This window comes from Nuphar pumila, chromosome 7 (assembly GCF_984573655.1).
Source record: "Nuphar pumila chromosome 7, dmNupPumi1.hap1.1, whole genome shotgun sequence".
In the NCBI taxonomy this organism is placed as follows: domain Eukaryota; kingdom Viridiplantae; phylum Streptophyta; class Magnoliopsida; order Nymphaeales; family Nymphaeaceae; genus Nuphar; species Nuphar pumila.
This window is the reverse complement of record NC_143255.1, coordinates 36,437,748-36,574,890: the sequence shown is the minus strand read 5'-3', so window position 1 is coordinate 36,574,890 and position 137,143 is coordinate 36,437,748. Positions and strand designations below refer to the sequence as shown.

The window sequence follows — 137,143 nt, the reverse complement described above, 5'->3', positions numbered from 1 at the left end:
TATTTTTTATTTAAAATTGGTGTCAAGCTGTCAGTTACCCCACCTGAGGTTTAACAAGGGACGAGCCTATTAAGGGACCAGGTTCTCCGCGAGGGTTCCTCATTATATATATATATATATAATTATTTAAAATTATGCACATATTTTTTTTCTATAAAAAAACCCTCAGGGCCTCACCCAGAACAGAATCACTAAGGATATGTCACATGGCTTGTCCAAGATTGGACGAAATGAACAAAGAGAAAGGAACACAACATTGGTTTTGTTCATTTCGTTCTTTTTGTTTCAAATCCAACAAATGTCCGTTGTTTGATTGAAAAAAAAAATAAGAAGAAAAAACCCCAATAAAAAAGAGAACCATAATCAATAAAATCAAACAAAAATCCCTAATATAAGAAAATGCTCACATATGAAAACCTAAAAATACCCTAAAAAGAAATTTGATTCAAACCGAAAAAAGAAAGAAGAAAGAAGAAATAAAAAAATAATAAAAAAGAAAAGCAGAAACCTTGTCGGCGACCTCATCCCAATGGCCTCGCAGCACCTTGACGACGGCCTCGCGTCACATTGACGTCGGTAACCTCAGCACCAGTGACCCCTTGGCTGCCAAGGAGAGAGAGAGAGAGTCGAGGAACCCCTACCCCCCCCCCCCCCCCCCCCCCCCATTTTTTTTACGTGTTCCTTGTGTCCAAGAAAGGTGTTACAAAAAGAACACCTTTTTAAGAATGCTGCATAGCATCCATTGCATCCAACGTTTGTTAAAATCACCGTCTCCCGCATCCATTTCGGGCAGAAGACAGTAATTCAAGCATACCTTAAGGGGCCGGCCTCCCTACAAGGTAAAACTCGAGGTTTGGGACATGACCACCTAGCCTTAAGGTTCCCAACCGTGTAAAAGCAACATTAGAGTTGGGTTCGATCCTAGGCCTTCAGCTTGATACAGGACCTCACTTACGATATACGTACTCATCTTAGCTCACTTTCCTTTTTCATAGGGTTTTTGCTCAATACTCAGATATTCTTTTAATTGGCAAGTAGCTGACTTGAGGTAAGGCACAATAAATGAGCAAAACAAGTCAAGCTTAGGCTGTTCAAACTCGGCTCATTTACATTCAAATTTTTGCTCAAGTTTGACTCATTTAGCTCATTAGTGGTCCGATAAGTTAGACTCACCAAGCTTGTAAGGTCAGTCAAGCTCGAGCTGTCCCATATTGAGGATGGAACCCATGGCGGCGTATGGATCGTAAGCACACTGCCTAACCAATTGATCCAGGGATCACAATATTATTTTTGACATAAATGCGAGGAAAATGATATGTATACTCATCTTGACAAGATTGTACAAGCTGAGCCAAGACCAACACCCATGTTCATGCTCACCTTAATTAACCTACTCAAGCTCCTTGTGGTGGCTCGGGTTGCCATGCTCATTTGATGAGCTTAAACATACATAATCGGAGCTGAACTCAGCTAAACCATGAGCAGTTCAATTCTTTTACCAACCTATGTCACAGGGACACGTCATTTTGGTGGTGTGTCTTTGGTAACATGCTCTGACATGTGGACATTGACACTGATATGTACAGTAAATATTTTAATATAAATTTATTTTTAATATAAAAATACCAAAAATAGTTTTTATTTATTAAATTTTAAAAAAATTAGTGTCATCGTATCCTATGTTTAAAAAAAAATCAAACTTTTGAGTCCAATCCGTGTCATGTGTCTTCGTGTCTATTACTTTTTTTTATATATATACTTACATGAGTAAACTACTCTCAAGATCAGAGACCTAGCCATGCTGGCTTTGTTTGCCTGTACTTACGATCGTTGTTGTCCTGATAACTTGAAAGGCTCTGCCTACCATTGCTACCGTTGTTGTCTTGATAGCCTAAAACTCTGTGAGTTTACCTCTTGCTTTTATAGAGTCGCCATGCTTCTGCTTGAGTAAGTTGTGATGCTCATGATATTTTAACCAGTGTTGTGAGAGGCGTAGCGTACGCCTCAGAGGCGAGGCGCTACTGAGGCTTTGCTGTGATGCGCTTAAAGTAAATATAAAAAGTTTCTAACCCAAATCTTGGATTTCTGGGTTAGAAGCAGCCATGTTCACCATAATAATGATGAAATGTTTCACTAGTGCGAGGCGTTGAGTGTGATGCCACATATTTTTACGATATTTTTGATAATACCACATATACTTGAGAGTCTCATGTTGTGAGAGGTGTACGCCTCAGTACCTGAGGCGTATGCCTCAGAGGTGAAGCACAGACTCAACGCCTCGCTTCGCCTCATCGCATTTAACAACCTTGATTTTAACCTAGACCACCTGCCTAGCGGCCTCGGTTACATCTCACTATACCAAAACCCCTTTGGAGCTGCCACCCTACTTAAAGTTCATTCATGATATACAAATTTGGCCCTTTAATTTGAGAGAGAAAGGTTTTTCTAGAGAAAGAGAGAGAGAAATAAAAGGAAAAAGAACTCTTTTTAGTATCCTACCGATCCAGTACCATTTGGTCGAATTTGGTAAACGGTTTCATATATATGGCCATGTTGAGTTATTACAATGTGCAGTTATGATTTTTAGTTCAATAGTTTTGTACTTTTATAGTACCAAACATAAGTGCACACGAGTACACACACATATATATATATATATATATATATATATTTGTAGACTAGTTATATTTTTTTTGAAAGGCAAAACTAGTTATATTGATGTTACTACTGTTTAAGTTATTGAAATGAGCAAAGCATGCATCCTCAAAAGCATTGACATATTTTTGAAATACCTAGTCATTATTAGGCTGTCACAACATTATACCATGTTTTTCAATAACTTTAAAAGTTTCTATCTTCTATTTGTAATAACTATATGTTTATATATTATAATGTTAAATTATTTTTCATATATAAAAACTTTAAAAAATGTGTCATCATGTCCAACTTTTTATGAAAATTATGTGTTCGTGTCTCCAATCCCCATCATACGACATGGCTCCACCAATGACACGAAGCAGGCATGAATAGGCTATTTTGCAAGAGTCCCAAAACAATTATAATAAAACATTGTCCATGGCAAATCAAATATATAATATGTTCATGTTTGTAATTGAGATTGCATGTTTCATTCTCAGACCACAACCTTGCATTATGATTTCATTAACTCCATTATTGGAGATGAGTTCCAAATAAAATATAGGCTTTTAGATGCCATGTTTGAAAGCCACAAGAAAAGTGAAAATCAAAATGTTGTCCAAAACCTTCAATGTGAATGATTGAAACATTCTAGTACCTTAAGGACGGCCTATAGTTGAATACTTAATTTTTTTATTTGGTATGTGCAATCTTATACAAAGTTGTGGTCATGGGTATATTCTTTCTGCAAGGAGCTATGCTTTATATTGGCTTATTATAATATATGCCGTTTGTATTATGTTTAAAGACTTCAAAAATGAAGGTTTAGTGTTTTACTATTTGAGGATGTTGTATGACTTCTATCTACCAAGTAAGAACATCTGCATTAGAAGACATTAGCTAAGGTCTTTTTTTACCTTGCTTTATAATCAAATAAAATGATTTGTATTTTTCTTTTGCTTTTCAATGTGTTCTTAAGAAAGCCAATTTTGCAAAAGCACCCTCTCAATACATAGGGCTGGATGAATTCTTATACTGCATAAATATAAAAGTTTTCATAGAAAAATTGAACCTTCATATCATGTGGAGTATGAGACATAAGGTGAGGAAATTTTTACTACCATCGCTCAACCTTTGTAGGTGGAGGAATTTTTTTTTATGTACGGAGGTGATTTTTTTTTTTCAAAAATATCAAAATTTTTAATGTGAAAACTTTTCACTAACGGGAAGATTAATTTTTCATATTTAGTACAAAATTTCCTATATATATATATATATATGGGTAAATATTGGCTACTAATTAATGAAGGTACAAAATTAATGAGTAAAAACCACTTTTTTCTTCAAAAAAATCCATTTTTTGTAGATCAAATGTGACAGAATCTACATGGTTTGTTTAGTAAGAAACTTGTTTTGAATCATGTGATTATGACAAGTAATTAGGTTTTTAAAAGGGTTAAAAAATCAATGGCCCACAATGTGCAAAAATTTCATAACTCAAAAGATTACATTTTTACATCAGAAAAGCACGATCCAAGGCTTGATCCTTAGCAAACAAACCATGTTGAACACATCTATGTGGTTAGATTGAGTCCATACAACTTGTGCCTATGATTTTTAGCTCATTAGTTTTGATCCTTCATTAGTAGCCAATATTAATCATATATATATATATATATATATATATATATATATATATATATATATATATATATATATATATATATATATATTCAAAATGAGGTTAGGCAGATCCCACCAGTTGTACTTGGTACCATTGGGTTTTGAACTTTCAACCTCACAACACATGGTGACATGCACTAACAGCTCATACCAAACAAGGGGAAACCCTATAAAGGCGAACTCTATCTTTTCCTTGTCCACCACAATTTGTAAGGTTTTCTTTTATGTTAATACTTCAACATGCACAAATATGAAATATCCAGGATATGGAGTCCTTTTTTAGCTAAAGTCAAGGTTAGGTTTGATTATCATGGTTCACTTTCAAGATCACAAGTTGACCATACAATAACAAAGACAAGATTGATGCCAAACAGCTTTGCATTTTGAGAAATGTATATAATACCTTTCTTTTTCATCTATTTTACCAAAAAAGGATTATAGTATTTATAGTTTCAAGTGGCCAAGTTTAACATGGTGTGTTTTTAATCTTTCCTTCTTCATAAAAAAAAAGGTGCGTTTTTAACCTATTTATTGTCAATTTGATGCAGCCATGAATTAGAAATCACATCTAAATTAAACAAACAAGAAGAAGATGACCAAAGGATGAGGATTAAGATCCAAGATCCGATCATCCAATTGAGTTTGTAGTTAGTATTTATCATTTGGGTTTTATCTTTGAGATTGCTTCATAACATGGTGTGTTTGCTTTCGTATTTATGTACTAATTAAGTGGAGAACCGAACAAACTGGTTTGTCCATGAAACGAGGTCCCAAGTCAGTACATAAGTCCAACTCCCAGTTTCTTTGGGTCTGGGTCTGGTTCTAGCCCAAGGACCACTGGTTCCTGACTTAGTGGACCCTGTTCTCTATCTAAGTCTATTAATTAGGTTGGGTTCAAACTCCTTTGTTTTGGTCTCACTATATCAATCCAACTCTAAATCGGACCCTAATGGAGCTCCAGTTTCAATTCGAATAAGGTTAAGACCAGACCCAATATAATCTTGGATTTGGATCAGGTCTAAACTAGACCTTTTACCTTCAAAGTTCAATCCAGTATCTGACCTATCCTAATCTGGGTTCGATGACTCAATATCCTTTCGATCTAGTTACGATCCAACTGGATCCTTACCAAGCTCGTTATCCTTGCCACCCAAACCTAAATCCATTATATGAACTAAACCTCACCAAACCCAAAACCAGCCTATCCAACCTCTATCATACCCACAACCACCCATGTATCCTATACACGCCACCTAAGCCTACCCCAATACAACCCAAACCCTATTATTGGACTTTATCAGAACCCTAGTCCACTTCGTGCCCAAATCCACAACTCGCACTATAGGGCAGCTAATTTGGGCAACATGCACATGTATCAAGTAGGGATGGCAGTGGGGCAGGGGACAAGGTCTCCACCCCCGCCCCGCCTCAAGATTTTATCCTCCACCCCCGCCTCCATCCCCGGCGGAGAATGGATTTTATTCTCCATCCCCGCCTTCATCCCCGTTTCATGTCCTCCATCCCCGGTTCAAACGGGGATGAGACGGGGCGGGGCGGAGATATTGCGGGGAAAAGTGGTCGGGGCGGGGATGAGGCAGGGATCGTGGCGGGGACGGGGCGGGGCGGGGAAAAGTGCACGTCCATCCCCGCCTCCACCCCCAGACGGGGATTAACTTTAACCTTCGTCCCCGCCTCCATCCATGTTTCATACCCTTCATCCCCGGTCCAAACGGGGCGAGGCAGGGCCCCGCTTTCCCCCGGTCCACTGCCATCCCTAGTATCAAGGGCAACACAATGGGATTAAAGGCCACTTGATGTGCCACTTGGCCGCCCACCATCGAGGCCCCGCTTTCCCCCGGTCCACTGCCATCCCTAGTATCAAGGGCAACACAATGGGATTAAAGGCCACTTGATGTGCCACTTGGCCGCCCACCATCGAGGCCCCCCAGCTTGACATGTGGTTCGGGATGATCAAGCAGATCTATTTTTGGATCCAAATGAGGATGCAGATTTCTGGCATGAGTATCTAGCAGGACTAGTTGTGCCTCGTCCAAGGTGACAAACAGAACATGTAGAGACCTATGGCATCAAGATGGACCTCCCATAATTTAAGGAACAACTTGATGTTGATATCTTCTTGAATTAGAGGTTGGCAATGGACACGTACTTCACTTCTCAATAGGTTCCATAGCAGTGTCGGGTTGCACTTGCCACGATCCGCCTATAAAGATTGATACTGTTTAGGTGAATTGATTTGTGCCAGATTCATGAGGGTCGTGGACTAAGGCTTGTAAATTTTTTTTTTTTACTCTTGTAGGTTTCAAAGTCCGTGGCCAAGTATAATGTGGAGTTCCATCGCCTAAACCTTCAAAGTCAGGTTCAAGAGACTAGGACCAACAAGTCACCAAGTACATTATATGAAACTTCATTCTACTATTTATGATGAGATGATTTGTCTCATGGTTTCGAATGTAGATCGAGCAACTCAACATGTGATGTCCATTGAGAAAAAACTCAAATACGTCAAAGAGTGATTTGCAGGCATCATTGTTGTCTTGGTCCAAGGATGCTTTCTCAACCAGAGAAGTAAATTTGGACCAGAAGACCAAAGGGCACCGAGACTAAGATCTAGGATCCAATTGGGTTCGTAGTTAGTATTTAGTTGGGTTTTATCTTTGGGTTTGCTTTTGTATTCGAATCTTATGTAACATCTACCATAAAGTTAGGTTTTTCTTTTCATGTTGTAAATGCTTGTTATAGGATATTTTAGGGTTGATGGTTAAAACTTGATATTTTCTTATATTTTTTTGTATTAGTTAATTTGATTATTTTTCATTGATCTTGTTTGATAGCGTAATACATAGGAGTAGCGTAATTTAGTTGTTTCTTCACAAATTCAACATCATATTTCAATGCCACAAATCCTAGAATCATAAACAACATTTAAAAATATAAGTAGTATATAGAAATATATAGAATTATAAAAATGTATTAGTTCTCAAAAATAAAAAGTTGCTAATATTGTGATAATATTTTGATAAAGTTATAATACTTTTAAATAAGTGATACTTGAGAATATCTTTTGATTTTTTTATGAATTTTATGGTTTTAAAATTATTGCTAGAAAACCACAATACTTTTAGTTGAATTTGCATCATGTGGCCTTCTTTAGGGACAATCTCCTAATTAATATATATTACATAAGTTGGGAGTTTAAAGTTGTTTTGTTTTTTAAAAAAAAAACTTGAGCATTTAGCGTTGATAAACATGACAAATGAGCCAAACTTGAAGTGTGTTCAAGCTTGGCTCATTCTTGCAGCAGGACATGAGAGTTCAAGCTCATAATGAATATGAGATAAACAAATCGAGTTCAAGCTGGCTTGCTTACAAAAAAATATATTGTTTTAGAAATAGAAGAAATAGGTTTACAAAAAAAAGAAGAATTATTTCAAAGCGAGAAGTAACAAGATTTTTACCATTAATCTTATTTTTTTTCAAACTAAACAATTCAATCATATGTTCTGCATATACTATATAATGTAAAATATATCTAAAATATATCTTTTACTACATAATGAGCTCATATCAGTTGATCCAAGCCAAGCACCTATGCTCAATAATTTTACAAGTTAAAATGAGCTCTTTACTAGCCAAACATGAGCCGAGAAACAAGCAGCTTGGTGTTGCACCCTTCGGATTGTTCGATGTAGAAGGTTCAAAATTTAGACTGGTAGGGAGCGTCGGGCTAACAACATACAAATATAGCAGTTGGAGCTTGACAAAAGTGAGCGGATCATACATGCGATTCTTGGGCCTTAGGGCCTACGACTGACATGCTTGGGGTTCTGAACCCTGATTGAAACAATGAGTAAGTGGCCTAAGGTTGCTTGTGATTACGGGTTAAGAGATACAGGGAGAGACTGGGTCAAATAGCTAGCTGGGTAGGTGCAGTTTGAGTCTCTGATAAGCGGTTCAGGTAAGAATTTTGGTTCAGATCTAAAATGACTTGCACTACGATTTCTTGGGTTACCTAGGAACATGTGTTAAGGTCTAATATAGGTGTAAGAGGCCAGGGAGATCAGGCTGGGTCATTGGAGAGACTTGTGACGGTGAATGGGTCAAACTGCACCTCTACCGGAATCAGTTGGGTGTAATTTTGATTTTTTTTAGGGTTTCGAAAATATGTAGGAACTTGTCGAAGGATGGGGTTAGGGATTAATTAAGGAGTGTTAAAAGGTTTGTAGTAGTTAAGAAAAGTACCTCACACAGACACATGATTCACAATGTAGAAGTTTTGATCGAGTAGCTAGAAGAGCTAAACCACACATACAAGGTAGGGAGAGCTTGAGTTCTTACTGATGGATGGACGACTAGCCTAAGGAGGCCTTGGTCTCCATGTAGATCAAAGAAGAGAGAGAGAGAGAGAAAGAGAGAGGAAGTGAGAGAAAGATGTCAAGGAAAAGGGATGTTTGAGAGAGAGAGAAGGAGACGACTAGAGAGAAAACAAAAAATTAATCAATCTTATTCATTCATTAATTAAATGGGGTTCTCCAGGCTTCTATCTATAGCTAAGGACTGGAGTCCAATCTTAATTAATCCAACCATGATTTCTACAATCCACAAAAAAGACCTACTGTAAAACAAAACTAGACTAGAGAAAAGATTCCAGAATTCTATCCTGACATGACTTTTTATTAAGCCTAATTTTTTAAAATCACAAAAAGACAATTAAGTAGACTTAATTGAACTCTTGACATGCAGGAAAAGTAGGAGACGTTTTAGGGAGAGGGGGTGGCCCCACTTTGTGGCTCCCACTGGCTTGCTCTTCTTTGTTCTAGTGTTGACACATGTCATATGCTAGAGATGTCATCTCAACTCCAGAAACTTCGTAGGACATTGACACTCGTCTTGAGTAGGGTCCACTCTTGATCCACCATCTAAAATGCCATATCAACATGTGTGGCTCTCACACTGACTGGGTTGTCCACCTCAACACTATATTTGGGGCACCATCTAGATCGAGATCGTTGGTTGGATTTGGATCTCATCTTGGGTCTAAAGTTCTAGCTAGATTTGAGTGAGGAACAACTACTTGACCTTGATCCATACATACCTGACCTACTTTAAAATGAAATGGATCAAATACTAACATCAAAACGTAAGAACCCTCTACATTTATTCCATTGAAGCAAGAAATCAAAACATTAAATCTCACTAAAATCAAAAGAACACAAAAGTAAATTAGGGCCAATTCTGAACCGTAATACTTTCTTGTTTCCCACTTCCTGCCCTAGTTGGGATATATATGAGAGGAGTGATCTGGTAAACAATCCTAACAAATTGAACAAGAAGTGTTCAAGCTTGGATCATTTATGTGGCAAATTGATTCGAGCTCAAGCTTATAACGATTGAAGTTCGAGTTGGCACATTGTTTAAAAAAAAAAAATAGGTTTCAAGCTGAAGGTAGCAAGATTTGACTTCTCAAGCTCAAGCTGACTTTATTTTATTTATTATTCTTTTGGCTAAACCAAATAAAGTGCCCCTATCACCAACTGCACATTGGCAGACCTCCAGTTAAGAATGCAAATGAGTCAAATCTAAAACAGACAAATATATAAGATGTCAGATTCAGGACAGCCAAAAATTGCAAAACCTCTAGCCTGGATCCGATCGATTTGCTTCCCTGCCTCCAATTGATGAAACCCTTGATGTCCTCCTCGTTCACAAGAGAGTATACCTACCTTCGACATTGCAATGAGGGATGTCTCCCATGACATCCCGTCAACTTGGTACGTGCATGAGTTGCCCTATTAGATGAGCAGAACCCTTATCAGCAAGCTCAAGCAGACTTGCATAAAGAGAAAATACATTGTTTTAAAGTAAGAAGCACTATAGTTTTAACCCTAAACCTATTACTTGCAAGCCAAACACTTTACTGTTATCTACACTGCATTATATGATTTAAAACATATCTAATTTATAATTATTATCACTTCATCAGCCTCAATGAGTTAAGCAGAGCTGAACACCTGTTGTTCGTGTTTGGCCTGTGGAGCCTATTTTATGAGTTAAGCACGAGCTAAACCATGAGAGACTTGTCTCATTCCTCAACTTGACTGAAAAGATAGGCATCGTCTCATCATGCCACACAAGATGTTTGCATGCAAAAGTGGCAATTTTTATGTTTTGTTTGAGAAATTAAAAGCCCAATTCCACGCAATAGTCTTTTTTGTGAAATATAACCCTAGTCTAGAGCTAGTAAATGAACCAAGCTGCTCCTAACTTGACTCGTTTAAGATGAGTAATGAACTTGCTGGACTTTGCACTAAGCAAGCTATGTTTGGTTATATCTCATGTGATTTGAAATCACATGATGGAATATGTAATTGGAAATTATGACTTCAAATCACATTTGATTCAACCACATGTGACTCCAGGATGCAAGAGTTCAATTCTTCTCCTACTCCTGCAACAAAATATTTATTCAAATGAGCCGACTCCAGAGTTCATGTGAAACTATACAACCGGAGCTAGGCTTGCATTCATTATGAGGCGAGCTCAGTCTTGGGCTCCAGCTTCCATTGTACCAAATCAAGCCGTAGGTAGCTGGTTTGGTTAAATAACGTGTCCGTTAAACACCCACCCACAAAAAGGCATTCTCTCCCCTCACAGGTGAAACGCTTTCCCATGGGGATTGGGGAGATGTGTCTGCATTTTCATAAGAAAACATGATTTTTGCATTAATGATGAATGAGTGCATCCCAGCTCTACTTTCTCATGGGGATGTTTGTTTCACCCCGCGAGAGAAAGTGGCATTCTTTCTTATAAAAGCAGGCCTCTTTCACAAGAAAAAGCTGCAACTAACACCCCTACGTGGATCAATTTGATTCTACTCCAGCATGATTCGGTTACATTTGCATACTGGATTCCTAATAGATCCGAAGGGTATTACTTTTGGATCCAACCCAGATTTGAAATCATAACCTGATAAGACAATATGGGCCCGATCAGGGTCACACACTCGAGTTGGAGCTCCAACAAGCTTGCATGCATGTCTGTAATTAGGGGTGGTCATCAGTCCGACCCATCCCATTCTAGACCCATTTAAAGCTCGACCCATCGGGTTTTAAGTGCAGCTCAGCCTGGAGATGGTTTGGCCCATTTATTAACTCGGGTTTGAAGAGCAGCCCATGACCCAGCCCGGTCCAAACCCATTTGTATGTTATTTTGGAATGAAGTTGGTAATTAAATTAATTCTTATAATACTAAAAGTAATTAATTAAATAAAAGATTAATGCATTCATCTAATTATCTTTCTATTTCTCATATAATCAATGCAACTAATTAGGTAAATAGTTACATGCAACAGCTACTAAAAATGTAATTAACTCAGGTTTATTGAGTCGCCTGGTAGCCCGTGGATCGACCCGAGCACGACCTATGTATATAACGGACTGGGTTTTGGCCCGATAGCTAAGAAGTCATGCCCTAAAACCTTGACCCAAACTCGACCCATGGTGGGCCGGGTCGGCTTGGCCCATTGGACCGCCCGACCCATTGCCTACCCTACCTGTAATGGGCCTAACCAACTCTACCCATTCTTGGATCTGGATAGGGATTTAGCACTTGGATCCCTCTCTGGTCTGACCGAGTGCCCTTGTTTGAAGAAACCTGGAACTTGAGAGAGAGAGAGAGAGAGAGAGAGAGAGAGAGAGAGAGAGAGAGAGAGAGAGAGAGAGAGAGAATGCCTTCTCTTCAAACGGCACTTCCGCCCGAGCTCACGAACAATGTCATCAGAGTAAAAATTATTTCCTCCATTAATTTGACAAATAATTAGAATTCTTCGCTGTTTTCTAACATAAAAAACAATATCAAATGTAAAATCCGAATTCATTTGGTTCAAAAATAGAACCAAATGGTGTTGTTCTATGACCGCTTGATGTGCTTTGGAATTTTTGGGTTGAAAGCGTTTAGAAAATTGTGAACTTTAAGTTTTGAAAAAGCAGTAAGATATATGTAATAGTTGAAATAGTTTACTTGCTTAAAATCATCGACAAATTCTTTGATTTGTTAATGTTTTTAGAAAAAGAATCATGAACTTGGAGTTCATGAGTATACTATGGGAGTAATTAGGCGATTTTCAAAAGTTGGAAAAAGAAAATCTTTTGAAACTCCTCTAGATGGAAGATTTTCTTTTAAAAAGTACTTAGAATCTCTAAGTGTATGTAGTTTAGGAAAATAAAAGAAATCTTAAAGGGGTGAATTTATTATCGGATCTAGATCCATTATCTAGCATATGCACCAAATGCAGCAACAACCTGGTTGATCTCCCAAGAATAAAGATAAACACGTTAACCACATTTGCCATATGCACCAAATGCAGCAATCGATCTCTCAGGGATAAAGATAAATACCTTAACAACATTTGCCAAGGAGATACACCAGATAAGAAAGCAGTTAAAGATAATGGTAAAAAGAAGTTAGAAAAGATAAGAAGCATACCTTATCATATAAAGAATATTATCAGGATCAAAATGTAACAATTATAAAACAATGTAAAAATGTTGAGGAAAAGCAGTGAAAATATATCGTTAGCCTCGTGGACATAGACACAATTGTTGAACCACATACATCTCGTGTATTCATTTCTCTTTCTTCTCATTCTATCATATCATGTTTCATTTTATCATTAGCCTTAAAATTTGTTTATGATATCAAAGCTAGAACTATGAGTTCGTACGGTTCATATTCATGGTTGTTGTTTCTTCCTCAACGAAGTTTTTATACCCAACAACATTGAATGTTGCCAATTTCGTGTCACTAAAATTGACACACACTAACTATCTACTCTGGAGGATGCAACTATTGGGATTGATAGAAAGTCAAGATCTTCAGGGATTCATTAGCCATGAAACCCTCTTCCCAGAGCAGTTTATAGTTGATTCCAATGAAGTTTGCACTGAAAATCCATATTTTATTGCATGGAGGAAATCAGATCGGCTTCTACGAGGTTGGATAATTGACACCTTATCTGAGGAAGTTCTTGGATTTATTGTTGGGCTTGACACTGCTGCACAAGTGTGGTCAACCCTTGAAGAGGCATTTGTTCTTGACTCTCAAGAGTGTGAATGCTATCTACTGCAGATATTTTAGAAAGGTAGTCTTTCTCTCTCCAAATATATAGCTTTCTTCAAGAATACCTGCGATGAGCTTGTCGCTATTGGTAAACCTGTCGATGACAGGAACAAGGTGTTCTCGCCTTTAAACGGTCTTGGACATGAATATGAAGCATTTGTCATATCAATGATGAAGCCGCCAATTCCTACATACAAAAAACTAGTTTCCTTGCTTCAGTCCCACAAGACTTTTAAAACTCTTTAGACACTTCATCAGGACCATCGTCTTAATCAAAATATGGCATTTATAAGCCAGCGTCAAGATAAAAATTAAAACAACAAGAGAGGAGGTTTTCAAAACCGATTTTTGTCTTGAGGTTGAGGTTTCTCTCAAATGGAAAATCAATCATCACACCAAATGAATAAAAAATTCTAGAATAATCAAAATCGACAAAATAAGCAAGGCAATCAATAGAAGGATAAGCATGTAGTCTGCCAAATTTGTTCAAAATCGAATCACACTACCTTGAAGTGTTACCACAGGTTCAACAAAATGTACCAAGTTGGCGACATTCCTCAGGCATTGGCAGCCATGTCTATTTTGGATAATCAAGATCATGCTTGGTTCCCTAACACGGGTGCAAGCTCTCATGTCACAGCCGACCCAAGTATGCTTCATAAACTTAATCCCTATTTCGGTCAAGAAAGAATAATGGTGGAAAATGAAGAAAACACCTTATAACTCATGTTGTCTCGGTTGATCTTTAAGTAGGTCAGGAAAAACTTAGACTTGATAATGTTCTAGTTGTTCCTGATATGAAGAAAATTTGCTTTCTGTTAGCCAATTAATATATGATTAGCCCTTTTTTTGAGTTTTACAATGATCAATTTCTTATAAAGGACAAGGTGACTAAGAGACAAATAGCTTTGGGGCGTAGAAGCGATGACCTCTACATCCTGAAACCTATAAAGAAAAAGGCTTTCTTTTTAAATAAACATTACAATATGAGCAAGAAAGATTGGCATCACCGGTTGGGACATCCGAGTATGGAGATAGTCAATTTTTTGTAAAATAAAAGCTTGATTTTTTTTTGAAAATAAAAATAGAACCTTTTGTGAAAGTTGCATCATAGCAAAGTCAAGTCGACTCCCCTTTAATAGTTCTGAAGTATCTTATAGTGAACTATTCGAAAAGATTCATTGCGACATTTGGGGACTAGCTCCCAAAGTTTCTCATCAAGGTTCCAAATATTATGTCATTATGGTTGATGACTTCTCCAGATATGTTTGGATATATCAGTTAAAATTGAAATCTGGTTTTCCTAATCAATTTTTTGAATTTCATAAGTTGATTTCAAATAGATTCAATGCATTCATTTAAATCTTTTAATTTGATGGTGGCAGGGAGTTCATGGGGCATGAATTTCAACAATACTTGAGAGACAATGGAATTCATCATAATGTTTCATGTCCCCATACACCCGAACAAAATGGACATGCGAAAAGGAAACATCATAGTATTGTTGAACTTGGCCTTGCCATGATCTTTTATGCAACTTTACCTACAAAATTTTGGGTGGAGGCATTTTTCACAGTAGTTTGGTTAATCAACCGTTTACCTAGCTCAACATTGAAGATGGTGTCTCCATATGAGAGACTATTTCACAAGAAGCCTGAATATGAATACCTTCACATTTTTGGGTCAAGATGCTTTCCGCATTTGCGAGATTATGCTAAGAATAAATTCTCTCTGAGATCTCTACCATGTGTGTTTTTAGGATATAGTAATCATTATAAAGGGTATCGATGTCTTTATGTTGATACTGGTCGAGTTTATATCAGTAGTCATATGATTTTTGATGAAAGTTGTTTCCCTTTCAAAGATAGTTTGTATAATGGCCATGATCTTTCTTGTTGGCAACAAATTAAACAAAGTACAATAGTACATATCGACAACCAAAATCAAAGCAGCATTCCTGATTCATTGTCAGCTAACACCCATCAACCAATAGTTACAACGCAATACATTGCCAATGCGGATCACCCGAAAAACATTGCTACTGGTCACAACCCGGATGAGCCTCAACAACAGCTGCCCATGGCGTCCATTCACACCGATTTCCCTAATAACTCAGCCCTACCTGTCACTCCTCATACCTCATCAATCCCATCTTTTGTTTCTTCTCATCTTGTCATCCCCTCTAGTAATGTTCATCCTATATTGACTCGCGCCAAGGTTGACATCGTTAAACCCAACCCAAAATATTTTTTAACTGAGTCAGACATCCCTCTTGAGCCCAAAATTGTTAAAGCGACTCTCTCTCACCCTGGCTGGCTTTGCTCCATGCATGAAGAAATGAATGCGCTTTCCCACACCAAAACTTGGGAACTTGTTCCTAAGAGCCTCGACATGAACATAGTAGGTTGCAAATGGGTCTTTAAGACTAAGCTTTATGTTGACGACTCCTTAGATTGACTCAAAGCTCGCTTAGTCGCCAAGGGATTTACACAGCTTTCCAGAGTCAATTTTATTGAGACATTCTCATCTGTTATCAAACCCACTACCATTCGCATTGTCTTGTCTGTTGCCTTAGCTTCTTCTTGGCCCATTCACCAACTTGACATAAAAAAGTCTTTCTTCACGACTCACTTGATGAACTAGCCTTCATGGACCAACCACATGGTTTTTGTGACCCTTACAAACCCACTCATGTGTGTAAACTTCACCGTGCATTATATAGGTTGTGCCAATCTTCTCGCACGTGATTTGATCTATTCAACATTTTTTTTGTTAGGCATGGGTTTCTTTTGTAGTGTTGCTGACTTGTCTCTTTTTATATGTTGACACTTTCACTGGTGTATTTTTTTATTATTATATGTTGATGACATCATTATCACTGGGAGTAATACAACTTTCTTGGCTGATGTTATTCAACAATTGAGTAAAGAGTTTGCCATGTTAGATCTTGTTGATCTTCACAATCTTTTGGGAGTTCAAGTCCAACAGTTTGATGCATGCATTTTCCTTGACCAAACTTGCTATGCCTATAAGATTCTTGACAAAGCTCAATTGAAGGACTGCTGCCCGATTTCCACACCAATGGTCAGCCAAGCATCCCCACCACTTGTTTCCCCTCCCTATGTAGATGTTCGCTATTACCAGAGCTTAGTTGGGAGCCTCCAGCATCTTACTTTCACTCGGCCGGACCTCTCTTACAATGTTAATTATGTTTGTCAATATATGCATGCTCCTATTGAGTTCCATTTTTAGCTCATCAAACAAATTCTTTGGTTCATCAAAGGCATCATCCACTTTAGTATCCGCCTCCTTGCTCATAATCCTCTCGTTCTCTATGGTTTTTCGAATGCTGATTGGGCTGGGTGTCTCACCACTTGTCGATCCACTTCTGGCTATTATATATATCTTGGAGGCAACTATATCTTATAGAGCGCAAAGAAGCAACCCACGGTCGCTCGCTCTAGCACTGAAGCTGAATGTCGCTCTTTAGCCTCTGCCACTACTGAACTCACTTGGATCACGTTCATACTTCATGATCTTGGCATTTACATCTCTCAAACCCCTACCATATTCTGTGATAATCTCTCTGCCTTGCATATGACCGTGAACCCGATGTTCCACGATTGCTCTAAGCATATCGAGATTGACTACCACTTCGTTTGCAAAAAGGGGTCTCAACATTAGCTTATTACAACCTTTATTCCTTCAAATCTTCAAGTTGCCAATATATTTACCATGCCACTAACGAAGCCAACCTTTCATTCTCTCTGACCCAAAATTGGCTTGTGGAAATCACCATCGCCCGATTTGAGAGGGGGTATTATCGGATCCAGATTCGTTAAACAACATATGTACCAAATGCAACAACAGCCTGATCAATCTCTCAAGGATAAAGATAAACACGTTAATCACATTTGCCATATGCACCAAATGCAACAACAGCCTGATCGATCTCTCAAGGATAAAGATAAACACGTTAACAACATTTTCCAAGGAGATACAATAGGTAAGAGAGCAGTTAAAAAAGAAGTTAGAAAAGATAAGAAGCATACCTTATCATATAAAGAATCTTATCAGGATCAAAATATAACAGTTATAAAACAATGTAAAAACGTTGAGGAAAAGCAGTAAAGAATTATCGTCAGCCCTGTGGACGTAGGCACAATTGCCGAACCACGTATATCCCGTGTATTCATTTATCTTTCTTCTCACTCTATCATATCTTGTTTCATGTTATCGTTAGCTTTAAAATTCGTTTAGAATTCAGGGTTATGCTTCGGTTGTTTTTGGGCTGAACAAGCCACTTGCCTGGGGAGGCAAGGAAAGAAAAACAATGGGAGAAGAGGAGAAAAATGAGGAAAAAGAAAGGAAGGGAGCGAAGATGAAAATTGAAAACAAAAGGGAGGAAGGAAGTCTTTTCTTGTTTTCTATTTTTTTTTCAAATTTATGCTTCTTTTTCTTAACTTCCATTTTTTTTTCTATTTTCTCATAAACAATGAATTATTTCACTATTGATAATATCAGTATATTGAGAATATTGTGATATTACCATGATTTTTCCTTATAATTTTTGGAATTCTGTATTTTTTTATTTTTTTTCATAAATTTATTATCTATTTTTAAAAATCCCTGATATTTCTCAATGTCTCTCTAGAAGATCTACATATTTTTAAATCCTTCTGAGAAAAACCCTTGTGAGAGCGGCTGAAGCTGTTATTATTGACTATGTGGTGACCCATTCGCATACATTCAAAACTACTAGAAAATGCATAAACAGGCAGGATTCTACTGTTGATACCAAATTTATGGTACGCATATGCACCAAAGACCACACACATATATAGATCTCTTGCATGGACTGTACAGACCATCCAAACCAAGGAAGGTCCAAAATCTACAACCTACGATGTTCCGACTGCTCTCCTTTTCCATGATCAGACCTTACATGTTTGATCTATAGTTTATTTAGAAAAGAACATGTTTTAGATTATTATGTTATGATACTTAGACATGTTTTTTAATAACATTAAAAATCAACAACCTTCAATGCACCAAAATTTTACAACATAAAAAATTTGGTTTTTATGTTGAAACAACTCTCCTAACCACTTTTCTTTGTGAAAAAACAAAAAATAACAATAAATGCATCCAAAAGGTCCGATGAAGGATGAAGTATACAGTGACTATGACAATGATCATTGGTTGTAAATTTTGAACTTTCCTTGATTGCATATTCTCTCTCTCTTTCTCATTATATTTGATAACTGATGAACATGTATCTTTCCTTTCAAGTCATGAGTCACTGTGTTTCAGATCCATGGTTTAACTTGTCAAGTAGAAATATGAGTCAATAGAAAAAAAAATTGTATTGAACATACAATATATAATAGTAGGAGGCTGGTCTATGGAAGCACATGATGCAAGGTAAATCAAGATAACTATTGATGAAGTTGTTAAACAAAACCATTATTGAAATGTTGGTGTAGAGATGGCAGAAGCCATAGCGAAACCGGCACTAACATCCAACTCCAATAGGGGCACTTGCAGAAGTAACAACTAGCTAAAAGTTAAAGGCTGGATCCCTTTTTTTTAGTTTAAAAGATTAAAGAGAATTCCTGCCTAGTTGTAAAGTCGAGAATCCCATCCTAAGTTCTCATGGTATTAAGCTATGGTATCGTAAAAAATTGTAGGTATAACTTAGGAAACAGACATAATTGATCTCACTTTAGGGCATAGTGGTTACTTAAGAAAGACCAGTCCATTGGCGTCCTGCAGATTTGACATGACATCATATAGAACAAGAAACTGAATGTAGCATAAACTGATGAAGCCTTTGTTTTTTGCTTTTGGAGTCATAGCCAAGTGGATTGTGGATTCACCATGCACGGGTTCGATTTCCATTATTCATCCATCCACTCTTTCATTTCCTTCTTTTTCATTCCTTTATTTATGTTTATAATTAAAGAGAAACAAGTCTTTGGCTATCATGTTTTTCAAAGTTTAAGCTTCAGGTCTTTGTCTATTTTTGTATAGAGAGCCATGGGAAACTAACTCTAGACTAATCTATAACCTCTAAGGTCTTGTTCAAAAGCAAGATTCACAAGATCAAGAGCATTTAATCAATTTATAGAAGTTTCATACAGATTGATATCAGTGTAAAGATCCAATCTAGAGTTCCTGAACCGATTGACATTTTTTCTCTTTTATTAGACTAATAGATATGTTTTAATATTGATCTTGTGTACTCTCTCTCTCTCTCTTTCATCTGGATTCCTAGTCCCTTCCACTCCTATGTCATCAGAAAAGATGTATCCCAGTCACCCAGTGAAGGTCCTAAGTTTCTTCACAGCCAGCTTGGTTGTTGACTTGGGGGCATTAGATTGCAGAACTGCTAGTCTTTTATCATGGAGATTAAGGACGAGAGAGAGAGAGAGAGAGAGAGAGAGAGAGAGAGAGAGAGAGAGAGAGAGAGAGAGAGATGAACTTTTTTTTACAGGTCAGATCATGGTTGATCTGCATCAGCACCTGATTTTTGGTGAAGTTGGTCCTATATAGGTTGGGTTTTGACATATAGATCAGAATAGTGGTTAATCTTGATTGAGTGATTCATATATATCAAAGCAGATCAGATGAGCAGGTTTTTGGCATAGTGAAATTTCAATACTGGTTGATCTGATCAAGATCTGCTCAAATATGGTCTGCCAGTTATGCACATGGTGATCTTGATCAAATCTAAGTATATCAAAAACTTATCTGAAAAATCGGATGGAACTTAGATAGATCCTGACCTTTTTAAGTTAGATGAGAAAAAAGATTGGAGCTTCCCTTGCATCTGAAATAGAAGAAACTCTAGGTCTATCTTCAGTATTTCTGTAATCTTGATATTCATCTCGTTTAGCTTCACCTACTGTTTGCAATTAGCATTTGAGAAGGATCCGGCAGTCAAGCTCCAAGTCTCCTCACTGTTACTTGTACCAAAACTTCCATAAAACAAGTGGAAATCCATTCATATTTTACCTGGACCAATAGAAAATTTAGTACATCACAGAGAAAATTGCTGGGTTGGATACCAAGTTGCAGGGTTTTGCCCCTGGGCTCTGAATTAGGAGACTTCATGTCTAATTCTATGATTTTGACTCCCACTTGTTTCCTGATCTACTTCTTGACTTAGGCCATCTGATCTCTGTGCACTTCATTCTGACATGTTTCGTGACAATTTTTTTTTCTGGTAAATGTGAAGTATCTCACATGGATACGGCTGCACATACAAGGATATAATCATTTTTACGAAGTTTTCAATATGACCAGTATGTAATGGGAGCCAAAATGGAGTATCCATGTGACACTGTGTATGAAGTATCCATCTCAAGTAGGCTGACTTAATAATTGTGCATATAAGCACATGAAGTGATTCGACTTGGCAATCTTTTGCTTTTGCTGAATATGCATAATTTGAAAATGAGGGATACATTCAACTATTTGGGTGTGCATGGCACATGGCTAGTCACCTGTCATTTTCACCTGCATTCCTATAGGTATTTGGACACAACCTCTGTAACCAGTTGTGTTTCTTTTACATGTTTCCATGTACTCACTTGGTTTAAGCAGTAAAAAAAGATAGCATGTCTTTCATCTGCTGTTGCTTGGTGGCCGAATTTGTCATTTGAATTGTCGATCTCACTGCCAATTCTGATCATACAGTTTGGGAAACTTATCCCCGCTCTCGACCAAATGTGAGCATAGTCCCTTCATGGTCAATATTGCCTTCATTATCATCATCATCCTCATGAAGTCTTATCTCAACTGCATGGTGTCACTCCACAAGTCATATTTATCCATTCCTTCCTTTTAGGACTAGCAGTGTTAAATGAAAGAACCCCACTAATGGAGTTTCTTATTGGTCAAGATCATGCATAAATGATGTAGTTTTCTGCGTCAGCTGACAAATAAGTGAATTGAGCTACTCCAGCACTTGTGTATAGTGATGCAAGTGGAAACCTATATTAAGTTTTTGCCTGCATACTGTATGTTAAAATGTACGAGTTTTCACAAGAAAGCAATGCAAGTATTGTGTATGCACATATATTCACAACAATGAGCTATAAGTAGTTGTTCACAAGGTCTCCTCTTACCTGGCTAGATGGGTTGGGGAGTTCGAGTTGGACATCAAGAGTTCGACACCGGGGTGTGCTTCCCTTGCAGTAAGGCTGAAGACAACAGGAAACCATCACCAGTGAACAGGGTGGGAGTACTTGTGGAGTTTTACACTGTAGGACACTGAAACAAGGGTACAGTCATCATGGCACCTCTCAGCCCATTACAGGATGTTCAAACCAAAGTGGTGGCTTCCTCCCATTATAAAAAAAAAGAGGACGAATGAGCTGCAGGTTGAGCATGCTGGAAAATAACTTATTTGATACTTGAAGCAGGCAAAATAATCAGTTTTCTGTAGTTGATATTTTCAGAATGGTGATAAATGCAGTTTATCTAAACAAAACAATGTGTCTTTATAATTGATATCTTTAAAAGTTCTGTCACATATATTGTTAAACTTGTTTGGAGTTTTTCTTCTTGTACCCAAGATAAAGTATCTTATCTGAGTCTCAGGCTGAAGCCAACTTGACACTAAACTCTCAGCTTCCCTAGCAAAAGGGGGGAAATGACATAAAAAAAAGAAAAAAAAGGGAAAAAAGAGAACAAAAACGAAGAGAAAAGAGACTGAAAAATGTTAGGAGAGTGATTGAGAGAAAGAGAGTGTGTGTACGTGTGTGTGTGTGCACACGCTATAACCTAGTGTCCATTTTTGCAGCAACACAATACAAAACTCTTGGTAGATATGGTGAGGCAGCAATTAAAAAAAAATACGGACGAGACAGATCCTGAGAAGATCCAAAAGATGAAGGACGAGTAAGTCAAGACTGTATCTGAAATTGGTGTTTCTCATCATTTTCTTTTAAATTTTAATTAGTAGAAATTAAGTTAATGATTTACCCCACTTAATCGGCATTTTTCTGTCATGCAGTGCTTCGAGGGGGCTTATCAATCACATGCTTTTTGAATAAGAAAGGCTGTCAGGTCGGAAATTTTCAAAATCTTGACTTGCTTTTATTTTTGTTTTTTCCTTAGTTACGATTCCAGACAATTTCACCAGAGTCCCATCGAGGGAAAGGGATTCCAAGAGTCCTGATGAAAAGCAAGATAAAACAAATGTCCTCCCTGAAGATCATCACGATAATTTTGTTGAGAGAAGAGTGCACAAACCGTCTAGTGATGCTAAACCGTTGGCTAAGTTTAGGACTCTTTATCCTCATATTACGTTAGCTATATTGGACTCTCAATGTAACATATATAAAAAGATTAAGAGAGAACCTCTATTCGTGAGTTAGAATAGAGAGATATCGTAGACGTAGCCGAACCACGTTAAATTGCTAGTGCATCTGTGCAAGTTCTTTGCAGTGTTTGATTTTCATTGTGTGAGTGCTGATTCGTTTTATGGTATCAGAGCCATAGTCGTTTGCATCAATGACAATCTCAACCTTGTTCTCCAACAATACTCAACAACCCGAAAATCAATCAGAGGCTTCAGGTAATCTCAATATGATTTTACCTCAATCGAATTTCTAGTTTGGCCTTCATCATTTTTTAACTACTAAATTAAAGGTCAACAATTATTTGTTTTGGGAATCACAATTTATGCCTATTTTGAAATCGTATGACCTTATTGGTCTTGTTGATGGGTCTAAGTCATGCCTTATGAAATTCAAAATAAATTCGAAGAAATCAATCCAGATTTTATATTGTGGCATGGTTAAGATCAACTTTTACTCAGCTGGATCTTATCTTCGCTATCTGAATCCATCTACACTCATGTTGTGGGTCTCTTCACGTCTTACGAGGTCTGGAGTTCTTTAAAACTTGCTTATGCTGCTCAGTCTCGAGCCTGAATTATGCAATTGAAAAATAGATTATTTGGGTTAAAGAAAGGCACTCAAAGCATTGAAGAATATATTCAGGATGCGAATAGAATCTCGCATCAATTGGCAGTTGATGCCAAACCAGTTTCTGAAGATGATTTAATGGCTCATATTCTTCGTGACCTGCCGTCTGAATTCGATTTGTTTCGTATGACCATTACTACTCGCTTTGAACTTATAACATTTAATGAACTACATAGACTTTTGTTGATTTATGAAGCTCAATTAAGTGAAAATGAGTCGCTTCCTGATGTGACCATGCACACGGTCAATCTCACTACCCGCCAAAATCAAAATTCGAATTGACAGGATGACTATTGTAGGAAGAATAATAGAAATTGTGGTAGTTATCGAGGGTGAAATAAAGGCTATTCCAATCAACCTCATAGTGAACAAAACTATGAAGGCCCTGCGAATTTATCAAATAGAGTTATTTGTCAAGCATACAACAAACCAGGTCACACGGCAATGAAGTGTTTTTAATATGCCCTTCTCTATCAATCAAACTCTCTGCAAACCTATCATGCTACTCCTGTGATGTACGATGATGATTCTTGGTATCCTGATTCTGATGCAACTCATTACATCACCAATGATCTTAGCAATATGTTCCTGCACTCTGAATATCAAGGCAATGACACTCTCAAAGTCGGCAATAGTTCAGGTTTGCAAATTCTTAATGTGGGTATGATTTGTTTTCTTAAAGCTCCCTTTCTTCTCAATGATGTTTTACATGTTCCTTGTATTACGAAAAATTTGATATCAGTTAATAAGTTGGGCAGAGATAATAACTTATTTGTTGAGTTTCATCCTGATTATTGTTACATTAAGAACAAGGTTTTGGAAAAACTTCTAGCCAGCGGAAAGAGTGATAGAGGCCCCTATCAGTTTTCTTTTCTATTAGAAAGGCATATAGAAGCAATGGTGCGCGAACGTGCTCGGTTTGACCAATGGCATCAACGCCTTGGTCATCCATCATTTAAGATTGTTCAACATGTGCTTCGTCGGTTTCATTTACTTTTTCATAAATGATTTGAAAATAAAGTTTGTGAGTCAAATCGGCAAGAGTCATAACTTTCCTTTTGTTTCTTCATCTCATCGAGTAGCTAAACCTTTAGATTTTATTTTTTCTGTTGTTTGGGGACTAGACCCTATTGCTTCACTTAATAATGAATGATATTATGTCAGTTTTATTAATGCACATTCTCGTTATTGTTGGATTTATATGCTTTATAAAAAATCGTAAGTATTTGATGTTTTTAAGCAGTTCAAGGCGCATGTTGAGAATATTTATAGTGGTAAGATTAAATTCTTCTACACGGATTGGGGCGGTGAATATCGTAATGTTTCTACCTATTTACATGCTTGCGAGATTGGTCACCGGGTCTCTTGTCCACATACTCATGAGCAAAATAGGAGCGCCGAATGCAAACATTGACACATTGTCGATGTTGGTCTCACACTTAGGGCCCACTCTGCTGTCCCCTTAAAATTTTGGCCTTATTCTTTTCACACTGCAATTTACCTTATCATTCAACTCCCGTCGCACACCATTGCCCATAAAACTCCTCTCAAAATTTTTTAAAGTCCCTGTCGATTATACTTTGTTGCATGTTTTTTCTGTCTTCGTCCTTATCGCAATCGTAAACTTGATTCTTGCTCTACGTTGTGCATATTCTTAGGGGTATAGCCCCCATCACAAGGGATATGTGTGTCTCAACATGACCACCTTCAAACTTCTTATTTCCGGGCATCTTGTTTTTGATGAATCTCAGTTTTTTTTCTCTCAGCTTAGTCGTCGTGCTTCGGCTCCATCTCCGTCCTCTCTCTCTCTCTCTCTCTCTCTCTCTCCTGCGTCGGTTCCTCTTGCTATACCTCATCCACCTTACCCTACTATGGCAGCCCCTATATCGATCCCTTCAACTTCTTCTCTCTCCCATCTCCCCTACCGATTTTTGTGGACCCCCATCCCCTCCTTCCCCACCTATCGATCCAGTCTTCTCGGGTTCGTGCCTACTTCTCCGGCATCGGTCCAAACTCACCCCATGGTTACTCACACCATGAATGGCACTCGCAAACCAAAACTTTTTCTCTCCATCAAACACCATCTACTGGTTGTTCTTCTCTCTAAACTAAATCAGGATATTAAGCTGACTTCCTTTACCATTGCCAACCAAGATCCCTGGTAGCGGCAAGCTATATACTTAGAGTTTAATGCCTAATTCAGAATGACACTTGGGTGTTAGTTCCTCCAACCACTCATCACATTATTGCACTACAAGAAAAATGCTAATTAGCGACAGACATTTGCGATGGATTTTTTCTGTCATAAATTTGCGACGAATTAGCGAGAGAAAACTATTTGTCATTAACATTCAAAATATTTGCGAAATTAGCGGCAGAAAGTTTTCTCTTGCTAATTCTGTCGCTAATGAGCGTCAGATTAGAGATAAAAAAATTCCGTTGCCAAACACTACAAGAAAAATGCTAATTAGCGACGGAATTGGCGAGAGAATATTTCTGTCATGAATCTGTCGCTAATTAGCTACGGAATTAGTGAGGGAATTTTTCCATCTCTAATCCATCCCTAATTAGCGACGAAAAAATTTTGTCGCTAATCCGTCGCTACTTTTTTATTTAAACTGACCCATCTAAGGTGCAAAATTTTCCCTCTCTCCCGTGCGAAATTTAAACTGACTACTTCGTGGAGGGCCTCCTTGACTTCTCGAACGAGGATGACCTCATGGCGGAGGAACGCGAGGAAGAAGAGGAGTCAGAGTCGCCCGTTGGCACTAGAGAACCAGGCCGTCCCGACCTCTTTGGTCCGATAAGTGGTTTTCTTTTCTGAGTGTGGCTTTCCGTTCTCGGCCTAACAATTCTGTTGGGGATTCTGGTTCCAGGTCGACAGACAAGTGAGGGAACCAGGTCAGGAGGGCATCAGAGAGCGCGCCGGTTTGGAAGTGCAGCCACTGCGTTGTGCAGAACACCCCGCAGTGGCGGGCTGGGCCAGACAAGAGGGGAACCAGGTCGAGAGGGTGCCAGAGAGTGCCCATGAGAGTGCACTGGTTCAGAGGTGCACTCTTCTGGGTTATGCAGAAGACCCCACAATGGCGGGCTAGGCCGGAAAAGCAGGGAACCAGGTTAGGAGGGCACTGGAGAGCGCACCAGTTCTGTGCAAAAGACCCTGCAGTGGCGGGCCGGGCCGCTCAGGTGCAACGCATGTGTGGTGCAGTACAAGTCTGGCCTATTGCTGCCGGAATACCGCCCGATAGGGAGCAATTTTTTTTTAAATTTTTTTTTTGAAATTTAGTGACGGATTAGCGATGGATATTATATGTCGCTAAGTTAAAATAGCAACGGTCTCACAATGAGTATTATCCATCGCTAATTTAAAATAACGACGGACTCACGACGGATCATGGCTGTCGCTAATCTGTCGTAAATTAGCGATGGAAGTAGAGACAACTCATTTCTGACGCTAATTAGCGATGAGAAATATGCGACAGACGTTATCCATCGTTAATCCGTCGCTAAGCTGTTTAGTGATGGATTAACAATGGATTAACGACGGATAGCGTCTGTCGCTAATCCACGTTTTTCTTGTAGTGTTGGCTACAAATGGATTTATAAAATTAAACGGTGGTCAGATGGTAGTCTTGAACACTTTAAAGTCCTAGATCCACCTGTGTGAAGATGGGCATCGGGCATCTTCGCTTGGTTCTGTGTAGACTTCGCTGAGCGGTTTCAAAATTCATGCCCCGCCCACTTGTCACACATTACATCCCAAACATCTGACCTGATAGTAGGAGGGCCATGGCCCTTCCACTATAGTGGATCATCTATCCTGCCAGTTTTTCTTTTTGCTGCAGTCTTCATATTGTGCAGCATGTCTGCAAATCGATTGACAACCACCTTATGTCATACCTTCCTCGCGTTCTGCTCCTTCATCATAGTAGCAAAGCGATTCGAAGTCTACAAATAATTTTAGAAAGTTAGTAGACATAACTATAACAAGAAATTAAATATGAAACACATTAACTATGAGAAATGATTATATACCATGAATGAGGACCACAATCTGTCCAACACCTCCTTCGGATACTCTTTTCATTGTGCGACCGGTCCTGGTAGATATTGAACTAGTGAATGCCTAATCTCTCGTATTACTTCTTATGGCCCGAACCTCGCACTGCACATGAAATGGTACACATTAATTATCAATATATAATATTGATAAGATAAGTATAGGATAAGTTAAAATGAAATACTTACGATCGATTATCGATACACACTATTTGAATGAGTCATCGTGTGTCAGGATGAGAAGACCTTGCATCCAGCGTTGTCTCGTGACTTGTATGAACAACTGTTGTAGGTGGTTAAACCCACTACTATTCACATTATCATTGCTCTTGCCACTAGTCACAACTGGTCGGTTCATCAACTTGATGTGCAAAATGCCTTTCTTCGTGGCATTCTCAACGAAGATGTTTACATAGCACAATTCCCTGGCTTTCAAGATACCCGATTTCCCCATTATGTGTGCAAGTTGCGTCGTACCTTATATGGCCTGAAACAAGCTCTGCGCGCATGGTACCATCGACTTAGTTCTTTTCTCTTGAACATGGGTTTTATTGGTTCCCAGATGGATACTTCTCTCCTTATTTTTTGGACTTTGTCTGTTATTATTTTTGTGCTAATTTATGTGGATGATATTATTGTGACTGACAACTCTACTTCTCACATTTGGTTTCTCATATCTGATATGGGGTGTGAGTTTGCACTCAAGGATTTGGGTCCATTGCATTTTTTTCTCGGAATTGAGGTTCTTTCTCTCTCCACTGGGTTGCTTTTGAAGACCCCCACTCTATATCGCAGCATTATGGGCACCTTGTAATTTTGACGTCTCTGTGTTCACAGATGCGGATTAGGCCGGTTGTCCCGATGACCAAAAATCTACCAGTGGGTATGCAGTGTTTATTGGTCCTAATTTGATCTCCTGGAGCTCTAAAAAACAACATATTGTCTTCTGCTCAAGCACCGAAGCTGAGTATCGCGCTCTCTCTAACTCTGTTGCTGAAGTTACTTGGGTTGGATATCTTCTACGTGAACTAGGTTTCATTGGTCCTCCTTCTATCATCTGGTGTGACAATATTGGTGCCACGTACCTTGCTTCTCATCCGGTGTTTTATTCGCGCACGAAACATATCGAAATAGATGTTTATTTTGTTCGTGACAAAGTCACCAAGAAGGAGTTACAAGTTCGGTATTTACATACTCATGATCAACTGGTTGATCTGTTCACTAAGTTATCGTCTTAGTGATTCTCGTTTCTGCAGTTCAAACTCAATGTGCGTGAAGGCCCATTGGGTTTGTGGGAGGCTGTTAAGAGTTACTATTTCAGATAGTTCTACCAGAGTCTCATTGAGAGAAACAGATTCTAAGAGTCCTTATGAAGAGCAAGATAAGGCAAATGTCCTCCTTGAAGATCACGATAATTCTGTTGAGAGAAGAGTGCACAAATCGTCTAGTGTATAGTCGGTGTTATCAAAACTGTATGATAAAGATGCTAAACCATTGGCTAAGTCTAGGACTTCTTATCCTCATATTATGTTAGCTTTATTGGACTCTCAATGTAACACATATAAAGAGATTAAGAGAGAGCCTCTGTTTGTGAGTTAGAATAAAGAAACATCGTGGATGTAGGTTTATACCGAACCACGTTAAATTGCCAGTGTGAGTGCTGATTCGTTTTACCTCTCTTAAAAGAACACTTGATTGGGTATATATGTTTCCTGAAGTTTCATGCCTTCAGGCTTGTTTGCTTGGTAAACATAATTCCATGGTCGCATTTTAGAGATCACCCTCTGGCACTTCAGCAAGTTATTAAAGTCGATTTGTCATGCATAATCCAGTGTCCGCAAATCAAAGTGAATCTTACTCTTTGGTTCTCTTGGTCCATAGGGACTCTGAAGATGTGTTGAGCAATTGGTTCTAAAGTCTTGAGTTCCTTGAGTGTTAGGTCAGATCAGGTAATATGCCAAAACACTATTAATTTTTGTGATCTGGAATCACCACCATGTTGGCCTTCATCACCATTATTGATTGTGCAAACACTCGGGTCCACTATGTATTGATGTCATTATTATACAGTGAATGTTAGAGATGAAAGCGGATCACGGTGGGGATCTCAATACACAAAAATTATGTTTTGGCATATCACTTGATCCAACCTTTAAAGCCTAACTGTGTTGTAAATCAACTTTTTTGCTTCAGGGAAAAAGAAAATTTTAAAGGCGTTTTTCAAATGTATAATTAGTAGGTTTGAATTAAAAAAAAAAAGTAACTTTTTTTTGACACCGAAAAGCAATAACATATTTTAAAAACTGTCATTGTTTTTAAAGATGTTTTGGTCATTTCAATCAGTTGAATAAAGTGACTTGGTCAATGAGGCAAGGTTTCCTGTCACTACGAAGGAATTTGAATGCCTCGGATATTTGAAGCTATATATATATATATATATATATATATATATATATATATATATATATATATATATATATATATATATATATATATATATATAGAGAGAGAGAGAGAGAGAGAGAGAGAGAGAGAGTAATAGGTCAGTAATAAACCCATTTGGTGCTAAACCGTGTGCTAAATGGGTTTTTCAGACTTTTTTTAATTTTATTTTTAAATTCTGACCGTACAGATGTGATCTATGTACTTGATTTTAGAGGGATTAACTCTTAAAGTGTTTGATTCCAACACATGGGTGGGTTTCTATAAATTTCAAAAAAATCAATGATCCAAAATCTTTATAAATTTTTTAGGCTTTAAACATCATTTTTTCCATCCAAAACACACGATCCATGTGTAAATTCTTAGTAAATCGACCATGCCCAACACATTTATTGGGCCAAAACCGCATAAAAAGCACTGGAGAAGCCCGAAAAACCCATTTAACACGTGGTTTAGCACCAAATTGGTTACTACAAACCCATTACTATATATATATATAGTAATGGGTCCTTACTAAACCACTTTGGTGCTAGGTTTTCCGAATTTTTTCATTTTATTTTTAAATTCTATAGATGTGACCTATGTACTTGATTTTAGAAGGATCAGCTCTTGAAGAGTTTGATTTCAACATTGGGGTTTTTATAAAGTTTGAAAAATCAATGGTTCAAAATCTTTGTAGATTTTTGAGTCTCCCAACATCATTTTTTCGTGAAAAACACATGATCGAGGTGTGGACAGAAAAATCCATTTAGCACACGTTTAACACCAAATTGGCTTAGCACAAACCCATTTTTCTATTTGAGTAATGTGTCCGTACTAAACCAATTTGGTGCTAAACCATGTGCTAAATAAGTTTTTCACTTTTTTCATTTTATTTTTAAATTATGACCATACAGATGTGATCTATGCACTTGATTTTAGAAGGATCGGCTCTTGAAGTGTTTGATTTAACACATTGGTGGGTTTTTATAAAGTTTGAAAAATCAGTGGTCCAACATCTTTGTAAATTTTTGAGGCTTCAAACATTATTTTTTCATGGAAAATACATGATCCACATCGACCATGCCCAACACATGTATGGGGCCAGAACCACATAAAAAGCACCAAAGAAGCCAAAAAAAACCCATTTAGCACAGACCCATTTTCCTATATGAGTAATGGGTCCGTACTAAACCAATTTGGTGTTAAACCGTGTGCTAAATGGGTTTTTTCAGACTTTTTTAGATTTTGACCGTACAGATGTGATCTATGTACTTGATTTTAAAAGGATCTCTTGAAGCATTTGATTCTAACACATTGGTGGTTTTTTATAAAGTTCTAAAAATCAACGGTCCAAAATCTTTGTAAATTTTTTAAGCTCCAAACATCCTTTTTCTCATCGACAACACATGATCAAAGTGTGGATTCTTAAAAAATCAATCATGCCCAACACATTTATGGGGCCAGAACCGCATAAAAAGCATCGGGGAAGCCCAAAAAACCAAAGCAAATAAATACTCTATTTATAGGACTTACTGTATACTTAATTTAAAACATGCAACTAATAAAAATTAAAGCAAATAAAGCATTGTTGAAAAGACTGTGTTGACTTGTTTACTGTCCTGCTAATAAGAAAAAGAAAAGAAAGTTTATTTTACCAAATTAAAACAGAGAAAAAAGTAAGAAAATCCAAATACAATTCCTAAAGGGAGTCCAATCAAGTTTGGAAAGAGTAAGTTGTATGCTTGCAATTAGAGAGGCATATCCATCCAACTAAAAAGAGAGAGAAATTACAAAAGAAAAAGTAATTTAAATGCAGTTACCATGTTAAAAAGAAGCAACTTACCATGGTAAGGTGAAACAAAAGAAATAATTTTACAACAGAACTGAGCAAATGTATGCAAATATATAAGAGGTGAAGGGTGTGTTATTTATTAATTTTGGAAAAATTAATTATTGATAATTAAGATAAATAAAATGGAGAGAGTTGTGGAGTAGAGACACCCATTTTTTTTTGGAGGGTACGTGTCACGAGCGAGAGTTGTTTTTTTTTATCAGAAATGATAATTAAGAGATTTTGTTTGAGCGAGAAGTGGGCTTCTTACATCCCTTATAAGTAACACAAGTAATGACGTCCCCAAGATACATGGTAAGAATGTGAATTTGAATAAAAGTCATAAAATCATCTAATTTTTGAAACTTTTTACCTTTGCTTCAGCAGTACCTCTAGTAGTTTTTTTTTTTTTTTTTATAAACCGAACAAACAGAACTGGACATGAAGACTTGATCGCACTGACTCAGCCTGACATACCTACAGTCATTGTACCAGCAGCATAAAACTCTGATACTAGGACCTCTGTGCCCTCGAAGCCTATGATACACATTGGCTTGTGCAGAAGGGCGACACCCATGATAATCAAACCTTTGACTGCCAGCTTAGCAGCCAAGCCCCCGCCCCACTAAGACAACCCCCCTTGCTTGCGTACATCTAGTAGGTGCATTAGTTTTTTGCCTGAATGTTTTGCTGATTTGACTATATAAGTAAATTTTTTCAAAGTTTTTTTACGAAGTGCATGTATTAAATGAAGGGGCTTGATATTTGTGCAAACTCTTATTCATGCAAAAAATTCTTGAGAGAGATTATATATATATATATATATATATATATATATATATATATATATATATATATATATATATATATATATATATATATATATATATATATATAGTAAACGGGTATGTCCTAAAATGAGTTTTTGAGAATTTTTTTGTTTTATTTTTAAATTCTGACAATATACGTGATCTACTAGAAAGAAATTGCAGAGGCTTTGAAGAAAATGAAATCAAGAAGGGCAGTTGGCCCAGATGGTATACCTATCGAGGCTTGGAAATGCTTGGGAGAGAAAGGTTTAGAATGGTTGACAAATCTTTTTAACAAGATTTGGGGGACAAATAAGATGCCTAATGAGTGGAGGAAGAGTATTTTGGTGCCTCTATATAAGAATAAGGGTGATATACAAGATTGCACAAACTATCGTGGTATAAAACTCATGAGTCATACTATGAAACTTTGGGAGAGGGTGATTGAGTCTAGGTTGAGAAAGATTGTCATGATATCGAACAATCAATTTGGTTTTATGCCTCGAAGATCAACTATGGAAGCTATACATCTTCTTAGACAACTTATTGAGAGAAATAAAGAGAGGAACAAAGATTTGTATATGGTTTTTATTGATTTGGAGAAGGCTTACGATAGAGTAACTAGGGACGTTCTCTGGTGGACAATGATGAAGAAAGGTGTTTCTCTCAAGTACATTAGTATAATTAAAGATATGTATGAAGGAGTAGTAATCAATGTCCGCACTTGTGGAGGGGTGACAACCAATTTTCCTATAACGGTTGGGTTACATCAAGGATTTGCTTTAAGCCCTTTCCTATTTGCTATAGTGATGGATGAGCTTACGAGATCAATTCAAGAAAATGTATCGTGGTGTATGTTGTTTGCTGATGATATTGTTTTGATTGATGAGTCTAGAGCTGGGGTTAATGCTAAGTTAGAATTATGGAGACAGACATTGGAAGCAAGAGGTTTTAAGTTGAGTAAGAGTAAGACAGAATACATGGAATGTCGATTTAGTAAGCAACGAAGTAGTGATGGGAGTGTAGTGAAGCTTGGTGAGCACGAAATACCGGTGGATGATTCTTTCAAATATTTGGGATCTATCATTCAAAAGTATGGAAAAATTGATGGAGATGTAAATCATAGGATAAAGGTTGGGTGGATGAAATGGAAGAGTGCAACTGAAGTGTTGTGCGATCGTAGAATGCCATTGCGGTTGAAGAAAAAGTTTTATAGGACGACTATTAGGCCCGCTTTACTATATAGTACGGAATGTTGAGCTGCCAAGAGACATCATATTCAAAAAATGAGTGTAGCTGAGATGCGTATGCTGAGATGGATGTGTGGGAATACAATAAAAGATAAGATTCGGAACGAGGAGATACGTAAGAAGGTAGGCGTTGCACCCATTGAAAATAAGATGAGAGAGAATCGTTTACGGTGGTTTGGACATATTCGACGAAGGCCTAATGATGCTCCAGTTAGAATGATGGAGAAATGGGAAAATATATTAGTTAAAAGAGGTCGGAGTAGGCCTAGGAAGACATGGATGGAGGTGATAAGAAAGGATATGAATGATTTGAACCTCACCGAGGACATGGCATTGGATAGAAATGAATGGAGGAGAAGGATTCATGTGGAAGACCCATAATGATTTTCTTTGTTGGTTCATATCGCCGACCCCAATTGTTTTGGGATGAAGGCGTACACTACAAGAAAATTGTTAATTAGCGACGGAAATTAGCAACAGAAAAAATCCGTCGCTAATTAGCGACAAATTAGCTAGAGATAGAATCTGTCGCTAATTCGCGACGGATTAGCGAGGAAACAACTTTTATCGCTAATCTGTCGCTACTTAGCGACGGATTAGCGACTGCATTTTTTTGTCGCTACTTTTTATTACAAGAACACCATTTTAGCGATGGATTTAGAGAGGGAACTCTGTCGTCGCTAATCCGTCGCTAATTAGCGACGGCGTAGCGACAGAATATATTCCGTCGCTTTTTTGGTATTTTGGTTTAGCGACGGAATGTTTCCGTCGCTAAATGTCGCGTAAATCCCTAATCCCATCCCTCTTTCCCTTTTCCCTGTTTCGCTGTATTGCTCCCTCCCGCCGCCCGTCGGCTCTCGCCGCCGCTCGCCAGCCGCCGCTCCCCGTCCACCGCTCGCCAGCCGGCGCTCGCCAGCTGCCGCTCCCCGTCAACCTCCCGCCACCGCCCGGCGACGCGCAGGTAATCACTTGCATCTTCTTCTTCTTCTTCTTCTTCTTCTTCTTCTTCTTCTTCTTCTTCACGTTGTACGCCCCTTCCCTGCCGGAAACGCAGGGGGTTTAACCCCCTGCCGTGCTTTCCGGCATGGGGGGTACCCTTCCTGCCGGAAACGGAGGGGGTTAAACCCCTGCCTTTCCGGCAGGGAAGGGGGTTAAACCCCCTGTCGTAAAGGCACGGGGGGTTGACCCCCTGCCGTGCCTTCCGGCAGGGGGTTAAACCCCCTGCCTTTTCGGCAAGGGGTCGACCCCCTGCCGTGCTGTTGCCGTAAAGGGATGACGGCACGGCAGGGGGTTTAAACCCCCATGCCTTTCCGGCAGGGGGTCGACCCCCCATGCCTTTACGGCAGGGGGTTTAACCCCTGCCTTTACGGCACGGCAGGGGGTTTAACCCCCTGCGTTTCCGGCAGGGGGGGTCGACCCCCTGCCTGAAACGCAGGTGGTTTAACCCCTGCGTTTCCAGCAAGGGTTAAACTATGGCAGGGGGTTTAACCCTCTTCCGTGCCGGAAACGCAGGGGTTTAACCCTTGCGTTTCTGGCATGGGGGGTCGACCCCCTGCCTTTCCGGCAGGGGGTTAAACCCATGCTGGAACAGGCAGGAGGTTAACCCCATGACAGAACAGGCAGGGGAGTCGACCCCTTGCCGGAACAACTGCCTTTTTTTTTGTGGCGAGTTTTTTTTAAAACTGCATTTTTTTGTGCAGATTTTTCAACGGAACCAACTCGTGCTCGGCCACCTGTGGTAAGTAAATGACAAAAACAATGCAAATCGGGTAAATACCCGTGGTGAGTAAGTGAGCAAACGTATCACATGTTATTTAATTTATTGAATGCAACACTTTATTGTTCACACACTCACTTAGTTGTTGATATCTAGGACTGCTTTGTTGGAGTTCGGAGATCATGCTGAGCATGATTTTAATGTAGGAATATGGAAGTGTTTTTATTTTTGGAGTACGGAGTCCATGCTAAGCATGGTAGTAGTTAGTGAGATATTGAAGTGTGTTTGCTGCAGGTACATGTTTGCCATTTGTTTGATATGAATGATTATGATGTATTGCAATGTTTGATGTAATTGTATCCATGCTTGCATGTAGTTACTTTCAATTTGATTTTGACTTCCATGTGAAATTTTATAATAAAAGCATGCTTCAAATGATTGTATCGTGTCATTAATAGTTTGCACATGAAAATATTAAGTTATCAATGCATGCATCAAAATTCTTGTTATTGTTTGACATAGTATATTGCATGATAAATTTGATATTTTCTTCATCGTAGCATTCTGATTGTTTTTTTCTTAATTCGTTAGGATACTATTCGTAACATCATACGACAGAATGACTGCAAACCGTGAATGGATGTACCCTAGGATAGTGGACAATGAGTTATCGCATGAATATATGGATGGTGTTGACAGTTTTATTGAATTTGGAACGGCGAGTGTCAGTACAGTAGATCCCATAGGTCGGATTAGGTGTCCCTGCAAGATTTGTAAGAATAATTGATTTGTAGAACCTCATGGCGTTAGACATCACCTATACAGGAAGGGTTTTGTGAGTGATTATCAGAACTGGACGTTTCATGGAGAAGAATTTAGAAACGATTTTGATGCACGGGTGAATGTGGTGCACGATAATCTATATACGAATTTGATATTTGATGCTGCAGGAACAGAACTGGGTTCTGCTATGAGTTCTAGTGATGTAAGAACTGCCGTAGATGAAGAATCACCAAACGATGCAGCTAGTAGATTTTATGATTTACTTAAAGATGCTGATGAGCCACTTTGGAACGGTTGTGAGAGTCACACTATCTTGTCTGCAGTTCTTCAACTAATGAATTTGAAGTCCGAGTATAATTTGAGTCAATCATGTTTTGACCGTTTGTGCATGATTGTGAAGAGTATGTTGCCTAAAGATGAGAAATTGCCACAAAATTTCTATCGTGCGAAAGTTATGGTCAACGCTCTAGGTATGGGTTACAAAAAGATTGATATTTGTCCAAATCACTGCATGTTGTATTTCAAGGAGCAGGAAAACGACATATCATGCCCGTCATGTGGGCATCCTTGGTTCAAGCCAAAGACAAGAGGCAATGGTAGCACGAGATCAAAAGAAGTTTCATACAAGTCGCTCCGCTACTTTCCTATCACTCCTAGATTGCAGCGATTGTATATGTCTTCAAAGACAGCTAAACACATGAGATGGCATGCAAATAAAGTTCGACACGATGAAAACAAGATCACGCATCATGTTGACGCTGAAGCTTGGAAGCACTTTGATCGTACTCATCAGAACTTCGCAATGGAAGTGCGAAATGTTAGACTTGGTCTATGTACAAATGGATTTAATCCATTTGGGGGTAGATCAACTCCATACTCATGCTGGCCAGTATTTGTAACTCCATACAACCTTCCACCAAGCTTGTGTATGAAACATCCAAATCTTTTCTTGTCTTTGTTGATCCCTGGTCCGACCTCACCTGGCCAAAATCTTGATGTATATCTAAGGCCATTGATTGATGAATTAAAAGTACTGTGGGATGACGGTCTTACCACGTATGATGCCCACAAAAAACAAAATTTCAACATGAAGGCTGTTGTTTTATGGACAATCAGTGACTTCCCTGCATATGGTATGTTATCTGGTTGGAGCACACATGGGAGGTTGGCTTGTCCGTACTGCATGGAGGATTCCAAAGCTTTTAGATTGAGGCATGGAAGGAAGCCTTGCTGGTTTGATTGTCATCGTCGATTTCTACCCAGCGATCATCCGTTCCGACGTCAAAAGAATGCATTTAAAGCAGGCACAACTGAAACAGAAGGTCCATCCTCAAGATTGTCTGGCATAGAGATTCTAAGAAGATTGCGATACTTTCCAGATGTATTAACAGATGCTCACAGTCCTACACCCTTCCGTGGATTTGGGAAGGATCACAATTGGACGAAAAAATCTATTTTTTGGGAACTACCGTATTGGCCGACCCTATTGATACGACATAATTTGGATGTGATGCATGTAGAGAAAAATGTGTTTGATAATATATTCAATACAGTAATGAATATTAAAGGAAAAACGAAGGATAATCTGAAGGCCCGTATGGATTTAAAATTAATATGTAAAAGATCAGAATTGGAACTCAAAGAGTATAATGGCAAAGTACTGAAACCAAAGGCGAAGTACGTTCTCGGACCTGATCAAATAAAACATGTATGTCAATGGTTGAGACAACTGAGATTTCCAGATGGATATGTCTCTAACATTGCTCGGGCTGTGAAGATTGACGATGGACAGTTATATGGGTTGAAGAGCCATGATTGTCATATCTTTATGCAACGATCGATACCCCTAGCATTCCATGATATGTTAGACAAACCTATATGGGGGGGTATTGTCTGAGTTGAGCGGATTTTTCAGAACATTGTGCGCACGGGAGGTCGTTGTATCAGATGTAAAGAATCTCGAGGACTCTGTCATCATCACTGTTTGTCTGTTAGAAAAGATATTTCCGCCAGCATTTTTCGATGTTATGGAACATTTGATCATACATCTGCCATATGAACTAAGGGTTGGTGGCCCTGTGCAATATCGATGGATGTACCCATTTGAAAGGTATATGTTTTTTTATATTTGTCTCTTTAGTGACAGATATTTAAAATTTGAAATGTATATTCTTGTCAGATGCATGTCCGACCTAAAAAAAAAGGTTCGTAATAAAGCAAGAGTAGAAGGCTCTATTTGTGAGGCGTACACTTTAGAAGAGATTTCAAATTTCTCATCTATGTACTTCGAACCTCATATTCCAACACGTTACACATGCCCGCCCCGTAACGATGATGGAGAACAAGTAACTGTAGCTGACAAGCTGTCGATATTTCAACCACTTGGGCATGCATTTGGTAGTTGCCGATCAAGGCTATTGACAGATCGAGAGCAAGATGCAGCACACATCTATATTCTTTTTAATTGCTCAGCGATCGACCCATACATCGAGTAAGTATATGTATATGCAACTCAATTATAAATCCTTTTATGTTCTATATGTGGATACATGGCTCGGTAATATAAGTATTTGTGGTTTGCAGACGATTTGATCTGAAGTTGCAAAACGAAGTTTCACATCTCACTGATGCAGAAGTACAAAAAGAACGTGAAACTAAGTTTGTGGAGTGGTTGAAACAGTTGGTAAAGAAGCTAACATAAATTTTGTACTTATAAACAACACTAAGTTACTTAATTGATCGTGATCACAATCATTGTTTATGTTTGTGCGTAGGTTCGCAATGGTGATGTTAAAGATCAAGGAATATGTGATTTAGAAAATGGTCCGATCAAAGTTGTGCAATGCTACAACGGGTATATCGTAAATGGTTATTGATTCCATACAAAAGACTACGGTATAAACAAATCAACGATAAATAGTGGCGTGTGTGTCAAGGGTAGCAGCTACGGTGAAAATGAACATGATTACTACGGTGTTATAGAGGAAATAATGGAGTTGACTTACTTAGGCATGAATAACAGGGTTACGATATTCAAGTGTCATTGGTTTGATCCAACTGCAACAAGACTCGACAAAGCTTCAGGCATTGTGGAGGTGAATCATAAATCCAGGTTTGGAACATATGAACCATTCATATTAGCCTCGCAAGCTCAACAAGTTTATTATACTTCATATCCGAGTATAAAAAAGTCAGATAGAAATGAATGGTGGGCAGTTTGCAAGGTGAAATCCAAACTATACCCCGAGTATGATCAGTTACAGGAAGATGAGTTAGCTGAAGACAGTGATTACTATCAATCAGATGATGTCTATGACTTTGTTTATGGTCACGATGTTGCGCATGATATGCATGTCATATCTCCATTGGCCGATGAAACATTCATAGAGGAATGTGATCCAAATGATGTACCAAGTGGATGGGCAAACAATGAAGAAGAAGAAGAAGAAAATCAAACTAGTGACGAGGAAGAATTCTCAAGCTAGTGAGCAAAATCTTATACTACAAACCTCTATTTAAATGCATTGTAATACTTGATGTGAGTTGTATTGCAATACTTGGTGTGAATGATCATAAATTTTATTTGAATGTATTGTAATACTTGATACGAATGATTCGAATGCATTATAATACTTGATGTGAATGATTTCAATTATCTGAATGTATTATAATTTATGCAATTAACGAATGATTTGAATTAGTGCAATACTTGATGCCAATGATTTGAATTATTTGAATGCATTGCAATGCTTGATATGAATGACTTGATTGCATTGTAATACTTGATGTAAATTATTTGAATTATCTGAATGTATTATAATTTATGCAATTAACGAATGATTTGAATTAGTGCAATACTTGATGCCAATGATTTGAATTATTTGAATGCATTGCAATGCTTAATGTGAATGACTTGATTGCATTGTAATACTTGATGTGAATTATTTGAATTATCTGAATGTATTATAATTTATGCAATTAACGAATGATTTGAATTAGTGCAATACTTGATGCCAATGATTTGAATTATTTGAATGCATTGCAATGCTTGATGTGAATGACTTAATTGCATTGTAATACTTGATGTGAATTATTTGAATGTATTATATGACATATGTTATTTGTTAGAATATGGTTCGTGGAGGTTATAGTGGTCGCTCATCCAGTAGTAGCCAGGCTCAGCCTTCATCTTCACGGGCTCCTGTGATAGGTATATCATATAACTAATTAGATGCTTGATTAATTCAAATGCACATTCTGAGAATTTCTAATATATTTTTTTACAGATGATGTTGCGTCTGTACACGACCCACCTACACCAGTTGATCACACAAGTCAACAGCCAACACAGGAAACAGGGTCTTCTCAGGCTGGCACAAGAAGACTCATTCGAATAGTGTATATCGATAATCGACCGTAAGTATTTTGTTTTAAATTATTGCATATCTTTTAAATATTTTATATTGATATTTACTGTGTAACAATTCATGTGCAGCACGAGGTTTGAGCCACAAGAAGTAGTACGGGAGATTAGGAATTCACTTCTTCAACATCTACCAGGACCAGTTGCTCAATGGAAAGAGTACCCAAAGGAGGTGTTAGACAGATTGTGGTCCTCATTCATGGTATACAGTTGTTCCTCATAGTTAATGTGTTTCATATTTAATTTATTTAAGCAATGTCTACTAACTTTTTGAAAATATTTGTAGGCTTCGAATTGCTTCGCAACTACGGTGGAAGAAAATGATGCAAGGAAGGTGTGGCAGAAGGTGGCTGCCAATCGATTTGCAGACATGCTGCACACTATGAAGACTGCAGCAAAAAAAGCATCTGGTGTAGTAGATGATCCATTACTGTGGAAGGGCCATGGTCCTATTACTATCAGGAGAGATTACTGGGATGAAATGTGCGATAAGTGGGCAGGAGATGCATTTAAAAATCGCTCTGCGAAGGCTTCATAAAATCGATCGAAGATGCCCGAAGCCCATCTACACACAGGTGGATCTAAGACATTTGGGAGCCACCTAAAGAAAATGGTAACTCATCAATATATAATATTAATTTTATAAGTATTGTTGCAAACTTGTGTACTAAATCTTTTGTCATTTAACTTCGCAGGAAGCAGAAAAAGGAGGCAGTGTACCATATAAGGATGTGTTTGTAGAAACACATAAACGGAAGACCACGGGAGTCTTCGTATCAGAGAAGGCGAGAACGACAACGGTATGTATTAATTCTATTAATAATCATTGCAATATATATGCAAGTTATCATAATGTTATCATTAATTATTAATGAATACTTTAAACATTATTTTGTAGGAGGCATATGAGCAACAGATGGTAGAGCGATATGGCGAAGACGCTACTCAGCATCCATCATTTGATCCTACAGCATGGGTGACTGCAGCAAGTGAACCAAAAAAAGGTCGTGTGTTCGGGTTTGGGAGTAATATGAACACTTCACCAGTTATTGGTTCTTCCAGTTACGGCTCACCGACTTCTTGCGCCGACATAAGCTCCAAGCAACCGACTATTCTTTCTGGTGATGATGTATGCGAGATCATTAATGAATCACTGAATAACTACTTTCAATACACCGTCGCCCCCTTTCTCCGAAATGAGATCAAGGCCGCTGTTCAGGATAGGGGATCTTCGATTCCAGGTCCCTCTCAGGTATAATCACATATTCAGTTTTTTGACTGCCTTAGAGCACATATGAGCATGCTATATTCACATATTCAATTTTTTGACTGCCTTAGCACACATACGAGCATGATCGAATCACATATATAGTTTTTTGCCTGTCTTAAAGCACATCTGAGCATGGTAGAATCACATATAGAGTTTTTTTAGATGCCTTAGAACACATATGAACATGCTATAATCACATATTCAATTTTTTGACTGCCTTAGAACACATATGAACATGTTATATATCATTTATGATAGAATCACATATAAATTTTTTGGCTTTGCCTGCCTTAGAGCACATATGAGCATGCTATATTCACATATTCAATTTTTTTACTGCCTTAGCACACATATGAGCATGATAGAATCATATATATATATATATATATATAAAACTTTTTGTCTGCCTTAGAGCACATATGAGCATGATAGAATCACATATAAAGTTTTTTTGACTGCATTATAACACATATGAGCATGCTATAATCACATATTCAGTTTTTTGACTGCCTAAGAACACATATGAGCATGTTATAATCACATATTCAGTTTTTTGACTGCCCTAGCACACATATGAGCATGCTATAATAACATATAGAGTTTTTTGACTGCCTTAGAACATATATGAACATGTTATATATCATTTATGATAGAATCACATATAAAATTTTTGGCTTTGCCTGCCTTAGAGCACATATGAGCATGCTATATTCACATATTCAATTTTTTGACTGCCTTAGCACACATACGAGCATGATCGAATCACATATATAGTTTTTTGTCTGCCTTAAAGCACATATGAGCATGGTAGAATCACATATAGAGTTTTTTTAGATGCCTTAGAACACATATGAACATGCTATAATCACATATTCAATTTTTTGACTGCCTTAGAGCACATATGAGCATGATAGAATCACATATAGAGTTTTTTTATTGCCTTAGATCACACATGAGCACATGATAGAATCACATATAGTGTGTAATTTATTTCATTATATTTTGTTTATCAATACTGACTGTTCTTTCCTTGTGTAGGCTGTTAGCGATAATCAGGGTAGTGGAGCTGAAGGGATAGATAAAGACAATGAACAAGAAGACGCACAAAATCTTGGCGATGATTAGAGGACTGTGTTGAAGAAGTTCTATTTTTTTTTATTTTTCTTAATTTTAATTGTTGAATTGTAAATAATTAAACTTCTTAATTTTAAGGTGGAACGATTAATTGTTGTAGTTTCTTGTTATATGATTTTTTTTGTGTGGTTTGTTTTTTATTTACAGGAAATATAAATTGTACAGGAAATAGAAATTGTACAGTTCTCGGTAATTAATTTTCAAATAAAATTTTTTTAATTTTTTTTCGTGTTTGCGACGGATTAGCGACGGAACCATCCGTCGCTATTCATATTAATATAGCGACGGAAGTAAAGCCGTCGCCAAGCGGTGGTCGACGTTGAGTACCGGCGGATTGGCGACGGAATATAGCGCTCATTATTCCGTCGCAATTAGCGACGGACCTGGCGACGAAATAATTCCGTCGCCAGTTAGCGTCGAAATATTCGCGACGTAAGCATACTGTCGCCTCGTTGTCGCTAATCCGTCGCTAACCATGTTAGCGACGGAATGTGGTCGTCGCTAATCTACTGCTTTGTTGTAGTGGTAGTTGTTGTTGTTGTTGTAGTATATGTGATCTATGTACTTGATTTTATAGGGATCATCGCTTGAAGTGTTTCGATTCGGACACATGGTTGGGTTGTTATAAGGTTCACACAATCAATGGTACAATAATTGAAGGATTAAAATATCCTTTCAAATTTCATTACATATCTCATTACCCAATTCCAAATTCTTCAATATCTACAACTATTTTTAATTTCAGGACTTGCTGAGAGCATTTCTGTCATTTAATTAGGCATACAAAGCGGTTTTGCTTTGGTGGTTTCAACTTTAATGCATCAGACCTAATTTAAGTTAAGCCTTCCTCCAAAACCAGCATTTGACCTTTGGAAAACCACCTTTGCACCCTGACATCCAAAACCACCATTCCAAAGTCAGACTTTTGGTTATTTTTTACTCTCATAAATGTGCATTCAAACCATGGAGCAAAGCTCAACAATCCCCACTTGCCAAATTTCACCAAATACCACTCATATGACACACAATATGACAAAAGGTAAAATAAATAGAAAATAAACATCACAACTGGGACAATAGCAGCTAGGGGTGCCCTCTATGCTGTCATAGAAAAGGATGGATGAATTGGCATAATATGGGCATATATGACTTCCTGAGGTTATGTTTGGCCCATTCGCCCATGAATAAGCACGGTGGCAAAGGTTTAAAATGAAAAATAACGGCTGAAAATTGCAATTATTCCTATTTCTTGTATTTTTTTCAGAAAATTATCTGCAAAAATAAATCAACTAAGAACAAAAAATGTATATAAAAACGTTTCAACCATTTCACAAAAATAGCTGTAAATATGTAACTATTGCGATAAAATCATGATATTTATGTTTTAGCATTTGAAAATATTGTGACATTTTGGAGCTTAAAATATCAAGATTAAAATATCACTTTTTTGGCAATATTTAAAAAAAAGCGCCAATATGTCCACACCACAGCATGAGTCACAGCCTGCAGTTTGGCCAGCCTGACTGGTTTCAGGCTTGCAGCCTCAAAGTCTAAATGTTTAAAATTACTTAATTTTGCTTCATCCTACCCATCGCTCAATATGATTTCCGTCATGCAGTTTGAACAATTGAAGATTGATCCCCGCCCCCCCCCCCCAAAAAAAAAAAAAAATCAGTTGACCATTTCATCATTTTACCCAGAACGCAAGTATCAAACATTATATCATTTAACCCAAAATGTATCTACTCAAATTTCAAGGTGCCTTCCTTCCAAACTGTGAAATCAAACACCCATAAATTATTAAATGCAAAAGGATGCAAAACTTGGATGAATGCACCATGAGTTATGACATAAGATGATATTTCTTGTAAGTGAAGAAGCATCAAGAATTCTTTACGCCCTTTTCCTTTTCACACAGTGATGAGAGAGAAAAAGTCAGAGGAAACATACACCAGACAACTCCTCTATAAACTCTGGAAATGATGCATTCAATTTCAGAAACCTTTGATCCCTGACAGGCATCACAAAACAGAAAACAAGGGAACAGCCAGAAAATCTTTGAGTATCTGATCAAATCGATTGCAATGTATAAGTTGCTGCCTCATCAGAAAAATGAGAAAGCCAATCATGGTCATCAGGGAATCACCAGCACTTCTTCACAGGTCCCATCTGAGTTCATGGAAGAAGCACTGTTTGCAGGAGGTAAGTGTTTGAATGACTTAAAATTATGCCTTTTCTTCAGAATGTTTATTGGTCTTGACCGTCATTTTTATTGGTGAATTATGATAGGAAGTTTTTGGACAGTTGAGGCAGCATTTGGGTGTGTGGATGGAGTTCTCACGACATCAACTGGTTATTATGGAGGCACCCTAAGGAAGCCCACCTACAGAGGAGTGCAAAATGTAAATTTTTTCTGCTCAGTAACAAGAAATTGAGAATTCTAGACAGAATCACTACAAAAGATGTTTTTTTTTCAATAAAAGTGTGCAATCCCCAGGTTCATCTTTTGCAGGTCTCTAACGCAAATACAGGCCACACGGAAGCAGTCAAGGTGGTTTATGACAAGAGAATTGTCTCATTTGGATCTCTCTGTGAGGTCTTCTGGGATGCACACGACCCTACAAGCAAAGAGTTCTTGGTATTCCTTCCCTCTATTTTTATCTTGTTTACTACATTTTTCACCATTCATTCATCATCATTGACTTGAAATGAATTTGGTTATCAGCAATTTGGACTCAGAACACATCTCAGATCTGCAATCTTTTACGCGAATCAAGAGCAAAGAAAAGAAGCTATGAAATCAAAGGTCAGACGGCAGATGCAGCTAAACAGAAGAATAGTTACAGTCATCCTTCCAGGTTACTCTTCGGATTTCTTTCTTGCAGAGAATTGCCATCAGAAATACTATTTGCAGAAACACCACATCAGGCTTTGTGAATGTCTCAATCTAAGAAGCACAGAGCAGTTTACAGATTCACATGCTGCCTGCAAACTCAACGGGTAACCATTTTATTGAAATTTCGTTTCTTTCTCAATGTTGGTGTAATTGCAATCATTGGAATAATGGAATCTATACCAGATAATTGATAGATGTTTTTTCCATACAGATTGTTGGGTGGAAAAGCTATTGATGTCAACAAACAAAAAGATAAGTTGAGAAGGTTTATAGATAGTACTGATATTTCTAAGGATGCGAAGGATATTTTGGAGGGCATTCTTCAAAGCTGGAGAAGAAGCTGATTGATATGCCTCCTTTACTTTTCAGAAGTTGTTCTTTTTGGGTGGAAACAATTTTTCTTCCTCCTTCAAGTAGTAATAGAGTAGTGGAGAATAAAAATGAATATAGTTCATGAACTTGGTCAGGTTTAACATGATCTCCAAATGTACACTAAAGACTTTTCAATTAATAAGTAGCCATTAACTCTTCTTTCAAAGGCATGGCACAGTTTTTTTTGGATCAAAATGCATAGGATTATGTCCCAATAATTAAGAGAAATAGCTGATTTGCAGGATATCTCATAAATATGATGTTTCAAGTTATTGCAGTTTTATTTCAACAAGTTTCTAAGACTATAAAATCTCAACAATATCAAGATAATTAAAATATCATTTATAAATGTCATGAATTTTATCTAGATCTTATATTAATTTTATATTTTAGTGTGTGTATGCATCAATATATATATATATATATATATATATATATAGAGAGAGAGAGAGAGAGAGCCGAAAGTAATTCAACATTACCACTCATGAAGATCAACAAAATGTTGAACCCATGAACTGAACAAGAACAAAAGCCAAAACAAATAAAGAAAGCACAAGAGAAAAGAACATTAGACAGATAAAATGGGCTCACGCCGGAGCCGCTTGCCCAGATTGCGACAAAGGATAGGTAGCATCAGCAGGAGGGAGTAAAAGATCACTAAGATGCATACGCAAGATCGCATAAACATCTATCAAGATTTTATGTACCAGGTTTTGAATGTTAACTCGAATATGACGAAAATGAGCATCGTTTCGCGCCATCCAAACAAACCACCAAGAAGTAAGCAACCACGTCCGCCAGATGAACCTCCACCTCTTGCTGCGCCTAATACAAACCGGCCCCAAGATCAGATCTAGCGCAAATGACTCCTTAACAAATACTTCCGGATGCCTCCAGGTCCTGCTAAAGATTTCCATAAATATTGGGCAAGACCAGAACAAGTGAAACGTAGATTCTTCTGCAGCTTGACAAAGCACGCACCAACTCGGGAGTTGAATGCCCCACTTCTTTAAATTACTGTGGGTCTGGATCCTATCGTGCAAAATTAACCAAGCCAGGACTCGAGAACGGGGGGAAGGACCATTCGCCCAAAGCACATCCTCGGGCAACCAATCAGCCCCTCGCGGTAGCAACGATCTATAGACTTTTTTGGTGAGAAACTCTCCGCTTGGTGCCAACGCCCACTGCAACCACTGACCAAAATTTTTGAAGACCTCAAAATGGTCTCTAAAGCAGGCTAAAGCCCTCAACCACGATTTACGCAAGTGCGAGAGCGCCAAACCTCGGGTTCCCAGACGAACCGGAATAAGATTTAGCAAGAAGAAAACTAGCACAAGGGTTACCCGGTTGGTGGGCCAACTAACATTGTTTGGTGACAAGAACAATGCTTCGCAGTCTGGGCACCAGAATACCTAAACCACCCATACGCCGAGGTAGTACCACCGAATGCCAACCAATCAAGTGACGCTTACCTTTGAGTTTACACCCAGACCATAGAAAGTCTGCCAGCAAGCGCGTCGGCTGCTTCTCTACTCCCACAGGCATCACAAACAGAGACATGAAAAATTCTGGAATAGTTGAAAGAACATGTCTGACTAAGGTTAGACGTCCAGCGCTAGAAAGATAAGACGACTGCCACGAAAGCAATTTGCGCTTCACTTTTTGAAGAGTCGGAGCCCAAGCCGCTGAAGAGAGGGGCTTCACTTGTAACGGCAAGCCAAGGTACATAATAGGCAAGTCAGAAGTAGTGCAATTAAAAATTCTCTTTCCAGCTGCAAGCATATTGGCATTAACATTGAATATGGTAATAGAGCATTTGGTCTCATTTAGAGAAAGCCCGGACATGGAGAGAAAGAACTGAATGATAAGCTTGAACCTAAGCATCTGTTGAACATTTGCACGATAAAAAATGATCATATCATCAGCATAAGTAAGAATATGACCCGGGAAGTCGGAAACCTGCAAAGGATCAATGAAACCCGATACAACAGCCCGCTTAAGCAAGACCACAAGACCCTCAGCAACTGCATTGAACAACAAAGGTGATAGGGGGCACCCTTGCCGCAAACCCCACCCTAGCTTCAACCGGTCTCCTCTAATACCATTGATATTTAACATGGCCTGGGCATTTGAGACTAGCTCTCTCACCCAACTAGAAAAACAACGACCAATACTGAAATTTGCTAACATTAGAAATAAGAATGGCCAATGCACAGAGTCAAAAGCTTTATGAAAGTCTAATTTAAGGACAAAGTAAGGTTGACCGCTATGCTGCAAGGAATGGACCACCTCGGATGTCATGATGAATGAGTGTTGGACCCTCTTATTACATATAAAGGCGAACTGAGAGTCTGAAAAAATTTGGTTAGCCACCAATTTCAGCCTATTCGCCAAAACTTTGGCAAACATCCGATAGAGAGCACTCATAACTGAGATTGGTCGAAATCGAGAAATATCATTGGCCTCGTCATTTTTCAGAATGAGCGAAATAATAGCAACATGCAAATGATAAGGCAGTCTGGAGTTACGATGAAACTCATCAAACATACTCACCACGTCTGATTTAACACAGTCCCAAAAGATTCTAAAAAAGTCGACATGAAACCCGTCAATGCCAGGCGCTTTCCAACCCGACAGATCCTTAATTGCCGAAAAAATCTCATCTTCAGAGAACCTTCTTTGCATAGATCTGGCTTGCTCTGGTTGAATTGAGCCAACTCGAATATTACCAAAGACACCCTCTGCAGTTAACGAAGCAGAATATAAGTCCTTAAAGTATAGCGAGACTGCCGGATTAACGTGCTGATTGAGATAAGAAACACCCTCAATGGAGATAGAAGGAACAACCTTCCTCCTATGACGATGAGAGAGAGAGAGAGTAATGCGCTGGTGCTGCCCCTTTTCTCATTCTGCCTCGTTAAGCCCTATCAAAAATCATAGTTTTTGCATTTTTTTCTCACATCTAACATCATAGATGTGATCTATAGGCTCATAAAAATACTTTTTCTATTGAAAAAACATGATCCAAGAGTCGATTTCGACTAAATCAAGCATGATAAACACATCTAATGGTTCAGATCTATCATAAAACACTTCAACCTATGGGGCAGATCTATCAAAATCGTTATCCACTTAGATTGCCCCCCTTTTTTTTTGAAAGGCAAGCTGGGGTTAGGCAGACCCCCACCAGTTATTATTCAATATACCACTGGGGTTTGAACCTGCAACGTCTCACCATAAGGAGATGTGCATTGACAGCTCCTACCAACCATGCGGAACCCCCATTGGTGACTTAGATTGGCCCTTTTACAGAAAGACAATCCTACAATTTTTGACAAGTTGCACCACACTGATAGAATTAAGAGAAACAGACTAGGTTAACATATCTAAGTCATATGAGGTCCCGTGTCAAGCTGAAGGCCCAGGATCGAATTCTGCTGGCGCATGAGTGCTATTGTTGCTTTACCACGGTTTTTAGGCACAAGGCTGGGTGGTCGTGTCATCAGCCTGGAGTTTTACCTCACAAAGAGGCAGGCCCATCATTAAGTGATCCGGTTCTCAGTGAGGGTTTCCCTTCGTCGTCAAAAAACAAATCTAGGCATTTCCTGGCATCAATGCGCGAACACTATTCTTAAGAAGGTGCAACCCCCTTTGAAATAGACTAGCATGCCCATCAGAATAAATGCCTCACAAGTGATTGGTTTGTCATTTTGAAACAGAACCATCTAGCTACTTCTTTTGTCCTAGAATGATTCATAGTATCTTGCCTTGAATGCTTACTCAAAAAAAAGAAAAAAGAAATCGTGCCTTGATTGCAAATAACTTTAATAATCCTGTTTTTTTTAAGGAAAAAAAAATTGTGCCTTGATTAACAAAAAACTTTCTTAATCCTATTAACTACTTGATGCTATTTTGTTCAAACTACGCCCACCGTCATCATTTGAATCAACAGTAGGATTCTCCCCAGCTTGCCGATCTAAGAAACGTAAGGACCTTAATGTTTTCCTAACTCTGTCAAACATGATCTTTGTTGCCATCCGAAAAGGTGTTGCTCTCTCTCTCTCTCTCTCTCTCTCTCTCTCTCTCTCTCTCTCTCTCTCTCTCTCTCTCTCTCTCTCTCCAGCACTGGCCGTCTAACCTTAATCAGACATGTTCTTTCAACTATTCCAGAATTTTTCATGTCTATGTTTGTGATGTCTGTGGGAGTAGAGAAGCAGCTGACACGCTTGCTGGCAGGCTTTATATGGTCTGGGTGTCAACTCAAGGGTAAACGTCACTTGATTGGTTGGCGTTCGGTGGTCTTACCTCGGCGTATGGCTGGTTTAGGCATTTCTGTGCCCAGACTGCGAAGCATTGTTCTTGTCGCCAAGCAATGTTGGTTGGCCTACCAACCGGATAACCCTTGTGCTAGTTTGCTTCTTGCTAAATATGGGGATCCATCTCTTATCCTGGTTCGTCTAGGAACCCGAGGTTTGGCGCTCTCGCACTTGCGTAAATCGTGGTTGAGGGCTTTAGCCTGCTTTAGAGACCATTTTGAGGACTCCAAAAATTTTGGTCAGTGGTTGCAGTGGGCGTTGGCGCCAAGCAGAGAGTTTCTCACCAAAAAAGTCTATAGATCGTTGCTCCCGCCGGGGGCTGATTGGTTGCCTGAGGATGTGCTTTGGGCGAAGGGTCCTTCCCCCCGTTCTCGAGTCCTGGCTTGGTTAATTTTGCACGATAGGATCCAGACCCATAGTAATTTAAAGAAGTGGGGCATTCAGCTCCCGAGTTGGTGCGTGCTTTGTCAAGCTACAGAAGAATCTACGTTTCACTTGTTCTGGTCTTGCCCAATATTTATGGAAATCTTTAGCAGGACCTGGAGGCATCCGAAAGTATTTGTTAAGGAGGAGTCATTTGCGCTAGATCTGATCTTGGGGCCGGTTTGTATTAGGCGCAGCAAGAGGTGGAGGTTCATCTGGCAGACGTGGTTGCTTACTTCTTGGTGGTTTGTTTGGATGGCGCGAAACGATGCTCATTTTCGTCATATTCGAGTTAACATTCAAAACCTGGTACATAAAATCTTGATATATGTTTATGTGATCTTGCGTATGCATCTTAGTGATCTTTCACTCCCTCCTGCTGATGCTACCTATCCTTTGTCGCAATCTGGGCAAGCGGCTCCGGTGTGAGCCCATTTTATCTTTTCTCTTGTGCTTTCTTTATTTGTTTTGGCTTTTGCTCTTGTTCAGTTCATGGGTTCAACATTTTGTTGATCTCTCTCTCTATATATAATATAACTATTTGGAAGCCATGGTAAATCAACTCATATGCTTACTAGAAAATAACACTCATTGATATCAATTTTGTCTTTCCCACATTCCAACAAAAAAATTTAATTATCTGTGTGTGCTTATTGCGGTAGTATACCACCACAATTTGATGTTTTTTATCTTTTGATGAACTTTACTACCGCACTCTTTATTTATATAGATCTGATAAACATTTTTTTAGAACGAGAAAAAAAGTATTAATAAAAGATCAGGAAAGACGAAGAGAATTCGTCTTGAGAACAAAGAATTTACATGAAGACAGGAGCCCATAAGGCAAAATTAACAAAAGGCCTCAAAAGACAAGGCTCCAACCATGAAATATCCTCACTCCACCAAACAGCTCACGCAGAGTGAAAAGCGTCGGATTGAATAGCATAAAACACACTATGAACATCTGTTTTTTTTCATTGAAGAGTCTGCTGTTTCTTTCCTTCCAGATTTGTCACCAATCTGACTTCAAGCCCATCGCCATTTCTTGGAGAAATTCACAGATGGAGGGCCTATAATCTGCATCCTGAAGCATGATGACTGGTTCAATTACTGGTTAAGGTTCTGCTAGGCCGCTTTAAACAGTGATTGAAAAATGTGCAAAACTAGAATAAATTCTCGGCAACTTCCATATCTTTTTCGAACAAACAACATCGGTTGACAAGATGAATAACCCCATTTCTGTATGCTATCCATGGTGTTAACATGACCAGCCAGCAGAAGCCACGCCGAAAACTGAGACCCAGGCGAAGGCACCTTTAGGAAACTGATCCATTCCAGCGTCCATGCTAGCTGAGTAGCATGATGCAATTATAAATTTGCCATTAGGTGTTAGTGAACTTTAATTTGAAGGCTCTGCTGACATCAGAAGGAATAAGGAATGATAAAAAAAAGCTGTAATGATTTAAGGCGCTTCAGAAAGCCCTTCTTCAAGGAAGCTCCCAACATTAAACAACGACAACCTCTTAATTCATAAACCACCGTGCTGTATAGGGCACGAGACCCCTTTCCAATTTACAAGAACCTTAGCAGGACCCTTTCCACCCCGTAGAAAGTTTGAGAAAATCTTGTTCAATCTCGATTCAAATGTTTTTGGCAGATGAAAAAGGCAATATGATGCAGCATTACTGTTGAGAACGTTGCGAATAAGAATGACCCTCACTGACTTCGAGAGAGATTTTCCCTGACAAGAATCAATTCTTCAAAGAATTTTTTTCTTTCAGTGGACCATGGCGGGGGGGGGGGGAGAGGCTGGAGGGCTGTGGGGGATAAGGTCTCTACCTCTACCCCCATCTCAAAATCCGGACCTCCATCTCTGCCTCCATCCTCGCACCGGTTTGGATTGTAACTTTTATCCCCATTTCATATCCTCCATCCCCGTTTGATGTCCTCCATCAATGGTTCAAACGGAGCGAGGCGGGGCAGGGCCCCATTTGTCCTCGGTCCATTGCCATCCCCAAAGAAGGATTGGGGATGGGGCGGGGTGGGGCAAGGCAGGGATCGGAACGGGGCGAAGCAGGGTGGGGCGAGCGTAAGTCCATCCCCGCATGGGTTTTGATTTTAACCTTCATCCCCTCCTCATGTCCTCAATTCTTGATTCAAACGGGGTGAGGCAGGGTGGAGCCCCGTTACCCAGAAATCCTTCCTAAGAGGCTGGGGCAGAATTTAAGACCCAAGAAGTCTGAAGGAAGTGCCGACGGACTATACCCAAATAAAATTTCTGCGAGACGCACATGGCGCTACTGTAGGTTGATGACGACTAGCTTGCATTTGTTTTCGCTGATATTGAGCCTAGAAACAGTCTCAAAAGCCCTCAGGAGCAACCATATTCTAGCCATTTGTGAGGTGTTGGCATAACCAAATAAAACGTTCATCTGCATATTGAAGTAGCGAAATGTTGTCAAGATCAATCATAGGGAGCTGATCGATGAAACTGGAAACCAATGCCTTATTGAACTACATTGAACAATAGAGGCTAAAGGGAGCAGCATTGTTGGAGGCTGCACTTCATTTGAAAGAAGAAACCTCATTCGCCATTAACGGAGACAACAATTTGAACTGTAAAAACTAACTCCATAATCCAATTTACGAAGGTATTCAGAAGGTCCATCTCGTGCAGACATTGTTGAAGAAAGCCTCAAGTAACCATACCAAAGGCTTTAAAAATATCGCATTTTAAGATGAAAAAAGACTTACCTGACTGTACCAAGGAATGAACCAGTTCATTGGCAATGAACACATAATCGTGAAGGATTCAACCCTTTAAAAAAGCAGATTGACATGGAGAAATGAGAGATGACAACAAACACTTTAACCTACGTTTACTAGATATGTCCTCTGCTTGCGCGATCAAAATAAATTCCGAATGATTAAACTCTTTAAGCATGATACCCCATGGGAAGGAATTCAGAGGCGAACTGCAGAAGATCGAGCTTGCAATCCTCCCAAAATAGCTTGAAAAAGTCCGCATCAGGTGAATTATCTATTTGAATATGCATCTCCGAGATCTCCTGCTCTCATTTGTGAATATTGGCAAAACAGGACCCTACATTATCACGTATCCAGGATTTCATAAATCGTTGCAACACCTGCAGCTTTTGAGAGAGACGGTAGGCAGCCCACTGACCATCAACGTTGCAGGCCCACCTATTCGAGACTGCCTCCAAGAAACCCAAGACCGATAGCCACCAGTCTTCGAATCGAAATTGTTAAGGGTTTTTAGGTCCCTGTTGAACTCCATTAAGATCACCCCATGATCAGAAGCGATTCCAGGGCAGATGGTGATCGTCATATCATGATAAGACTCCATCAAAGACGACGAAGCGATGGCCCAGTTGAGTTTCCAGAGACAAGGCTCCCTACGTTTATTAGACCATGAAAATGCTTGGCCGCTGGAATATCATGAAGGATGCAGCTGTTCATAAATTTGTTAAAATTCCTCATGGTTGATAAGATGGGAAGGTTGCATTCCTCGCAGGACTTTAAGCAACTAAAGTCCCCAATAACGCACCAATGATCTGTAGCTTGGGCAGCCACAGACTCAGTTCTGACCAAAAACGACGTTTCCTAGCCCAAAGCCCAAGTAGTAGGGTCGCAACGGAGCCTTGAGAGAAGGGCCCAAAAAGTTTACAGAAACAGAGTAGCAGTAGTCACCCACATGCTGCAAAGCATCGGTCCAGTCGGAACGCCATATAACTATACCACTGGAAGCCCCAGCCGGTGGTTTAAATGAAAAATTACACCCTCTCTCTAAATGGAACTAGCCCAAGAAGAGTCGATTTGTTGTAGCTTTGATTCAACAACTACCAACACATCGGCACCTAAACATTTCCTCCAGTTTGCGAGAAAATGCTGCCTCTCTCTTGAGTTCAGGCCCCTTGCATTCTAAACAACCACCTTCATTGGTATTGTTAAAGAGAGGCATTCTCCATAGCCCTGCCAGTGACACGGCTGCCATTTGGGCTATCGACAGCAGTTGCAGCAATGACTCTCAAGCTCCTGATCTTTCGCTTCAGTTGGGATAGGCGAGGGTTCTTGCGGCACTCGATAACCTCTCTGAATCCCAAGATCAGATTTTAGATTGTATGAGCTGTTGAATGTCGTTAGCTTTTTCATGGGAAACCAGCACCCCTAACGAGTCCAAGGCCTGTTGAAACGAGGAACCCAAAAGCGATATTTCTGAATCATCATGGCAAGGGCGGTGGAGTTGAGATCAAAGGAGCGGTGAGGGTTGAGGCCGGTATCACTGCAAAGGGAGATTGAAGATGACGATGAGGAGGTAGGTGATAAGGTCCGGTGGGTTTGAAAATGCCATCATTAACGTCTTCGTGGGATATGCTACAAGCTTTGGGAAGGCCACACACCACCTCAGCCAACGTGAGTCTCCCCTGCGAGGGATATGACGGTTCAACTTTCACTTGAGACAACGAACCAGGGGTCATTCCACCTGCAGCTGAAGGTCGAAACGCTCGAAGGTGCTTGGGAAGGATAGGGACTTGAAAAGCACCAATCCTGATCGACGGCGACGATTGGGTAACCTGATCATCTGACCTCGAGGTGTTGCACTCTTGACAGTCCAACATAGAATCTGATGGCCAAACCACACGGGGACGATGACTTCTAGCAGACGGCTTGACCACCAAAAGGTTTTTGGGTTGTATTTCTCTGTACACACCCCATATTTAAAACGTAATTTGCTATGTCTGAAATTGTGTGAGCTGCATTTCTCACACCACCAGTCTCCAGGCCAAGCTGAGATCCGCCTCTCTTTCCAGAGGCAACCCGCATCCAAGGGCCATCGGAAGCCAAGGTACATTCTAAATAAAGGAAGGGAAAGGTCATCGAGGCCCTTTGATGCAAATAGAAAAAACTCGATTAGTGAAGAAAGCTATGTTATGATACTACCGAGATTTAACCACGAAAACAAGAGGAATGAAAACTCAACGATAAACTATTGCATTAATGAAAAATAAATAAATGAATTCAATATTTTCAAATCAAACTCTCCAGCTATGTCATGCATGTCTTCGTTTATTTTATGCAAAGAAGCTATGACGAAATTCATGTTTTCTTTCTAAACTCCCTTCAAGCCTCTTTGTGAACTTCACAGCATTGTGAGCCCAAATCTTTCTTATATTTAAAGAAAAAGAATCCTAATCCTAATAGACTTAAACTACTATTTTGATAAACATCAATAAAGAAAGTAAATGATAATTCTACTAAACTACTAAAATGAGATATAAATCAATTACTAAGATCTGCGGGAGAACCCCACATATAAAAGAATGAACATTTGACCATTCCAAGGAGCCAGCATCAAGACAATCCCTGAGTGTGTGGGACAATTTCAGGAAGAAATCCTGATAAAAAAACCTGAAGTCCTTGAGCCTTAGAACTGCTAGACAGAAGCTCCAACCTTCGACGAAGGTTGAGGAGGAAGCCCTGGTTGATATCCCGTGTTTGTCACAGTATGCGATTTGTTGGGGGACGACCAGTTGTTGCGGGTCTTCTTGAACCACCCTTATCCCAGAACCGTGGAACCCCTCCTACTTCGACCTCTCGATTGCCTTCTCCCAGTCATCGTTCTACGTAACATTTTGATCATATTTGAAATGATGCATTTGTACTAGCTTTCAAAAAAGAAATGTTGTAGATTCCAACTAATGTTTTAGGCCATATTTAAATCATTCGTCATCATGAATTGTGAGCAGTTGGTTTTCACCTTCTCAAAATTTCTCAAAATTTGAATATTGTGCCAAACTTTTTAGTGAATAACATGACATATTAGTGATGATTAAACTTTCTAACATATAGCAAATAAACCATGCTAAACAAATCTATACGATTAGACCTCACACTCCCTGACTCAATCCATGCATGCAAGGAAGAATCTGTACCAGCACATGGTATCATGGACAGAACCAAAATAGACTTTCTCGGAAGATATATTTCTTTTTTTTTGAAAAAGATCGCTGCATATATATTTCATTATACACAAAGATTGCCTGGCAGTTTTGTGATAGGCCTTCATGGAAAAAACAAGTCACTTTTTTTTTTGTATAATCCAAAAGAAAACCCCGCCATCACTGACCGCACATTGGCTGACCTCCCGTGTAGTAAAATCTTTGAGGTCCTCCTGCCCACTGGAAAGTACACTCAGCTTGACATTGCGGCAAGGGATGCACCAGCGGTTTCAAACTGGTGGCGTCCATAAACTTGATAACATTCATAAGTCGCCCCTACCAGATGAGTGGAGCCCTTGTGAGCTACAAGTCAGGTTTTTGGTAATGTGATTTTTGAACACCATCAGTGAAGCACTATCATTTTTATTACTATAATTATTCAAATTGTTCCCTTCTGACTTACTTTGTACAATTATGTCTAGAGTCTGTTTTGTTTTGGTTGAGTCACTACTAACTTTCTTCGAGTCACCCTTACACTTTGGTTCAGGTTGATCAATGTCCTAAAGGGTTAACCCAAAGATCTGAACTGTAATAAGTTTGCGGGCAAAATAGTGAATGAATGCAAATGCGTTGAGCTTTCTTTGTTCACCTTCGTTGTGATTACCTTCAAGTAATTGCAATTTCTCTCTCTCTCTTTCTTCTCTTTCGCTCTCTTGCACTCTCTATACTCAAAGCTTTCACGACAGCAAATGAGCGACCGGATAGACTTGCGACAGTAAGGAAGGACCATCGCGCCGCACTGACCTACTGAAGAATTAAGCCCATGATAAATTGACATCAGAGCAGAAAGATTCACGAAGACCTTGCTATCACTACAAGAAAAATATGAATTAGCGACGGACACTATCCGTCGCTAATCTGTCGCTAAATAGTTTAGCGATGAATTGGCGACGGATTAGTGATAGATAGCATCCGTCGCATAATCCTAGTCGCTAATTAGCGATAGAACTTATCTGTCGCTACATCCATCGCTAATTTGCGACAAATTAGCAACAGACATGATCCGTCACGAGTACATCATAATTTTAAATTAGCGACGAATATTATCCGTCATGAGTCTGTCACTATTTTAAATTAGCGATGGATAATATTCGTCGCTAATCCATCGCTAAATTTTTAAAAAAAAAAATTTAAAAAAAATTGCTCCCTGTCGGGCGGTATTCCGGAAAAAATATGTCGGACTTGTACCGCACCACACATGCATTGTACCCAAGCGGCCCGGCCCGCCACTGTGGGGACTTTTGCACAAAACCGGCATGCTCTCCGGCGTGCTCTCTGGTGCGCTCTCCGACGGAGGCGGCGATCAGCGAGGTGATCGTCCAGACGATGCGCAACTTCAGTCCGTCATTCATGTAAAATGACTCCGGGATGCCTCCTTGGTCCTCAGAGCCGCAATTGGGGTCCCTCTCAGCTTCAATGGCGGGATCGATGGAGAGATCATAGCCAGCAGGGGGCACCGGCGGAAGGAGGGGATGATGAGGATGGTGCAACTCTTGAGTGAGCTCCCAAACTCGGCCTTCCACTTGAGGAGGGCGCCGTCGTCGATGCCGAGCTTGCCGTCAGGGAGCTCGATGCAGAGCCGGCGGAGCTCCTTGAAGGAGCGGAGGACCTCGCAGGAGGAGTGGTGGGAGACGGTTTAAATAAAAAAAATTGAACGAGGAGAGAGGGAAAATTTCGCACCTCAAATGGGATGGTTTAAATAAAAAATTAGTGAGGGATTAGCGAGAGAATTTTTCTGTCACTAATTTGTTGCTAATTAGCGACGGATTAGCGAGGGAAAAATTCCCTCACTAATCCCTCGCTAATTAGTGACAGATTATCTACAGAATAATTCCCTCGCTAATTAACATTTTTTCTTGTAGTGTTTGGCGATGGAAAAATTTCGTCGCTCATTAGCGATGAAATTATGAGGGAGATATTTTCGTCGCTAATTTTGCAAATATTTTGAATGTTAGCGATTGATAGTTTTCTCTCGCTAATCTGTCGCACATTTGCGATAGAAAAAATCCATCGCAAATGTTTGTCGCTAATCCACGTTTCTCTTGTAGTGTATTCATTGTGTGCGTCACTGAAAAGGACAATGATAGTTTATCTTAATTACGCAAATTTAATCAACTGAAGTATTGTTGACCGAGCACAAAAGCAATATGGTGGCAGGATGGTATGAGACATCTTTATCATGGTAAGTAGAAGTATAAGATTATTATTCGATTGGCTAAAGGAACATAGACAAGCCAAAAAGATTTGCACCTTTGGGTATGAGACTCAACTAAACTTCTAAATTTTCTTTCGAAATTATGGGTTTGCGGAGTGCCCACATTGAGCAGAATGCTCGTTGTTTTGGTCCCTTGAGTTGGCAGATCCTCTATAAATTGTGTGTATAAAAAAAAGTTATTGTTTGTGACTCGTTAGTTTCTACGATAATATTTTACTGACTCTGAGAGAGAGTTACAACATGCTAGCTTTGGAAGGAGAGTTACAACATCAGGCCAAGGTGCCCTTGTGAAGATGAGTGTCTAGAAAGAAACTTTGAAGAACTACGTTGGGGTGATATGCAAGGTGTTCCCCAAATGAGGACTAATTTGGACCATTGAAAAATTGCAAGTTAGTGCTTAAGGGAGTTGATATCCTTGCAACACATGTTGGCGGTCGTCTTTCTTTGTGAGGACCACGAAGGGCTTGAAATTGCCCTTGCTGGGGTTGGGAGACACCCCAACCATGAGCATAAAGATGGCAAGTTTGTCATGCGAGTGAGGATGACCTGCTTGTGTATGAGACTGCAATGGGGTCTCACGAACAGATAATGCTCGATATTGATAAAGCAAAAGATCGTTGTCTAAGTGATCGAAGATGCGTTAAGGAATAAAACTTGATGTGTTAAAGGTTGCGACGATGGTAGATGTAAACCAGAACAAGTTGAGTAAGCTAAAGAAAAAGAGTAAACCAAAGATAAGTACAAAAAAAAATTGGCATATCAGTGAAGACTGTGTTCTTACCTACACTAGCATTGTCGATGACAACAATGGTTTTGGGTGAGAGAGAATGTTCGAGGCCGATCTTTCAGAATAGGACATATGTAGTGTGAAACTCTACTGAGTAAAAAATACATCGAGTGTAAGAATGTGTGGTATATATGTGTTCACTTGATCGGTGACGTGTGGTGGTAGCATGACATATGATAGGTATCAGTATCATCGTTAGTGCGTCATTGTATAGCGGCACAGACGTGGAGCATTGTTTGGTTAAGCAGTGTCAGTAGATCAGGCAATGTTGCTTTTGGAGATTTGGTTAAGAACCTCTTGGCTTACAAGATATGTCTCACGCATAGCGGTTGGATGTACGGAGGTACGTGTGGGTTAGGGCTAATTCCCTTAGGGATCACCTTAGGTGGTTTCAACCGAGTATGGTGACTCAGGGCTAGGCAAGTGAATGCATAGGCGCAGGTGAATGAGTCTGGGTGGTGCTCTTTGCTATAGTGTTCAATCATCAATTGGTCTTCGGACTGGGGGTTGCAAGGTCTTGTTCCTTCGGTGACAAGGTTTTGTTGTGTCGTACGTATGAAGTCGCAATACACTTCATGGCACGCAAGGCTAAGGCAAAGTTTGTGCCTCTTTCAGAAGTGATAGCTGGCATGAAACAGTAGTGCACTAAGCGGCATGGACTACGTAGAAACACACATTTGAAAATATGCTTGATCAAATTCCGTTAAGCAGCTACGCACGAGGTGGTGCGCAGGGCCAATAAAAATGATTCAACATATGAAAAAGTGTCGTTACACAGACTAGCCATTAAGCTAGCCAGCTTGAACAACTTGGCATGTCGTGGGTTTGCGAAGCATTCTATGCCCGTGACAGAGCAATAGAAAGGCTTGCGATGGTAAGGACTGTCACGCCGTACTGATTTATTGAAAAAAGTAAGCCTAACACAGACAATACTCTTTTTATTACGATTTTGTCTATATTCTTTGGCAAGTAGGAGAGTCAGTGCATGCAAATGAAGAGAGAGAGAGAGAGTACTTGTGAACAATTGTCAAAGATTGATGACCTTTCTTCTCTGTAAGGTGATCTGCGTGTCTTTCTAATTAGTATATGTGTTGTAAAATATGAACGAATTGGTGATGCAGTTACATTTGTAGATAATTCCAAACATTTTCTTATTTTTTCATGATGGTGCATGACATTTAGCCTTACGAAGGCACTTTGGATCCAATTCACGATAATCATGTGTTTCATATATGACCATATTGTCATATTTCTTTTCCATGAAATTCTGCTGGTCCAAAAAGCAATATGCAATATGATGCTCACTGTTTTGGCAATTAAACTTGAGTGCAACATGTTCAGAAATTAGTTGCAACCGCAAGGAGTGTGCAGGGAACTGGTCCCCTTTAAAGCATTGCGCATTAATATAGGTTAGCTCACAGTCACATACATCTGCTAAAGTAACCCCAAAGGATCGACCACGTAGTCTCAGGTTCAGAATAAGGAGGTCCCCGATCGAGTTTCATGCCACCAGAAGGCAACCATAGGTATGGTAAGCTAACACCAGCATGGCTAGGTCTCCGATCGCAGGTGCAGTTTCTCCACTTAAAGCCTCAACTGAGCTAAGTTGTTGAAAATGATTTTTTTTATGACAAGGAGCCCTTGTCGAAGCGAGGAAAACCCTGGGTGGGGGCCCACGATCACCCTGCCTTATGTGGCCCACCTCTGAAAGCTACGGACACACCCATGAGCCAGAAAGCTTTGATCTGGTGCCTTCATCTCAGAACCCTCACAACCACTCAACTATGTGGTGTACTATGCCAATTCTTGGCCTTGAGTTGCAGAGAGCTCTTGGTAATTTTAGAAAGAATAAGGCTACAGACTTAACAGTTTATATATCTTCTCCTGTATCCATTTTTAAAACTGACGGCGCATGGATAGAGAGGTCTATTCCTGCCCCGAGTTTGAGGCCTTGTATGGGAACTCCCTCCTCAAGGCAAAGAGGAAGCTCCCTAGTGATAAAGAAGATGATTAAGATGGGTGTCATCCAATGGAGCATCCTGAGCCCACATGGTTTCAAGATAGATCATGACACCAAGAGAAAAGGATCAAGAAACATATTCCTTCTTGTAATCAAATGAGCTTTATAAATAAACCTCTCATCTCTAAAGAAAAACATTGAATAGAGAGAAAAAAAATACTGTGGACGTAAGCACGGCTGACCGAACCACGTAAAATAGTGTGTGCATGTGTTTGCGTTCTTAAATTTCAACTTGCGTAAGATCTGATCCAACGTCAAATCCATTCTCTTTTATGGTATCAAAGCTATGGGCTGCTAAGACAATCAGCCTCTCTTGTGTTGCCTTCCTTGTTGGATCCTCATGAGGTGCAAGCTTTGTCAAGTGAGTCCTGTTTGTGTGTTTTTTGTATGCACAATTAGGGTTACACAATGAGTCGAGCTAGCTCGAGTTTGTCTCAGGCTTGACTTGTTTAAACCCGACTCAAACTCGTCCAAGTAAGTAAATGAGTAATTAAGCTCAATTAGCCCGATGAAGCTCAACTAATAGATTTATATGGAGACTAATTTTAGGATATGTATTGTTTTTGTTGACTTCTAATCACAAAACCTGCCTTTAGCTAAGTGGGTAACGTGTACGCGGGAGGTCTTGGGTTCAAATCCCAACCTCTATGCAATTAATTTTTTTAAAATGTAAGTTAATGCAGCTCAAGCCGAGCTGAGCTAGGCTCAAACTCGAGCCGAGTTTGTACATAACTTTTCAAGCTCGACTCAATTTGAGTTGAGCTTTTTGAGACTTGGCTCAGCTCGAGCCCGGCTCGTGTGCACTCTTATGCACAGTTGAGGTTATGCATACCTCAGGCATTGAAAATTAGTTATTTGGAGTTGTGCTTATGGGAGTGTGCTCCCCCTTGTCTTGGGTTCAAATCCCACCCTCTATGCAATTGTTTTTTTTTTAAATGTAAGCTAATGCGGCTCGAGCCGAGTTTCTACATAACTTTTCAAGCTCGGCTCAATTTGAGTTGAGCTTTTTGAGACCAAGCTCGTGTCGTGTACACCCCTACGCACAGCTGGGGTTGTGCATACCTCGGGCATTGAAAATTAGTTATTTGGAGTTGCGCTTGTAGGAGTGTGCTCCCCTTTGTCTTGGGATCAACCTTAGGTTCTCGAAGTTCGTGTGCCTATCGTCATGAGTTCCTCATCTACGTCTACATCATCATCCATGGCTATATTCTTGGTTCTCAATGTCACAATCTAGTGGAACACCTTCTTGAGCTTTGTTTCGGTAAAACTTGATCACAATAATTATTTGTTGTGATGATCTCAGATTGAATAAGTTATGTTTAGTCAAAATTTGATTAAATTTGTTGATGGTTCATGCTCCAAAGCAATATTTAAGTGTGACTAAAGAAGGTGAAACTCGTCCTATAAATCTTGAATATCTTGTGTGGAAAAGGTCTGATCAACTGGTCCTAAGCTGGATCAAGGCTACTGTGACTGAGAGTGTGCTAAGTCAAATTGTTAGAATCTCCAATGCTAGAGATGTGTGGATAGCTCTTAAGAAAGCTTATGCTTCTCAATCTAGCCTTAGATTCGTAAAAATGAAGAAAGATCTCCAAGATGTTAACAAGGGAGAAAAATTCATGACAATATTAATTCATGTTATTTTTTTTGTCGATTCTCTAAGTATTGTTAATGAAATCATGATTAATGATGATTTGGTGCATTGTACCTTAAATGACTCACTCATGAATATGAGAGCTTTATTACCACTATTACTATGCTTGATAAGTTGTCATCTTTTAATAAATTATATGATATGTTGTTAAATCAAGAAAAAAATATCCAGTTGATAAGTCAGAGATCCTCTCAAGACTCTACGACCTTCTTTGCTCAACAAGGCAAAGATCATAATTAGGTTTTTTCAGGATATTTTAGAGGAAGTAGAAGTAGCGGCAGAGGCAAAAATTCTAAAAATGTTGATGGTCATGGTCATGGTTTTCTTACAGAAAATAATTAGGTCAGACTTAATCATAATAAGGAAAAAGAAAATTCAAATCAGCAGAGTTATTTAGCAGTTTTGTGGCCAAAGAAATCATACCATAAAACAGTATCAGGATATTTCTAAAGTTTTTACTGTTTTCTTAAACATGTCCTCCGTTGAAAACTCTAACTGGTACTCAGATACAGGCGCCACCCATCATATGACAGCAAAAGAAGAGGGTATGACAGATATGGTGGAATATCAAAGTTCATATTCAGTTATCGTTGGTAATAGTGTTAATCTCTCTATATCCACGACATGTAATATAAAACTCTCCTCGAAAGATAGGTCTTTTATTCTAAGAGATGTTCTTGTTCTTCAAGTCAAGAAAATTTTACTTTATATTGATCGATTTATACATGATAATAATTGTATATTTGAATTTCACTCCACATGTGTCTATATTAAGGATCTGAAGAATAGGGCTACCCTCTTAAAGAGACAAAGTGAAGACTATACATCTGAAACCAAGAACACGAAGAACAAAGGAAAGGAGTAGGGACGTTTCATGCTTAGAAAGATACTTCCTCTGACATATAGCATTGCAGGCTCGAATATCCTAATATTTTTACCTGAAAATAAACTGCATTTTATTTTATTTATGCTCTAGTTGCATGCTTGACAAACTCACAAATTACCTTTTAGTTTATCTAAGACTGTTGACCTAATAGTTTATATATTTTTCCTTGCATCCATTTCTAAAACTGACCCCAAGAGATCATCCACGTGGTCTTGGCTCATGGATAGAGAGGTCTCTTCCTACCCCGAGTTTTGAGGCCTTGTATGGGAACTCCCTCCTCAAGGCAAAGCAGGAAGCTCCCTAAGGGTTGTGGGGGGGGGAGCAAGGAGTTTTGTGCTGTTAGGATAGCAATTGTAGGTAGGCAGGCTAAGACAAGTGCAGCCAGGACTTTGAACTTGGGAGCTATTTCTTTGTGTAATAAACTAAAAAAAAATACATGGCATAAAGCCAATGAATGAATTTCAATATACATTTATGATAACAAAGAAATATGATGTCTATATTATGACAACTAATATCATGCACCAATTAGGCATCCGTATGGAACTCCAGGGGGTCCAATTATACGTTTGCTCTAACCTTCAACTACTTGCAATTGTTGATGCTGCATCAATCAACACCCGCTGGCGCATGGGTTGTTTGTAGCTTTTAGAGGTGGACCACGTAAGGCATGGTGGTTACTTAGTTGTCAAAGGCGCTGCCTGGGCGGCCTAGGTAACCTAGGCGCAACCCCACCACTTGGGCGATCAAGTCTGGGCGGTGGGACCCTATTTTGCCACCTAGGTTGTCACCACTTAGGCTTTTTTTTTGAATTTTTTTTTTCAAGATTTTTTTTTCGAAGACATATCATTTGTTGTCTTCTTCGAAGGGGAGAAGAAGAATTTAGAAAATACAACTTATGTGTTTATTGCTTGTATTATGTCTATTGTTGAGAAGAATAAGAAGACATTATTTGTCTGTTGTTTGTATTATGTCTATTGTTGTTATTTTTTTTGTATTCATGACTTTATTTTTTGTGTATTATTCATTTACATTGTTAGTTGTATGGTTTGTTTATTCAATTGTTAATTTGTTTGAGAAGGTTAAGGTTATGTAATATAATTGTTTTGCAGTGTTCAATGACATATTATTTGTTTATTGCTTATTATTGATTGATTTTATGTTGTATACATGTTTCTTATTATATTTTTTTATGTTTTTTTTAATTTTTTAATTTTGGGTATTGCCTAAGCCTTTTTAGGGGTTCACCGCCTAGGCTCCGCCTATCTCCTATGACAACTAAGGCTGGTTGTGCAGCCTCACCTGGGATTTTCATTGCTTTGGTGAGGGTTCCTCATCATAAAAAAAATCAATCAACACAATTCTAACAAGTGCTTTAAGACTCGAAAATCAATAATTTGTGTAAAACATCCATTTTTCATATAAATTTGAATATTATTTGTCCTACACATTTGGGATGATATGAAGGACCTATTAAGGTCATTTGATAATGTCACTTATAATATCTAACTATAAAGTCATGGTGCAACCTAGCTAGATAAAGAGATTCAGAGCAAAGAGAACACACAAGATGATAAATTAACATGGTTCGGCTGGGCCAGTTTTCACTATATTCAAAGGAGGAGAAAACAGGAAAATATATACAATGATAATGGCTGCAGAGGAGCCAAAGAGATAGAGCAGAAGCAGATGGATATCAGCAGTTACAAGAGATGATGAGCAAGATAGACATTCACCCAGTGGAAACAAAAGCCTGCCAAAACCAGTCCTTAGGTCACGTTGCATGAGATTTCATTTTCTCATTTTTACCTTTTTCTTAGCCTCCATAACTCTCTCTTGACTTACACCTTCTTTCCTTTCTTTTTCTATCTTTCTATGACTCTTTAAACTTGGCCGGAAGCATGGGCCAAGTTTGATCTTCAAGCTGAAAATTTGAGCCTTTGGAAGAGACTTTGTAAAAATATTTGCAAGCCGGCCTGAAGATGACACAAACTTAGTGATAAGGGTATTTTGAGTCATCTTTTCCCACAAGTAATGATAGATGTGTTTTGACCGGCTCTGAAACAAGACTGATTGTCATATATAGTGCACTGAGGTTGTCACTGTTCAAAATTTGATATGGCCTTGCATAACTTTTGATGAAATCCATGGATATTTAAACATGGCCATGATTATGTTCATAATCCGTTGTTCCGATATTGCATGCAACTATGACTTATGCAAGATCTTATCATGATTTTACCAATTTTGGTATCTTATTCTTTTTTTTGCAATAGTCTCTTGAATATGAGGCCTTCAAGAGATAGACCCATTCAATGGAGAAATCACCTAAGGACCCGACAGAGATCGTGGAGCATGCAACACACATGTTTGCAGTAGACCCAACATTGTCACTATATCAATTAGGCAATTTAATATGTGCGGGGACATGCAACCCTATTGAGAGACAATGATTAACCCTCGAGATAGGATTGACTGCATGAATTTTGGTCTTAGACAATCAATGTGTCCTATATTGGTACCGTTAATTTATGTACTAGGTGAGAAAAGTTTTTTTATGCTCGTAATGGTAACTAGCATAAACGCATTATATTAAGTCAAACATCTAGTATTCTTTCAATGTGATCCAAAAAAGTATACTAGTAGATATGGATATATTAAGTCAAAGTCGTGATTTGCCAAACATATTTTTTTAAATCTTGTTTTTTATACATGTTTGTAATTATTATGTTTGTTAAATTTTGTTTTTGTGTCCTTAAAATCTCTACAACCTTTAGTCTTATTTTAAGTAAAAATATCACTTATTCAGGGATGATCTTATCAATTAAAAGTGTGGTTGGATGTTGACATCAACTAAGACTCATTTTCTTGATGGGAGACTAGAGTCCGTACTCTATAAATAGAGGGTCTTACTTTAGGGAGGAGCTATGGAGAAATCCTTCTAGGTAGCCTTGTGCCATGTAGCCAAGAGGCAAGCTCAGGTCCGCCCCATTTAGTATGCTCTTAAACTTAAGGTAGACACAAAAGCTTGAGCCCGATTCTATTTTGACAATGGTTCAAGTTAAAGTAAGTTGATCTAACCCTATGCCCTATGTTTTTCTTTTTCAATCAACATGAATTTGTAAGCTTTGGCCAGCAAAATATTCGATTTCTCTTTCTTTCTTTCTTAATGTCATTATATATATATATATATATATATATATATATATATATATATATATATATATATATAAATTATTCAAATTCATACTTGAATCCTATACATATATTTCGGTTGGATCATACCCGAAATCGGATAGCACTTGTCAGCTTGCGAAAGCCATAACTTTGCAACCGTATATAAGAATTAATGATTTTTGATGCATTGGAAAACTTACCCAATTATTTAAATTTTGTCTTTTTAAGCCAAAAGCATATTTCTTCTCTTTCATGACCGAAATTGCATGACAATCAAACGATTTCTGTTTTGGCAGATTTGGTTGCTTATTTAAATAAGTTTGATCTTATTTTTAATCTTAACTAAAATCGTATTTATGATTATTGATTATAATAAAATGTTTGTTTCTCATTTTAAGTTGCAACGATTATTTATACTCAACGGAACAATGCTCCAAGTGATGATGTCATAGGTAGATATCTTTATTATGACCCATAAACAAACTACCACCAGTAACATAGGCAGGGAACCTATGGTGATCTCTAACGCCCAACAAATGCTTCAAGAAAACATGACCAGGAGTAAAAACATAGAAGATCCACCCTAAAGGCCTAATTTTACAATTATGCAACAAAATGCACCACATAAAAAATAAGCATTTATCAATTAAAAAATAAAACATGAAATAAATAACCTTTTAACTTACCCTAAGGTTTTCATATACTGTTGAAAGATATCAATCAGCACATAGCTATAGAATGTGCATGATAAAAATGGAGTTTATTTCCCATTGTCTTCCCAATTGAGGTTCCATTGGTTGCTTCATCTACCATTTTGACTACTAATTGAGGCTCTCATCGCATTGCCCATCTACATGCCAATGTTCGTATGACGGCAGAAGATCGGGAACCTTTTCTATATCCCCTGATGGCTGATGCAAGAGAACATAATAACAGAAAATAATTAACCATTGTGAATAACTATATACTTAGACTTCTCTACCAATGTAAAACAACTTTCAGAAACATTTAACCATAATTAGCATTCTATTTGCATGTACCAAAGAATAACAAAAGAACAAAAAAACTGCAAAAGAAAAGGTGAATCATCCAATCACTCAAGTGCAGCGCAAGAGAAGACACTATCTACCTGCCACATTTCTAAGAAACACCACAACAAGAAATCTAGAATCATAACCAAGCAAAAGAGTTTTCCTGCCCAAGCACCACACCTGCAGTACCTACATAAAATTAAAGCAGAACAAGCTCTTAATAATCTTAACATATGAAAAGAAAATTAGCATACTTTCAGAAGAATTTATCCATATTAAGCATAAAGATATTTAATAATCTAGGATGAAGAACAAACCCAATTGTATGTCTTCAACTTGTGGTGCTTAGAAGATATTGGAAACTTTGGGAAATGTTGCAGCAAAGCTGTCAACAGATTTGGGTTCAAGCTGGATATAGTTGATCCACATTGTTGTAAACTGATATAGCTAAGATAAAGGCTAACTTGGAAGTGAATGAATTAGAATAGTCTCAAATATAATTGAGACTGAATTGCACATATGATTTCACCCACCTGATCCAGATAATGCATCACAATGAATTCAACCTTGAGATCATGACACCAAAAGTGCATAAATCAATTTTTCAGGACATATTATATTCTACATTCCCATTGATCTAGATACAGGTCTAGGCACAGATGATTGAGACCCTACCCAAACCCAATCACAAGCAAACTTGGTGGGACCAGGAAAATCCTGATGCAATTCTGAATCCAACCTGATGATAAGTTAATAACCCATCCCAGACCTTGTGGAGCACTTAAAGAAAACAGCCTTATTGCATTTGCAGACTACAAAAGCACAATAAATGACTACTATTTTCCATCTACTCTGCAACAAAATACATTATTACATGGAATATGTATTTGTTTGCCTCTCATGATGGAAATGGAGTTCGACACTGTAGAATGATATAGGATGTTGTACCGAACCCTGGTTAGAGAGAGAGAGAGGAGGAAGGGAGAGAGAGAGAGAGAGAGAGAGAGAGACGGCAGCACATACAGAGAAAATTCTAATTCACTTAATCGACATTAGGGCTCTCTCTATGTTAAATAGAGAGAGTCCAAATTAATAAATTACATCCAAGTCCAATATTTAATAACTTTTCAAATAACCTCCAAAACTAAGAAGATTTAACTTTAAACCACCTACTCTCAACACTCCCCCTCAAGCTGGAGCATAGATATCAATCATGTTCAGCTTGTCACAACATTTTGAGAAATTTGGTCTAGCAAGGGGTTTTGTAAACATATCTGCAACTTGATCTTCTGACTTAAGATATTTGGTATTGATATATCCAGCTTGGACCATATCTCTTACATAGTGACAATCAACCTCAATATGCTTTGTTCTCTCATGAAAGACAGGATTGTTTGCTATATATGTTGCAGCCTTGTTATCACACATCATGGTCATAGGAGATGAAACCTTCACCTGAAGATCATGAAGAACAGTACGAACCCACATCATTTCAGCAGCTGTTTGGGCCATAGCACGATATTCTGATTCTGCACTTGACCTAGAAACCACATTTTGTTTCTTACTTCTCCATGAGATCAAGTTGTCTCCCAAAAACACACAGAATCCTGTGGTAGATTTTCTATCCACTACAGATCCTGCATAGTCAGCATCAGAATAGGCCACTATCTCCAGAGTTCCACCTTTCCTGAACAATAACCCCTTTCCAGGAGAAGATTTTAGATATCTGAGAATCATAATAGCTGCATTCCAGTGTACCTCAGTTGGTTTGTCCATAAACTGGCTAACCTTGCTTACTGCTAAAGCAATATCCGGTCTGGTCACAGTCACATACAATAGCTTCCCTACTAGGGAGCGATAGCTTTTGCTATCAACCGTTTTTTACGCTTCTTCAAACAACTGAACTTTATGGTCCATGGGAATATTTGCTGGTTTGGCTCCCAACATTCATGTTTCCTTTAATAAGTCAAGAACATATTTCCGTTGAGACAGAACCATCCCTTCACGGCTCCTGGCAACTTCTATACCCAGAAAATACCTCAGTGAACCAAGGTCTTTTGTAACAAAATGTTTTTGAAGATGAGCCTTTGTGGCTTCAATGGTTTTCACATCATCTCCTGTAAGAATAATGTCATCCACATATACCACCATAACAACTATGCCAGAGCTAGTTTTCTTGATAAATAGTGTATGATCGGCTGCTGACCTATTAAAGCCAAAGCGTGACATCACTTCAAACAACTTTTGAAACAATGCGCGAGGACTCTGTTTCAAACCATAAATCGCCTTTCTCAATCTACACACTTTCTGACACTCCCCCTCAACCTCGAATCTTGGAGGTTGTTGCATGTAAACAGTCTCAGATAGATCCCCATATAGAAACGTATTCTTCACATCTAATTGGTACAAACTCCAACCATGTTGAACAGCTACTGAGAGAACAAGACGAATCGTACCCATCCGTGCAACAGGGGAAAAAGTTTCAAAGAAATCAATTCCATATGTCTGAGTATACCCTTTTGCTACTAATCTGGCCTTGTACCTTTCAATAGAACCATCAGATTTGTACTTTATTGTATATACCCATTTACATCCAACAATGTCAGCATCTGTTGGGGAATCAACTAGATCCCATGTATACTGAGATACTAAAGCATCCATTTCTTCTTGCATAGCCAGTTTCCATCGCTTATCAAGTTCTGCCTGCTGATAGTTCAGTGGAATAGTTTCAGCAGATAAGGCTGAAATAAAAGACTTCATCTGATTTCCAATTCTGACATCAGAGACAAAATGAGATATGGGATATAAGGTACATTGTCGTGTCCCCTTTCGTAGAGCAATAGGCCTGTTATCATCATCATGAAGATCACTATTGTCAGTAGAACTTACCTCAGGGGAAGAAGAAGATGAAGGCTCTTGCGGAGATGGAGCTCTACGCACATATACCAATGGAGGATTATGAAATCTGGAAGCGGATGAAGTTTGGTTCGGTAGTGAGGGCACAGACTCCAACGGAAAAGGAGGTATAGGTAAAGGAAAAGACTCAGTTGGATCAACCTGCAGTGGAGAACCGGTACTGGAGTAATATGGAGTGGATTCCAGGAAAGATATATCCGCACTGACATACTCTCGGCGAGAAATAGGATCATAACATCGATATCCCTTTTGATTTTTGGGATAACCTATGAATATGCATTTTGTAGCTTGAGCAGCTAATTTATCACGGTCAGGGCCAAGTTTGTGTACAAAACAAACACATCCAAATATTTTGGGTGAAAAAGAAAAGAGTGGGGCATTAGGTTTTAGGATATGAAATGGAATTTGATCGCCCACAGAAGACGAAGGCATGCGGTTGATCAGATAGCAAGCAGTGGTAATCGCATCACCCCAGTATAACGCAGGAACATTGGATTGAATCATAATAGTCCTGGCAACATCAAGCAAGTGCCGATGTTTTCGCTCAGCCACACCATTTTGTTGAGAAGAATAGGCACAGGAAGTTTGGGGTTGGATGCCATTATCTTGGTAAAATTGTAACAGACCTTTTGATTTAAACTCGAGAGCATTATCAGTGCGAACAATCTTGACAAAAGATTCAAACTGAGTTTTTATTTCAAGAATTAAGGATTGAATAATACGTGGAACTTCAAATCGTTCCTTTATTAAAAACACCCATGACAACTTAGAAAAATCATCAACAATAACCAAATAGTAACGACACTGAGTCCTAGTAGGAATCTTACTAGGACCCCATACATCTGCATGAAGAAGTTCAAAAACTTTATTACTAGACTGACTCTGACTTGAAGAGAACGAGCTTCGATGATGCTTGCCCAGTTGACAAGCTTCACACTGAAATGATGTGGTGGAAGGAATTTGAGGAAAGACTGAACGAAGCTTTGACAATGAAGGATGGCCCAGACGACGATGCCACTGAACAGGACTGGATGAATGTTCCACGGCAGCATGAACATTACCCATTGGATGATGTAGGTAGTAAACTCCATTTGCTTCATAGCCTCCACCAATCTTCTTCCCCGTCAGCAAATCCTGAAAATGACACCCCATCGGATCAAATATTACTCTACAGTTTTGTTCTTTTATAAGGCAACTAACATAGAGTAAACTTAGAGGAAAGTTTGGAGCATGAAGAACGTTTTGCAACTGTAATGAGGAGGATATAGAAATATTGCCCTGACCAACAACAGGGGAGGAACTCCCATCGGCTAATGAGACTCCTCGATGAGCATTAATATCCTTTAGATCTGAAAAAACAAGAGAATTTCCACACAAATGTCTGGATGCACCGGAGTCAATAATCCACTTACTGTTTGTTGGATGTAGGTGATTTCCTGTTGAATAGGCAACACCAGCTACAGGAGGGATGGAACTCACAGAACGAAGGGCTATCAGCTCATCATATTCAGCACGACTGAGGGTGATACTACGGTCACCAGCAGAGATATTTTCATGTACCTTTGTTGCCTCCAGAGTAGTAACATTTGCTTTAGGAGCATAAGAATTTGATGATGAAGAGGTTGGCCTGCCATGTTTATCCCAGCACCGATCTTCTAAATGTCCAGATTTTCCACAGAATGTGCATTGAAGCTTTCTTCTGCCTCCTATACCTCGTCCACGACCTCGTCGTCTGATATTCTGAATATTTCCACATCCATAACCAGAGGAAGCAACTAGAGCAGATGACTGGGTCACAGGCTGTGATTGTGGAAGAGATATCGCAAGTCTACTAAGGCGATTATATGCATCAGCAAGAGTAGGTACATCTGATCCAGTCAACATTTGGACTTTTGCAACAGAAAATTCTGAAGATAAACATGTAAGAAACCGAGCAACCATAGTCTGTTCTTGATGATCTTTCTGCTTCGAGCAACAAAGAGGCCTGTGAGCATTGAGTCTTTCAAACGCAGCTTTTACTGATGCATAATACTGGGCCAAGGTCTGATCTCCCTGCTGTAAATTATATATCTCTTGTTCGACTTGCAGGATACGACTCACATTGGTCTCTTGTGAATACGTATCTCTAAGATTGTCCCACATCTGCTTGGCTGTATTATAATAAATTAAACCATCTGCAATGTGGGTTTCAACACTATTCATGATCCATGACATAACTATGTCATTATCTTCATCCCAGGTAGCATATTTTCCCAATTTTTCAGTGGGTTCTTCTTCCAGCAAGATATGCTTTCTACGATGTCCAGATACTGACATCATGAACGTTCTTGACCACCTGGCATAGTTAGTTTCATTCAACCTTACAGAGGATCCATACGAAAAGGGATTGACAAATGCCTTATACTCTCCAACATGTTCCAATTTGGAATCACATTTCGAACTTTCAGCCATACTGAAGATATACTTCTATTTCAGCAAACAAAAACTGGAGAGACTTCAACCACTACAGGGGATAGCGTGTGTTAGACAACCAGCAGTTGTTCACACACACAAAACCACGACAATAAGAATCCACAACCCACAACAAAGTTACTTTCTCAACACAGTTTCCACGACATTAGTGAACAGCAGCCCATACACATGAGTAATAGTTCCAAAATATAATTTTTCTTCAGCACATCATGAAGTCACGACCAACACAACTCTGTATATGCATAAATTGAATCATACCAGAGGTTGTTCCCAGACATATAGGGCTCGACAGTCATATCTTAATCACCAGCACAGCACAACAAGTGCAATTGCTGTTTCTCCCAAATAGCAGGAAGTCACGACAAGAAATAAACAAATATCGACCAGAAGATTGCAGGAAATCACAGCAACAAGAATCACAGCAATAGGGGATCACGGCACCAGGAAATCACGGCAAGGAATCACGGCAGGGATTCACGGTACCAGGGAATCACGGCAACAGGGAGATCACGGCAACAGAGAATCACGAACGAAAAAAAATAGGAAACTAGAGGCACGCATCCTGTTCCTTAGATCTGATGACAGATCTGGGCCATGACCTTGGTCAAATCCCAGATCTATTATCAGATCTTACACAGAAATCACAAGCAGCTAACCTGAAAAAAAATCTTCGTTGGTGCAGGGAGAAACTCGGCAACAGTTTGATCACGATCGAGTAAGATCCCACGATCGATGCTTTGATACCATGTAGAATGATATAGGATGTTGTACCGAACCCTGGTTAGAGAGAGAGAGAGGAGGAAGGGAGAGAGAGAGAGAGACGGCAGCACATACAGAGAAAATTCTAATTCACTTAATCGACATTAGGGCTCTCTCTATGTTAAATAGAGAGAGTCCAAATTAATAAATTACATCCAAGTCCAATATTTAATAACTTTTCAAATAACCTCCAAAACTAAGAAGATTTAACTTTAAACCACCTACTCTCAACAGACACCAACAACACTACAAAAGTCCAGATCTATCACTATAAACCTCATTTTACTTGAGATTTTTGTTTATAAGCCCAGACAGTGTAAAAGCCAGGGGATGCTGGCCATTGGACGAAAATGGAAGGTTCCAAGTGGCTCATTCATTTTTGGCTTGCTTGGGAAAAGAGACATCTGGCAAACAGATCAATGGATAGTGTGAGTCAGCAGTACAACACACACTGCTGCTTACGTACGAATTAACTTCTGTTAAATCACTCAAAAAGCTTGTGTTTAATAAATGGCATCAACTAATCATCAGGACAAATATGACAACATGAACTTATGCTTTTCCGTGTGCACTGGTCATATCATTCATTGGGTTCATGAAATAGGATGGTGTATGGCATTTTTCTCTAATTGGGATACTTGTCATCTGTAGCATCACTTGTATATATCCGTAGTACAACTTAAGTCATCCCAAAAGAATATAGTTGGTAATCAATTGCAGAAAACATGGCGAACTGTGTTAGAGTATTGTTCTCTCTGGTTCCAAGAAAATTTGAAGGGGATGGGCGAGTGTCCTGGACAAATTTAAGGAGACAATTAGCATTAAGGTGGGGAAAGGTGCGAAGGTGAGTTTTTGGAAAGATTATTGGATCGGACAGGAATCCATATTAACAAGTTATATAAAAGTCTACTTACTGGCCAGGAGTAAGGACATATTGGTTGCTTAATGCTTGGTTGAAAATGGTGTATGAAAATCATCTATGAGAGGGAGTGAGAGTTGATGAATAACTTGACAAACATGAACATTAATGGGGTGGAAGATGATTTATTTTGGAAGTTTGACAATAAACATGAATTTAGTGAATTATTTGCTACTTAGTACTCATATATATATATATATATATATATATATATATATATATATATATATATATATATATATATATATATATATATACAACCTGTTGCTTTTTCAAAATCAAGCTTGAATCTGCCTTCAGCAGTGAGCTAATACAGCCTAGGTGTTACACATATATTGCACAAGAGCTACAGACAAAGTACAGTAGCACAAGAAACTAGTACCAAAGCCAGACCAATCAGGGGCAACTAAAGGACAAAGAGGTACAGAGAGGAACTAAGTAGCAAGTAGAATACCGATCTCATGCTTGAAAATAGAAATTGAAGTCTTCAGAAACATAAATAACACCGGAAAACCTTCAAAGAGTGTCAAGCCACATGAAAACACCACTGGCCAATTCCATAGCAACACAGTCTGTGGTTACAAAGTCAAAACTTATTGTAAAACAAGAAATTAATAAGCAACCAAAAAGGTCTATATGGAACTCCAATTAGTTCCCCAGTTAATAATCAATCTTAAAATGTAAGAAACAATGTAAACTCATCAAATACCAAGAAATAAGTCTTGAAATTTTCTTTTTAAGGAAATATACAAAAGCTCAGTTCAAAATCAGTTGGATTCTCCAAAAATTGGATTTAATCAAGAATTTCATAAGTAAAAGATACTCAGGACTAGAATGACAGTGTGGGATTCTCGGATTCTTCTATGATTTTTCAGATGGATGACATCACCTGCCCACGGACACTATTGTGTTAGCAACTGGATAGATGCATAAAAGAATGGAATCAGAGGGCACATAATTGAGAACTTACAGAAAATTTGATAGGATTGAGAGGACAAAACCTTCAAATACCACTCTTGTGTCTCCAGTATAGTATTATACTGGATCACAAGAGATTGAAAGGGCCAAACTGATAATATAGTGATACCATATACTGGATCACAAGAGAATAAAGGGGTGAAACTAAGGTTGCCAAACTAGGAAGCGATAGCAGGAAACAATACGGGAAGCGAGAAGCGAGGCATTTTAAAATTTATAGGAAGCGGGAAGTGAAGTATCAATTTAAAAGCAAAATATTAAAAAAAATGAAGCAATATGGTAATTGAATAGGAATCGAACAAGAAACAAATAAAAACTAAAATAAAATTGATCGTTCTTGTATTTCGTGATTTTTCAGTAAAAGAGTTAAATTTGTTTTAAAATCTAACAATGATGGTTAGTAATTTAAAGAAAGTACATGAAAAGTGAGTGAAAGCATGAGAGAAAATACATGAAAAACATGAAAAGAAACGTGAGAAAAGCATATAGGAAGCATAGACCATGTGTGTGAGAAGCATAGAAGAAGCGTGGGGGAATCGAGATTCCCATGAAGTTTCGGAAGTGAGGAGTGTCGCGCTTCCGAAGCGAGTTTCCGGGAACCGAGCTTCCCACCTACCTAAGAAGCTTCCGGTAACTCTGGGTGAAACTTATATTAAGTTATAATATGAGATGTAAAATCTTATTGATAGAAATTTCCTTGAACAATAAAGCCAAATGGAATGAACAGCAAAGATATCCAGATGTGAGAAGGGAACAGAAATCCAACTCAAATAATCAGTTATGCAGTATATTATAAAGCCAAGTCTATTGCACAAGCAGAATGATCAATTATACCGTGATAGTCGCTGTAGAAGATTTTCAGAACCACAATTCAGTGCAGAGTCATAGACGATCTTAGTTCTCCTGGCTACATCACGCCAACTGTATAAGTTTTGCATCTGACATCAAAACTTGATGTCAGAAAATAGGTTAACAGTTAAAATAAGTATCAGCACAGAAAGCCAAAAGCAAACATGTAGAAAGTAGCATGGTGAAATTCAAATATTATATTTTCATGTGTTAATAAAGCAAATTTAACGTCATAAGCTAACATGCTGCAACAGCTGTCACAAAGACAAATTAATTTCCAAGGTCCAAAACTAAGGTTATGTGGAACATAAGCAGCTCCAAATAGACTCACACGGTAATGCATGGAATGTGGATCAATCTCCGGAAGCATCAGGATGGCTTTACTAATCGCATGTACCATGTCATCAGGTATGGGATCTGCAAGCACAATCATGTCCTTTGGTAGAACCTACATGTCCAAAGATAGAGAGTGACAAGCAAAATATTATTGTAAACAACATAATAAACCATTCATGATCAATCAAAGGTAATTATACCAAAATAGTCTCTTACCTCTGGAACACCTCCAACTCTAGTGCTGACTGTAAGCAAACCACAACTAGCAGCTTCAAGAATTGCTATGCAGAAAGCTTCAGTAAGGGAACTGCCCTCAACAAGATGCAATCAAGCAGAAGCCATTATCATTCAGAAGCTGCCGGATGAGAATTATACTAATAGCTTGATATAAATCAGACAGGGTTCTAGACTGTAAAATTCCTTCACAAAATGGCAAGCAAATGCAAGTATATTGAGTTATTGACACACGTGTACATAAATACAGACATATACATTTCTCTGTATCGCACACACCATATACTGCATTTTCAAATTATTCTAAATAAAAAAAGACAACTCCAACATATCATGATAAACTGAGAAAGAAAATACAATTGTGATATTATAGTGACATTCTCATGAAAAAAAAATCCTCAAGATTTTCCAAAGGAATATGAGACCCAATTGGCAAGTGCAACTATAACACCTATATAGTGAGTGAGTGAGTGTGTGTGTGCATTCCATCCATGTGTTCCTGCATGTATGCATGCACGTGTACATACATACAAATATACAAATACATAAATATATATATATGGTTTATATTTGGTACTAATGAAGGTACAGAACTATTGAACTGGAAATCATCGGTTCAAGCTGCATCATCTTAATCTAACCACATAGATGTGTCCGGCATAGTTTGTTTGCTAATGATCAAACCATGGATCATGTTTTTTCAATGTAAAAATCAAGGTTGTCAGACTAGGTAGTGGAAGCGGGAAACGATACGAAAAGCGATGCATTTTAAAATGTATAGGAAGCGGGAAGCGAGGAATAAAAAAAGCAATATAAGAATTGAATGGGAATCAAAATGGAATACAAATAAAAACTAAAATAAAAGTGCGTATTCTTAAATTTCATGATTTTTTACTGTAAAAATTAAATTTTTAACAAAAACTAAAAATGATGATTGCCAATTTAGAGAAAGCACATGGAAGTGAGTGAGAAGCATGAGAAACACATAAAAAACTTGAAAAGTAGAGAGAGAAAACATATAAGAAGAATGGATGAAGCGTGTGAAAAGCATAGAAGCGTAGGCGAATCGAGATTCCCATCAAGTTTCGGAAGCGAGGAGTATCGCGCTTCCGAAGTGAGTTTCCAAGAAGCGGCCTTTCCACTTATCTAAGAAGCTTCCAGTAACTCTAGTAAAAATACAATGTTTTGAGTTGTGAAATTTTGGTAGATTGTAGACTGTTGATTTTTGAAGCCCTTAGAAAATGTGCTTACATGTCACATTCACATTATTCAAACCTCATTTTCTACTAAACAAACCTTGTAGATCACATCCATAGATCCGATCCAAAAAAAGTCTAAAAATATGAAAAGAAGGTGATTTCTACTCAATAGTTCCGTAGTCTGAGATTTTAAGACTACACAAACACAACTCAATGCTTCAAAATTACAAAGATGCACTCGTGGAGATGTGAAATGATTCATAAGGCTTCAATTCTGCACTTTTTATAAAAGCCATAAAAATTCTAATCAGGTACAAAGTGATTAAAGAAAAAACAGTACAAGACTGCATCAGTAAGTCAACCGTTTAAGTAATAAAAACAACTATCTATTTAATAATACAGGCAATGGAACATGGTACAAAAAATTGAAACAGACTACAAACATGAAATTTGTTCAGATTGTAGCTTAATAGAAGGCAATTATATACTATATAAATGACAATGCCAATTATAATTCGATTGAAGTAATACCATGTGAAACCGGAAAAATTACCATGCCCCAAGTTGAAAGAACTAATTTACTTGGAAAAAAAATTACAAGTCCACAACAAACCACAGAACATTACCTATTTAAGAAAATATGACCACGAATGAGGACAGATCGTACTTGTGCATGTGGAACTGCACCCACCATTTCAACCCTATCTTGTAGAGAGTGCTTTTCCCTCATCTCCTCCAATCGTACTCGCTTAGGTCCATCCCCTCCAATTATAAAGTAAACCTTAAACAAAAACGGGAAAAGTTTTTTTGTAACTAGATAAATCTTTTTATTTAACACATTGATGCATCTTACAATCCCATCATCCATTGAGTGCCCTTACAAATTTATCCGTTAATATAAAAGGACAAAAAGAAACTACAGGAATCGGTAATGCATCAAGAAAAGTGGGGGAGAAAAACAGTAACTAGTGTAACAACAAACAACAAACAACAACAACTACGCCTTCATCCCAAAAAACAGTAACTAGTGTCATAACTTAAAATTCATAAGGCATTCTTTGCATCGTCGTGTTTAAATGCAAGTGAGTACGAGGAGGGTGTAATGAAATATGCGGAAAAGTAAAGAGTGCTCTAAGCACTTACAACATCCACTAATGAACAAACAACAAGGGCTAATACCCAAACCCAAAGGGGACAACACAACATAAAAATATAAATGCCTCTTATTGAAAGAGAGAGAACTCTCAAGAGTGAAAAATACAAGAGGGGTTCACCCCTATTTATACACAAAAGGAGGAGGGGAGGAGTGGCCATATGGCCTTAAAAGAAGAGCCACCTAGGGGCTCCCATGGAGTCGTTGGGAGCCCCCAACGGTCACAAATGTGACCGTTGGGGGCCCCATCGACTCCATGGTGGGGCCCCTATTAGGTGGACAAAAAACCAAAAAAAATAAAAGATAAAAAATAAAAAAAGAAATATACAAAAAGAAAGAAAAGAAACAAGTACCCCTATCGGGTACTTGTGAAATGACTAAAATACCCCTATCGGGTATTTTAGATTATACAAATATATATGTATATAAATATATACATATATATGAATTACATATATTTTAACACCCTCCCTCAAGCTTTACGGGGATATAACCGAAAGCTTGTTAAGGAGAAACAAAAACCGAGGAGCTGCAAGAGCTTTAGTGAAGAAGTCCGCCAACTGGTACTCTGATGTGACGTAAGGTAGTGCTATGGTTCCTCTTAGGTATTCATCACGAACGTAATGGCAGTCCATCTCAATATGCTTAGTACGCTCATGGAAGGTGTGATTGCTTGCAATATAGATTGCGCTTTTGTTGTCGCAACACAGCTTCGAAGGAGTAGAGATGACAATGCCCATATCACTGAGAAGGCTTCTTAGCCACACAAGTTCCATGGTTGTAGTGGCCATAGCACGATATTCTGCTTCCGTCGAGGACAAGGATACTTTGTGTTGCTTCTTGCATCTCCAAGAAATCATAGAGTCACCTAAGAAAACACAAAATCCGGTAGTTGAGACTCGGTCATTGGGATTTCCTCCCCAATCTGCATCAGTATAAGCAATTAAATCAAGGGACGAGGCAGAGGAAAGAAAAACTCCCTTAGTTATGGTATTTTTGATATATCTGACGATCCTTAAGACTGCACTCATGTGCACAGTTGTGGGTGCATGTTGAAATTGACTGACAGAGTGAACGGCATGAGCAATATCTGGCCGTGTGATGGATAAGTAGGTTAGAGACCCAACAAGTTGCTGGTAGGGAGTAGGATCCTCGAGAGGTGTTCCATCTTCCAACCTTAATTTTGCATTGATGACTTCTGGGGTTTCTGTCTTCTTATCGTCGGAAATACCAGATTTGGAACAGATGTCAGCAGCAAGTTTCATCTGAGAGAGAATGTACCCTCGAGAAGAGTACGCCACTTCAATTCCTAAAAAATATCTTAAGAATCCAAGGTCAGACATATCAAAATTTTCTTTCAAAACCTTTTTAATATCATTAATGTCTTTCTCATCACTTCCTGTGATGATCATATCATCAACATAAAGTAGTAAAATAACTACTGAAGACCCTGCACTTTTCACAAACAAAGCAGTGTCAGTATAACATGAACGAAAATTCAAACTTGTCATTACATTACTAAATCTATCATGCCAAGCCTTTGGGGCTTGTTTTAAACCATATAATGCCTTTTTAAGTTTAAGAATTTTATTTTTACCAATACATACTCCTGGTGGGGGATCCATGTAAACTTCTTCATTCAATTCGCCATTTAGAAATGCATTCTTAACATCGAGTTGATAGATAGGCCATTTTTTCACTGACGCAATAGCAATAAGAGTCCTAACACTAGTCATTCTAGCAACAGGTGCGAAGGTTTCTTCATAATCTATACCATATTCCTGAGCATATCCTTTAGCAACTAACCGTGCTTTATAACGTTCTAATGAACCATCACTCTTGGTTTTAATTTTGAAGACCCATCTACATCCTATTGATTTATTTCCAGTGGGTAACGAAGTTATTTCCCAAGTTTTTGCTTTTTCAAGGGCACTAAGCTCTACGTTCATGGCTTCAACCCATTGGGGAATATTTTTTGCCTCATTATAGTGTGAAGGTTCATGAAATGAATGCAACGCAATTAGACATGCTCTATATCTAGGAGTTAGGGACTCATAGGAAACAAACCTATTAGGAGGGTTGGAGATCCGACTGGATCTCCTTAAGGATGTTTCTTCAATGTTGGATCCTTGAGAGTATTTTTCTAAGGCACTTATTTGAGTTTGTTGACCACGCCTAACATATGTTTGGATTGGTCTATTATTCTCATCTATAGCATTATCAAGAGGAATTTCCTCTAGGTCATTCAAAGACTCATTAGAGATTTCCTCTTCTTGAGGAGTCTCATCTTCTTGAGATAGAAGATCAAATAAAAAAGTATATTCACTTTCGTCAATATCTTTAGTTTTCACAAAACCATTTTCATTTTCCAAAAATGTTACATCTTTGGATACATAGAGTTTGTTATTTTTCAAGTCAAAACATCTAAAACCCTTTTGATTTTCTCCATAACCCAAGAAAACACATTCAATAGCTTTAGGAGATAATTTGTCCCGTTTATGGGTAAGGACAAAACATTTACATCCAAAGACTCTTAATCTATTGAAGTCAGGTATTCTTTCAAATAGTTTTTCGTATGGAGATGTATTTTGTAAGGATGAAGATATCATTCTATTTATTAAGTAAGTTGAGGTTAAGGCCGCTTCGGCCCAAAAATTCTTTGGAATTTCTTTGGAAATAAGAAGTGTCCTAGTGGTTTCCATGATATGTCTATGCTTTCTTTCGGCCAAGCCGTTTTGTTGGGGAGTCCTAGGACACGATCTTTGATGGCAAATTCCATTTACTTCTAAATAGTTTTGAAATTCATTTGATAAATATTCTCCACCCGAATCGGATCTAAGAGTAGAGATATTACTTGAAAATTGATTTTTAACTATCATATGAAATTTTTTGAAAAACTCAAAGACTTCGGATTTTAAATTGAGAAAGTAGATCCATACATACCTGGTGTAGTCATCGATGAAAGTGACATAATAGGAGTATCCTCCTTTAGACATGACGGGGGAAGGACCCCAAACATCCGAATGGACTAACTCAAAAGGTCTTTTGGACACAAAAGTTCGGTTTGGAAAAGGAGTAGATTTCATTTTGCCAAAAATACAATTCTTGCAAACAAAATGTTTCTCATTACAAAATTTCTTTCCAAATGGAAAGGAGTACATTTTTGAGAAACTTGGATGTTCAAGTCTTTGATGCCAAATATCAATATTTTTATCTTGGACATGGTTACAAAAAGAGTTAATGGGGAGTTTCAAGTTGCTCATGTAATAGAGATCTCCCCTTCTATGGCCTTGCCCAATCAGCTTCCCGGACCGGAGATCCTGTATAGAGCAATCCTTAGTTGAGAAGGAGATTTTACATCCATGATCGCATATTTGAGCAACAGAGAGGAGATTTAAATTAAGTTGAGGTACAACTCTCACGTTTGGCACAAAGAAATCTTTTGAAAAGTTTAAGATTCCAAAACTTTTTACTTGTAAAGATGTACCATCGGCAGTTGAAACATAGGAGTTTTTATAATTATTACATAAATCGGAAAACTCATTTTCAAGGGGGGTCATATGAAAGGAAGCTCCAGAGTCAAGGATCCAAGATGACATACCTGGAGGAGAGGAGGAAGCTACGGCGGCACCCGAAGTTGATGGAATCTTGAGTAGAGTTTGTAGTGCCTCCGATAGTTGAGCAAGAGAAAAAGAGTCCGTTCCTTTGATTGCTTCCTCTTTCTTTTGAGAAGCTTCTTCAACGGAAGCAACTTTATTTTTTGGTGCTTCATTCAACTTAGGGCAATTAGGTCTTATATGACCCGGTTCTTGACAATGATGGCAAATGGCTTTTCTATAGTTGCCATTATAGTTATTTTGCCTTCCAAAATGTGGAGGTTTGTAGGTTTTCATATGGTTGCCGGGTTTAGATACGGCCAAGACATCATTTCCTCCTTTAATCATGCCAAGACGGGTTTCTTCTTGGCATATTTCGGCAATAGCATCTTCCAAAGGAAGAGGCTTTGATCTATGTAGGAGGGAGGATCTAAATTGTTCATACTCGGGCCTAAGCCCATGTAAAAATTGGAAAAAGTGTTATTTTTCCATTTGTTCTCTCCTTAATTCCACATCTATACTAGAAACCCATTTTGGTTCTAGCAAGGATAACTCATCCCATAGAGGGCCAAGAGTGCTAAAGTAGTCCCTAACACTCATTTCTCCTTGTTTGATAGTCCGGATTTTTTCTTGAAGAAAGAATTGACGAGAAGGTCTTTTTGGGTAAACATACCTTTCATGAAGAACCATGCTTCATTTGCCATCCGAAATTTGGCAATGTTGGCGCAAATCTTAAGCTCCACATTGTTCATGAACCAAGCAAGAATCTTGGCATGCTTACTTTCCCAATCTTCTATTTTAGATTGGTGATCTTCAATGGCCTTCATGCGGGCATCTCCTTCAAGAGCTTTTTCTTGATCGCCTTCCATCTTAGTTAGTTGGAGTTGTGGTTCCGGAATGGTGCCCATAACGTATCCCCAAAGCTTTTTCCCTTTGAGGTTGTTTTCCATGGCGGCGGCCCACATCATGTAGTTGGATCCATTGAGCTTGAAGGAGAGATCAATCTTTTGTTCTCCTTCCATAATAATCACACTTAAAAGGATAAAAGAAGAGAGAAACAACAAGAAACAAATATAGCTACACAACTAGCTATATTAAGAAGAAGAGCATACACAAAGCTTTGATACCATGTAATGAAATATGCGGAAAAGTAAAGAGTGCTCTAAGCACTTACAACATCCACTAATGAACAAACAACAAGGGCTAATACCCAAACCCAAAGGGGACAACACAACATAAAAATATAAATGCCTCTTATTGAAAGAGAGAGAACTCTCAAGAGTGAAAAATACAAGAGGGGTTCACCCCTATTTATACACAAAAGGAGGAGGGGAGGAGTGGCCATATGGCCTTAAAAGAAGAGCCACCTAGGGGCTCCCATGGAGTCGTTGGGAGCCCCCAACGGTCACAAATGTGACCGTTGGGGGCCCCATCGACTCCATGGTGGGGCCCCTATTAGGTGGACAAAAAACCAAAAAAAATAAAAGATAAAAAATAAAAAAAGAAATATACAAAAAGAAAGAAAAGAAACAAGTACCCCTATCGGGTACTTGTGAAATGACTAAAATACCCCTATCGGGTATTTTAGATTATACAAATATATATGTATATAAATATATACATATATATGAATTACATATATTTTAACAGAGGGTAAAGCGAGCCATATTAGGAATGAAAGGTGGACACTCGCCATTGTATAATGATAGATCAGGTTAGTACTTTTCATACATACGAAGAAGAAAAGAATGAAAGACTTCAGAAAGGGTTAGATTTCTCACATTAGAGTGCAAGCGGCACACGTCTGGTATAACCTCAACTAGCAGATCCACCCCCTTCCGATAAACCAGCCTGCTAATGACAACAATAATAATTTTGTCATCATTGAGTTTCTCCGAAGCAGGCTTGAACATAGCAGTGTCGACTGCATTCGGTATCACAAACACCTTTTCTGGAGGCAAACATGACCGCAAGACCGTGTTTTCCTTGCTTGTATGAGATACACATATAGCCTGGCTAACATCCGCCAAAGTAAACTGCAGCACCTTGTTCATGTGAATGCTCCCAATATCAGCAAATCCACAGAGAGAATGATCTGTAAATACAACTTTATATCCCATCGTTCTTGAATGCATTAAAGCCTCATGACAAAGGGTCGAAAATGCTTGATGCCCGTGCACTAAGGATATCCTCTCCCGAATAAGGATTGTTCTTAAAATCGGAAATGTTCCATAAAATGTTGGCAGTGTGTTTTGCATCAGAAATGGCTTCCAAGGTATATAGTAAACTTTTAAACCACCAGTCATATACCGCACGCCATAACGTGATCCATAAGCATGTGTTAAAACCACCACCTAGTTTGCCCACCATATCAAAAGTCAGATCTACAAAATGCATCACAATTCACGTTAAACAATAAGCAAACAACAAGCATAATAATTTGGCATGCTAGTCATAAGTGCATTTACAATGATGAGCAGATCTTATCAATATGGGCATGCAGAGACATTAAGGCTCAGTTTGGGAGCCTTGCATTGAGATGGAAACACCATTTCCATGTGTTGCCAAAATCTGGTGTTGATGATGGAGTTACAAAATAGATCCACTTGTCAATGGTGTTGAAATGTGATGTTAGGGCTTTTAACTCCATTATCAATGAAGTGTTTTGGGAACGCCGCTGCTCCCACACAGCAGACAGCATGAGAGCACTGTGGGAAGCTGCAACACACCTCCAATTCAAAGCTCCCAAAAAGACCGTTAAATGTTTCAATCCTTAAAATGATAAAAGAACCATGTAATTGTTCAATTCAGGAAAAAGAAAAAAGGAATTTTTGTAACTGTTGTTAAATTCATGGGTTTAGTTATCAAACCTTGTGTCCAAGCTCAAGCAAGCATTGGGATAGGTAGTAGATATGGCTCTCCACACCACCAAAGTTAGGGTAGAAAAAATCGGACACCATTAGAATCCTATGTTTGGTTGGTTCATGCATGGCAATTGATTATGAAGATATCCTGCAGTTCAAAGGACCAAAACAATCCGCAATTAATCACGATAAGTGCAAGAACAAGATGAAAAATGCAGCAGAGGCACATTAACAAACACACGGAAAATGCAGCAGAGGCACATTAACAAACACACGGATTCAAATTCAGGATATTCTTGAAACAAAAGTTTTTCTCGAATTGGGTTCTCGATGACGAGAACCCAACAGGCGATAGCCGTGTGAAATGTGGAATCTGTTTTCCACCGAAAATGAGAAAGGACTAGTGCGCTCACTCATATCTTCTGAAAAGTGGAAGCTACGATTCGTGGATGATAAAGAAATCAATAAATCAAACATAGAAGAATGCACCACAGACAATCGAAGGCGCACAAATCCTGGAAAGCTAGGAAATGAAGCAATCGAACGAACTCGATCTGTTTTTTCTTGAAAAAATGGATTCCCCGAGACCCGATTGAGCCGGAATTCCATGAGATTGACAATGATTCACGAAAATTAAAAAGGAGAAGAAGAGAAAAAATGATGGGGGGTTTACCTTTATGAAGTGGGAATAGGAAGAGAAAACTCATTCATAGGAAAGCGACCTCTAGTTGGAAAGTCAAATTCTATGAAAGGCGCTACATATGAAACAGCGTTTTAAGGAGTGTTTGTTTCACTTGGGGCAGTACACGACCCATGTAGGAAAAACCACGATGCTCAAGCCAAAACGGCAGCAGATTCCATCAAAATAAGCATCCAGAAACTCACAGTGCACAACACAATCTGCAATCAATAATAATCAAAATCATCAGTTAAAAGAGGAGGGGGAAAAGGAATTCAGAAGCAAAAACCTAGACTCTTTCATTAGTGAAAGGAGAATGAGAACAGAAACCGTAACAACAGAAGAAAAAGGGAGGGATTAAGGGAAGGGAGAGACATCCCAGGGGGTGAATGGAATGGAAGAAGGAGCGATCCGCTACCATTCCTTGATTACGCAAAAGACGTGGAAGCACACACACAGTTTGAGGTTACCTGCAGCATGCAGTAGTGGTGGTGGAGGATTATGGCTGCAGTGCAATGACCGACAAGCGGGGCACCGAAGGTGTGCAGGGCAGGCGATGGAGAAGGAGAGGCACTGGGCGCGGAGGCATCGGGGTTGTGTTATGACTAGGGGTGTCAACGGGTCTGGCTTACCCGGACCAAAACCTATAGGGTCTGGGTATGGTGACCAATAAGAAGATCCGATTAACACCAAGGTCTAGACCCGAAGATCCTATTAAGACCAAGGTCCAGACCCGAAGGTCCGATTAATACATGGACCCGGGTATAGTTTGTGAAATTTTATATCAGACCCGGACTCGACCCGACCCGAGTTCCAATTAAGACGCGAAATTTTCAATGTAAAAATGATGAAAATATTATTTTACCCGGTATGGTTTGGTCTGGTTCATGTAATTTTTATCGGTTCAAGTATGGTTTCTCTTATAGTAGATTCGATTAGATGGGTTCCAGATCCGATACCATACCCAAAAATCTGATCTAAGTCTGGTTTTACCTGGGTCCAAACCAAACCCGACCCGTTGACACCCCTTAGTTGTGACTAAAGTGGGAAAGTCGTTCCTCAGTGGGGACCATATGAAACAAATTTCTTCGGAGGCACACACACACAATCAATGGGAAACCCTGGATGCCATTGACTGTGGGCCCCACTTCTAGTGTGTTTGTTTCATGCTCATGAGAAACTTGTCCCATTACTGAGCAAGAAGTGCCATGTTTGACTCGAAACATTCGCCCTGTTAAACTCCACATGTATTCCTCCCCCTTAGTTTCTCTTTGGCACGCTCTGGGTATTGAAATGCCCTGAGCAAACCCACTTAGCCAGGTGTGGGGCAAATAGAAGATGACTTGGCACTTCTTGGGCTATAATAACGCATCAGAAGTAAATATATATATATATATATATATATATATATATATATATATATATATATATCAAACCCACATTTGAATCCCACTGCATCTAGGTTCCTAACACTAAACTAATGGCGTATAATATTCAAGTCAGAATCCTAAAAATTTGTATGTGGGTTGGGCCAAAACTGACTGGAATCCAATCTATTGACTGTCCTTATGGGTGTGTTTCCTGTCAAGTTTGAAGCTTGAGATGATGTCTTAGTTCTTGTGATGCTGGTTTTATGGGAAATCTTGGCACCAACCATGCTGAATCACCAAGCCATTGCATACTTTCAAAAGAATAGCAGGTAGGAATTCTATTCCATTGTTTCATTTTGGGAATTCCCACAAGGGCATTTGACCAATTGACCCCATCAGGATGATCTCCTCCATATGTCCAAATGTTTTAACTTATGGTCCATAGGATTCAGCATGTCAATTCATCCTTTATATTGACTAGTTTTCTTTTTCAAGTACTAACTGATTAAGATGCAGGAAAAGTAATACAAAATGAAAAATCTTTATGGATTTTCCAAACTAGATAGACTTTTTCTCCGAAAGAGTTTTTCTAAAAAGTATATTTTTTCATAGAAAGCATTCTTTTATGGAGGAATGTTTTGTATCGAAAGAAATTTTATTTTTATACTCCCTACCACCCATCAAACCACCACCACTACCCACCACCACCCTCCTCCTCCTCTCTCATTTCTTCATATTTTTTTCACTCTGTTTTTCTCATGCTAAACAAACAAGCGAAAAACTTTCTTTTGAAAAACTTCACATATAAAAAACTCTCCTAAGCAAAACTTTCTTTTTCTATGAGAGATTTTCTCTCTTCCAAACTCACCCTAAAAGAAAATAGCAGTCCAAGGTGCATGATAACTGCACCCATTAGGTCGCTGGGCTACGCCAAACCTTTTTTTTTTCCTGTGGATGCAAATAAAAGGAATACAAAAAGTTGAATGGTACCAAAGGATGGATGAGACAAGGCATTATGGTGATGCGTCGGTAGGAACTCATACTAGCGAGCATCAATCAAACAATTTCATGTCACCATCTTATAGAGTAGGCTGGCCCACAGTTGGGCTCTGCTAATCCTCTTGTACCATATTTCTTTTGGCTGGGACTCAACTAGGGTTTCAAGGAGTCAGAGTCCATATTTAGAGTTGACTTGACCTGGCTGTGTCTATGCCTTTATGGTTAGGTCAGTTCAAACTTTAGCATGAGTTACAATTGATAGTCGCTCTTCAAAGAGTGTTTTCAGGTATAGATAAAATTGAAAACCATGTAAGCTTTCTTAAATGTCAGGTTCTTGATATGGTAAGGACTAGGGGTGGCAATTTCTGACACGACCCGCCAACCCGCCTCTTAGGCGGGTTCGGGTTGGGCTTAAGCCAACCCGTTTAATAAACGGGTCGACCCGCGTAACCCGTTTATTAAACAGGTTGGGTTCGGGTTGGGGGTATGCCAACCCGCCAACCCGGCTGACCCGTTTAATAAACGGGTTAGGCGGGTGGGTCAACCCGCCAACCCGACCCGCCAACCTGTCTGTCCGACCCATCAACCCGCCAACCTGTCTGTCCGACCCATCAACCCGCCAACCCGACCCGCCAACCTGCCAACCCGATCCGTCAACCCGCGAACCTGAAAACCCGTTTACCCGACCCAACCCATTTATTAAATGGGTTGGCGGGTCGTGTCGGGTTACCCGTTTATTAAACGGGTCGGGTTCGTGTTTGCCACAGCCGACCCGTTTAATAAACGGGTCGAGTTCAGGTTGAGGTATGCTGACACGCCAACCCGCCAACCTGACCCGATTGCCACCCCTAGTAAGGACGCCAAAGGTGGAGTCACAGTGACAAATATCGTGAGATTTATGAAAATATCGTGATATTACGGTGAGAAATTGCCTGAAAGTTAAAAATGGCAAATTTTTGCAACACTTTCAAAATATCATGAGGTTTATGAAAATAAATAAACACCACAATTTAAATGTCATATTTACGTTTTAAACGGCTATTTATCGTGAAAAAACAGTGTATTTTTATTTATAAATATTTTCTTATAAAAGTATTTTTTATATTTTGTAATTTGTTTTTTTTATTGCAGAGATTTTGCCAACAAAATGCGAGATTTATGAAAAATTTAAAATTCTCGCGAGTTTTTTTTTTTTGAAAAACCAGATCTTTTCAGTTTTTAAAGTTTGTCACTATGGGTGAAGTTCACCGCGTCTCAAAGTTTTGATTTTGAGCAGGAAAGGAAGAAAAAGAAAAGAAGAAAATGCTTTGAGTTGGGTGCCCTTGGTGTAAAATACAAGGGTACTCCCCCCCTCTGTCCACTGGGAAAACTTTTCCTTATGATTCTACTTGCATACATTAACACTCCTAGGGTTTAAGACTCAAGATGTCACTAAAACAAAATTTGACACATACAAGTCATACCAAAAATTTATATATTTCATTGAGCATTTATTGATTCTTAGATGCAATCCTTAGGTGTCTTTGAATCACGGGACGCACCCAATTGCATGGATGGATTTCTCACCCAGTTGACTCGGTCCAGTCCCGAGTCAACTCAGATCAGTACATATCCAAGTCAAAAAGCCTGCATGACTCGCTATACGCATCTTTTTATTATGAATACGTGTGCAATAAATATATTGTATTGCGTTTTAGATGTGAAAAATAGTTAAGTATGAATCATATTAGGAAAGCTTGTTTTTCTAGCCTTTATGATTGATTTATGACCTTAAGTTATTTTATTTTTTGTATAAAATCATTACATATTTTTTAATAAATAAATAAAAAAACTTGACTCGATCGAGTCACTGAGTTGCAAACGAGTGATCCGATACCGAGTTCCAAGAAAGCCAGTCATTCCCAAGTGAGGACTAACCGGTCCTTATCCGGGTGGCATCCCACGTTTGATACATGTCCGGCAGGGACCGTGCTTCTCGCCACTTTGTATTTAAAAGGGGTGGGATGGAACCAGTGAGTGTGACTCACTGCTCCTGGACAACGATTGATTCACATGAAACAGCTTGCACCATCCACTTCCCTCTTGGTGCTCCAAATTCATCTCTAACTTCTAGGGGTGTTTGAATGCACCCACTTGTCCAGAAAGTTCAGATAGGTCAGGGTATTGCATTGGTACCTGCAATGCAATGTCCCACATTGTCCCAAATTTCTAGATAAATGGGCACATCCAAACACCACCTTAAAATTCACCAGGACAGGATCCTTAGAATGCACGTGTTCCCCAATTTGAAATATTTTAGATTGCCATATTTTTCTTGGAGGGATAACTGGATGCATCAAAAACCCTCTATGGAGTCTTTTGAGTAGGGGGGGGGGGGGGGGGGGCGACAAGGTCTCCATCCCCGTCCCATCTCAAAATCTTGCCCTTCATCCTTGCCTCCATCCCCCCACGGATTTTGATTTTAACCTTCGTCCCTGCCTCCATCTCTGTTTCATGTCCTCCACCAGTCCAAACGGGGTGAGACGGGGCGGGACTCCATTTCCCCTCCATTGCCACCCCTAAAGAAGGATTGGGGACAGGGCGAGGTGGGGTAAGGCGGGGATCGGGATGAAGATGAGGTGGGAGAAAGCATAAGTCCATCCCCACACTGATTTTGATTTTAACCTCCGTCCCCGTTTCATGTCCTCCATCCCCGGTTCAAACGGGGCGAGGCAGGGCAGGGCCCCGTTTCCACTGCCATCCCTACTTTTGAGAGGTGGACATCTCTGTCCCATGCATTGTGACAAATGTCTGATAGTGAAAATATCACAAAAAAATGATATTTTGGTTGCCGCTTTAAACTGTCGAAAATATTGTGATATGATGGGTTTTAACCAAAAAATGTCACAATTTTATAATGATATTTACTGTGTTAGTGATTATTTCTCAAAAAAAAAAAACGGGTTACTTTATTTTAAATATACATTTATTTAGTTTTGCAAAATTTTGTTTCTAATTATTTTAACTTATTTTTTCTGATATTTGTCAATAAAAAATGAAAAAAGAAAGAAGTTTGTTTTTCCATGAGAATTGAAGGAAATATAAATAATTTTTCTAGAAAGAACCAAAACTAAGTGAGTGGCTCTGCTCTGCTTGAACGTTGCTACAATGTTATAGATAAAAGACTCTGATTATATGGTAGGAGCAGTTAGTGCACGTCACCTTGTGTTGGATGGTTGCAACTTCAAATCTCAATGATACGGTTTTCTGACTGGTGGGGGTCTGACTAACTCCAGCTTGACCATATAAAAAATTAGATTCTCTTCTCCCACGTATACTCAAAAACAACTTTTGATGCTCTTTTTTTTTTTTTTGACAGAGAAAGCTGGGGTTAGTTAGATCCCTACGAGTTATACAACTATACCATTTGGGGTTCGAACTTGCAACATCCCAACACAAGGTGACGTGCATTAACTGCTCCTATCAGACAAGCAGAGTCCCCGTTAAAAATAAATAAAAATTATTATAAGCAATCCTACCAAGCATCCCTCCCAATATCACTTGAAAGGTAGGTCAATATGGATTAGAAGCTTTCTCCCAAATCTTACTCAATTTTGTTGACCAAACCTTTCAAGTGATCCAATAACTCTTGGCTCTACTACGACAGTAGTTCCTCCAACCAAATATATATATATATATATATATATATATCATGACTTAAAAGGTTTTGGTGCCCTAACCTTTTTTTTTCTTGGATGATGAGGAACCAGCCAGGGGTCATTTGGAGGCGTTTGACTGCTTGTGCAAGCTTGGGCAGAACACACTGTCCAACACATACATGACATAGTTCTTATCCAGGACACTGTTCCGACACCTTCTTTTTATTTATTTATTTATTTTTTTAAATAACATCCCTCAGTCCCCATCCACTCCGTTCCAGAGAGGTTGGAACTAAAAAAAACAGCATCCCGCAGACCATCCGAACACGTGGAACAGCACATCTGCAGTTTGACCGCACCAGTGTCGTGTGGGACGTGCAGTCAAACGCCCCTTAATAGAACCCCCAACAAATAAGTGAGTTACCCAGTTCACAAAGAGCACCTACCAGGCAAGCCATCTCTGGTAACAGGAGGTTATACCATCTTATAAAGAACTAGCCTAACCACTTGGGTAACCTGGATCGAGTTGGCTCAACTTTCTTTTATTTGTGAAAGGCAAGCTGGGGTTAGGCAGACCCCTACCAGTTAACTATACTGTTGAGTTTTGAACCTGCAACGTCCCAACACAAGATGACGTGCACTAGCGGCTCCTACCAGGCAAGCGGGTTGGCCTAACCTTGATTGATCATGATCAGCTGTTTAAGTTCGATCATGATCAGCTGTTTAAGTTCGACTCCGTCCATGGATCGGACTTGGGCCAGTACCGCATGGATCTTGGCTAGATCCAAAACTGAAGAGTGGGTAGCAGGGCCAGGTCTGACTGGATCTGGCCTAGAAAGTAGAACCTCTGCATCTGCTCATCTTTTTCAAACTGAATCACTGGGTCTTCTTTTTTTTTGTTTCTTTTTTACCATTTAATTAGCTAAAGTGTCTCTGCTTCTGTTTGTTTTTTTAATAGGGGAGTGAGATCATCATCTATCTTAGAAATAATTAAATAAGAAAGCAAATGGCCTACAAGCCTCTAAAAAACTGCAGCTTGGTTGAAGTATATGATTCCACTTTCCACCAAACTCTTGTCTTTCTTTCTTTCTTAGTTCCTAAATCACCCACTGGATTGTATATGCTTGAATTTGGTTTGTGGATTTAATAGACAGTTAACCTATTAACTACATTTTTCTTTATTTTTTCTTTTCGTTTTTTTTTTTGTTAATGATGAGGAACCCTCACCGAGAACCCAGGTTACTTAATGGGTCCACCCTTATGCAAGGTAAAGCCCAGGTGGGGCAAACAACACTCAAGCTTTTGCATAGCCTACCAGTTAAAGGCACTCGCATATTCAGTGAGAATCAAACCCAAGACTAAGGGGTCAGCACATTTTTTTTTCTTTTGCACAAGGAGCTTTTTCTTAGTTCGTATTATTCCATCAAGATATGTGAGAAAATGGGCTAGTTTCTCACATTGAGTGGAATGAATGCATTTTTAGTGGATCGCATCTCTTACCCAAATGCAACTTTTTGTATGGAATTCTGTTTCAGAACCCTCCCTCTTAGGTATGAATTTTGTTCATTTCCTGCGAAAATTGTTTTATGCAGCAGCACATGAAACAAAAGCACACGAGCCAGGTTTGAGCTGAGCTTGGGCTGCCTCAGCTTGGCTCGAGAAGAAAAACTCAGCCTACGGCTCAAGTCAAGCTCAAGCAAAGCTGAGCTCGAGCTGAACACATTTATAAAAAAAAAAAATCAATTTTTTTTTAAGATTTTTTTTTCAAAAAACACTTTTTTAAAAGAAATGTAAGTGGAGGGATTTGAACCCAAGTCACTTTTAAAAAAGTCCAAAAACTTACTCACTAAGGTAACACCTCTTTTTGTATTTGTGTAAAGAAAAATATGATACATGTATAAATTCAATTTTTTTTATATAACTATGTGAGGGTTTATCAATCCTAACTGTGCTGGACTACATGTTCAAGCTTGGCTCGTTTATGTGCATCAATTCTAAACCTTTGTTCAAGCTCGACTCATTTATTTTTTGAACGAGCTCGAGCAGAGCTTAAACGGGTCAAGCCTGAGCTAACTCGGCTCGTTGTGCATCCCTGTAAACGAGCCTTAAGAATTTTAATAAAGTAAGATGCACATCATTAGTTGAAAAAAAAAACTTATTTAAAGACAGTCATGTAAGGCACTCCTTGAGAGCTGGCTCCAGAATTTGTTAACTACCAATTGCTAGAGGTGGTAATTGCCAATCACAGGAATTTATCTCTTTTGTTTTTTCGTATCCATAACTCTCTCCGACTCTCCACTCCCAAACAAAGCACTGCTAAACATGAATCCCAAACTCGGTACAACTTTGTGTTCAACCCTCCCAAGTTTAAGAAGTTCAATTATTCAAGAATTCTAACACATTTTAACATGCACCATTATTAAACATTTGGTTCCCTTGGATCTCATATGTGAATATGGATTTCAGCCTGTCCCCCCCTGCGGCATTCAAGCAAGTCGATTGAGGGTCTTCGGCCACAACAAGAGCATTGTACACCTAGCTAGGAAAGTTTGATACCTGGGGTGTGCATCCTTTATAGTGAGGCTTGAGCCAATAAAAAGTGGTTGGTGATTAGGGATGGCAGGGGACTGGGCAGGGAACAAGGTCTCCACCTCTGCCCCGTCTCAAAATCCTGCCCTCCATCCCCGTTTCTTGTTCTCCATTCCTAGTCCAAATGGGGTGAGGCGGGGCAGGGCCCTGTTTCTCCTCGGTCCACTGCCATGCCTAAAGAAGGATCGGGGAAGGGGCGGGGATCGGGATAGGGATGGGGCAGGGCGGGGCAGGGTTGGGGAAAGCGTAAGTCCATCCCTGGATGCGTAAGTCCATCCCTGGATGGGTTTTGATTTTAACCTCCATCCCCATTTCATGACATTCATCCCCGATCCAAACGGGGCAAGGCGGGGTGGGGCCCTGTTTCCCCCTGGTCCACTGCCATCCCTATTAGTGATGGAAGCACACTCCAATGCCTTGAGGTGTGCCAAGATGCACCTCTTTAGTTGAGCAATGTCGGGTTCAATGTGAACTTTGTGACACCTCTGAGATGCCCCAAATGTCCGACTTCAATTCCTTTCAGAGAGATTTGAGATCTTCAAAATGACTAAAGACCTCAAGATCCCTTTTTCTCAAATAGCCCTCTAGTTACTCAAAAAAATCTCATGGCTGCCTGCATTTGAATGAGTGGGATCCGTGGATCACAAGATTGGAGGTATTATTGTCCTCCCCTTGTTCATTCGAACAAAATTTATTCCATTTTTGCATTACAAAGGGATCTCAAATTCCTGAAAAGGTGAGCTAAGTTTCTTCCACAGAATTGCTCGGATCTCTAAACAGGCCTTTTGGGATAATCTCAAGCATCCAAACGTTCCTAAAAATCCAGATTCATCCTCCCATCTGAGATAAGTGATGATCTATGTATGGAACGTATATAAGAGGAGATGTAAGGGTTGGATGGGTATATGAGTGATGCTCATAGCACAAAAAAACACAGGTTTAAAATGGCAGTTTATCAACTATAAAATTATTAAATTTTCAAAATTTTCATTTTTCTCAAAGGTGTATACATTTTATATATCCATTTAAATGATAACATCATGATATTTTAAGAAGAGAAAAAATTGGGTACACTAGTGTGTTCTGAACCTTCTAGGAGCAGGTCGTTTTGACCGAATCTGATTCATGGATTTGTTCAATGTGTTGAAAATAGTAGAAATCAACCATTCTTTTTTTTAATTGAATAATCCAAGAAGAAACCCCAACCCCACATTGGCTGCCCCTGCTCACCGGGGAGTACACCCAAGCTTCAACCTTGCAGCAAGTGATGCCACTTGTGAGTTTGGAACTTGTGACATCCTGTCAATCATTGGTTCATATTTTTTAACATAAAAATATGAATTTTAAGGATGTACATTGTCGACCATTGATATTTCAATTCTTAAAAAATCTGACGCCTGGTTTCTACTAAACCAAACATGTATATCATATCTAGAGGGTCAACTTTGTTAAAAAACAGAGAATGATTGTATGGAAAAATGCCGCGCTTTTTTAAAATATCTTACAATTTTCACTATTCTCCCCCATATCCAAAATCACAAATATTCAATTTTAAAAAATCTTTTTTATCCTTCACACATGCAGACTTCTTAAATATATGAGAATTTTCTCTTTAATATGTGATTATTTTCTGCAAATCAGTCTATATTCTCTGATCTTTATCTCTTAGATCCGATATCAAAAATTTACATTTTTATAGTCATTTAAAAGTTAAGACACAAGCTTGTAACTTTCTTTTTTTGAGTCATAACCAATTTTTTTTAACATTTCTGTTTCTGAGTTTCAAAATCGAAATAAAAGCATCTTCTGCAAACTAGAACAACCCGAACAGTCTATTTTTTAGAGAACGTTTCGACCTAAAAAATAAAAAATTTCAGAAAAATACAGAAAATAACAAAGAAACTAAACAAAAATATATTTTTAACGACACTTAGTTTGCTAAAAAATGACGAAAGATACATCCTCAACAGTGTTCCTAAAATAACATTAAAAATGATGAACAATTGCACCTTTTTCGCTTATTTTATGCTAAATTTTTTGCTACATATACTAAATTTCCAAACCTGAGATCCTATAAGATAGGATCCATAAGTGGGTTTGTGTGCAAATGTATTCTTTATAAATATAATATATCATGTTCTAAACATTTTTACGTTTCTTTTGCTGTTTTTTTGAAGAAAAAAAAAACTTTTTTTTAGCTTTCCGAGATTTTATTAAAAAGGACGGTGCTTTAAACAGTCTTCCTACGGTCGTTACCTGACCCTAATCGAAGTAAGCATAAAGGAGGTCACAAGGTCCCACCACCGTAGGCCCCACTAAAATTGACTCTTGAAGTCAATAATCAACTCTCCCCACATCCCCAGCTTTGCTCCAATTGCTGCTCAGCCAGACACATCAGTGTTTGTCCTTCCCATAATTCATATGCTTAATATCCAGAAATCCTTCACTAATTCCAGGTTATCTCCGGCATTCCAGGATGTTGTCATCATAATTCGTGAGGACAATAAGTTGAGCTATCAAACTGGCCAACCCTGACGTGAACTCGACTTTGTAGGCCCGATAAATCCCTCTAGGATCTAGTTGTTAGTTGGGACCAAATCCAGCTAGTTGCTTATGCAGATTACCACAAATTCGGGATTTCAAAAGGCCCAATGCATGCCACGATGCCTAACTGGATCCTGATCTGGACACCACATCCGTCGGATTTGGCCTGATCCACTAAAGGTCGGACTGGGGCTGGACCCGCTGGATCTGGCTTGGGTCCACGCGCTTACTACGTAATATCTGGCCGAATTTTACTCTGGAAGAAACCATAATTACAAGTTATGACAAATATCGTCGATATTTTTAAAATATTTTGAAAAATAAGATACTTTACCCACCGTTTAAAACGGTAAAACGTATCGATGTGTTATCATTATCATCCAGACGAAACTAACGACAGTATTGGAGCAGCATAGATAATGTCTATTTTACTCTTTGCATATATTTTTCCATGAGATTTTACCCAAAAACACGTCAAAGCAATTGTCATTAATAAACCTCCTCTCAAAAAAAAAGGAAGAAAAAATTGTCATTAATAAGCCTTTACTCCCGGGAATAATCAGTCCATTCAATTGCAAATGTATGTCCGCTCCAAATCTTTTCCGGAAAAGACGGTAATATCCTTATTTCACGGGAAGTTACTTTCAGGGACATTTTCGTCATTTTCGTCATTTTTCAAAATTTACAGAGGCATTGCAAATTTAAAACTCAAAAGCCCAAACGGTGAAAAGGAAGAAGAAGAACGTAAATGAAGAAATTTACCACGGTAATTAAAAGAAAGAAGAAAATTAAATTTACACACCGGATCGGAAATCGGGTTTCCTTCTTCATGCCGGAATCGTTGTCAGAACCGGAAATCGTCTTTTCTCCTTCGATCCGGATCGTCTCGAGAACCGGAATCGGTTCCTTTTTCGTGTCGGTCACTCCGGGATAGTAACGAGGACCGGCCGCCACGCTCTCCTGAGAAGGCGATACCGCAGAGCGACGATCGGCCTCATGATCGCTACTCCGGCGCCAGCGCCGTTCGCGATCGCCTCGAACCCGCCGATCCGCCTCCCGCCGGCCGGTTCACTGGAGCTCGTCTCGCGGGAACCGTCGTACGTCGGAGAGGAGACGAAGAGGTCCTTCAGCGTCCGGCCGGCGAGTAGCGCTTCGGGCTTCTTCTCCTCAGCGGGCTTCTCTCGATCCGGCGCGCGCGAGGCTCGCCGGAGTAGGCGGCTCCCTCCTGCCGTCTCTTTGAGGAGCTTCTTAAGGGTTTTCCTGCGGCGGCGCCGGAGATGGAGCGCGGGGCTGGTGCTCGGGCTTCGGGAGGGGCTCTCCGCCACGGCGCACTGCACGGCGAGCAGCTTGAATCTCTGCAGAGTCGTCATCTGTCTTCCTCGCTCTTGCTTCCTTCTGGAGAAAGATTGGCCTTCTCTTCTTCTTCTTCCGTTTAGTTCTCACATCTAAAGTTCCACCGGCGAGTAATTTTGGGGGTGTTTCATTGTCTTTTCTTGATAGGGTGTTTTGTGATGGGGGAAGGGAGTTTGCTGATCGATGAGGCCTACTTGACACTCAGAAGAGAGATACGGACGTAATTTCCTTGTTTGTTTATGGCGGGGATCGGTCCTTGTTCCACGTGTCATGATCAGCCCCCTCCCGCCTTCCTGTGGAGAGTTGCTACCGGCTTTTTCTGTGTCTTGAGTTGCCCCCCCCCGGTTCCTAAAGGTCGAAATCGACCTCCTACTATATCAGAAATTTCGAAAAATACCCCCATACAGTCGAAGTACAAAAATGGTGACTGAGTTCTAGGAATAAGCACCGTAGCGTTTTCTAAAACGTATACTCTACGGACATTTTCTTCCAAAAATCTCCTCACAAATTTTCTGAATCTATTTGTTTATTTGTAGGAATGAAAATACGTATGATTTAGGAATGCCATCGGCATGGTAGAGACAATGGTAGCTTGGATATTTCTGGTAAAAAAAAAGGTCATAATTGCATTTACAAGTTGTGAACTTTTGGCACGAGAGGGGTAGTTTGGTCATTATGAAAGGGATGGTTGGCCCCTGGGGATTTCCGAGGCGAAGGGTTTCCTTGGAAAACTAATGCTTCCTCTCTTTCATCACTTTTCGCTGTTCCCGAAGGGCATGGATTTCAGCATCACATATTTTCCACCGTGGGGGAAAATCCCAAAGGATCGGGATTTGTTTCTCCTGCCTTGGGATGAGATGATGTCTCCCGGATTGATTTTACCAAATTCTACCCACTTTATAATTCCAGGACAGATATAGGCTTCTGTCCAAGGAGCTGACATTTTCCTCAGGCACCGTCGAGCATAGTAATTCCCCGTATCATATGGGGTGGGACTGGACCGGCGATCCAGAATTCAACGGCCCAGGTCTGGTTAAACAGTGGGAAAAGCTTTTTGGTTTGGGTCTGGTTAGACCCGACGAAGCGGGGCGGAGTCCCGTTTCCCATTTATCCACTGCCATTCATAAAGAAGGATCGAGAACGGGACGGGACGGGACGGGGCGGGGCAAGGTGAGGATTGGAGACGGGGATGGGATGGAGCGGGGAAAAGCGTAAGTCTATCCCCACCTCCTGCACAGGTTTTGACTTTAACCTCCATCCTCACCTTCTTCACCATTTCATGTCCTCCATCCCTGGTTCAAACCGGGTGAGGCAGGGTCCTGTTTTCCTCCAATCCACTACCATCCCTATGTTTGAGCTAGCTCAAATATGTGGTGGCATACTCGAGCCCAGATCCGCATCCACCTAGATAAACCAACTCTGGATCCGGTTTTGGATGCATTCATATCCAACTCAATGGAAACATGAGCAGGTGGCATGGGCAAAAGCCAACAAGTCCAATGTTGTGAATATCGGTTTTGGACCTGAATCAATCAGTCCTTTTTACTTTTTAAATATAAAAAAACATTAAATATTAAAACATTATAAAAATGTTAAAATTTTAAAGATCGGTTGAGGGCTGAATCGGTCCTTATTTGAAATAGATTTTGGGGGCGATTTGATACGAATTGGCCTGAATCGAACGGTTCGCATAGATACTGACAACACTGGCTAAAAGTCCCACTCGTAAGAACAGAAAAAACAAGAAAAGATAGGGAGAGGAGGAGGACAGTCCATTTATGCACTTGTCAGCATGCCTTGTTAAACTTATCACCTTTAATCAATGTACATTTATTTCACTCTGCTCATCAAGAACTCAATATGGTAATTTTCAAGATTTTGCTCTAGAATTCCTACAGTACGTTTGGGCGACACTGAAATCCCAGTTAAATCCACTCTAAATCATGATTTTTTATGAAAGTTTTTTTTTTAATCACTCAAGCGAGGGCCTGCCTTATGTGGCCTACCTCTGAAAGCTATGGACACACACCCATGCTCCGATGCTGTTCATCCATGCGATGCATGGGGCATCCAAAATATCATACATAAGAACTGTTTTCTATCTGTACATTTTGCAAACTTTAGATGTCTTTAGGCATCGATTACTCTGAAAAAAAATGTGGGACTCATCTAGAATACATAGAGTCCATCCATGGTATCTGGGATGCCCTTCATTGCATGAATGAACCACATCAGAGGAAGCTTTGATGGCAATCCGTCTGAGCACGCTCTGACCTGATACACACTCTAATCTTTTCAGGTTTTGGTCAGCACATGCAGCCCAAACCCATGCCAGACCACTTTTGTGTATAGGGATGGCAGTGGACTGGGGCGGGGGCGGGGGCAGGGGACAGGGTCTCCATCCCCGCCTCAAACTTCTGCCCTCCATCACCGTACCGGTTTTGATTTTAACTTTCATCCCTGCTTCATGTCCTCCATCCCTAGTCCAAACGGGACGAGGCGGGATGGGACCCCGTTTCTCCCAAGTCCACTGCTATCCCTAAAGGCATTTTAGTTATTTTACTAACAGAGATTGGGGACGGGGCGGAGTAGGGGAGAACTTAAGTCCATCTCTGCCTCCATCCCCGCACGGGTTTTGATTTTAACATTCATCCCCACCTCCATTCCCGTTTCACGTCCTCCATTCCCGTTTCACGTCCTCCATCCCCAGGACGAGGCCTGGCGGGTTGGGGCCTGGTTTTCCCACGGTCCACTGCCATCCCTATTTGTGTCCATACCTAAAAGTTGATAGAGAATTTTCTCTCAATCAAATTTAAGGTGATAGGTTGAATTAACGCACCTTTGTGGATTCTCTCCATGAGTAAAACAGCCAATGGCACCAACGGGGCTCCGCGTGGTTGGTAGGAGCTGTCAGTGTACATCTTCTTTGTGGTGGGACGTTGCATGTTCAAAACCCAGTGGTACATTGAATATGGTGGGGTCTCCTATCCCCAGCTTGCCTTTAGAAAAAAAAAAAAAAAGCCAACGGCAAGTGTGGTGTTAAGTTAATTCATGTGACTACCCAACTCTCCAGATCGGATCACATTCAAATGTCAAATCCAATAAGTTTTCAATTTTTCTCTCAATTTGGTGATCAAGGTTAGCATTTTCAAGGGATGCAAATGGGTTGAATCTAAGATGGTTTTGTAAATCTTGGCTGTTCCAAATACGACTCCAATCTGATTCCTCAATGTGCTTAGCTGCTCGGAATCTGAACCGTTTGGCATGACTATCGTCTGAAGCAGGAGTCACTAAGGGGTGTCAATGGGTTGGACCTTCATGGACTCAAGTTGGGTTCAGATCTGGATTCTGACTCAGGTTATGGTAAGGTGTTACGACTCTGTCCAACTGAACCTACTACAGAAAAAGTCCTACCAGTGTCCTATAAGGATTGCATTAACTAGATCGGTCCATACCACATAAAATAATGTGTTTTATGTTTTTTTTACAATGAAAATTTGTGCATCTTAGTGGGAACTCGGCTTGGGATTTGGTTTAGTAAGAAATTTCACAAACCATACTCAGCTCCATATACTGATCAAGCCTCTTTCTTTATTACCAAACCAGGATCCTAACATATCTGGATTCTGGAGTAGGTCGCAATTAGATCATACCCAACCCATTGACACCCCCACAAATCAAAACTGTGAAGGCAGAAAATGTAGTCCTTGGCCATGGTAGGAGAACCATCTTTGGAGTTTGGAATTCTTACAACTCAAAGAGGCACGTCTAGCCTGATCAACACTATTGCAGACTAGATAAGGCTTGGATGCACTTAGACAATTGATTGTCTTCTGAGTAGGGACACAAATGGTTCGGATCTGGAACACCCAAAATTTGCAAAGCAAATCCGACCCATTTGCATCCTTACTTCCAAGTGACCAGTGAGTTAACCCGTAGGGGTGGCCAGAACAAGGTCTGATTTGCTTGGTGCATTATGGTAAGGTGCTCAGGCTGTCAGCATGGAGTTATGGGTTCTAGTCCCGAGACAAGACGAACACTTCATAAATGCGTTTGATGTCCTCCTTAACAGGTGCTTGAAGCCATACCCACATGGCCCAAATGAGTCTTAAAAGTTCTAAGCTGGCTTGAGCACAGAGATCTACAACTGAATCTGGCCACATTGTGCCTGGGGTTTATGTCATGTTTGGATGTTACCAATAATCCCTGTTTGATTGGGATGCGAGGCACACATCAGTAATCCGTCCAGATTGTTTCTTCTGTGATTGAAGCACCCGAGCAGGGATACAAGGATCGCTCAACTGCCTGCCTATGTGACACAGGCCAATCACATGACAGCATTTTGATTGAGGCCTACATTCTGTTGTTGTGTAGCCCAAGGAATGCTGTCATGAGATTGACCAGTGTTACATAATCAGACACTTAAGCAACAAATTGGTTGCACTCATCCCCTATATCATCCCTTTTTTGGGATTTCAATGATGCAAGTTGTTTTGATTAAATGGGATTCTATAGATGTGATCTAAATCATTCATGTAGTAAAGATTGACATTTAAATTGCTGAAATCTGATTTGTGTACTTGAATTTTTGGCTATTAAAAAATCAATTGGCAAAACACAGAATTTTATGATTTAAAAAGAACATACTTTTTATAAAAAAAAATTTACGATCCAAGAGTTGATTCTTATTAAATTAACCATGTTGAATCCATCTATAAAGTCAGATTTGGTCAAAAACAACTTGCATCATAAGGTTTAAGAGGGGGATGAAGATGGGGGATGAGTGAAACCAAACTTCTTAGGCAAGCCCTGGATCTAGTTCTAAAACACCCCCTTGGTTAGTGTTGTTTCTCACAGTATCAACCTCAATCCTTGCATGCATGATCCCTTGAAATCATCCTTACCCCCCAGTTTGGGAAGCGCAATTAGGGGGAAAGAGTGGGAAGATCAGTGGAATCCCTTTTTTTTGGATCATCATACTTCAAGTTACATGTCCTGACAGGAAGGAAACCAGTCTGGGGTACCATATCACAATCAGGGACCCCTAACTTTACAAGATTGAATAAAATATTATTACTCTTTAAGGATCCATTTACACAGACAATACTGCTTATCTGCAAAAAATTTAACAATGTACTCTTCGACTCTAATATGGTTCAAACGACCCTCTAAAGCTTTGCTAAAGACCTGCACAACGTCCTTTCTTGAGGACTCAATAATCAGCCTTTGTCTCTCCAATTCCCCAACCAGTGTTTTCCACCATTTTCACTCTCTTTCTCCTGCATTGAACTTCCTCACAATCCATCCCATTCCAAGAAAAAATCCACAATGATTCCTCACATCAAACCCAATCCTCCACTTCCCTTTGATCACGCTAAAAACAAACAGTTTAATGTACCCATCAGGAGGCCTCCACCCATTCGCAAATACCCAATTACTCTTAGTTGGATGATCAGATTTCTGAAAAATGGATAGCAAGAATTCTTGTTAACTCATTCTTTGAAAACGAAGGGAGACATGCTATGCTAGGACTACAAGAATTCAAGCCTATGCACTCATTTCTCATTTGTGTATAAAATATTTTGATCTTCCAAGTCCTAGCAGAAGAGCCTTGTTACAATTGGCGGGGGGGGGGGGCATGGAGCCTTGTGTTTTGTATTTGAAATTTTGAATATTATTAATTATAATAATAAGTATACCTTTTTCTCTCAAGAAAGAAGGCTTGAGCAGCTTGAAAAAGAAGAAAAACGTGAAGAGGGAAGTTGATTTTTGGGCACTATGTTGCATCCAAGTTGCCAGAGTTTGGAAAAGTATTGCTCCATGTTTAACTTGATTGTATAAATATTGCATGATAGTCAAAAGTAATTGTGATATTGAGTAACAGTTAGTAATGATAGACTAACACACGCTTCAAAGTTGTGGTGACAAGAAATGGGCATCACAGTGAGCATGGGTTTCATAAAAGACAGAGAAACATAGTTGATTACCCTACCATCCATGTGTTCTTTTCATCATGATGTTTTTATTTTCTTTTGAAGCGTACTAAAGAATTCTCTTTTAATATTCACAAGAAAATAACCACTCGTACTAGACTATGTCATAAGGACATGTACGAAGACGCATAACGCAGGTTGGACTTGCAAGTTCAAATTTTTTTTTTTGAGAAATAGGACACGTGGTACAAAATTTTTTTTTTAATCAATAAAAAGATATTGTAGAGAGAGAAAGAGAGAGGGGAAAAGTGTGGACTGTGTCACTGCCCGGCGAAGGGTGTGCCGACAGGTAAGCTTGCTACCCTTCCCTTTTGCATCCAGTCTGGTCTCTTGTTGAGTTGGTCCGGTCCAGACTGAACCAAGTTAGTCTTTATGTATATTTTTATATATTTATATATTTTTCTTCTTTAAGACTAACTTGGTCCTGAACTGACTTCACATTCAAAATTATTTCATATATTTATAAGTTCTCAATACAAGTTGCATATTAATGAGCTATGATATTTTATACAAAAATACATACCGAGAATGTAGAATTACATGCATGAGAACAAAATTAAGTACTTGAAAAAGTCCTAAGAGTCTCTGCTTTCAGTTAGTTTACTGGAAGCTTAAGTCAACTTAGCATGCTAGACTTAACCCCATAAACCTTTGGAAGAGGCGATGGATGGAAAAGGTTACATAATGGCCATTATAGTGAGAGCCACCGATGCTTTATTGATGTAGTGTTACTATATCATTTGCGTGATTAGATCTTGGTAATATCAAAACCTTAAAAAGAGCTTAAGAAACTTAGCTAAGTTACAAAGAAAATAGTTAACTCGAGGTAGTTCATGTGAGAAAGTAATGAGTTGCTTAATACATCTTAGAGATTATGTTTCATACAACATTTAGGACTCCGAGCAAACCAATATGTAACATGAATCACAAACTTTAGAGAGTATGTATAGCTCTCTAGTCTGACTCTCTGACTAGCTTTCGGTATGTTCTCTTTCACTGCAGTGTCTCGTGAGAGCACAAAGTAGTTCACAGTTTGGCCAACATCGTAGAATTGAGATATTCTACACAGGTTGCTACGCCTAAAGTAAGATATTATCAATATAGCTAATTTAGTACAATAGTTAGTTTAGAGAGAATGCTAACTTATAAATTTTGAGAGAATTAATAAAAGGATTTAAAAGAAACAAACATGTGTGGTATGTGATATGAAAAACTAAACTAAGACTAGCGGCTTAGAGCCTACTACATAGTAAGTTAAAGTCTTCAGTTATTTATAAATATTATTTACTGAGTTATAGACTCATCCCTCTTTTTTTTTTACAATTACAGCGGTAGGTTGCAAGTGATTTATACAAGCCAGAGTCGACACAGTTTCAGCAGGTGTCATTTGACAGTTAGATGGAGATGAGATTTTATTTTATATTTTAATTTTATTGAAATATAAAATTTAAAACAAAAAATTTGTCATGTTTCTGTTGCTTACTTTGTACTCTTCTCTTTGGAAAGTAGTATTTATGAACTCTGACTCGAGAGATCCTGAATCCGGGTGTTAAAGAATTACGCATCAAGGCATAAAAAAAAAGTACAGAAAAAGTTTCTGCAGATAGGATTGTAGTATCTCCCGACATATACAACGAAGGACCCAAGAGATGCCTAGACACATGATGTCTTATTAACTGCAATGACATTCCTTGAACAGTAGAAAATGTGCAGGAATCCTACACGTTGTTAGTGGGTGTCGGGGATGAGCTCACCCATTTATCTGTCACAGAACTGGGAGATGGCAGCACACTATCCTTGAATAATGCACTTCCATTAATCTGAAATTCTGGCGATGATGTCGTCTCTAGGTTGTGCTCTTCCAGATTTATATGCCTTAGTTCTTCTGCAACTTCATCCATGGTTGGCCGCATTTCCCTCACAGATGCTAAACACCTGAATGCCAACTCTGCTACAGCTCTCACAGTCCGCTGGACCCAGTCATCACTCTTGAACCCAATTGTGGTGTCAACCAATTCATGCAATGCATCACCGTGGATTCTGTTAATGGCCATATTGGCAAGATTAATCTCGTGCCTGTGTCGTGTGACATCAAAAGCTGGCAAAGAAGAGATCAACTCCATAAGCATTACACCAAAGCTGTACACATCACTCTTATCTGTTAATTGGTAGCATTGACGATATTCAGGATCAATGTAGCCCGGTGTGCCTTGTGGTACAGTTGAGACGTGTGACACATTGAATGGGAGGAGGCGTGACAAGCCAAAATCTGAAACCTTGACATTAAAATTGTTATCAAGAAGAACGTTAGTAGTCTTAACATCCCTATGAATGATTGGTGGGTTCAGCTGGTGAAGGTAGGCTAAAGCTTCGGCTGTTTTAACAGCTATATTCAGCCGCACCTTCCATGTAAGGCATCCCTCAGCAGCACGTGAGCCATGAAGATGGTCGCTAACACTCCCATTGTTTATGTATTCATATACCAAGAGTAGCTCTCGGCTATGGCAGGTCGTGCAACCATAGAGGCACACAAGGTTCGGGTGGCAAATGCTGGAGAAGATCTCAATTTCATTCATGAATTGCTCGAGACGGTTATAGTTGTGCTCATATAGGCGCTTGACAGCGACTGTCCGGCCATCGCGGAGGTTGCCTCTGTAGACGATGCCAAATCCACCATCACCGAGTTCATTAGAGTGACTAAAATTGTTGGTTGATTGTTGCAGCTCCTTGTAGCTGAAAATTGTGACAATTCTGCTGAATCGTTGGTAGAAGCTGGTGCCTTCTAAATTGATTTGGCTCAATCTTGTTGAGGAAATGGAACGAGTTAAGAAGACTATGGAGGCAGATGAATGCTTTTGTGAACGACGATAGTAGTTGTAGCAGTAGAACAGGAAAAGGCAGACTATAGCAGAAATAGAAGCTGAAACCAAACCTGTGAAAACAGAGACAGAGAAGCTTGTAATCAGGTTGGGAAAGTCAGGATTCAAAGATGCTGGGTCAATTCACCTGTCTTTGTGGATTCATCCCGTGTGAACATGAACTGCTAAAATTGATCTACCAATTTTGTGGTTTTGAATGGTGATTCAACTGTCCCAATAAAACCCAAACATCAAGTCTCCAACATTTCATGCTGCCACTTGTCAGCAGGTAGGGGCAGTTTTCAAAATAATGAAAAAGATGGAGGTGATTTTGAAGGAAAACCTTTTGCAGTTTAGCATGGTTGTAGTTGTCTCTCAAGACTAGGTTCTTAAACCGATAGCTGGTTGAATATTATGCTTAATTAAAAGCTAAAGGTTCTATTCAAGGTTGTAAGAATAATATCTAACCCCTGTCAGTAGGGTCCAAAATAAGATACATATCGTCATAACAAATCATAAATTTTGAAAAAATAAATTAAAAATCTTTAAAAAAATAACGAAAAAATAGCAAAAATTCTAAAAAGTCATAACACACAAAACAATGATGAAATGCACAGAATACAACCATGAAACCACATCTCTATGAGCTGCATAAGATATCATAAAAAGTCAACTATCTCACAAGAACAATGCAAAATATTTAATATCTTGCAATTAAGAACATGACTCGAGACTCATACTTTCATATTACATATACAAAAATATTACGACAATAGTTGCACCAATTTTGAATCAGTTTTCACTCTTTACTTGAGTACCACATTGCCATGCCGGATCATCTTATGCTATCTTACTTGATGAAATCAAGAAAGACTTCTCTCCAGTGCAAAGATTGACCCTCAAAATGGTCTCACGGCTCGAGTGTGTGTAAAGTTCTCTAGCATGTTCTACAGTTTTGGTCCTCAAAAGCTCTTTAAAATCCAAAAACATAAAAGCACAATTTTACTCATTTTTAAGCCCACAAGCACCTTATTGTAAGATACATGGTTCTAAGGAACGTTGGTTCTATTACCCAATTTTACCTACCGTACTGTATCTTAAGGAACGGTAAGGGCAACATTGGTTCTATTACTTCATTGAGAAGATGCTCAGGTATTGGCGCCATATAGTGCAGAACTCAGGAAAGTGTTTTCACATGTGAGAAACCTACCAAGTGGAGCATGAATAACCCGTCATTGCTTAAAGTGAGAGGGTGGCCTCCGAATAGAACCCAAATGTGAAACCCCTATCATTTCGCGGTCCAAGTTACATCATGGGTACTTTGGAAATCAATGGAAAATGTCGAGTTGTTTCTGGAAATAACTTTATGACACTGCGAATGTGCAGCAGTCAACTGCCAAGGCCTACCAAAGTCTACAACTTGGTGAATACATCTTTACTGTTGATCATTTTTTAATCAAAGCAGTCATTGAAAAATTTTATTTTATTTATCAAACGAGGTCCTATCAGGTTTGTTAGGTACCCCAGTGGACGACTCTTCAAACACAAAGCTTAAAATTTCCGTTAAATATGACAAATTGAATAAGTTCTGAAGACTGACTTGAGGTGGCTCCCAGGGATTGACTAATCCCGATTGGCATTTAACCAAGAGCTTTCACACCTTGTATGTTATTGAAAACTCTTCCTGTCAAAGAAGATGATATGGATGGTTCAACATTCTCCACGGTTACCATCCATCGTCCATTCATGCTGATGAGAAACTGCAACTAAGGTCTCTAACCCTTTGCTTTCTGCCTAGATTTCTTGGCTCTGGTCTTTCACTTTGTTGGTCTAGATTAACAAGATCAGAGGATGAAGTTTTTACCTATTATGATCACTCTGGTTTTCCAATGGCGAACTGCAACCAAAACAGGGCCTGATTAGTGAAGCAAACCGCATAGCATGTATTTTTAAACAATAGAACGATAATAAGAATATGACATTATAACAAACAAAGCTGCCATGATTTAAGAACTTTAAAAAGTTGCATGCAGTTAGATCTAAAATCTATTAAACTGCCAATAAAAGTTGTTAACACAAGATCATGGTTCGGTGGTAATGCCACTCTCTATTAACCGATGTTTAGGGGCAGAGAGCTGGGCATGTTAGGCAAGGACTGGGCCTAAAAAGGGCTTGACATTCTTGGTTAGAGACTTGACAGAGCAGCCCCAGCCCTTAATCAATGTGGGTCTTAGACAGTAGAAAAATTCAGAGTAAGCTTTTTAACAGAGAAACTTTACTAGCAAGTTGAAGCCTCCAGATTGGCCTCAGATTCACCGTGTGTACTTGTATCAACTTGGCCTGAGCCAGGCTAATTCCAACTTGGTCACTTTTCTATCCTAGATATGTAAGACCAACCCCCGTCTGAACATCAATCAACCAAACTCTCCTTTGCAGAGACCATTCATAAGAAAAATTTAAGGCACTCAACCTGGGAAAGTCCAGCGTTTGAGTGCAGTACTTGACACAACTTGAGGGTGCAACACAAAAACCACAAATCTCATCGCGAATTTATTGTCATGTGTTTTTCAAAATATTGGCAATATTTGAAATACAGCTGCGTTCCATGTCTGTATCTTTAAAGGCTGTCTACTTTGAGTTCCCTATGGGTAAGTTTGAATCACTGTCCCCCGCCCGAAATGGACGTGGGGGACGGTGGTTTTAACAAACGTTCGATGCGGCATTCGCTCGAAACAGTGTCTCCTGCATTCTTAAAAAACTGTTCTTTTTGTAACACCCTCCTCTTGTTACAAAAAGAAGAGGACGCAGAGAACACGTTTAAAAAATAATAATAATAATAAGGGCTAAGGGTCCCCCGACTCTCTCTCTCTCTCTCTATACTTGGCAGCCAGGGGGGTCACAGGTGTCGGGGTCACCGACACTGGGGATGAGGTCATCGTCGAGAGGCTAGTGAGGTGATGTGAGGCCGGCGATGCGACTAGGGATGAGGCTGCCGGCAAGGTTTTCCCTTTTTTTCTTCTTTCTTATTTCTTCTTCCTCTTTTAATCAAATTTCTTTTTAGGGCATTTTTAGGTTTCTATTTCTTAGATTAAGAGTTTTTGTTTGATTTTCATAAATTAGGTTTTTGTTTGAATTTATTGATTAGGGTTTCTTCTTTTTTTATTAAGTTTTTTTTCATTGATTAGGGTTTCTTCTTTTTTTATTAAGTTTTTTTTCATTGATTAGGGTTTCTACTTCATTCTTCCCCACCAAACAAAAATATTTGTTGGACTTGAGCAAAAAGAACAGAACCCATGTTTTATTCCATTCTTTTTGTTCATTTCGCCCAACCCTGGACAAGCTATCAAACATACCCTATTGTTCCCACTGTAGGATCTCTATGGTAGAATTTAAAGCAAAGAGATTAGAGTTCGTCTATCTATTACCCCTGCATTTCCGAGATATTGGTCCATCTCTGCACGAACAAACAGGGCGATCACCATCGAAGCCACAGCGTTGCCCCTCCTCTGAGCACTTGAAGCAATTAAAATCGAGTTCCCAATGAAATACGAAATCACCATCAAATACTTGAGACAAGTTTAACCCATCAGAGTTCCCAACTACTCCAGAAGGAACGTCATACTCAGGGCACCCAATTTCAGCACCATCAATGCTTCTCTTCGCAGCACTGTTGTAGTAGTAAAGCAGAGAGCCATCACCACATTCACCCCCCTTGAATGGCGAAGCACCATCCAGAGAACCATTATAGCCAGGCCTGCACTTGAAGATGGTGATGCTGGAACCCAAGAGTCTGAAATGGCCGCCTAATCGGTTGAGGAACGAAGTAGTCAAGCTGTAAGGCGCAGCACAAAATTCCTGCTTGAACGAAGCAGGGTAGCTCATCGTGATATTCTTGTCGAAGTACTCTATACGCTTCACGGAGAAGTTGTGGTGGGGGAGAGGGATCTGTGTCACGTTTCCATTGCACTCTATGACGTTGATCCCATAATCTGGAGAGCAATCAACACTGGAAAAGGGGAAAATGATTGGAACGGAGTTGGTGGTACAGTTGAAACGGTAAGGGCACCATGTGGGGTTGTTTGTATCGGAGAGAACACAAGAGAAGCAGAGGCAAAGAATAAGATTCAGAAGGAGAGAAGGGAAGGAAGATGAGCGGGTGAAGGAGAGAGCCATGGTAGTTCTGAGCACAAGAGATGATGATTTAGAGATCTAAAAGAGAGGCAGCTACCAGTACCCATCACATTCTATCAAACAAAACGTGAATTAGACTTGTCCAAGACGGACATGAGAATTGAAAATTGGGTCACTCTCAATATTAATATGTAGACCCAAGTGATCTTTGAATTCCGTTCATTGTTTTTTTGATAAGGCAATAAAAAATTTTTGTTAAAGAACGAAGGAATGACTAAAACTAAGTTTTTGGAATGCAAAAAGACAGATGAAGAAAAAGGTTTAAAAAATAAATTTTGATCAATATTTAGGTTTGCTTGAAAAAGTTTTTTTTTTTTTTTTGCTGATTTTATGTATTCTGTCTTCCAAAATATTTCTCATTTACGGCACCGAGTTTTTTTTTTCTCCTTTTTTTTTCTGAATTTACGAGAGGCAGAGTTTCTTTCTCTTTTTATTGGTTTTCAAAGTTCCATTGACCAAAAAGTCATGGCTCCGCGTAGTTGGTAGGAGCTGTCACTGCACGTCTCCTTGTAGTGTGACCTTGCAGGTTCAAACTCCACTGGTACGTTACTAGGGGTGCCAACGGGTATGGTTTGCCCGGGACCAACCCGAACCAAACCCTATAGGGTCTGGGTATCTTGATAAATAAGAAGACCCGATTAAGACTCAGGTCCAGACCCGAAGGTCTGATTAATACATTGACCTGGGTAGACCTGACCTGAGTTTTGATTAAGACCTGCAAATTTTCAATGTAAAATGATAAAAAATATGATTTTACCAGGTATGGTCTGGGTTTGGTTCATGTAGTTCTTATGGGTATGGTTTTTCTTATAGTAAACCTGATTAGACATGGTTTTGAACCTGATACCATACCCAAAAATATGGTCCAAGTCTGGTTCTACTTGGGTTCGAACCAAGCCCGACCCGTTGACACCCTTACTAATCAAAGACCGCACATTGGCCGGCTTCCGGCTGGTAAACTGACACTGTCGGAAAAATGTGGAAGTGTTCTCATTAGTTGCCTGCACTAAGGGCGTGACTGGTATCCAATGGGTGCTTCCAATTTGTAAACATAATCTATCCTTATTTCATTCTCTGGCAGTCTACTTCTCAGTGGGTTTGTCACAAGCTTAACTAAGTGTACCCTGGCTCTCTTTTTATGTATTTACACAAAGAAACCACCTCCAGGATCGGAGACCCAGCCAGCCTGTCATACATACGGTCGCTGTCCTGGCAGAGTAAAACTCCATGGGCTTACTTCTTGTCTCCAGAGAGTTGTCACGCTTGGGCTTGGGCAAGGGGTAACGCTCATGGGATTTGAACCTAAACCATCAGACGAAAGGCTTAGTTCCCATCCCATCCCACCACGTCAAACCCCTTTGTGGCTAGTGTACCCTGTTTTGTCACTTGATTAATACATTTTTCTTCCTCTCAAAAAAAAAAAAAAAGTCTTCCATAATTTCATCTCTCTCTGAGGTGCTAAAGAATCAATTATGAGCGGAGTGAACTCGACTTGAAAATTCGATCTACTCTTGAATTTGGATTCAACTTAGATCTCGCATTAGGGTCTTTAGATCCAATTAGAATAGGTAAAAGCTACTCATTTTCACATGAAAAAAATAAATAAAACAAGTTGGATTATGTCCATTTTCTAAAACGGAGCTCATCATATTTTCTTACTCGATTTTCATATCTAATCTCAACCCAAAATAGTATCTGAATTTCGGTAGGATCTGAACCATATATAGTCTGGTATAGATAAGGAAATAAACATGTCAAACTTGGTTCAATTCAAGGCATTATTGAATCCAACCTAATCAGATCTGGCCTAATTGGATTCTCTCAGATTATGAGTTAGATGCAAAAAAAGCAAATGTCATTACCCATATCCGATTAGCTAATAAGATACTAAAATCATTCCATATTATCTGATCAATTTGGAGTTCAGATACAAATCCAAATCTGCATTCCAAATCCAAATCTGATCATTCATCCTTCTTCTTTTTTTTTGTAAAATCCAGCTAACTAGATTTGGATTCGTTCGGATATCCGATTCAAACCCATTGCCGCATGATGACACTCATGTGGACTGATGTTGGCGCATGCTGAAACTGACTTGCAGTATGAACTGCATGAGAGATATCTGGTCTGGTAATACTCAGATACATCAACGATCCTACAAGTTGTCTGTAGGGGGTAGGATTCGAAAGAGAAACACCATCATCAATCTTCATTTTTGCTCCTACTATAGCAGGAGTTTCACAAACCTTTTCATTTATCATACCTGACCTGTCAATGATCTCAAAAGCAAGCTTAGTTTGAGATAAAAAATATCATCTATGAGAGTATGCTACTTCAATGCCCAAAAAATAAGTTAAAAAACCCAAATCAGACATTTCAAATTTATCTTTCAAAATTGATTTTATACTCTTAACCCCATTAGAATCACTACTGGTGATGAGCATATCATCCACATATAACAGTAAGATCACAATCCCTGTATTGGATTTTCTAACAAACAAAGCAGTGTTAGTAAAACAGGATAAAAAACCATTTTTTATCATTACGAAATTAAACCTATCATACCAAGCCTTGGGGGCTTGTTTCAAACCATAAAGTGTTTTTCGAAGGCGAAACACCTTTCCTTTAGGAGTCTTCATTCCAGGAGGAGCATTCATATATACTTCTTCATTTAGATCTTCATTTAGAAAGACATTTTTAACATCTATTTGATAGATGTTTCACTTGTTGATTGAGGCAACGGTTATAAGACATCGGACAATGACCATTCGAGCCACCGGGGCAAAGGTCTTCTCATAATCAATCCCATATTCTTGACTATACCCCTTTGCAATCAGTCGGGCCTTATATCTCTCGAGGGATCCATCACTCTTAGTCTTAACCTTAAATACTCATCTACATCTTATTGTTTTCTTACCTTTAGGAAGGTCTTGAAATTCTCATGTCTTGGCTTTTCTCAGAGCTCCGAGTTCATTATCCATTGCGGCTATCCTTTCAGGATATTTTCATGCTTCCTCGAAGTTTCTGGGTTCTATATAAGAATGAATGACGCTTAGACAGGCTTTATGTTTATGTGAAAAGGATTCATATGAGATGAACCTAGAAGGAGTTTTTTTATGTCTTCTGGTCCTACGAAGGTTCTCCTCACTTTAAGGAGCAGTCCTACTAGCATCATCATATCTTTCAAGGGCACTTCTGAAGGTGTTTCTATCTCTATGAGTACATGTGATGGGATCTCTAGGAGGTTCCTCATCGACATGTTGATAAAATAGAGAGGATACAGGACTGGTTTCCCTCGTTTTTCCCTGGTTTCATTATCACTTGAGTCATTCTGATTTGACTCATCATCACTAGTATCATCACTTTCAGTTAATAGATCAAATAGAAAAGAATAATCTACGTTCTCGTCATTAGATTCAGGGCTTTCGAAACCACTAAGATTTTTCACAAAACTCACATTTCTGGAAACATACAATTTATCATTTTTAACATCATAACATCGAAAACCCTTTTGAGTTTCAGAATAACCAAGAAAGGCTCAAGGAATGGCCTTTGGAGAAAGTTTGTCGTTTTTATCAGTAAGGACAAAACATTTACATCCAAAAACCCTTAACCTGCTATAATCAGGTTCTTTCTCATACAATTTTTTAAATGAGGAAATCTTGTTCAAATTTTTTGATGAAAGTCTATTTATGAGATAGACTGATGTAAGAGCTGCCCCAGCCCAGAGTTTCTTTGAAATATTTTGCAAAATGAGCAAGGTTCTAGTTATTTCAATGATATGCCTATGCTTTCGTTCAGCTAACCCATTTTGTTGTGGGGTTTTTGGACATGATTTTTTATGGAGAATACCATAACTTTCAAGATAACTCTTGAATTCGTTTGAAAGGTATTTGCCACCAAGTTGGATCTAAGAAATTTTAAATGTTTAAGAAAATATATCCAACAAAATCTAGTGTAATCGTCCAAAAAAATTACATAGTATGAGAATCCTCCTTTAGATATCACAGGAGCTGGACCCCATACATCGGAATGAACAATTTCAAAGGGTTTTGTCGTAAACATGGATCTTTGAGTAAAAGGTAGACTTTTCATCTTCCCAAGAATACATTCATTGCATAAAAAATCCTCTTTACAAAGATGTTTAATAAAAGGCAAATAAGAGATTTTTAACAATGTTGGGATATCCCAGTCTCTTATGCCATACATGAATATCTTTGTTTTGAGCAACATTACAAAATTGGTTCTTAGAAATTTGAAGAAAATCAACATAGTAGAGGTCTCCTCTCCTAGAGCCTTCCCCAATCAACCTCCCGGACTGGCGATTCTGTATCCAACATTTGTTAGAAGAGAATTTTATATCGCAACCATGGTCCGAGAGTTGAGAGACCAAAAGTAAATTTAAATTTAGTTTTAGTATAAGACAAATTTTTGGAACAAAGAAATCTTGTTTTTCAAAATTGCCTATTCCTTTAATTTTAAGAGGTGTTCCATCCGCCGTTGAGACAAAAGATGAAAGAGAATTTTTAGAAAAATCGAAAAGAGAACAAGCACTTGGAGTCATGTGAAAAGATACATCAGAATCTAGAAGCCAAGATGTCTTACTAGGAGGTGAAGAAGATGACATAGCGGCTCCGAAAGTTCCCCCCTTGAGAAGAGGTTGTAAAGCTTCCACGATTTGTTGAAGAGAGAGAGACTCATTTGATGATGATGGTCGTTCCTCCATTTGAGATGTCATATCTATTATAAGTAACTTTTTCCATTTTGGGCAAATGGGTTTGACATGCCCCGGTTCTTTACAAAAATGACAATTTAGTTTACTATAGTCTCTTTTGCCATATCGATCATTTCCTCCTTGACCTTCATTCTTGAAATGAGGAGGTTTGTAGGCCTTCACATTATTCTCGGGTCTTGACACGACATGAACACCTTCACAATCTTCTAGAGTAGAGGAGATAGCAAGAATGCTAGGGTTATTCTTACTAATCCCCATACGGGTTTCCTCTCCACTTAACTTAGTGATAACATCTTCAATTGAGGAAGATGTGAAAACGGAGAGAATGGAGGACCAAATTTGTTCAAATTCGGGTCTAAGTTCATTTAAAAAATTGAAGAACCGATCATTCTCTAGTTGTTTGTGTCTTAACTCTATTGCTTCTTCGCTCTACTTTGGTTCAAGCATAGCTAGCTCATCCCAAATAGAAGATAGTTCGGCAAAATATTCCTGAATAGTCATATCGTTTTGTTGAAGGGTCAAAGCCCTCTTTTGAAGATAATATTTGTGTGACAAATCCCTTGAAGTATACATTTTTTCAAGGTATAACCAAGCTTCGGAGGCCTTTTTGAACTTAATGATGTTGGCGTTGATCTTGGTTTCTACGGATGAAAAAATCCAAGACAAGATCTTGAAGTTCTTCATCTCCCATTCATCATACTTTCTTGAATAATCTTCAAGGGCCTTTTGTCTATATTCGCCTTCAAGAATCTTAATATCCTCCTTTTCAATGATTGTAAGTTTGGGTTTGGGTTCTGGTATTGAACCTTGAACGTACCCCCAAAGCCCATTTCCTTTAATATGGGCTTCCACATTACCGGCCCAAACATGATAGTTTGAACCATTAAGTTTAAAACCAAGGGAGAAGTGAGTCTTTTTCGCCCATTAGAAAGGATAGAAGATAAGAAAAAACACGTACATCAAAAGTTTTTCACGTCTTCCTTGACAAAAGAGGCTTCTAAAATATTGTCCGAGGAAGATGATCTACTTCAAACTTCAAAAACTTGAAGGCACTAAAAAATGAGGATACGCACGATCCTCCTTCAACGAGGCTCTGATACCATGTGAAAGTATCTTCAACAAGATACTAGGATCAATATTACAATATTCTTGGAAATAAATATGTGCACACACGCACAACAAGAACACTTGAGACACTTGTGCACAATACAAAACTCACAAATGCATACACAAGAATCATAAGCATTAAGAAATAAGCTTGGGCAATAGTCCCAAAGCCTTAAAGAATACAAGGAGTGCCCTTATTTATAGGGCTTAGTGGGCCTTGGAAGGGGCTCCACACATAGTCGTTGAAGCCCCCTCCAACGGTCACCGAGCCCCTCCAACGGTCACAAAAGTGACCGTTGGAGGGGTCCAACGACTAGTGTGTTGGCCCCTCCCAAGGTAAGTACAATGATTTAAAAAAAAGAAAAAGAATTTAAGAAATAGAAAAATAAGAAAATACAAAAAAAGGGTTACAAACATATTCACAAAAAAGAAGGTGTAAAAAGACTAAACTACCCCTATGGCTAACAATATAAATTATAAAATATATACATATATATTTTATATATATATAATAAGTAGATACATATACATATATGTAATATGTGTATATGTATTACCTTATATATACAAAATATGTATATTAGCTTACATTTGATTTACATAATTTAACAGATTTATCCTTTATTTAGAGAAGAGTTGGGGATCCCACCAAAACTTTGGTATCCTGAAGCCCACTGTTAATCAGTTTCTCACCATACCATTTGTATTAATTTTTCCTGCATAAACATCCAGTCAATTGCTTTTGTGTATTAATTCTCAGGGTTGAACTATGCAAGTTTCTGGTTTGTGAGGATTTTGAGTCGTATGCAATAAATGTTGTCCATGTTGTGTTGCTTGTTTTCTGGGATCATAATGTGCGGTCTTTTGATAGTTATTTTGTCATTTCGGAATTTATCTTTTATCAATGATTTGAATTTATAGTATGTCATTTTATTGAATAGTGGTTAATTCTGTTAGTTGAGTAAGACTGATCGTTCTTTCAAATTTTTTTTTCAGGTAGATTTGTTTGTAGATTCGTTTTGATTTTATGGACGCAATTAGATTTACAGAAGTGCAAAAAAATGTGCTATCTCTTGATGGTTATTTGTCATTCTGGAGGTTTTTTTTTCTCTTTTTTGAAAATTTTGATTTTGTGTCTCCTGTTGGATCGTGTTTGGTTATAAAGGTAGAACTTTTGTTTCTTTTTCTTGTGTGCATTGGCTGCAGAAACTTTTTTTGTTGTGTGGAAATTTGTTGGTCACACAGGTTGTAAGTTGATGTCTCTTCGGAGACAATGGAGATCGCCAAGACGATGGTTTGATGATATTGGGAGTGCCCATTGCCCATTTTCTGTTGGAATTATTGTAATATGACCAATTAGTTTCTAGGTGTGCCCATTTCAATCATCAGTTGTTCCTAGGTACTATGTGATAGGTTCAGATATTATGCACAAGCTGCACTACAGTGGTGGTGGTGGTGGAGAGTTTGCATCCGTTGTGGTCAAAATCCTGTGGATTAATGTATCCAGAAAGTTACTAACATAAGCCAAGTTTTGTCTAAAATTTTCTTTCTAAGAAAATTGTCCCATAGATTGATGTATCCCAGAAAAGATACTAATATAAGCCAAGTTTTGTCCATAATTTTCTTTCTAGAAAAATTATCATGCCTAGTCACAGTAAGGCTTATTTGGCCTTCTTGGTCGTGGTTCCCCTAGTCTATTTTGCATTTGTTTCTTGCAATGTGGTCAACAGAATGCATGTGGTTGATTTAATTCCCCAACTTTGATTAATTGATGACAAATACTTTCCATTCAAATTCAAAAAATTTTCTAGGCATGTGTCAAATGCCTCAACCCCAAGCATTTTTGCTTGTGTTTGGAGAGAACAACTGAACTTTTTTCATTTTTCATTGCTGAGGCGTATGCATTGGAACAGTTCATTGCAAAGAGACATAAAGGTTTATGCCTTGATACACAGAGGTTTAGGACTTGTCCATGGGGCTGTTCTGATACTTGTTTAGTCATTAAAAATTTTGTATTGCTTAACAAGGGTGAAAAGAAAATGGAATGAGCTATACTGCGATCAACAAAAGCCATATTTTGGATATGAGAAGAATTCTGGTATTTCTCTTTGTAGTTTGCTGGCAAGCCATCCCTGTGCGTTAATTTGTCATTGGTTCCTTTACTTTTTTCCCTTTTGGATCATGCAATCACTCTTTTAGTTGGCTTTGATGTCTTGATTTTCATTAATTTGTCATTGGTTTATTTTCTTGTTCTAATTGGCAATGTAATTTGTAGCTGCTGTTGTTGAATTTTGGTGGTTGGGCTTATTCAACGACATTATGTGGTGGTTGATTATTGTTTTGTTTTTAGTGCTTTTAAGATGGAGGAAGGCATTGATTCTCATTTACATGTTCTTGTTTCTTTTTTTTTGTATAATTTTCTTGCATGTGCGAGAAAGGGCATTTTCATTTTTATATATCAGATTAGCTTGGAAAGGAAGTTTTATGAGCATAAGCTGAAATAAAGATTTTGTTTTCATGAAACACGAAAACACATCTTTTCTTTTCTTTTGTAAGGGTAGTTATGTGTGCAGGGCAGGGCATCATGCATATGCTTCATTATTGACTAACAATCTCAAAGAACTTAGTAAAGATAGAATTGTTTGGAGGGTTAGACTGTTTGGACAATTCTTCCATATATAATTGAAAAGAAGGCATCGTTACTTTCACATGTGTATGTCTGACCCGATCCATCTGTGTAATGGATCGGGTCCAGATCCAGTTCATGTATTGTAAATTAATATTATATAAAGGGGTATTTTCGTACCCTAGTGTTTTACACTTTTAATAAATAGAATGAGAAGGCAGTCACGATCGACTGAGCCTTCTTTCCTCTGGAATCTCTCTCTCTCTCTCTCTCTTTCTCTTCCCCTCTCTCACTGTCGATAATAGGGTTTCCATTCTTTCATGGTATCAAAGCTGAATCTGGGAGTGTATCACCGTTTGAATCTGCGTAAATCCATCAGCGTCAGCAGCGTGGGTTTATCAGCCGTGGATCTGCGTGAAGAAATCCCCAGCGTGAATCTGCGTGGTATTGTGAACCAGCGTGAATCTGTGTGAAGAAAAATCTGCGTGAAGAAATCTCCAGCGTGAATCTGCGTGGTATTGTGAACCAGCGTGAATTTGTGTGAAGAAAAACCCAGCGTGCATCTGGACCCATCAGTTGTGTGCTTTTCATCGCAGCGTGAATTTGGACAGTCCTCTTCTCTGCTATCAGCCGTGAATCTCAAAGAAACACAGCGTGAATCTGGACCTATCAGCTGTGTGAATCTCATTCCAGCGTGAATCTGGACCTATCAGCCGTGAATCTCAAAGAAACACAGCGTCAATCTGTGTGCTTCTATCAGCAAAATCTGTGTCCTGTGTCTAATTAAATCAGGTTCCCCTTTCCTTTGTGTTAATTCGATCTGTGGTTTAATTTCTGCTGTTTTTCTTGTTGCTTTTCCTACATTTAATCTGTGTGTTCTTCCTACTACCTGCTAATCACTGTTAACCTGTCTCTCTTGAAGTGTGATTTCCTCACTGCTGTTTTTCCTGCTGTTTTTCCCTGCATTTAATATGTGTTTCCCTGCTACCTGCCAATCACTGTCAATCTGAAAAATTTTCTGATTAGCCGAGTCCTTTGTTTCTCATACCCAAGTGTCGATTCAAAGATAGCAGTGTTCTGTTAGCCGAGCCCTTTGTTTCTCATACCTAAGCGTCGATTCAAAGATATTCACCAAATGAATTTTACTCACGGGCAATCATGTCTGTCCTCAAGTTTTCTCTGTCAACTAGTATCTGAAAAACTGAATAACTGCAATTTCTTAACCTGGAAAAGACAGATTATTCCATTTATAAAAAGTCAGGACCTCTCTGGTCATCTTAATGGATCGGTCCCACCGCCTCCAGAATTTCTTTCGCAAGAAAAGGCCGACGATAAAGGAGAACAATCTGTTGTTCTTCACAAGAATCCAGAATATGTTGCTTGGATGAAGAGGGATCAATCGCTAGTGGCATATATCACCTCAACTCTTTCACAGGAGGTCCTTATTGCTCTTCCTGATGATTGTTCGACAAAGAAACTGTGGGATATGTTAGTTCAAACATATTCACAAATCTCTGAGGCAAGAATTATGTCTCTTAAGCGAGAATTTCAAATGCTGAAGAAAGATTCCATGTCTATTATGGAATATCTGAATAAAATGAAAGGCATCACAAATCAGTTGGCTGTTGTTGGGTGTCTTGTCAGTGAAAAAGATAAAGTACAATAAACCTTGAGTAGATTGGGGCTAGATTATCATGTTATGACGACAACCTTACTATGTTTACCAGAACTTCCAAAGTTTGAAGATCTTCGTGCAAAACTATTGCAATATGCGATGAATCTGAAAGGTTCCTCTGAAGCCTTTCATGGGAATTCCGGAACACAAGATGTGCTGGCTATGGGAATGAGTTATGGTCGAGGTAGAGGAAGTTCTTTTCGAGGAAAAGGAGGACAAGGGAGAAATAACTATGGAGGTCGTGGCATACTTCCAACACCCAATGTCCAGGGACAAAGACCCATTCCTACATGTTTCCTATGCAACAAGAAAGGGCACATTAAAGCGAACTGTTGGTTTAATCCTCAAAACAAAGGAAAAGCTCCACAAGCAGAGGCTAGAAAGGATGGAGAAGTAAAAGAGTTGTTGTTGGCAGCCTTGGCAGGATTGAATATGAAACAAAATGACAAAGGAACTTGGTATGTCGACTCCGGAGCAGCTACTCATGTTACAGGTGATGTAGGTAAACTCTTGACTCTTACACCTTATGTTGGAAAGAATAGCATTGTCACAGGAGATGGATCACATCATGCCATCTCACACACTGGAAATGCCATTATACATATGTCAAAGTCCTCTCTTAAACTTCCAAGTGTCATCCATGCTCCTAATATTCAAAAGAACATTGTTTCTGTCTCAAAACTTGTTGATGATGCAAATGCTTCAGTTGAATTTACTCCCTCTTCTGTTTATGTCAAGGATCTTCGCACGAGGAGGACATTCGCTGAAGGAAAACGATGGGGCAACATGTACATCTTCCAAGAAGATCCTTCCTTTATTCATCCCAACTATTCATCCTTGAAGCCTCACCAACGTCAAGTCTTTGATTCTGATTTTTTATTTAATGTTTCTGAAAGTAATAAGCCAAAACTTTGGCATAGTCGTCTTGGCCATTGTGGTCGTCATTTTATTGAAAAACTTGTCATGAATAATCTTATTCCTAAGTCCAGTATGAGTTCAGAAGTCGTTGATACAAAATGTTCTAGCTGTCATCTATGTAAGAGTCATGTCTTACCTTTTGCTTCCATTAATAAAAGAGCTTCAAGGCCATTTGAGGTCATTTGTTCAGATGTCTGGGGTCCTGCTCCAATTACTTCTTTTTCTGGCAGTAAATACTATCTTATTTTCATTGATAGTTACTCACGTCATACTTGGATATTCTTTATGAAGCACAAATCAGAAGTTTTTGGATTGTTCCAGAAATTTCACTCTTTCGTTCAAAATCATTTCTCTACCAACATTCTTAATTTCCAGTGTGATGGAGGAGGTGAATTCTCCTCGAGTGATTTTGTTAATTTTCTTCAACATAATGGGATAAAGAGAAAAGTGTCTTGCCCTCATACACCTCAACAAAATGGGATTGCTGAGAGGAAGCATCGACATATTGTTGAGACTGCAATGAGCATGATGCACGGGAGCAATCTCCCTACATCATTATGGACTGAGGCCTTCCACTCCACAGTTCATGTGATAAATCGCTTGCCCATGAATATCTTAGAAAATAAGTCACCATACTTCTCTCTTTTTGGCATACAACCTGATTATCATGAATTACGTGTGTTTGGTTCTGTTTGTTATGTGCATATTGATAGCTCACTCAGGCACAAGTTTCAAGATAAAGCTTTGAAATGCAGATTTATAGGATATGCCGAAGATTACAAAGGGTACAGGTGTTATGATCCCCTGAGTAAGCGTGTCAAAATATCAAGGAATGTTATTTTCGATGAAATGAACTTTGCTGATCAGGATAATAATTCAACTATGGTGGATACTGATAACTCAAGCTCCAGCATTGAGGTATACTACCCATGGTTAAATTCAGAACTCTTCTCCAATGGTACAGTAGACTGTCCAGAAAATTGCAGTCAGAATGAGCCACATGAGGATTCAGCCAATGAGACCCAAACGGAGGAAACTGTCACATATGACTTGGAGCCAACAAGGTATAAGGGTATTGTATACACTCGGCGAGAGAAAGAACCATCATTCATTCCTTGTATGAACACGGATCCTTCTGGATCATCTGTTTCGCAGCAAATGGATATCAGAAGATCTTCACGGATTCGACATCCGCTTAACAGGTGGGTAAGTTATAAAAAAATTTCATTGGACTTTCAGCTATTCTTGACATCCATATGTAAAGAGGATGAGCCTCTTATGTTCTATCAAGCTGCGAGCTCTAGAAGATGGGTAGAAGCAATGAATGAAGAAATAGAGGCCTTACATGAATGTGGCACATGGGAGATTGTGTCTAGACCACTGAACATAAATGTCGTTGGGTCAAAATGGGTGTACAAGATAAAATATAAACCAGATGGGAGCATCAAAAGGTACAAAGCTCGACTTGTAGCCAAGGGATTCACACAAGAGGAAGGCCAAGACTTTGATGAAACCTTTAGTCCTGTAGTTAAGATGGGGACCATTCGTATTGTGTTGAGTCTAGCCATTAAACATGGATGGACATTGAGCCAGCTGGATGTTAAAAATGCTTTTCTGCACGGGGATTTAAAAGAAGAGGTCTACATGGAACAACCCACTGGATATGCAGAACGAGACGCCAAAAAATATGTATGCAAATTAAAGAGAGCACTCTATGGTTTGAAACAAGTTTCTCGTTCCTGGTTCGACAGTTTTTCTCTAGAAATACAACGGCATGGCTTTTCTCGGTCTCTTCTGGATCACTCATTATTTATTCACAATGAACAAGGAGTCACTACTCTTCTGTTGATATATGTAGATGACATCATCATCACAGGGAATTGTAAAAGCTACATTGAGCAGGTGAAGAAGTTATTAAATCAGAGATTTAAGATGAAAAATTTGGGAGAGCTGCGATATTTTCTTGGGGTAGAAGTTGATAACAAAAATGATATGCTTACCCTTACTCAACACAAATATACGTTGGACATTCTCGGCAGAGCAGGCATGACAGATTGTAAGCCGTTAACAACTCCAAGTGTCATCCATCAAAAATTGAGTTCACAAGAAGGGGATATATATGGAGATCCCACTAAGTATCGCAGTTTAGTTGGCATGTTGCAATACCTGACTTTTACTATACCCGACATTGTATATTCGGTTAATCAGGTATCTCAGTTTATGCATGAACCTCGTGTGTCACATATGGAGGCAGTCAAACGTATACTTCGCTACCTAAAGGGTACAGTGGGTGATGGGCTGATATACAAAGGCAAGGAAGAATTAGATCCAGGTGGTGGCCATGAGATTGTTACTTATGCTGATGCTGATTGGGCGGGTGATCCAGATGAACGACGATCAGTATCCGGTTACTGCAGCTTCATTGGGCCAAACTTGGTATCCTGGAGCAGTAGAAAACAAAAGGCGGTTGCTAGATCGAGCACTGAGGCTGAATACAGATCGATGGCCACTGCCACGGCCGAGGGTACATGGATAAGACATCTTCTGACTGAAATGGGAGAATCGATTGTTAGGTCACTGTTACTGTGTGACAATCAAAGTGCCATCAACATGTCATTCAATCCCATTTACCATAGTCGAGCAAAGTACATTGAAATAGATCAACATTTTATTAGGAAAAAGGTTGAAGACAAAGAGATTGAGCCCATGTATGTGTCAACTAAAGAACAAGTTGTTGATATCCTCACTAAAGGGTTAACAAAGGATAGATTTTGGTTTTTGAAGAACAAGTTGTTCATGGTCCAACACCATGCACAACTTGAGGGAGGCTGAAAAGAAGGCATCGTTACTTTCACATGTGTATGTCTGACCCGATCCATCTGTGTAATGGATCGGGTCCAGATCCAGTTCATGTATTGTAAATTAATATTATGTAAAGGGGTATTTTCGTACCCTAGTGTTTTACACTTTTAATAAATAGAATGAGAAGGCAGTCACGATCGACTGAGCCTTCTTTCCTCTGGAATCTCTCTCTCTCTCTCTCTCTCTCTCTCACTCACTGTCGATAATAGGGTTTCCATTCTTTCAATAATGTGGCAGGATTGTTGGATTTTCGATTATTTTGTGAACAACCAGATGAAGACTACAGGTGCATGCGGAAGGTTTCAAAGTTTATGACCAACTTCTGATGGGAAATGCCTACCAGTATACAGAGCACAGATTCTAAGAGACACCAAGTTGAAGAATGGAAACATAAAAACCATGGTCTTGTTGAGGAGAGCACTTTCCAAACTAATTACCTACTTCTTGTGGCATTCTGATTGTAGTAGAGGTTCGGTTCAAGAATGGATATGTTCTGAAGAAAAATTAATGTTGCTTATTATTTTGGTGGCTTTCACAAAGGAGAGTGCAGTCCAAATCTTCAATTTATCAGCAAATGAATTGTCGGAGAGGTTTAGTTGAAGAGTGGAGGTCTTTTCATGAAACAACTCTGGCTTCATTGAGTAAGTTTTTGGTGAAGGATAGTTTGGGACAAAAATACGTCAGCTTTTTAACAAATTTAAAATGACCAAACTTTTCATGTTGGGTTGAAGGTCATTTTGGAATTAGTTTTACATTTTCAGTTTAACAGAAAACTACCCCCATCACAAACAGGGTAAATGTGTATTTCCTTTTAGGTTTTGGGCATTTTGATCAAATGCCATTTAGTGACCCTGCTGTTAAGATTGTGCTTCTAATATATATATATATATATATATATATATATACATATAAACCAAAATATATATATACATATAAACCAAAATACCCATCAAGGGCTGACTGTATATTTTCACTTTGTAATAGAGGTCAACCCATTAGGGGCTGACTGTATATTTTCTTTATTTTTTTTTTTTTTGATGTCATCAATTGGGACAGATCCAACTAACTGTTGGAGCTGCTCCCAACGGTCACAAATGTGACTGTTGGGAGCAGCCCAACAAGCTGTTGGGCTGCTCCCTATCTCTTTCTTTTGTTATAAATAGGGGTTCACCCTTATCTTTTTCATGCTTTGTCAAGCATTGTGTAATACAAAAGTTTTTATTTTTACTCTCTTGGCCCTTGTGTGGGTGTTGTGCCTTGATTCATAAGTGGTTCTTTCTTGGATTGGTTGTGTTCTTGTAAGCCCATAAGAAGCTCTTGTTTGCTTTTGTTCTTATTTCATTGCACCTCTCTCTCTCTGGCCTTCTCCCCTCTCTGTATTTCTCTCTTTTGTGTTCATCCCTTTTTCTTTCTTTCTTTTCTTTTTTTTTTGAGGTTCTCTGGATGCTTTCCATTTTAAGGATGAAAGTCATGGAGGAAGGAAGAAGGGCAAGCCAGGTGTTGTTATATCTATGGAGACTGAGGTTCATTTACTTCTTTGTGACCTTTTTCAAAATGCATTGACTTTTAATTATTGATCAGCTTGTCTGTGTTTGTAGGTCGTTTTCTTCAGTTTTTTAAGCATTTTATGCTTTTTGAGCTCTTAAATTCGACATCATAAAAAACTTAGTCCTCATAATGTGTTTCTTCTACAGTGGGTTGATTGAATCTTAGGTGTCCCTTCGTTAGTCTTCTGCTGTATTTCAAGTGGTTTTGGGATCTTTACTTTCAAAGCATTATGTATTGTTATTCTTTATTTTTCTAGAGGACTTTCTGCAGTGTTTCCATTATCATGCATTTTATGAAAAGATTCAATAATACTAGTTTTATTATACCTATTTTGGTTATTATTCGTCTGTTCTCTAAGATAAACTAGCCCTGTATTTTTCCCTGTGTGACACATTTTACATGATTAAGAAACCATATATCTACATTTTGCCTGTGCAGTACATTTTTATTTACTGACTTGCTGCAGAACTGGTTGAACGTGATGCAGTTCTAATGACTTTGTCAAGTTGAGGGCAATAGAGAATGTTGTTTGAACCGCACCAGTGATGTCCATGACTCCATTCACTTGTTTGCTAGAAATATGCATGAATTGAGGCCATTAGGGCCAAATGCCTGCATGATTAAAGGTTCATTAACAGTTTGGAAATCATTGCATGTGTAGAACTTGGAAATCATGGGTTCGAGCTTTATCGACTCAATCTAGCCACATAGATGTGTTCAACATGGTTTGTTTGCTAAGTATGCATCAAACCTTTTTATTCTATTACAAATTTTTTTGAAGGATATTACAAATTTATATGAAATATCATTTCATGATTCACAAGGTTCCATGGACTGCCTGTAGTGAATAACACATTGATGCCAAAACAGTTAATAATACCGAAGCACAGATAGCACGGAGTTCCTTCGACAAGCTAAGTAACCTGACAGGAATAGTACCATCTCCTGATATAGCGAAGGAAATGCCTACACGTGATGTTTCATTAACTGCAATGATATTCCTTTGTTGCATAAACTAAAATATTGCAGGAATGTTACATGCTGTTACCCGGTGTAGTGGATGAGCTCACCCATTTATCTGTCACAGAATTGGGTGATAACAGCACATTGGCCTTGAATAATGCACTTCCATAAACCTGAGGTTCTGTCAATGATGTCTTCTCCGTCTTGTGTTCTTCCAAATTTATATGACTTAGTTCTTCAGCAACTACACTCATGGTTGGTCGCATTTCCCTCTCCCATGCTAAACACCTGAATGCCAACTCTGCTACAGCTCTCACAGTCCGCTGGACCCAGTCATCACTCTTGAACCCAATTGTGGTGTCAACCAATTCATGCAATGCATCACCGTGGATTCTGTTAATGGCCATATTGGCAAGACTAATCTCGTGCCTGTGTCGCGTGACATCAAAAGCTGGCAAAGAAGAGATCAACTCCATAAGCATTACACCAAAGCTGTACACATCACTCTTATCTGTTAATTGGTAGCATTGATGATATTCAGGATCCATGTAGCCCGGTGTGCCTTGTGGTACAGTTGAGACGTGTGACACATTGAATGGGAGGAGGCGTGACAAGCCAAAATCTGCAACCTTGACATGAAAATTGTTGTCAAGAAGTATGTTGGTAGTCTTCACATCCCTATGAATTATCGGTGGCTCAAGCTGGTGAAGGTATGCCAAGGCCTCCGCTGTTTCGACAGCTATATTCAGCCGAATCTTCCATGTAAGTTGGCCCTCGACAGCCCGTGAACCATGGAGATGATCGCTAACGCTCCCATTGTTTATGTATTCATACACCAAAAGTAGCTCACGGCTATGGCGGGTTGTGCAACCATAGAGGTTTACAAGGTTTGGGTGGCAAATGCTAGAGAGGATCTCAACTTCATTCATGAATTGCTCGAGACGGTTATAATTGTGCTCATATAGGCGCTTGACAGCGACTATCCGGCCATCACGGAGTTTCCCATGGTAGACAATGCCAAATCCACCATCACCTAGCTGATTAGAGTGACTAAAATTGTTGGTTGCTTGTTGCAGCTCCTTGTGGCTGAAAATTGTGACACTTCTGCTTAGGCCTAGATCTAGTTTGGAGCTGGATGAACCAGTACTTGATCTGGATCTAGTTTATGACTATTCAGATAAGTTTTGGATCCAATATATAGTTGGATCTGGATATAGTCTATAGCTAGATGGATCAGTTTTGAATCCAGATCAGGATTAGGTCTGGAACCAGTCTGATAACTCTGGATCCAGATTAGAACTGGATATAGACCCAGTTTGTAATTTAGTATGGATCTGGTTTGGAATTGAACTGGATCCAGTTCATTCTGTTCCTAAGTAGGATAAAACTGAACTAGTCCAGTCTGTGCCTGACTAAGACAAAACTGAACCCAGTTGAGTCTAATCCAGTTACGCCAAACTGGATATAGATCCACACCTGTTAGTAAGAGCATCCATTATGATTTTTTTAAGAATTCAATTGAGTTTGAACCCAAACCCAATTGAGTCTCGACTAGGTTCAGTAAACCTAATATTCTAAACAAAAACTGAACCTATTTTATCCTAGGATGAGTCAGGTCAAATCACAAAGTTGAAATGATCAAATTACCATTGTGTGTACCCAATATCCAATTAAGTAAAATGGGCATAACTTCGCACCCCGAACTCAACATTGAGTCAGGTTTAGTGCATTGGATTTGTATCATAGAGAGAAATCGTTTTGTCCTATGGTTCTGGCCAAACCACGAGCATAAAAATTGAGGTATGATAGACCACCTTAGGAGAGATATTTTGATAATTTTGTCAAAATATAAATAATGTATATGTATTAATATAAACTCACTTGTGTAATGATCAGATTCTATTGTTAGAGCCACTTGAGACTCAATTGCGACTAGAGTGCAACATTCACATTTGAGGTAAGGGATATTATAAGTAACCTTAGTTGTGAATAAATCATGTGGTGTTATATGTTAGCATTGTTTGTTGTATATTAGCATGTTTAGAAATGCATCTCAAGTGTAAACATGATGTGTATAAAATGATCATGCATGAGTTAATTGCAATGAGATGAATGTGTACACATGCCAATCGTGATATATCATGCATACTAGAAGGAAATATTATCTTTTGACAACATATCTATGTTGTACGCTCTAAATTACATGCATTGTAATGAGAATTATGACTAACCTTGAGTCTCTTGAGTTTAGCTATGTTGTTTGAATTTAAATTGAAATTACATGCTTAACCCCTTAAATCCCGAAGTGGTGACCTGTGAAAATGGTTACTTGGTTCACAGCTAGAGTGTAACCACCATAGAGAGTGTGTGACCGATTTCATGATATAGAGACTCTACATCATTGCATGCTTGGTATAATATAAAGTATGAACCCTAATACAATTTTGAGATTGGGTTTGAGAATGAGACCCATCGTGATTATTTTACGATGACACTCATGAGAGAATGAGTAAAACATGAGCTTGAGAGTAAGGTTCAAGGTAATGAACTTAAGATATAACTTAGGGTTTTATATTCACACAGTATCTAGGACTCTAGACAACTATAAATGCTTGAAAGTCATTTATGGTTAGGATGTAGTATGAACCATGTCAAGTTTAAGCCTGACCTCCCAACTAGCTACCAGTGTGAACCCCCTTGTTATTTTACTGCAGTGTCTGGTGATCCGGGGATCACTATGAAAGTATGGTTCATAGTTTGACCAATAATATAGAATAACAATATAGAATTGAAGTATTTTATACGGGTTGCTACGCCCATAGACAACTATGATATATAAACCTTGTGTGGTGTGTCGAAAACTAAACTCAGATTAGGGGCTTAGAGCCCACTACAATTGTAAGTTAAAGTCATTTATTGCTTATAAATATTCTTTACTGAGTTATAATCTTACCCCCTGAATAATTACAACTATAGGTTCTAGGTACACAAACGGAGGCAGGACGTGATCAACTACTCCAATTGTTTAATAAAGGTATTTGTTAATTTTATTTCTTGTTATTAAATATTCATGTAATCTTTATTTTTGTATGATATGAATGATGAACCTTGTTAAAGAATTTGAGTCTATTAAAGGAAAAAAATTATCCATGTTTTCTCTATGTAAACTATGTATACTTTTCTTCTAGAAAGTAATACCAACCGGACATGAACTCTAAAGGTCTCAGATTGGGGTGTTACAAAGTGGCATCAAAGCCAAGTTCACATAAAAGGTACATCATTCATAAAAAGTTCAATGACATAGAATATAGTATAAGTCTCTACTCGCTAAAAAAATGATAGTGACTTGATTGTTTTGTGATTAAGAATGACTAGCGGACGTGATAACTAAAGAGACCCTAGGACGCAAGGACCTCCTGAGCCGTCAGTCCTTGAGAGAGGAGAATTTATCGTTGTGATGGCATATACTAGAGTCATGGCAAGCATGCCTCAAATCATATGAGTGCTGACACCACGGCCCTCATCGATCTTTATCATAGCTGGAAAAAGAGACGTGTATTGGTGAATTAACCCTCTGGTATACCACCCTGACATTTTTCAGGGGCGACAGCCACAACCCTACAGGCGATGGACTCACTAGTCTTACCATCAGAGAGCTCTGTTAGTACGAGGGTGAATGGTGAGAGACTGGATGGTGGCTCAAGGAGGAAACACAAGGAGAGCATTCTCCGATGCATACTCTACATTCTAGAGAAGGTCCAAGATGGCCAGTGCACAGGGCTGACACATGCCCCGCACTAGCTATGTAGTTGCCATGAGCTCACCCAATAGAGAAGCTTCAGCTCTGACCATGGAGTTTCTTGCTGAGGAGACAAGGAGAGCAGCAATTCATGCTACAGTGGCAACATGGAACACTGTACAAGTTAATGGAAGCGACACAGGGTCAACCTAAAGACAGGCAACATCCGAGAGTTCATGGGCGAAAAGTGAGGATGGCAATCCCACTGTTATCCTCACCTCACCCACCTACACTCCAGCTTCATCCCCATATAATATGAGTGACCTTGTGTCACGCCCTCAACAGATGTGAAGGGATTCAGAGAGAGAAGCAAGCTTTGGATGGATTGAAAAGTGATACAATGTTTTTGCATCTCTATATGTTTGGTCTTGTCTGTTTATGTCATGTCTTATTCTGTTTTATTCTTGTTTCGTCTGGTTTTATTTTCTTCATGTATACTGGGATATTATTAATGAAATAAAATGTTTTTGATTGAATAAGTATCATAAATGCATGCATGTGGTGAAATTTGATACAAAAATAACCTAACTGACTCAAATAATAACAAATTAATTATGTGATGATTTCAACGCAGTACATATGGCTACTTGAAGAGGAACGTCCTATCGATGTAAAGACACCTTAACCGCCAGATGCGATATGGGACAACCAGAGGTAGTGACTGAGGATGGTGAGGGCCTTGGCGGACCATCCTAGAGGGTGCCTTCATCGTCTCGCACTTCGAGAGGTGCACCTGCTCAGAAAGCGCCTTTGTCTTTTTGCACCCTGGGGATGCATGCTCCACATAGTGGTAGACAAGAGAGTATAGAGATCCCACAAGGTTCATTGATGAGAAACTTAGGAGAAAAAAGCACTGGAATAGCTTCTGAGTATACTATAATCTAGATCTTGTACGAGCTCTTACAGACCACTCGAGCCCAACAAGGACAACCCCAAGCAACCATTTTAGGCATCATCTCTTAGGCCGAAAGGGTCAAGAATATACAACCTCCACTTTTTTATGGCACTCCTAACAGTGTCGTAACAGAAAATTGACTCATGTAGGTGAATAAAGTTTTAGATGTCATTTTGTGTCCTAAGGATCAGAGGGTATAGATAGTGGTGTCGAACCTGACCAGCAATACAAAACATTGGTTGATGACCATCCAAGACACTCTAGAGCAGAAAAAATATTTGCCTTGGTCTACCTTTGTAAGGATGTTCTACAAATAATTCTTTCTGAAGTGCCAAAGAGTGAAGAAGGATGAAGAATTCAAAAAGCTGAAACAAGGAGAAATGATTATAGCCCAATATACTGCACGATTTAACTCTTTCTCCTGTTTTGCCAAGTCCTTATGGTTCATCCTTTGTGCAACTTGTATTCATCATGCAATATTCTTCAGAACCAAAATTCTCGGTTCTTCCATAGTTGAGCAGCTTTAGCTTATACTTCTACCTATTGGGCTTCATTTTCCCACCTATGAAGCTTTTTCAAAAGAAAAAAAAATCATAAAACAGAAAAGCACAAGTTGTCGGGTTAAATCACTTTCTTGCAAACTCCTTCAACATTTGTAGCTTTCTAAACCCCCAAAAAAGTTGTTTCCAGTCCGATCTACTCCAAATTGACTCCAAATATGGGATCAGTTTGGACCAGATTCCACCAGTTCCTAGGGGCGAGGTATGATAGAATCAACTTTGGATAGGGATCGGGATCAAGATCAGGATTAGATCGGAATAATGATGGTCCGATCCCTGTCAAGTTAGGGTCGGGCCAGGATGATCTTTCCTATGTAAGAATATTTGAGGGACATGTTGGTTAATACAAAATAAGAAATGGACATTTGTGTCGATCTTGGGAAAAGGGGAACTGACATGAGACTATCTTTCTTTCCTATCCTAAAACAAATAAAGGCTTACGTATCCACCAATATTCCCCTGATTTCTCATCATCTTTTTTATACGAACCAAGAATCTAATCCTACCACCGAATCCACGTAAAGATCTTACATGAGCCTTACACTCTCATGGAGCATGAATGCAAGTCCACAAAACTTCCCCATCATTCCCACCTCTCTCTCAAGGTTTTCTTTTGGGGAGAAATAATCGTCGCCATCAAAACACACACACACACACACACACACACACACATATATATATATATATATACTTAGAATATATATATACTTAGAATATGAGAACTAGAAATATGTAAACACCATCCAACATATTTTTTACAATGTAAATGTGTTCGACACGATGAATTTGTTAGGAACCAACTCTTGGATTATGCATTTTTTATGAAAAAAGATAAATTTTCAATGCTTGAATATTTATAAAGATTATGAGCTATTGGTTTATGCATTATAATCAGATTTCATCATTGTTTATTTACTAAAAGTCACACTTTAAATTGAATTGAATTAATTTAATCAAAATTTTAATTTTTTTCATCATTTAGTTTCAAGGAAATATGAATGCTTGATTTTTTATTACTCTAAAATTACTTCTAAACTTAAAAAATACTTTATTTAAAATGTGCTCTCTATCAAGTAAACTATATGGGACACATTTGCCGGTTCATACTAAGCAAACACTTCCTCACATGTTTTTTCTGTTTAAGATGGTTTAAGAAATAAAAGAAATATATATGTATATATATATGATAAATTAAGATTTGCTACAATCGATTGTATATGCATTTGACTTAGCAAAGCACATTTTTTAAATTTTTTTTGCTGCATTTAATCATAGATGTGATCTACATGTAATTTTTAGTAAGAACCAACTTTTTGATCGTTGAAATCCCATCTATGTAATATATTTTGGTGATAAAAAAATCAACGGCCTGCTCCTTAGGAGGCCAACCTATGAATCTGATTAGCATTGAAGGTATTCAATACCTAACTCTTTTCCTAGAGAGTTGGTTGTCTAGGTGAGTTACACAAGCTTTACACTTATGCATTGATAATGAACCCATGCTCCTATAATTCATCCTTATAGGCTTGGGTTAGAATAATCAAATTAAAGTATATTACTATCAATATGACAATTCATTATCTTTCCCTAAGGCTTGGATGTCTTATGTGGTGGATTCTCGGTTATAAGGGCATACTTAAGAGAATGACCATTTTGATGAGAGTTGGATCTATTTTGAGAGAAGAACTGTGATCTTTAATGATCTTTCAATGATATGCCTAACATTATGATGAAGTTCTTCATCTTTTTATGATTGTTGGGGAAAAGGTGAATTGGATTGTCAAGACCATTATAGGCCTTGCCGAACGAGGTCAGACCAGTGTCTAAGACAACTAGGATATGGAGACCATTGTGGATCCTACCAAACAAGATCGAGCTAGTGTCCAAAGGTATACCAAACTTTCAAGATCGTCTGGGTCTTGTTGAACGAGGTCAAGCTGGTTCTGGATCAAATGTTTGGCTGCTAGAGGTCCCTTTTTGTCTAAGAAATTTAGACTTTGGATGGCTTTGTGTTAC

General features: G+C 38.9%; 5 protein-coding genes across 10 annotated transcripts; 1 reads left to right on the top strand and 4 right to left on the bottom strand.

Moving 5' to 3' along the window:
• The first annotated feature begins 45,316 nt into the window (after positions 1-45,316).
• LOC149831926 (uncharacterized) lies at positions 45,317-46,412 on the top strand. The gene is made up of 5 exons (XM_090012286.1): positions 45,317-45,355; positions 45,443-45,555; positions 45,666-45,791; positions 45,879-46,153; positions 46,261-46,412. Exons 1-5 carry the CDS (start codon positions 45,331-45,333, stop codon positions 46,391-46,393), a joined length of 672 nt encoding a protein of 223 aa, XP_089868412.1. The 5' UTR covers positions 45,317-45,330; the 3' UTR covers positions 46,394-46,412.
• A 9,586-nt stretch (positions 46,413-55,998) lies between these two features.
• SETH2 (UDP-Glycosyltransferase superfamily protein) lies at positions 55,999-88,460 on the bottom strand. Of its 5 annotated transcripts, none has more exons than XR_016433065.1 (11): positions 88,375-88,460; positions 87,899-88,125; positions 87,232-87,373; positions 86,143-86,715; positions 80,239-80,393; positions 78,396-78,486; positions 78,175-78,291; positions 77,829-77,932; positions 69,049-69,139; positions 68,606-68,830; positions 55,999-56,066 (listed from the first exon to the last, which is right to left on the bottom strand). XR_016433065.1 is itself a non-coding variant. In XM_090012283.1 (10 exons), the coding sequence occupies exons 3-10, from the start codon at positions 87,349-87,351 to the stop codon at positions 68,741-68,743; spliced, it is 1,341 nt and encodes a 446-aa protein (XP_089868409.1). In that variant the 5' UTR covers positions 87,352-87,373; positions 87,899-88,125; positions 88,375-88,460; the 3' UTR covers positions 68,548-68,740. The 5 variants fall into 5 exon arrangements, 3 of the variants coding, with proteins under 3 accessions (XP_089868409.1, XP_089868410.1, XP_089868411.1); XR_016433064.1 differs by lacking the exon at positions 55,999-56,066 and adding an exon at positions 66,403-66,718; XM_090012283.1 differs by lacking the exon at positions 55,999-56,066 and having other exon boundaries at positions 68,548-68,830.
• Positions 88,461-99,648: 11,188 nt separating this feature from the next.
• LOC149831924 (50S ribosomal-like protein) lies at positions 99,649-100,548 on the bottom strand. The gene has a single exon (XM_090012282.1). It carries the CDS (start codon positions 100,412-100,414, stop codon positions 99,965-99,967), a length of 450 nt encoding a protein of 149 aa, XP_089868408.1. The 5' UTR covers positions 100,415-100,548; the 3' UTR covers positions 99,649-99,964.
• Positions 100,549-107,924: 7,376 nt separating this feature from the next.
• On the bottom strand, positions 107,925-113,449 carry LOC149831923 (LEAF RUST 10 DISEASE-RESISTANCE LOCUS RECEPTOR-LIKE PROTEIN KINASE-like 1.1). Of its 2 annotated transcripts, XM_090012280.1 has the most exons (3): positions 112,674-113,449; positions 111,113-111,145; positions 107,925-109,322 (listed from the first exon to the last, which is right to left on the bottom strand). In XM_090012280.1, exons 1-3 carry the CDS (start codon positions 113,419-113,421, stop codon positions 108,109-108,111), a joined length of 1,995 nt encoding a protein of 664 aa, XP_089868406.1. In that variant the 5' UTR covers positions 113,422-113,449; the 3' UTR covers positions 107,925-108,108. The 2 variants fall into 2 exon arrangements, with proteins under 2 accessions (XP_089868406.1, XP_089868407.1); XM_090012281.1 differs by lacking the exon at positions 111,113-111,145.
• A 15,321-nt stretch (positions 113,450-128,770) lies between these two features.
• LOC149831922 (LEAF RUST 10 DISEASE-RESISTANCE LOCUS RECEPTOR-LIKE PROTEIN KINASE-like 1.1) lies at positions 128,771-130,979 on the bottom strand. Its single transcript, XM_090012278.1, has one exon. The coding sequence runs from the start codon at positions 130,800-130,802 to the stop codon at positions 129,945-129,947; it is 858 nt and encodes a 285-aa protein (XP_089868404.1). The 5' UTR covers positions 130,803-130,979; the 3' UTR covers positions 128,771-129,944.
• Positions 130,980-137,143: the final 6,164 nt, after the last annotated feature.

Excerpts from the sequence above, each read along its gene's own strand:
- LOC149831926 (XM_090012286.1), top strand. The coding sequence starts at position 45,331 with ATGGAAGAAGCACTGTTTGCAGGAG. Across the intron at positions 45,556-45,665 it reads CCTACAGAGGAGTGCAAAAT|GTCTCTAACGCAAATACAGG; the intron begins GTAAATTTTTTC and ends CATCTTTTGCAG. Across the intron at positions 46,154-46,260 it reads GCTGCCTGCAAACTCAACGG|ATTGTTGGGTGGAAAAGCTA; the intron begins GTAACCATTTTA and ends TTTTCCATACAG.
- SETH2 (XM_090012283.1), bottom strand. The coding sequence starts at position 87,351 with ATGCATGAACCAACCAAACATAGGATTCTAATGGTGTCCGATTTTTTC. Across the intron at positions 78,487-80,238 it reads GGTCATATTTTCTTAAATAG|TTCCCTTACTGAAGCTTTCT; the intron begins GTAATGTTCTGT and ends TGTTGAGGGCAG. Across the intron at positions 68,831-69,048 it reads GTTTCTTAGAAATGTGGCAG|CCATCAGGGGATATAGAAAA; the intron begins GTAGATAGTGTC and ends CTCTTGCATCAG.
- LOC149831924 (XM_090012282.1), bottom strand. The coding sequence starts at position 100,414 with ATGACGACTCTGCAGAGATTCAAGCTGCTCGCCGTGCAGTGCGCCGTG.
- LOC149831923 (XM_090012280.1), bottom strand. The coding sequence starts at position 113,421 with ATGGCTCTCTCCTTCACCCGCTCATCTTCCTTCCCTTCTCTCCTTCTG. Across the intron at positions 111,146-112,673 it reads AATATCTCGGAAATGCAGGG|TTCGCCATTGGAAAACCAGA; the intron begins GTAATAGATAGA and ends TTTTGGTTGCAG. Across the intron at positions 109,323-111,112 it reads AACCAGAGTGATCATAATAG|GTTTGGTTTCAGCTTCTATT; the intron begins GTAAAAACTTCA and ends CTGTTTTCACAG.
- LOC149831922 (XM_090012278.1), bottom strand. The coding sequence starts at position 130,802 with ATGAATGAAGTTGAGATCCTCTCTAGCATTTGCCACCCAAACCTTGTA.